At 49.0% G+C, this 122,522-nt stretch overlaps 4 protein-coding genes and 1 long non-coding RNA gene across 10 annotated transcripts; 3 read left to right on the top strand and 2 right to left on the bottom strand.

The window, feature by feature from the left end:
* Positions 1–5,477: 5,477 nt before the first annotated feature.
* Positions 5,478–29,687, bottom strand: CHRNB2 (cholinergic receptor nicotinic beta 2 subunit). Its single transcript, XM_083416674.1, has 6 exons — positions 29,264–29,687; positions 14,965–15,110; positions 14,365–14,409; positions 12,853–12,962; positions 9,876–10,890; positions 5,478–6,905 (listed from the first exon to the last, which is right to left on the bottom strand). The coding sequence occupies exons 1-6, from the start codon at positions 29,304–29,306 to the stop codon at positions 6,735–6,737; spliced, it is 1,530 nt and encodes a 509-aa protein (XP_083272800.1). The 5' UTR covers positions 29,307–29,687; the 3' UTR covers positions 5,478–6,734.
* A 16,192-nt stretch (positions 29,688–45,879) lies between these two features.
* UBE2Q1 (ubiquitin conjugating enzyme E2 Q1) lies at positions 45,880–61,209 on the top strand. Its single transcript, XM_083416676.1, has 13 exons — positions 45,880–46,257; positions 47,922–48,026; positions 48,159–48,263; positions 50,237–50,287; positions 51,514–51,654; positions 52,013–52,097; positions 53,554–53,614; positions 55,549–55,639; positions 55,753–55,811; positions 57,079–57,127; positions 57,361–57,456; positions 58,954–59,020; positions 60,619–61,209. The coding sequence occupies exons 1-13, from the start codon at positions 45,895–45,897 to the stop codon at positions 60,648–60,650; spliced, it is 1,305 nt and encodes a 434-aa protein (XP_083272802.1). The 5' UTR covers positions 45,880–45,894; the 3' UTR covers positions 60,651–61,209.
* On the bottom strand, positions 60,827–99,968 carry TDRD10 (tudor domain containing 10). 5 transcript variants are annotated; one of them, XM_083416695.1, is made up of 15 exons: positions 99,836–99,968; positions 97,482–97,531; positions 84,774–84,802; positions 83,657–83,733; positions 77,329–77,390; positions 74,674–74,744; positions 73,672–73,822; positions 72,829–72,871; positions 69,948–70,026; positions 68,763–68,910; positions 67,150–67,295; positions 66,701–66,855; positions 65,633–65,703; positions 62,488–62,596; positions 60,827–62,364 (listed from the first exon to the last, which is right to left on the bottom strand). In XM_083416695.1, exons 1-14 carry the CDS (start codon positions 99,900–99,902, stop codon positions 62,561–62,563), a joined length of 1,185 nt encoding a protein of 394 aa, XP_083272821.1. In that variant the 5' UTR covers positions 99,903–99,968; the 3' UTR covers positions 60,827–62,364; positions 62,488–62,560. The 5 variants fall into 5 exon arrangements, with proteins under 5 accessions (XP_083272821.1, XP_083272823.1, XP_083272822.1 ...); XM_083416697.1 differs by lacking the exon at positions 99,836–99,968 and adding an exon at positions 98,303–98,560 and having other exon boundaries at positions 97,482–97,574; XM_083416696.1 differs by having other exon boundaries at positions 60,827–62,596.
* LOC310666275 lies at positions 75,288–80,436 on the top strand. 2 transcript variants are annotated; one of them, XR_014505838.1, is made up of 3 exons: positions 75,288–75,527; positions 76,286–76,499; positions 80,285–80,436. It is a non-coding gene; the product is annotated as an uncharacterized lncRNA (long non-coding RNA). The 2 variants fall into 2 exon arrangements; XR_014505839.1 differs by lacking the exon at positions 80,285–80,436 and having other exon boundaries at positions 76,286–76,574.
* On the top strand, positions 91,041–106,834 carry SHE (Src homology 2 domain containing E). The gene is made up of 6 exons (XM_083416667.1): positions 91,041–92,361; positions 94,056–94,182; positions 99,860–100,144; positions 100,899–101,079; positions 103,815–103,934; positions 106,593–106,834. The coding sequence occupies exons 1-6, from the start codon at positions 91,873–91,875 to the stop codon at positions 106,783–106,785; spliced, it is 1,395 nt and encodes a 464-aa protein (XP_083272793.1). The 5' UTR covers positions 91,041–91,872; the 3' UTR covers positions 106,786–106,834.
* The last annotated feature ends 15,688 nt before the right edge of the window (positions 106,835–122,522 follow it).

Raw genomic sequence — 122,522 nt, 5'->3', positions numbered from 1 at the left:
CAAGGACGGTCTGGGAATCAGCATGTTTTTACATGAGTAGAATGTGTCCTTTTATTTAAAATGCATTTCTGGGTTATTTGTGGGGCATAGGAATTAGTTCACTTTTTTCTTCAAAATATAGTCCGGCTCACCACAAGGTCTGAGGGACGGTGGACCGGCCCATGGCTGAAAAAGTTTGCTGACCCCTGCCCTGGCCTGTGGACTCTGTTACGTAGGGTTGCCATATCTTGAAGGGCAAAAAAGAGGACAGCCCGACCCAGGAAAGAGGTGTTTTTGCAGAACAACCTGAGCCTGAGCTGCTGCCGGCCTGAGTGGAGACAGGACCCCAGCTCCTACTTGATCTTCGCCGCGATGATCTCACTTCACTGCAGCACTTCTGCTGGGACATAGTGCCCTCGCAAGCAGGTGCACGCCACCCCCCAAAAAACAAAAAAGGCCACCCTATCCCCAAATAAAAAACCCCAAACCCGGACATTTCCTTAAAAATGCAAAAATCTGCCCAGATGGGCATGTTGGCCCCCAAAAGGAGGGCGTGTCCTGGTTTTCCCAGGCATATGGCAACCCATATTAAGGTAGTTCCCAGCAAGGCTGCAGAACAGTCAAGAGTATCTGTCATGCGTCTCTGCCTTAGATTTATTGTTTCTGATGGTGGAGATTGAGGCCGTTTTGACCAAGGCTCGGATGATCAAAACAGAGACTGGCATGAACCTGGCCTGGAGCCTGCGATTTTCATAATACGGTGCTGGTAGAAGCCAGGACTTTGCTCCTGGGTTCAAAGACAGAAACAGGCAGGCTGGATGCTGGAATACTGTCCGTTATCGGAGGCTGAAACGGACAGGATGTTACACCCTTTGTTCAACCCGTTGCTTACCAAAAAGAAGCCCCCCTGTTCCATTAGGAAGGCAAGGCTCACAGTTATTAAAATATGAGTCTGTGCTTTGATTTGCAGAAGAGAGGGGGAAATGAAGGAGATGGCCCCCTGCCACACACTTGCACTTTTCAAATGAATTGTTGAGGGGAGGGAGTCTGATAACCAAAAACTACAGCATAACCTTCTCCCCCTCCATTTAACAAAATGCAATGCAGGCTTTCCAGCAAGCCCAGCAACAATTTTCTCTCCTTCCATCTCCCCCCTGCCCACATTTTTTTGAACATCTATGTCTCTCTCCCCCTGCCCGCCTCCAACCTCTTCGAATCATCATAAATCATTCTTTTCAATATAGTCTGATGGTGTGGCTGCCTTGCCGACCTCACGCAGAAAGATAGGTAAAGGTAAAGGTACCCCTGCCTGTACGGGCCAGTCGTGTCCGACTCTAGGGTTGTGCGCCCATCTCACTCAAGAGGCCGGGGGCCAGCGTTGTCCGGAGACACTTCCGGGTCACGTGGCCAGCGTGACATCGCTGCTCCGGCGAGCCAGTGCAGCACACGGAAACGCCGTTTACCTTCCCGCTATAAAGCGGTCCCTATTTATCTACTTGCACTTGGGGGTGCTTTCGAACTGCTAGGTGGGCAGGAGCTGGGACCGAAAGATGGGAGCTCACCCCGCCGCGGGGATTCGAACCACCGACCATGCGATCGGCAAGTCCTAGGCACTGATGTTTTACCCACAGCGCCACCCACATCCCTACACGCAGAAAGATAGGAGGTATAAATTATACCGACAAAAACAGAGTGGCTTGCCAAATTATTGGAATATTACAATATATCCAAAACAATGGGAGAAACTGGAAGGATCTCAAAAGAGAAAATAGACAGGGACTGGAAGGTGTTTAAAGGATACTTGCAAAACTATGTTGAAAAATCAGAACTCCTATTAGAATAAACAAGTTTTGTTTTGAATACTGAAATACTAAATAAGATGGATAACAATGTGTAACAGAAAAAGAAACATGAAATTAGGTTAAAGGTGTGTGAAAGAAAGTAATAGAAGTGGAAAGAAATTGCAATTGAGTAGATTGGAAGTCTAACACAAAGGTGGGGTGAGGGGTGGTGGATGGTGATGGGAAAGGGAATTATCTGTGGGATTGAGTGTAGGTATGTTTGAACATTTTTAAGGATTGTATGAAATGTATGTTTGTATGCTTGTATATTCGCAATGTGTGTATTAATGCTGAATTATTTTAATAATAAAAACTTTTCCAAAAAAAGAAAAGAGAATTTTTGCAGCGGCTGCCTTGCCGACCTCACGCAGAAAGATAGGCGGTATAAATGGAGGAAATGGGTGGGGCCAGGCCCTGGAGCTAAACACAGCCCTCTTATTTGGCCCTTGGAATTTTCAAGAGGCCACACCTCTTTGCTCAACAAGCCACACCCCCTCACAGGCCCAGCTTTGCATCCTCCGGGAGTGTTTTTGCCTGGCTGGGATAGGTCTTTGAACTCTGTTCGTGACTTTAGCTTGACTAGACAAAGCTATGAGAGGGAGAAGTGTGTGTCTGTGTAGCAACTAGCCTAGTTGTGCGTTCTCTGCCCTGCCAACTTTTTCCTTTGGCCCTATTTGCCCCGGCGATGAGGACCCTGGGAGGCTGCTGAGCAGGCCCTGAATCTGCAAAAGTTTTCCCGTCCTGAAGATAAATATTGCATGTTAAACCTATAGTGAGGGACACGGGTGGCGCTGTGGGTTAAACCACAAAGCCTAGGATTTGCCGATCAGAAGGTCGGCGGTTCGAATCCCCATGACGGGTTGAGCTCCCGTTGCTCAGTCCCTGCTCCTGCCCACCTAGCAGTTCAAAAGCACGTCAAAGTGCAAGTAGATAAATAGGTACCGCTCTGGCGGGAAGGTAAACAGCGTTTCCGTGTGCTGCTCTGGTTCACCAGAAGCGGCTTAGTCATGCTGGCCACATGACCCGGAAACTGTACGCCGGCTCCCTCAGCCAATAAAGCGAGATGAGCACCGCAACCCCAGAGTCGGTCACGACTGGACCTAATGGTCGGGGGTCCCTTTACCTTTACATCTCTTGTAGACTTACACTTCCACGGTCCCACTGACTCCGAACCCAACATCCTGTTTTCCACAAGCGAGGCATGAGAGCAACTGGCCTCTCTCCTGCCGCTGCTGCCAGCAGCTGGTCCTGAAAGGTAGACTGCTTTCTACACAGAGGTTTTTATTTGTTTGTTTGCTGTTGGTGAGCTATCATCGCCTGAGTTCCATTTGTCCAATGCTGAACAGAGAAAGCTGCCTTACACGGAGGCAGACCACTGGCCTATCTAGTTCAGTGGTGTCTGCACTGACTGGCAGCAGCTCCCCAGGGTTTCAGGCAGGGAGGTTTCCCCCCAGCCCTGCCTGGAGATGTTGGGGGTCGAAGGTGGAACTTTCTGCAGTGTCTCCATCGCTCAGCTGCCCCCCTTCCTAAAGGCTGGCGCTTCTGCTATGCTACTCAGAGCCATGTGCCCCTGTCTCTCTGCTCTCAGCGAAAGAGATCGGCCGGCATGGTTGCGGCTGGGTCACCGTGCCAGGTGGAGTGTGTGAGCCGGTGGAACTGAAGTGGAAAGCCTGCCTGCCATCTGCTGCGGTTCAGAGGGAGCCAGGAGATTGTGCTTCTGCAGCGAGCTTCTTTCTGCCTCGTCTTGAGGATGAAAAGCGGGGGCAGCGGGACACCATCCAGGCAGCTTGGCAGAGCCGGCCACGTGTTAAGTGTTTGGGGATGATGTATGCAGATCCAGCTGGAAGGAAGCGAGCAATGCAGCAGCTCGGAGACTCAGAAAGAACAGGAGAGAGTTCAGCACATTTTGGTTTGCAGGACAGCAGTGGGGGGAAAGTTGCTGAATGGATCAGACTGGGAAACCCAGAGAGATGGGTGGTGTATAAATATTATTATTATTATTATTATTATTATTATTATCATTATCATCATCATCATCATCATCATCATCTATCTACCGTATTTTTCGCTCTATTAGACGCCCCAGACCACAAGACGCACCTAGTTTTTGGAGGAGGAAAACAAGAAAAAAGATATTCTGAATCTCAGAAGCCAGAACAGCAAGAGGGATCGCTGCACAGTGAACACAGCAATCCCTCTTGCTGTTCTGGCTTCCGGGATAGCTGCGCAGCCTGCATTCGCTCCATAAGATGCACACACATTTCCCCTTACTTTTTAGGAGGGGAAAGGTGAGTCTTATAGAGCAAAAAATACAGTATTTATTATTGATGCTTTTAGACGCCATACATTCAAAGCACTATGGTGCCACTCTAAACTGTCATTCCTCCACGGTGACTTAACAGAACCTCTCCCCCCCCCCCCCATATTTTCAGGTATTTTGTCACTATGCTGAGGATTAGGGACTTCTGCAGGTTGTTTGCTTATTTAAAAGCTGAATGTGGATCTGGATGGGATTGGATTTATATTCTGCTGGAAACTGCCCAGAGTGGCCTGGAAAACCCAGCAAGATGGGTGGGGTATTAATAATGATAATAATAATAAAAATAATAAAATAACAACAACAACAACAACAACAACAACAACAATAATAATAATTTATTCATTCATTCATACCCCACCCATTTGGCTAGGTTTCCCCAGCCACTCTGGGCAGCTCCCAACAGAATATTAAAAACACGATAAAACATCAAACATTAAAAACTTCCCTGAACAGGGCTGCTGTCAGATGTCTTCTAAAATCAAACAGTTGTTTATTTCCTTGACATCTGATGGGAGGGCGTTTCACAGGGCGGGTGCCACTGCCGAGAAGGCCCTACGCCTGGTTCCCTATAACCTCACTTCTCGCAGTGAGGGAACTGCCAGAAGGCCCTCAGAGCTGGACCTCAACGTCCAGGCAGAACGATGGGGGTGGAGACGCTCCTTCGGGTATACTGGGCCGAGGCCGTTTAGGGCTTTAAAGGTCAGCACCAACACATTGAATTTTGCTCGGAAACATACTGGGAGCCAATGTAGGTCTTTCAGGACTGGTGTTATGTGGTCTCGGCAGCCGCCCCCAGTCACCAGTCTAGCTGCCGCATTCTGGATTAGTTGTAGTTTCTGGGTCACCTTCAAAGGTAGCCCTTATTACTATTATCTGTAGATTAATCAGGATGTTGGTTTGGCTTTCACGGTTTAGAAGACATCTGAAGGCAGCCCTATTTAGGGAAGTTTTTAATGTCTGACATTTTAATGTATTTTTAATCTTTCGTTGGAAGCCGTCCAGAGTGGCTGGGGAAACCCAGCCGGATGGGTGGGGTACAAATAATAAATTATTATTATTATTATTATTATTATTATTACTACTACTACTACTACTACTACAGTGGTACCTTGGGTTACAGACGCTTCAGGTTACAGACGCTTCAGGTTACAGACTCCGCTAACCCAGAAATAGTACCTCGGGTTAAGAACTTTGCTTCAGGATGAGAACAGAAATCGTGCTCCAGCGGCAGCGGGAGGCCCCATTAGCTAAAGTGGTGCTTCAGGATGGGAACAGAAATTGCACGGTAGCAGCAACCCTAACCTTGAAATGCGCTTAAAAAACAACCACTCACACACAGCTGAACCGAAAGAAGGAATCTCTCCCATCTATGTGACCTATTTTATTGGTATTGCAGTGTCAGCGTTTGGCTTTTCGGGAGCAGAGGAGGACAGGGCCAGGAAGACACACCCAATGGCTCTGTGGGGGGGACACTGGTCTCTCTACCAAGGCTGCTGGTGATGGCCCAGAATGGAAGACCCCACCTGAACCAGACCCTGGGTGGCGGGAGCACCAGTCTACACCCCATCTCCTCTGGCCACACATACACATATTGTTAGGAGAGGTGGTCCTGGCGTCAGTCTGTCCTGAGAGATCCCGAGAGTCCCTTCTTCACGCAGGGTTGCCACCTGACCTTGTGGATGCATTGGTCAAATCTCACGGGTGGTCCTAGGAGACCCCCTGCGAAATGTCCTTTTTTTCTGCCAAGCTCTCCCCACCCCACACCTCTGTTGCGCCCCAGGGTGGCCTTCCAATCTGCAGCTGCTCCTCAGAGATGGAGGGTGTAGATGTGGATATTTAATTCTATATAGACACATAGATGATGATGATTTTTCCCTGAGTTGGGAGCTGGTTCCCCGTAATTGGCACAAGCCAGGGGGTATGGGGTGGAGGGGGGCAGGGAGAAAGCTGTAGTCCTGTATCCAAAATGCCCTCGAGGCTGCAAGACCCTCACCCTCACCGCCCCCTGTGCCCCATAACGCATCCTGAGAGCCGTCCAGGAACTTGACGTCTTAGCTCAGCCACTTGGAAGGAACTGACTCCACCTGGCTGCTTGGAACTGACACCTCTGATCAATGGGAATGGAGGAAGCTGCCTAAAATACGCCGATCAGACAGCCAGGCCTGACCCTGCTGCAACCTTTTCCGCCACCCATTTATTTTTTTAAGTGGGGAAGCCGGGGATTGAACCTAGGACCTTCCGCATGCAAAGCAGCTGCTCTACTGTTGAGCCACCATATCATCCTGGCAGCCCGGAAGAAACCAACCTATTCCAGTATTGTCATTTTGGCTCTGGTCTGCTTCTCTGCAAGCAAGGCTCTGTTTTCAGTACTGAAGCTTGAGCCGGGGCAATGGCAGACGGCAGGGGAAAGGGCCCACAATCCCACATTGAGCGCACCTCAGGCCGGCGTCCGTAAAAGTAGAGATCGGGTAGGGTGTCTCTCTGTCCCGCTCCATCTCCCTCCCTCCTCCCTCCCTCTCTCTTTAATCTTCCTTGGCCCGTCTCTCTCCGCTCGCTCCGAACAGGTTGGCCAAGCAGAAGGGCGAGCCCAGGTGCTACTTGGAGCCGGAACCACCATGGTTGATCTGCAAGAGGGAGTTGGTGGCATAGTTCTGGAAGAGAGGCTGCAGGAACATGCCGATGGTGCCAAAGACGCAGACGAAGACGAAGATCCACAGGAAGAGGCGGTCGATCACCATGGCAACGTACTTCCAGTCCTCGCTCACCTGGGGAAAGGGCAGGGATACGGAAGTTAGCACCTGTCAGCTGGAACCCGTTTTGGCTTGGCAAGCACCTGTTGTGTGTGGGCCCGCTTGCGGAGCCTGCTTCCGACCAAACAGGTGCCAGATCTAGGTAAGGTAAGGTAAGGTAAGGTAAAAGGCAAAGGGAACCCTGACCATTAGGTCCAGTCGTGGCCGACTCTGGGGTTGTGGCGCTCATCTCGCTTTACTGGCCGAGGGAGCTGGCGTACAGCTTCCGGGTCATGTGGCCAGCATGACTAAGCCGCTTCTGGCGAACCAGAGCAGCGCACGGAAACGCCATTTACCTTCCCGCCAGAGCGGTACCTATTTATCTACTTGCACTTTGACGTGCTTTCGAACTGCTAGGTTGGCAGGAGTAGGGGCCAAGCAACGGGAGCTCACCCCGTCATGGGGATTTGAACCGCCAACCTTCTGATCGGCAAGTCCTAGGCTCTGTGGTTTAACCCACAGCACCACCCGCGTCCCTCCAGTAGTTTCTAGCAACTGGTATTCAGAAGCATTCCTGCCTTCGACTGAGGGTGACGAAGGGAGAGTCTCTCCAGTCTCCTCCCCCCCCCCCATCAGTGCTCAGCTGGCTTGGCCCCAAACCTGCAGCCTCAGAGCGCAGCCTGGGGCAGTGACATCACTCTGCTGCCGTTCCAGGTTCCCCTTCCTCTCGGTTCCTATGGCAACTGCTTCATACCTGACACTTCCCTGGTCCAGTGGGCATAGAGCATCTCCTTCTGCAAATAGTTTCTGGCAAGGCTACCAGATCAGATGAATGATTTGCTTTGGTGAGGAAGGCGGGGCTAGCTTTGACCCATTGCTCTCTGGCCGCAGATGGACAAATGCCTGAAACACCCCCAGCACCCCTTGTAATGTTTTATTATGTTTTTATGTATGTTGGAGGCTGCCCAGAGTGGCTGGGGCAACCCAGTCAGATGGGCAGCGTACAAATTATTATTATTATTATTATTATTATTATTATTATTATTATTATTACAGTGGTACCTCGGGTTAAGTACTTAATTCGTTCTGGAGGTCCATTCTTAACCTGAAACTGTTCTTAACCTGAAGCACCACTTTAGCTAATGGGGCCTCCTGCTGCTGCCATGCCGCCGGAGCACGATTTCTGTTCTCATCCTAAAGCAAAGTTCTTAACCCGAGGTACTATTTCTGGGTTAGCGGAGTCTGTAACCTGAAACGTATGTAACCTGAAGCATATGTAACCTGAGGTACCACTGTATTATTATTATTATTATTATTATTATTATTATTACACCAGCAAAGCAGCAGACCTCCAAGAATTAAAAGTCTGTTTCCCCCGACTTCTCTCTCTCTGTCTCTCCCTCCCTTACATCCATATCTCACTGCACATGAATTTTTCATGTGCCTTCAGCACCGGGATCCAGCCGAGCAGAAGGGAAATATTGATTCTGGAGCTCGCCGGTGTCTCAGTTGGAGAACACAGCTGTCCTGCGCTCGGAGGTGGGGAACAGGTCAGTAAAGGACAGGGTATTCTGACTCATGGCTTGGCGAAGGAGAGGCGGCAGGGAGATGGGGAAGAAGCAAGGAAGAGTTGTGTCTCCCCCAGGAAACCTCTAACGGATGGGAAATTGCCACAGCCTTTTTCTAAAAAAAAAAACCAAACAAACAGTGCATCATGTTTCAGGAGGTGATGATTTGAGATATGGTGGGGAAAGCTTTGTAAGAATTGCCCTGACTGATCAGAACCAAGCATCGAGTTATACAGCGGTTCCTCGGGTTACAGACGCTTCAGGTTACAGACTCCGCTAACCCAGAAATAGTACCTCGGGTTAAGAACTTTGCTTCAGGATGAGAACAGAAATTGTGCGGTGGCAGCGGGAGGCCCCATTAGCTAAAGTGGTAACTCAGGTTAAGAACAGTTTAAGGTTAAGAACGGACCTCCGGAACGAATTAAGTTCTTAACCCGAGGTACCACTGTAATGTGTTCAGGCAGAAGTGTCCAAATCGAACCCTTAAAGGCAACCACTGAGTTTGTTCCCCAGCTACTGGAATTCAGAGGTAGACTGTGCCTGAATAAGGAAGTTCTACATAGCTACATGGGTAAGGTTACCAGACGTCCCTGTTTCCTGGGGACAGTCCCCGGATTTACAAATCAGTCCCCTGACAAAATCCATCCATTCAATAGGAAGTTGAAAAATGTCCCCAGATTCATTGAAAAAAATCTGGTAACCTTAGCCTAAGACCACACATTGAAAGCAATTGCAATACAGTGGTACCTCAGGTTAAGAACTTTATTTGTTCTGGAGGTCCGTTCTTAACCTGAAACTGTTCTTAACCTGAGGTACCACTTGAGCTAATGGGGCCTCCTGCTGTGGCGGCGTGATTTCTGTTCTCATCCTGAAGCAAAGTTCTTGACCTGAGGTACTATTTCTGGGTTAGCGGAGTCTGTAACCTGAAGCGTCTGTAACCCGAGGAACCACTGTATAACTTGACGCTTCGTCGAATTATTAAGAATGTGATATAAGAGTAAAATGATTGTGTTTGTAATTTGAATTATTTTGAATGATTGTGGTTGTAAGTTTTCCCCCTAGTTTTTACTCCTTTTTCTGTCACAAAAACTTTAAATATAAAAACACACACAATAAAACATCAAACATTAAAAACTTCCCTAAACAGGACTGCCTTCAGATGTCTTCTAAAAGTCAGGCAGTTGTTTATTTCCTTGACATCTGATGGGCGGGTGCTACTACCAAGAAGGCCCTCTGCCTGGTTCCCTGTAACCTCACTTCTCACAGGGAGGGAACCACCAGAAGGCCCTTGGCGCTGGACCTCAGTGTCCAGGCTGAACAATGGGGGTGGAGATGCTCCTTCAGAAAAATGTTGGCGGGTATGTTATTTACAAGACTGACTTAAGGCCACAAAAGCCCACCACCCTGCCCTCAAGCCCCTTCCCTTCCAGACACTCACACTCTGGTCATCGTCTTCACTCTTCATATGATCCGCGATGAAGCGTACTCCGTCCACAGCCTCCTCCAGGCCGCAGCAACAGGGGCCTGGCGGTGGCACCGTTTGACCCGGCCTGTCCCGGTAACCGTTGACTCCCGGCTCCGACGTTTCCGTAAAGGGCCTTCCCCCGCCATCACCGCCGCTCCCCGTCCCGAACTTCTTGACCGTGGACGGGTTGACGTAGCAAGTGCAGGACCTGGCTCCTTCGCGGAGGAAGAAGCTCCCGGTCGTCCGCTCCTGGTTCTGCCGCTTCTGGCGCAACCTCTGGCGGGCGCAGTTCTGCCGGGGCTGCTTCATGAAGAGGAGGGTGGGCAGCTTGTCCAAGAAGACCACCTTGACCCAGGGCGGCATGGTGTGGGTGGTGGGCGAGCGGTGGTGGACGTTCAACACACAGACGCTGGTGACAATGGAGAAGGTCACCAAGACCATGGTGAACATCAGGTACTTGCCCACCAGCGGCACGTCCAGCGAGGTGGGCGGCACGATCTTGGAGATCAGAAGCAGGAAGACGGTGAGGGCCAAGAGGACCGAGATGCAGAGGGTCATCTTCTCACCGCAGTCGGAAGGCAGGTAGAAGACCAGGATGGCTAAAGAGGTGATGAGGATACAAGGGATGATGAGGTTGATGGTGTAGAAGAGCGGTTTGCGGCGGATGATGAAGTCGTAGGTGATGTCTACGTAGGTGGAGTCGTTGGGGTTCTCGTTGCGCCGTCCCGGCAGGGCAATGATGTCCCACTCCCCGCTGGGGGTGAAGTCGTCCAAGCTGGCCACCTCGCTCTTCAGCACCAGGTCGATCTCCGTCCGGTCGTAAGTCCACGAGCGGAACTTCATGGTGCAGTTCTGCTGGTCAAAGGGGAAATGCTTCACCTCGATTTTGCAGGCACTCTTGTAGATGGCCGGAGGGAGCCAGAAGATGCTGCCGTCGTAGGAGACCACGGCGTTGGAGTAGAAGGACACCTCATACATCCCGTCGGCGCTGGGGAAGGGGAGGGAAAAGGGAAAGCAATCATAGAATCGTAGAATCGTAGAGTTGGAAGAGACCACAAGGGCCATCGAGTCCAACCCCCTGCCAAGCAGGAAACACCATCAGAGCACTCCTGACATATGGTTGTCAAGCCTCTGCTTAAAGACCTCCAAAGAAGGAGACTCCACCACACTCCTTGGCAGCAAATTCCACTGTCAAACAGCTCTTACTGTCAGGAAGTTCTTCCTAATGTTTAGGTGGAATCTTCCTTCTTGTAGTTTGGATCCATTGCTCCGTGTCCGCTTCTATGGAGCAGCAGAAAACAACCTTTCTCCCTCCTCTATGTGACATCCTTTTATATATTTGAGCATGGCTATCATATCACCCCTTAACCTCCTCTTCTGCAGGCTAAATATGCCCAGCTCCCTTAGCCGTTCCTCATAAGGCATCGTTTCCAGGCCTTTGACCATTTTGGTTGCCCTCCTCTGGACACGTTCCAGCAATGCTCATTGTTGGTCTAGAACAGGGGTCAGCAACCTTTTTCAGCCGTGGGCCAATCCACCGTCCCTCAAACCATGGGCTGGAAATGAACAAAGCCCTATGCCCCACAAATAACCCAGAGATGCATTTTAAATAAAAGGACACATTCTACTCATGTAAAAACACGCTGATCCCCGGACCGTCCGTGAGCTGGGTTGAGAAGGCAATTGGGCCGAATCCGGCCCCCGGGCCTTAGGTTGCCTACCCCTGCTCTAGAGGGTGCATGTCAGAGGCTGGTCGGAGGAGGAATGGTGGGAGCCGCTGACCCCTTCTCCTGAAGCTTCCCAAGGGCAGGAGGACAGTATTGAGTTAGAACAGTGGTTTGCAGAAGGGCATAGTCCAGAAGTGAAAAGCTGGGAAATACTGGATAAGGAACAGCTAGAAGAGGAAACACCAGCAGAGGGTCAGCTGGCAGATTCAGTGTCCTTGGACAGCATTCCAGACCCCCTTCGCCTAGGACTAGAAGGGCTCCAAGAGTGATAGAACAGAGAGCGCAGCAGCAACAAACTCAGGTTACCTGACGTAGGAGTGGCGCAGATTAATGGAGACAGAGGAGGGGAAAACCTTTACTGGGAGCATCGCCATTTCTAGAGAGATATGCATTCCTTTGTCTCTCGCTGTGTTTATTAAAGAAACTAACTGGTAAGAGTGCTCCTTTCATTTGATCTGCTTATTCACTGCAAGCAGGGGAGGGATCCGATTCTCCGAAGCCTGACGGTGCAGTTGCACAGATCAGAGCTCACGCACCATGTGCACATCCCTACCCATGCCATCCACACGTTCCTCATAATGCAGGCCATGTTTGATTCTGTTTATGAATTGTGGCCCATAACATAGTTTGAAGCGCTTTCACAGTAGAAACCTCCACAGCTGAAACAATTAAAAGAAAAAAAATGGTCTATAAAAGTGCTTCCGTATATAAAAACAATTAAAAACTATTTCATGTTGGACTGGGCAACCCTCGTGATCCTTTCTAACTCTACAGTTCCACGTGGAAACCAGGGCTTTTGTTTCAGCCGGAACTCAGTTCCAGCACCTCTCAGGTGGGCGCCATTGCCATTGCCTTTCTAACCTGCCTTTACACCACCTCAATCCCTATCTAGAAGCAGGCAAGGTTTAAAACAAGTGTAGGAGACCTATGACCCTCCAAATGTTGCTGAACAACACCTCCCATCATCGCTGCCCATTAGCCATGCTTGCTGGGGCTCATGGGAGTTGTAGTCCAGCAACGTTTGGAAGGCCAAAGGTCCCCTACGCCTGGCTTTGAAAGCTCTTCTGACACCTCGGCATTGTGACAAGGAGGAAGATGGGGCCAGGGTGGCCCCGCCAGATGGTTCTGCAGTCCTAATACAGCCCATGAACTGCAGGTTCACTATTGTCGTCCGAGATCCGCAAGCATTAGACCCAGGGCAAAGAATGCCGAGGTGTACCTACTTGTTGTAGAGCACAACATCCGGAAGCCAGATGTGTTTGGATGGCAGCCGCACCTTCTTCATGTCATCAAACTCCTCTGGGTTCCACGTAAGGCGATAATCCTCCCATTCCTGCAATGCGGAGAGAGAGAGAGAGAAAGAGAGATGGGGGGGGGGGTGCTTGACACAATCGGGATGGCTAAATCCCCAAGCCTGACCTGAAGTCTCCAGTTTTGCCTCACTCCTTCCAGGTGGCAGGGGGAGGTCCTGAATCTCGAGGCGGGTGAGAGTGGCTTATTTTGGGTTTTGTTAGTATTAAAAAGATGCATGTGGCTTGCAAGGTTCTATTAGGATATAGTTCTGTTCCACCTTAAAAGAAACAGGCATGACTGTTGTGTGTCACATGCCTGTTTACTTCCAGCACAGGCTTGCTGGGAACGTCCGTTTGTATATTGCTATTGCTTTGCTCTTTTGTCGGACACGAAGGGAAGCAGACATGTTTTTCCTTTGTTCCTGAACTATGCTGAATAAACGTCTGTAAATAATGCTTGCACATGTCTCTGTCCGCCACTTCCGTCGTGAGAAGTCCGAGTCACAGCACCAAAGACATGGGTAAGCATTATTTACAGGCGTTTATTCAGCATAAACGCGGGTGGCGTTTATTCAGGGATGCGGGTGGCGCTGTGGGTTAAACCACAGAGCCTAGGACTTGCTGATCAGAAGGTCACCAGTCCGGCAGCCGCATTCTGGATTAGTTGTAGTTTCCGAGTCACCTTCAAAGGCAGCCCCACGTAGAGTGCATTGCAGAAGTCCAAGCGGCAGATAACCAGATCATGTACCCAGTGCTTTTTTCTGGGGGTACGCAGGGGTACGCATACCCCTAAACATTTTGTGAATCTAAGTTTGGTCTCATTGAGGGGCAGTATTTCAATATGAGTAGGAAGATGAGAGTACCCCTAAACATTTTTTAAGAAAGAAAAAGCACAGCATGTACCACTCTGGCGAGACAGCCTGCAGGCAGGTAGGGTCTCAACCAGTGTACCAGATGGAGCTGGTAAGAATTCTCGACACCTTTAACAAGCTACTATTCCCAGGATTCCTTGGGGCTGTGCCCCTGAGTTATGGGGGACCTCTAACAGTGACTCCCCCAAATACCGCAGTGACTGGGCAGTGATATGAGAAATCAGAGTGGTCCTTGAGATATCTTGAACCCTGGTTGTTATGGGGCTTGTTAATTAATGCAAGACCTTTGAATCAGGCCTGGTAGTGTATGGGCAGCCAGTGTAAGCTTTTGAGCACTGATGATTGATGGATGGTGCCCTGGTGGTTGTCTCCATCAACAGTCTCCCTGCAGCATTTTGCAACAGCTGGAGCCTCTGGTCTAGACAGTGTCCCGCATAGTGCTCATTTCCCTCTTCCTGCTTCCAACTGCAGCAGAAGGTAAGTGATTAAGCAAACCACTATTGTTGAAAAGGGGCACATTGGTTCTATTTATGAGTAAATAAATAGAGAGGGGTGGTGGCAGACAACTTACCTGGGTCAGCCACACGTTGGTAGTCATGATCTGCTCCCGCTCGTGCTGTCAACAGAAGCAAAAGAAAAGGCATCAGAATAATAATAATAATAATAATAATAATAATAATATATTTATAATATATTTATTATATATTTATATATATTTATACCCTGCCCATCTGGCTGGGCTTCCCCAGCCACTCTGGGTGGCTTCCAACAAAATACAGTGGTATCTCGGGATTCGAACCGCCGACCTTCTGATCGGCAAGCCCTAGGCTCTGTGGTTTAACCCACAGCGCCACCCGCGTCCAATGATACCAAGGAGGATGACCTAAAAAACGGCCAGATTTTCTCCAAAATGATTCCTACACAGGAATATAACTCAGCAAGGCGAAGCAGAGATTGGGTGGCCATCTGTCAGGGATTCCTTCGCTGTGATGCCCACCTTGCAGAGGGTTGGACTAGATGACTGTTGGGGTTCCCTTCGAACTCTGCAGTTCTATGATTCTAAAAGGGCAGCTCCAGGAAGGATGCTTTCTCCAGACTTACAGAAGACCTCTGCTTTGAACAGCATTTTGACCCGTTTGGCAGTTCCCAGTTCCCCATCTTTGGTACGTACCACGCTGATGAGCTGAGCCAATGATACCATCAGCTGCACAGTGACCAACTCTGATCCATTGGTGGCCGGGCGGATCAGCTTGTTGTACCGTGACGGATCCAGGAGATGTTCTACCAACCGCTCTTCCGTGTCTGTGCCCAGGGTCCCTGCGTGGAGGTGGAGAAGGAAGCAGGCAGAGTAAAGCAAACACCGTTCAGAACGAGCACAGAGCATATGCACAACAAGGCAGACATCCATACTGTTAGGTACTGAGTTGAATAGGGTCCAAAATGCAGCAGTCTGATTGGTCCTAGAACAATAGGGTTCAGAATGCAGCAGTCTGATTGGTCCTAGAACAATAGGATCCAGAATGCAGCAGTCTGATTGGTCCACAGGAGCCACCCAATCCAGCTCCAGGTGTAAGTGAATCCGCAACCCGATTGGCCTACAGGAGAATTCCAGAATTAGCCAATCACGTGGGGCCAATTGTGTAAATAATGTATATAAAGCAGACATTCTGGGGGAACTTCCATTCCTCCTCACCACTATGAGCTGAATAAAGAGCATAAAATCCACTCTCGACTCCGGGTATATTTCACCTACTTATCTCTTTTCACCAGTGAGCCATACAGCTTCCAAAATCAGGATGTTCAGTGATTGGTATTCAGACACTGACTGCCTATTAATACGCAGGTTTTGTTGAGCTACCGTGACTCTATTAAATATCAGTGAGACTCCCTCTCGTTCACTGTCTCCTCTTTTTTTTTTTTTAAAAAAAATTGTTTTTAAGATTAAAACTTTACATTCACATATCGAACGTACAACATGGAAATAAGATTCCAAGGAATCTCCTGGACTTCCCTCCTCCCCTTTGTGGGTCCTGTTGTTAATCATTTCCTCCTGCATCTTTTATGACAATCCACATCATTTACATCTCCATTGTGTCCAAAATTCACCCTTAAACTACAAGTGATATTCCAATCCTAGTAACAATTTTAACTGTTTACAATGGTTTTTTAAGATAGGTTAGATAGATAGTTTAGGGACGTGGGTGGCGCTGTGGGTAAAAGCCTCAGTGCCTAGGGCTTGCCGATCGAAAGGTCGGCGGTTCGAATCCCCGCGGCGGGGTGCGCTCCCGTTGTTCGATCCCAGCGCCTGCCAACCTAGCAGTTCGAAAGCACCCCTGGGTGCAAGTAGATAAATAGGGACCGCTTACTAGCGGGAAGGTAAACGGCGTTTCTGTGTGCGGCTCTGGCTCGCCAGAGTAGCTTCGTCACGCTGGCCACGTGACCCGGAAGTGTCTTCGGACAGCGCTGGCCCGTACGGGCAGGGGTACCTTTACCTTTACCTTTTAGATAGATAGTTTATTAATTACGGTTGGAGACCAGCTTATAAAACACACTTGGGGGTACAATCCAAGAAGGAAAACAAACATTTAAAACAATGTAAAAGATAGGGTATACATTTCCCCCATTCCTTATTAAAATTTTGGTCTTCCTGTTTTCTTATTCCTCCGGTCATTTTAGCCATTTCCACACAATCCGTCAACTTGATGGATCTACTGTCCTCCTCTGGTAGGGACTTCCTCTTCTAGTTCCATCTCTTCTTCTAGTTCAGTGTTTCCAAAACTTTGGCCTCCAGCTGTTGTTGGACTACAACTCCCATCGTCCCTAGCTAGCAGGACCAGTGGCTAGGGATGATGGGAGTTGTAGTCCAAAACCAGCTGCAGACTCAAGTCTAGGAAACACTAGCTTCCTTTTCTTCAAGACACCTTTCGGTCACATCTTGTGACAGAAACGGCCCTAAGCCAATGAACATTTGTACAAAAAAAGTACTATTTTGAGGAGGGATTCAGGGGCCCGTCCTGAATCTCTTATATATATATATATATATATATAATATTTTATTGGATTTTACAACCATTACAACACAACAGGAAAAAAATAAAAAAGAAAATACAACAACATACAAACACCAAACAACAGAAAATATAGAAAATAAAAATAAAAATATTAAAAACAATTTTATCTCCTTATATTCTTTGCATTAACTTATTTCTCCGACTTCCCCAGACCTCCCTTCTCTGTATTCCAAATCATATATTCTGTCAGCAAATTCCTTCCCTCTGTCATATTTTGATTTTATCATAATCTTAATATTTTAATATAATTGCATTTCCTTATATCTTAAATATAATAGATCTTTTTCTTTACACTTTTTTGCTAATAACCTTTTACATTCAATCTGGTGTCATCAAGCATTCATTGTCTTATAGTGTTTCTGTAAATATTCTTTAAATTTCCTCCACCGTCCTGAATCTCTCTCTCTCTCTCTCCTCTCCACAAGGAGCTCCCCTGACCAGAAGCAACAGCCTCTCAAGCAGGCTCGTTTCCAAGCCAGCTTCCTGATGGATAGCTAATCCCCAGGCATTCATGAGCCCATTTTGGCAGGCTGTTAAAATGTCACCAGCTCTTAGCTTGCTCAGAATTACAGCCTGCCCTTATCCAGCAGCCCTTGAGCAGAGCCAAGGCTGCAGCTGAGTAGGCATGGAGGCTGTGTGTGTCTTGCTCTTCCAGTCTCCGAATCCACGCATGGCACCAGAGCCAATAAGGACACGGGTGGCTCTGTGGGTTAAAGCACAGAGCCTAGGACTTGCCGATCGGAAGGTCGGCGGTTCGGATCCCTGCGACGGGGTGAGCTCCCGTTGCTCAGTCCCTGCTCCTGCCAACCTAGCAGTTCAAAAGCATGTCAAAGTGCAAGTAGATAAATAGGTACCGCTCCGGCGGGAAGGTAAACGGCATTTCCGTGCGCTGCTCTGGTTTGCCAGAAGCGGCTCAGTCATGCTGGTCACATGACCCGGAAGCTGTACGCCGGCTCCCTCGGCCAATAAAGCGAGATGAGCGCCGCAACCCCAGAATCGGCCACAACTGGACCTAATGGTCAGGGGTCCCTTTACCTTACCAGAGCCAATGATCAGTGGAGCCGGCTGGCTCAAATTTTGTCCCCTTCACCCTCCTCCTAAGACTAGGGAGGAGGAAGGTGACAGACAGTGTCACCCCATGAACTGGGAGTAAGCCAGGTGGGGAGTTGACTGAAGGCAGGTAGAAGTTGTTCAGGTAAAGCCTGAATCGACCACCCTTCATCGTGGCTGCAGCATTATCTGAGTCACGTCCCACCTATGATTATCAACTCTTTTTGTTTCTTTCTTCCTGGCTCCTTTTGCCTTTACCTGCTGGATAACAGGCTGAAAGCCAACAGGTCAAGCTGGACGTGGTGTGGTGGTACATAGCAAGGGCCACCAGCCAAATTTTCTTCCCAGCTGTCACAAAAGAGGCCTATTTCAAAAATCTCACTCCTAACTCTCCTCTGCACCTCCTTCTTCAGTGTGTGTGCCTTTTAACTCCGAAAGCCCTTTTAGCCTCACACACAAAGACCACTTAAAAACAACCACACGCCGTAAGGATGAGCGCAGCTAAAAGGAAGCCATTAGAAATACATTAAAACGGCAGTATAAATAGAATTTGAAAGGCCAGCTGCATCAGGCCCCCTCTCCTTCAACTGCCACCAGGTAGCAGTCATTCCAGCAGGCTACGTCAGTGGGATAGACGAGAAAGGCCATCAGCTTGAAAGGCCAGCTCTGAGCTGCTTCCATTCCAGCTCCTCATGATAAGAGTTCCTGTTTCACTTTAAGAAATGGTGCCTGAGTTTACTTCTTTCCTCTCCCCTGCTTGTTGCCTTTTCCTTTTGTGCCATCGCTTTTAGGCCTGTGGGCAGGGAATGCCTTGTTTTAATTTGTAGTCCACAAACTGCTCTGCGAGCCCTTTGGCTTAAAAAAGGGAGTCCAACCGCTCTAAGGGAGTCCAACTGGGACGCGGGTGGCACTGTGGGTTAAACCACAGAGCCTAGGGCTTGCCGATCAGAAGGTCGGCAGTTCGAATCCTCGCGACGGGGTGAGCTCCCGTTGCTCAGTCCCTGCTCCTGCCAACCTAGCAGTTCCTGATTGGCAGGGGGTTGAACTCGATGGCCCTTGTGGTCTCTTCCAACTCTATGATTCTATGATTCTATGAAAGCACCTCAAAGTGCAAGTAGATAAATAGGTACCACTCCGGTGGGAAGGTAAACAGCATTTCTGTGCGCTGCTCTGGTTCTTCAGAAGCGGCTTAGTCATGCTGGCCACATGCCCCGGAAGCTGTACATCAGCTCCCTCGGCCAATAAAGCGAGATGAGCGCCACAACCCCAGAGTCGGCCACGACTGGAACTAACGGTCAGGGGTCCCTTTACCTTTAACTACTCTAAATAAATAACACTGAGCGGGGGTTGTGGGGGGACCCTGCTGGTTCTTAACTACTGTTAAAATATTTGCCAAACGGGACAGTCTCTGCCTGGTGTCTAAAAGAAAAGCTATTAAAGGTATGCTCTTTGGCTGAGTAGGGATTTGAACTCAAGTCTGCATCCCAATCACTGAATCCCAACAATCTAACTGCTACATCACACTGGTTCTTTGTTTGTGTCCATTTTCATGCACTGGAACATAGGAAACTGCTTTGTACCATGTCAGGCCATCTGACTTAGATTGTCTGCACTGACTGGCAGTGGCTGTACAGGATTTCAGACAGGGGATCTCGAAATCCTGTCTGTGTTTGAACCTGGGACTTCTGCATGCGTAGCAGCTGCTCTGTCACTGAGCTATGATCCTTCCCTTAAATATAATAGCAAGATTTTATTATTCCTCATGGTGCTGATTTAAATAGCAAGTTGCCTCCTACCAAATCAGACCATTGGTCTGTCTATATCAGGGTTTCCCAAACTTGGGTCTCTAGCTGTTTTTGGACTACAACTCCTATCATCCCTAGCTAGCAGGACCAGTGCTCAGGGATGATGGGAACTGTAGTCCAAAAAAAAACAGGGTTTGGAAAACTCTGATCTACATTTACTGGCAACAGCTCTCCAAGGATTCAGATAGAGGAGGGGGGCTCTCTCCCAGTCCTAGGTGGGAATGCTTGGTGCCTTCTGCATGCAAAGCATATGCTCTACCATTCCCCTGGGCCAAGGATCCCCTGCGGGATTGCTGAGACATGCTTTCATTTCCTTTTCCCCCGCCCTGGCATCTGTTAGCTTGAGGAGAAGTTCAGATTAAAACAACAACAGAACCATTTTTTAAAATACATAAAACAAGTGTGTTGAAAGGGGCAACAAGGGAAGGGGAAAGTTTAAGAACCAGACATTCAACAGGCACAATATTGCCCGCTCCCTTTAGCATCTTCTTCTTCTTCTTCTTCTTCTTCTTCTTCTTCTTCTTCTTCTTCTTCTTCTTCTTCTTCTTCTTCTTGGCTCAGTATACTTGAAGGAGCGTCTCCACCCCCATCCTTCTGCCCGGACCTGAGGTCCAACGCTGAGGGCCTTCTGGCGGTTCCCTCGCTGTGAGAAGCAAAGCTACAAGGAACCAGGCAGAGGGCCTTCTCGGTGGTAGCTCTACCCAGTGGCGTAGCGTGGGGGCTGCAGGGGGGGCCGGGCGCAACATCTGGGGATTAGGGTTAGGGGGCGCAAATCCACAGGTTGGGGGGCGCAAATCCACGGGTTAGGGGGTGCAAATCCACAGGTTAGGGGGCGCAAATCCACGGGTTAGGGGGCACAAATTACTTGCCTTGCCCCGGGTGCTGACAACCCACGCTACGCCACTGGCTCTACCCTCAGCCTTAGCTTTCTGTCCCAGCGCACTGCGATCCAGACCCGCCCACCTCCCTCCCATTCCTGCCGAGGCTGTGAATTGCAAACGCTTCTGCTCGCTCCCTTGACAGCTTAATTGCAATTTTGGGAAGTAGCTGACAGGCGTTGGAAAACAAGAAGCCTGACTTGAGTAAAGAGGTCGTTGGGAGGATCGATCGAGGGAGGGAGAGAGCGAGGGAATAATGTACTACTGTACAGAAAATATATTTTACGGCGGGGGGCGGGAGAGAGCGAGCGAGAGCGAGTGCATGTTTAGTTGGCCGCAGATCTCTGTGCCAACTTTGTCCTTGCGCCAGCGCGGCTCAGGCAGGTAGCATCACTTGGGGACAGGATGAGGATGAGGGTGGAAATATTCTTGGAGGAAGGGTGCCCTTGAGCCCAGAGTATCGTATCGTGTTTCCCTTTCTGATGGTGAGAGCCATTTGACAGAGGAAACAGACTACATCGTTGGAAGTTTTTAAACAGAGGTTGGCTGGCCATCTGTCAGAGATTATTTAGCTGTGAATCTTTCCTTGCAAGGGGGTTGGACTAGATGACTCATGGAGTCCCAGCTCTCTGATTTTACTTTGATAAACTCGATTTAATTGTCCTTTAACACCAACTCTCTTGGGATGGGGAACCTGCAGCCCTCGAAATGTATTATTATTTTTATTATTACTGATTGATCAGTTGGTTAGAGCATGGTGCTGATAATATTGTGATGCCTGGGACTCAGGCTCGGAATCGGAACCAGAGGAGACTCAGTCTGCACCGGATCCTTTGCCTCAGGCATCATCCAAGTCTGGGGCCTGATCCTGAAGAGTCCCAGTCTGCCCAGGTTCCCCTGCAACAAGCACCAGCTGGGCTGAGTCAGGGGCCTGAGCCTGCCCTGGCTCCAGATGCGGGGATTACCTCGTTGCCTTCAGCTGGGCCATCACTTACAGCTGCTCCACTACCAGTTGGGTCAGGGGAGGCTGAGGCGGCCTCTGGGTCTAGTAACCCAACGATGTCTCCCGAGCTGCAGAGACTGAGGTCTGAGAGAAGGAGAGACCTGAGTACTCGCAGGAGGAGTGCTCACCTTCGGGCGAGACAGGGAGGTGAGTCGCCAGGGGATCAGGACCAGCCACTACCCTGACAAAGATAAAAGGCTGTTGGACCCCATCCCAGGTTGTGGGAGCAACATTTCTGTATGCTAGATCCTGTACCTGTCCTTGCCTGGTTTCCTGCCTTGTGTCCTGCCTTGGCCCTGTCAGAGTGACTCCCAGCGGAACCTTTGGATTCTGGTCCAGTCCTAGACCGCGTTTGATGGGTTACCCCTGGGCCCAGCGCAAATACCAAGTTTGTAGGTTTGATCCCCAAATCGGACAGCTGCATATTCCGGCATTGCAGGGGTTTGGACTACTGTATTTTTTTGCTCTATAAGACTCACTTTTTCCCTCCTAAAAAGTAAGGGGAAATGTGTGTGCGTCTTATGGGGCGAATGCAGGCTGTGCAGCTATCCCAGAAGCCAGAACAGCGAGAGGGATTGCTGCTTTCACTGCGCAGCGATCCCTCTTGCTGTTCTGGCTTCTGAGATTCAGAATATTTTTTTTTCTTGTTTTCCTCCTCCAAAAACTGGGTGCGTCTTATGGTCTGGTGCGTCTTATAGAGCGAAAAATACGGTAATTATGATTCTCAGGGTCCCTTCCAAGTCTACAATTCAATGATGCTGATTTAAACTTATTGCCTGCTTTTCACCATCAGGTTCCAGGACAGCTCCCAACAGTTTAAAATTAAATATTAAAAACTCTTAAGCCAGGATCAAACCATACTCTATTATTCCAGCTTTTGAACTCACCATCATTTACAACTATGTTTATCATCCCTGACCATTAGGCAAACTGGCTGGGGCTGATGGGTCCAAAGATATCAGGTGGGCCAGAGGTACCCCATCACAGCTGTACAGTGGTACCTTGGTTCTCAAACGCCTTGGTTCTCAAACGCCGAAAACCTGGAAGTAAATGTTCCGGTTTTCGAACGTTTTCCAGAAGCCGAACATCCAATGCGGTTTTCGGCTATTGTTTCTGGGGCACCTGCACCAATCAGAAGCTGCGTCTTGGTTTTTGAACATTTCGGAAGTCTGGCACTTTGGTTTTTGCTATTTATTTTGCGTTTTTGTGGCTTTTTCAGTTAATTTGTTTTTGTGGCTGTGTGGAACCCAGTTCAGCTACTGATTGACTGATCTGTGTGACTGCGGAAATGGATAAAAGCCCCCCATCCAAACAATGACTATCATCAGTGCAGGTAAGAAAAAATAATGATTTTAATTTTTACCATCTACAATACTGTCTTATTTATTTTATAGTACAGTACATTGATTATTGCTTCCATTTGATGGATCCATGGTCTCGTTAGATAGTAAAATTCATGTTAAATTGCTGTTTTAGGGGTTGTTTTTAAAAGTCTGGAACGGATTAATCCATTTTGCATTACTTTCTATGGGAAAGCGCACCTTGGTTTTGGAACGCTTTGGTTTTGGAAAGGACTTCCGGAACGGATTAAGTTTGAGAACCAAGGTACCACTGTAACACAAAGACCAAACAATTGTGACACCCTGCCAAGCTGATTGTAGCCTATCAGTTGTATCTTATAATCGCTCTCTCTCCCCCCCCCCCCATTTTTGTTACTTGTGTCAGATGGCAGCAAGTGGGCATGACCAGTCACTCTGGCAAACCACGCTAGCTTTGCCTTGGCAAGGTGGAATATGCCTCTGCTTCTTCTATTCTTGGCAGACTGCTCGACAGTTTTGGCTGGATTCAAGCATCACACCCAAAACAAGGCTTGTTTTTGTTTTTTACACCTGAACCTTTTGGGCACTTTCCAATGCAATGCTAAACGCTTCTGGCGTGAGCTGGCGTGAGCTAGAGGCTCCTGTCTCCCTGCCTCTTGCGGTGCCTCTGGGGTGGAGAAGGTTCCACCTCTGCTTTTAAACAAGCCAGAGTTCCTTGTTATGCCAGAACTTAGGGAAACATAGAATCATAGAATCATAGAGTTGGAAGAGACCACAAGGGCCATCGAGCACTCCTGATGGAAACACCATCAGAGCACTCCTGACATCTGGTTGTCAAGCCTCTGCTTAAAGACCTCCAAAGAAGGAGACTCCACCACACTCCTTGGCAGCAAATTCCACTGTCAAACAGCTCTTACTGTCAGGAAGTTCTTCCTAATGTTTAGGTGGAATCTTCTTTCTTGTAGTTTGGATCCATTGCTCCGTGTCCGCTTCTCTGGAGCAGCAGAAAACAACCTTTCTCCCTCCTCTATGTGACATCCTTTTATATATTTGAACATGGCTATCATATCACCCCTTAACCTCCTCTTCTCCAGGCTAAACATGCCCAGCTCCCTTAGCCGTTCCTCATAAGGCATCGTTTCCAGGCCTTTGACCATTTTGGTTGCCCTCCTCTGGACACGTTCCAGTTTGTCAGCGTCCTTCTTGAACTGTGGTGCCCAGAACTGGACACAGTATTAAACTAAACACTGGTTAGTTTAAACCAACTGGGTGGTCTGCTCTCATCATCCCTAGCATGGCCAATAGTCAGGGATAACGAGAACTGGAGTCCAATAACATCTGGAGGGTTGAATGTTGCCGAACCCTGCCTTAAATGGAGAGAGAATGAAATGTTTGTCAACTCAAGGATTGCAATTCCCTACGGGCTGCCTTTGGGGCGGAGAGGACCATGGCTAGAGCCGAAGAGAAAATTGGGCAGAACCATGGAGGTGACTCTTTACTGAGCTATGGCCTTTCCCTAAAACATAGGGACAGAGGAAGCTGCCTTATACCAACTCAGACCATTGGATTCACCTTAGCTCAGTACTGTTTACACTGACTGGCAGCAGCTCTCCCGGATTTCAGGCAGGGGGCCTTCTTCCACCCTACCTGAAGATGCCAGGGATTGGATCTGGGACCTTCTGCAACAAGTAGATGCTGTGCCACTGAGTGATGGCACTCATAGAACACTGGCAGCAGAGGCAACAAGAATAGAGAAATGAGATCGCTGTGTTTTGTTCCTGGAAGATGCGAGCTGTGGGGAAAACCATTGGGTGAGTGGTCCATGATTCATACGCTGCTTCCTTTCATAACACATCACACCCAATGCATAATGAATGGTGCAAGCTTGCCCATGAAGTCATGCCTTGTTGCTGCATAGGGACTGGGGTTTGGTGGGTGGGGGAAAGAACGGAGGCAGAAAGAGATCCGAAGAATTATATGGAAAGGGAAGATAATGTAAATATTGAAAGTTTATGGGATTTCAGCAGTGGGGCTTGGAAGGTCATGCAAGGACAGCCCAGACCCCTCAAGGCTCACAGAAGACCTGCCAGTCACTCAGCACCCTTCTCTACTCCGTCTTCCTTGCATTGCTCTACATTTGAATACAATATTTTTCTCTCTTTAACATAGGAAATGAGGAAACTGTAGGCCTCCAGGTGTTGCTGTACTACAGCTTCCATCATCCCAGACTACCTGAGCCTGATGGGAATTGGAGTCCAGAGGGCCCCAACTTCCCCATCTCTGCAAAAGAGAGAAAGAAGAGTTGTAAAGACCTCTTGTCTTCAGGGGCGAGTCTCCTCTAAAACAGAGCTTGGGAACTATGGGCCCAGGGGCCATACGCATCCCTCAGGGCTTCCCTGGGACCCTCCTCAACCTGCACACCCACCCACCCATGCCACACCCCTCACTCAGCCTGCTTGGATTGGAGTTTTCCCCCTGGCTATAATGTGCTATGGTTTTCCCAGTAGTGATGTATGGAAGTGAAAGCTGGACCATAAAGAAGGCTGATCGCCACAGAATTGATGCTTTTGAATTATGGTGCTGGAGGAGACTCTTGAGAGTCCCATGGACTGCAAGAAGATCAAACCTATCCATTCTGAAGGAAATCAGCCCTGAGTGCTCACTGGAAGGACAGACCCTGAAGCTGAGGCTCCAATACTTTGGCCACCTCATGAGAAGAGAAGACTCCCTGGAAAAGACCCTGATGTTGGGAAAGATGGAGGGCACAAGGAGAAGGGGACGACAGAGGACGAGATGGTTGGATAGTGTTCTCAAAGCTACCAGCATGAGTTTGACCAAACTGCGGGAGGCAGTGGAAGACAGGAGTGCCTGGCGTGCTCTGGTCCATGGGGTCACGAAGAGTCGGACACGACTAAACGACTAAACAACAACAACAAATAATGTGTCCTTGACCTCTGATAATGCTTCTTCCATGCTGAACGGAGGACAGAGAAGTGTGTCTATGAAGACTCACCTACTGGTCATTGGTAAAATCAGCCACCTTTTAAAAAGTAGTTACATAGAAACAAATAACCTTTATCTATTCAGGAATGTGAAAACTGTGGTCTTCTAGACGCCATTGGACTCTGGTTTCTGACATCCCGGACCACTGGCCAGGCAGGATGGCACTGATGGGGAGCTCAGCAACATCTGGAAGGACAAAGGCTACCCAACACTGGACTGATTGGGTAAACATTGCAATGATGACGCTTGCTGTTGCTTCTTACATAGAATCATAGAATCATAGAGTTGGAAGAGACCACAGGGGCCATCGAGTCCAACCCCCTGCCAAGCAGGAAACACCATCAGAGCACTCCTGACATATGGTTGTCAAGCCTCTGCTTAAAGACCTCCAAAGAAGGAGACTCCACCACACTCCTTGGCAGCAAGTTCCACTGTCGAACAGCTCTTACTGTCAGGAAGTTCTTCCTAATGTTTAGGTGGAATCTTCTTTCTTGTAGTTTGTATAGCATATTTCACATGGGCAAAGTCTGTTGCATACCTAAAGCAATCCTTATGACAGTCTTGCAGGGCAGACTAGGGAAAATGTTATTTCCCCTAATTGACAGGTGGGAGGGGCGGTGCTGAAGCAGAGAGGTGGGAATGGTACCTGTGGATGAGCTGGCAATGGACTCAGCTGCTTAGCCACCAGGGACCCTGGAGTCCTTTGGAGTCTGGATGCTGGAGGCTAGCAGTAACTCACAAGTAACCGTGGTTCATCCGTCTTCCTCACTGCTGCTGCTCTGTGCAGCTCTCCTGCGTGACGGGGCTGGAATTCCCTCTGAGAGTTAAGTATACATACAGCACACACACATACACCCAACTACATGATTAACTGTGATTCCTCTTGACATGCATGAGAGAGGAATGGATGTTAAGTTGCCCTTCTACAATGCACACACGGAATGGATTTGCCTGCCAGAACAGGCATTGCAAATTCGAAATTACCTACACAATGTTTATAAAGTTCTGCTTGCGTGAGCATCATCTGATCCTCCTCAGGAATGTGACAGAAGTTTATAAGATCAGGAGTGATGTGATGTTGAAGAGAATGTAGTGTGAAATGTTTCTCTCCCTCTCTCCTTTTCTCTCTCTACTTCCACCACTCCTCCCTCAAAGCACTCTCCCTTGAAATGGGCTAGGTAGGCATTTTCTGTTAGAGAAATGGCTGGATTTCCTTTTAGAGCAGGTAGGGGGAACCTGCGGCCCTCCAGGTGTTTCTGGTCTTCAACTCCCATCATTCCTGATCTTTGGCCATGCTGCCTGGGGCTGATGGGAGTTGGAGTCTGACAACATCTGGATGGCCGCATGTGCATTTAATATGTGATCCCTGACGGGTTGGGACATGTGTCTAGGAAATAGGTTGGTAGCTTCTGGTTCGCCAGATGTTGCTGGACTCCAGCTCATCATCTTTCCTGACCATTGGCCATGCTAGCTAGTTGGAGTCCAAGAATTTATGGAGAACCAGACATTCCCCATTCCTGATTTAATAAATAGCCTGTAGAATTCTGCCCTGTGACTTTGTTTAAGACAGTTTGATGGACACACAGGGTTCTTCTCTGTTGAATGCAGTGTCAAAGTTGCTCTAAGCCACAATAGGAGATGGATTGTGCTCACGGAGAACAGGGCTTTGGGAATGTCATTAGTTGGAAAATGTTGTGTGCGAGGCATCTATAAGGGGAGGGAATCTGCAGGTCAACACAGAACAGCAAGAACCTAAATACAAGGCATCTAATTTATCTACTGGAAGCTGCAGAATACCCAGATGTTAAACCTGCTGCCTTGAGGGAGTCTACCCTCTCGGGATGATCCCTCATTTTAAATATTGTGGGGTGGTTTTTTTGTTTTTAATGAAGATCTCACTCCCCCTGCAATTCAACCCAAAACACTTGCAATTAAAAAAACACACAAGTAAACATTATGTATTAAAATAAACCCATCACAGTAACAGCCAAATTATTCTAGGCCTGTAAGGCCCAGCTTGTTCAACTGCACCATTCAAATACGTAGTAAAGGGCCCCTTCTGCAACAGGAGTGGGGAGCCTGTGCCCATCAAGGCATGGTTGGACAATGATTCCCATCACCCCGACTATCAGCCAGGCTGGCCAGGGATGATGAGGGCTGGAGTCCAGTGATGTCAGGAGGACTGCAAGCTCCCATCCCCTATTCAACACTGTCTGCAACTGCCGTCCAACTGTCCTCTCATAGAAGTCTTGCAAGAACCCAACACCCAGTGGAGGCTAGTCAACTGGGGCACTGCCCCACCAAGCTTAGTGTGCCCCCCCCCCCCCGCCTGCCTTTTTACTCATAACCAGGCCAGGGTTGGCCCTGCCTGTCGTCGTCCTTAGTCTCAGTGATGCCCCTTGCAGAACTCAGCAGGGAAGAGGAGGATGGGGACAAAACTACAATCAGTTAGTTATGCCCGTCATTGGCTCTGGCTCCGCCTACAGTCAGGCTCCCTGCCTTCTGCCCCACCAGCCCCAACGAGCACCAGCCACCAAAGCCAATAACCTCCAGGTCACCATCTAGTGCTCCTATCAACCTCTCCTCCATCCTCATATCACTCAGAAGATCCTCCGGCGTTTGCGGGTTCTCCCTTTCTCCCTCTCCCTCGCTCCTTGTTTCCTTCTCTCTCTCATCGTCATTGTGCCTGGGGTTATGAACTTTCCAGCTCCTGCAGCTGCCCCTTGCTGGAAGACAGATGGAGCTGGCTGGACTGTCAGACAGAGCCAGTCCCATGGAGTTTCCCTGGGGTTATCCTCCAGCTGTAAGCAGTCGTGCCTAAGGGGAACCTTAGAATCTCAGCCCCCCTCCTGCTGCCCCACTCCCCAGCCTCTTTCGCCTTGCCTAGTGCGGTTCCTCGGGTGGAGGATGGGCAGATAAATGACCTTCCCAGATTCCCCCCTCCCGTTTTCCCCCCTTTCCTTTTTTCTTTTTGAGGAGAGGGAAACTTCAGCATGAGTTGGCCCGTTGAGATGGAAGTCGCCTTGCCCACCCTAAGTACGGGTTAGGCAGGAGCTGGTTGGGGCGATCTGGCTTCCCCGCTAAGCCATCGGCGGCCTGTCAAATCTCTGCCCAGCTGAGTAACTGACGTATTTTTCAAGAGCATCATTTGGAGACACAATAAAAATAGAAGCTCGTACTCGCGACCGGCAGCGGCTCCCCTCCCCAGGAAGCCGAGAGGAGGAAAGGGCGCACTGTCTGATTCTAAACAAAGCCTCTGCTTTCATTTAGAGTAGGATGCTAGTGGTGGGGGAAAGGGGATCCCTAAACGCTATAGGGAAAGGAGGGGGGGTTACACTTACTTCTCAGGATCCCAAGAAGGCAGAGGCAGATCAGAAGAGCCATTGAAGCGGGTGGGCGAGGAATCTTCTCCCTCAAAATAAAGACATTGCCTCTGTCCTTACGCGTTCCACACACCCCCCCCACCAATATGGGGGGGTTACAATCCAAGTGGTGCAGGCGGTTCCGGCAGCTCCTAGGACTGAATGAGGTGTCTGTGTGTGTGTGTGGAGGTGGGGAGACTGCAGAGAATGGAGGCTTCTCTGAGTTGTTTGGGGGGGCACCGCAATCTCTAACCCAGCCCAAGTTCCTTCTAAGTCGCCCCCCACCTTTCGGCCGCTGTCCGTGGTGCTGAAGTCCAAGCCGGCGCTTCCTCTTTCGGGGCAACGGCGCGCTCTCCGTGGTGCTGGAGCGCTTTGCCGCTGTCCCTGGTGCTGAAAGGGACCGTCAGCCCCGCCGGAGAGCCATGCGCAAAAACCCGGGAGCCCCCATCCACTCACTCACCCAACCTACCCACGCCTCGACCTCGCCTGGCTCGCCAAGGCGATGCGCAGGAGAACCTGTGAAGGGGCCGAGGCGAGATGATGCTCGGGAGGGCGAGGGGGGGGGGGGTGGAGAGAGAGAGAGGCAAGTGCCAGGATGCTCCAGGCTCTCTCTACATTTGGCGTCCTCTCTCTCTCTCTCCAGCGCCTTGGCTCCGGCTGCTCCCCTTGACGCAGAGGCCACCCCTGAGGAGCTGGCGAGCGCTGGCTCTTACGTCCCCGGAACACACGGGCCGATCCAGGTCCGCGGGGACCCATCCGCCGTCTGCCGCTAGAGGCGGAGGACGGGGGGGGGGGGGCTGTAGCTGCCCTTTTCCCAGCGCAGGGGAGCGGAAGCGAGTGTGCCTCAGAAGCTCGGAGATGAAGATGGACAGGACCACGCCGGCATCCTTAGGACTGGCCTATACCGAGCCCTCCTGATGGAGCGCATTGCTTGGTGTATATTCAGGATACGGAGGAGAGTAGAAATCTGAAGGATGGGAGAAAGGGCTAAGATACAGCTAAGATATTTGCTTGCATTTAGATGGCTCTCTCTTTGTGTGTGGTTTCCTTTGTCGCGCAGACATAAAGGTACGGATATGGGGAGTGGGAGAGACAAAGTCTTAATGCTCTGTAGACACCCTCTGCCCCGCTTTCTGCAAGGCTGGATGAGTATGGGAGGGAGGGGAGGGACTCCTTCCAGGGGGGAGAGAGAAAGATAAAGAAAAATGCGTACACGAGGGAAAGAGAAGTAGCAAGCTGACTGATACAGAGTCAGACCACTGGTCCATCCGGTTCAGTGTTGTCTACATCAGGGGCTCCCAAACTGATTTGTGCACCATCAAAGGTTGCTAACATTTCTTCAGGTGATCCGAGGCATTGCTGCATTAAATATGCATATTGAGTTTCAAATTGCCTTTTTACTGCTTCTTTCTTTCTTTCTTTCTTTCTTTCTTTCTTTCTTTCTTTCTTTCTTTCTTTTCTTCTTAAAATTATCTTATTAAATGTATAACAAACAAGACAGACAGGGTATTCCGATGATTCAACAAAAGACGAAAGGAACTGAGCACACTCAGGTATAAGGTAAGGAGATAAAAGGTATAAAGAAAAATGCCTGAAGAAACTTGTACAGAAGAGGCAAAACGGCAGCATCACAAGATAAGACATAAACAGCAGATCAAAAACTCATATAATCAAAAAGAGCGCTGGATGAAATCGTATTTGGGTGGCATTTGCCATCCGTGTGACTGTGTCATTAAGTAAGCTACAAAAACCCACTACTGTAGACAGTTCAAAGAGTGTGCTGACCCTCTGAGAACCTGGAGTGGGTGGGTCAGTTATCTGATGTGGCTATAAATAAGGCTTTTTAAAAAAAAACCAAAAAAAAAAAACCAGCTTGCTTTTTAAATTTATTGTATTGTATTCTATTGCCTTACCATTTTAATTCCGAGATACAATTAGAAATCAACTAGCACAGCCCATTTCAATTGCTTCAATGGGCAGAAATTTCACAACGTGATACACCAAGGCAGTTGAGCAATATTCAAGTAGTCCAATAGTCTACAATGACCAGCAGCCGCTCTCCAAGGGCTCCCCCAGGGGATGTTTCCAGCCCTACCTGGAGATGCCGGGGATTGAACCTGGAACCTTCTGCATGCCAAACAGGTGCTCTAGCACTAAACTAAGGCCCTTCATTGATGGGACACTCAGTTATACTGTGCCAGACCACTGGTCTCTCTAGGTGAGTAGTGTCTACTCAGCTCCAACTGATAGCAGCTCATTCCCAGCCCTAGTTGCAGATACTGGAGATTGAACCTGCATGTAGTGCAAACACTCTACCACCCAGCTACAGGCAGAATCTGTTACAGTATGTGCATATCTTCTTCTTCTTTGGTGATCACTCATAGCCGAGTAAGATTGCCTTCCAGTGAGTCCATAAGTGACTGTGGAGGCCAGTTCTAGATCCACACGTCCTTCCACAGTGGGGACATTGGTTTCCGGGCGGGAGCTGATCACGGTGTGGATTGCCAAGCGTGCTTCCTCCTACCACATTTCTCCCTTGTGTCCTGAGTTCAAGTGTCTTCAAAGCCCATGACACCTTTGGTAAAGGCTGTTCTCCAACTGGAGCGCTCGCAGGCCAGTGTTTTCCAGTTGTCAGATGATCCAGCAAGTGGATATATATATGTGTGCATATATAATATGTAAGCAGAAGCAGGCACTGGAGAGAACTATATACTTCCCACCTTGTAGTGTGTGAGAGCCAGAAAGTGGGGGTGGAAGGGGAGAGATTCCCTCCCTGTTTATTGCAGGAAAAGGTATTTGTTGTGGTCAAGTATGTACAGGAGGCATGCGCAAGTGTATTGATTTGATCATGTGCAAGAAGTCATAGAATCATAGAATCATAGAATCATAGAGTTGGAAGAGACCACAAGGGTCATCGAGTCCAACCCCCTGCCAAGCAGGAAACACCATCAGAGCACTCCTGACATATGGTTGTCAAGCCTCTGCTTAAAGACCTCCAAAGAAGGAGACTCCACCACACTCCTTGGCAGCAAATTCCACTGTCGAACAGCTCTTACTGTCAGGAAGTTCTTCCTAATGTTTAGGTGGAATCTTCTTTCTTGTAGTTTGTATCCATTGCTCCGTGTCCGCTTCTCTGGAGCAGCAGAAAACAACCTTTCTCCCTCCTCTATGTGACATCCTTTTATATATTTGAACATGGCTATCATATCACCCCTTAACCTCCTCTTCTCCAGGCTAAACATGCCCAGCTCCCTTAGCCGATCCTCATAAGGCATTGTTTCCAGGCCTTTGACCATTTTAGTTGCCCTCCTCTGGACACGTTCTAGTTTGTCAGTGTCCTTCTTGAACTGTGGTGCCCAGAACTGGACACAGTACTCCAGGTGAGGTCTGACCAGAGCAGAATACAGTGGCACTATAACTTCCCTTGATCTAGATGCTATACTCCTATTGATGCAGCCCAGAATTGCATTGGCTTTTTTAGCTGCCGCGTCACACTGTTGGCTCATGTTAAGTTTGTGGTCAACCAAGACTCCTAGATCCTTTTCACATGTACTGCTCTCAAGCCAGGTGTCACCCATCTTGTATTTGTGCCTCTCATTTTTTTTGCCCAAGTGCAATACTTTACATTTCTCCCTGTTAAAATTCATCTTGTTTGTTTTGGCCCAGTTCTCTAATCTGTCAAGGTCGTTTTGAAGTGTGATCCTGTCTTCTGGGGTGTTAGCCACCCCTCCCAGTTTGGTGTCATCTGCAAATTTGATCAGGATGCCCTTGAGTCCATCATCCAAGTCGTTGATAAAGATGTTGAATAAGACCGGGCCCAAGACAGAACCCTGTGGCACCCCACTAGTCACTCTTCTCCAGGATGAAGAGGAACCATTGATGAGCACCCTTTGGGTCCGGTCAGTCAGCCAGTTACAAATCCACTGAGTGGTAGCATAGTCAAGACCGCATTTTACCAGCTTCTTTACAAGAATATCATGGGGCACCTTGTCAAATGCCTTGCTGAAATCAAGGTAGACTACATCCACTGCGTTCCCTTCATCTACCAGGCTTGTAATTCTGTCAAAAAATGAGATCAGGTTAGTCTGACATGACTTATTTTTCAGAAATCCATGCTGACTATTGGTGATCACAGCATTCCTTTCTAGGTGCTCACAGATTGTTTGCTTAATGATCTGCTCCAGAATCTTCCCTGGTATTGATGTTAGACTGACTGGGCGGTAATTATTTGGGTCCTCTCTTTTCCCCTTTTTGAAAATAGGGACAACATTTGCCCTCCTCCAGTCTGCCGGGACTTCGCCTGTTCTCCAGGAATTCTCAAAGATGACTGCCAGTGGTTCTGAGATCACATCTGCCAGTTCTTTTAATACTCTTGGATGCAGTTCATCTGGCCCTGGAGACTTGAATACATCTAAACTAGCCAAGTATTCTTGTACTATCTTGTACAAGTCCCATGAGTGTGATTCTGGGTACCTGCACAATAATTCCTGAAGCCTACATGCATCGTTTTCTGTGTCTCTGTGTGAGAGAGTGTGTGTAACAGGATGATAGTTCTGTGTGTCTCATCCTTCTATCCATTGATACTGAATGTTGGAAAAATCAGGACTGAAGAAAAGAAATAACTTCTTTTTGTAGTTAAACTATGGGATTCCCTCCGGCAGGAGGCAGTGATGGGAACCAACTTGGATGACTTTAAAAGATTTGACAAATTCACGGAGGAGAGGGCTATCAGCAGCTACTGGCCAGCGGTCACTCCTCTGTTGGAGGCTTCATGCCTCTGAATGACAGGTGCTGGAGATCACAGGGAGAGTGATTCAGGTCCTGCTTGTGTGATTCCCAATGGGCATCTTGCTGGCCATTGTAAGAACATGATGCTGGAGTAGACTGGTCATTGGACTGATTCAGCGGGCTTCTTCCTATGAGTGAATAAGCCATGGTTGTACAATCTGTATCAGAACTCCTTTCCTGTATTGTATGGCTTCGCTTCTGGTGGGGGAACTCAAGAGTGGTACCTCGGGTTACAGACGCTTCAGGTTACAGACACCGCTAACCCAGAAATATTACCTCGGGTTAAGAACTTTGCTTCAGGATGAGAACAGAAATCGTGCAGCGGCAGCAGGAGGCCCCATTAGCTAAAGTGGTGCTTCAGGTTAAGAACAGTTTCAGGTTAAGAATGGACCTCAGGAACGAATTAAGTACTTAACCCGAGGTACCACTTTATGACTTTATGTGTGAGAGAGTGTATGTGTTTGAGTTGCGTGAGCCTTTGTGTGGCGCTAGCTGCACACAGGTATGTCTGTGTGTTTCAGGTAAAGGTAAAGGGACCCCTGACCATTAGGTCCAGTTGTGGCTGACTCTGGGGTTGTGGCGCTCATCTCGCTTTACTGGCCGAGGGAGCCGGCGTACAGCTTCCGGGTCATGTGGCCAGCATGACTAAGCCGCTTCTGGCAAACCAGAGCAGCGCACGGAAATGCCGTTTACCTTCCTGCCTGAGTGGTACCTATTTATCTCAGCACCCGTAACAAACTACAGCTCCCAGAATTCTTTGAGGGAAGCCATGACCATTTAAGTGGTATTAAAGGTAAAGGGACCCCTGACCGTTAGGTCCAGTCGCGGACGACTCTGGGCGGTCCCTGACCATTAGGTCCAGTTGTGGCTGACTCTGGGGTTGCGGCACTCATCTCGCTTTATTGGCCGAGGGAGCCGGCATACAGCTTCTGGGTCATGTGGCCAGCATGACTAAGCCACTTCTGGTGAACCAGAGCAGCGCACGGAAACGCCGTTTACCTTCCCGCCGGAGTGGTACCTATTTATCTACTTGCACTTTGACGTGCTTTCGAACTGCTAGGTTGGCAGGATCAGGGACTGTGTGTTTAGTTGACTCTGTATGCTTTTATGTGGGGAACTGATTGGAGAAAGGAGAAACTGAAACAAAAATTGACATGTTCACGCATCCCTAACACACACACACACGACCACCATGACAGCAGAGCAGTGCATTTAATCTCTCAGTGCGCTTCTCTGGCGCACATATACCATTTTGCGTGCTGTCTTGTTTACAAACACGAAGCCTTCCTGACTGAGCAGGCGACTGGAACACATCACACTCTGCTCTGCCCCCCAAACCACCTAGGGTTTGGCCAGGAAGAGGAATGTGTGGAGAGGGGGAGCTAGACTGAAACCAGCCAAATTCAAAGCAGGCTCCATTTAGGTCAGTCAGGGCTTAACCCACAAACAAGGCCTGATGGATGCCTGGGGAGGGGGCTGGCTGCTGGAGGGGGGGGGTAGGCAGGACACAAGAACACATCAGCCAAGAAGCTGCCCAGATGAACAGCCTGGTCTTTGTTTTCATTTAGTTTATCGAAAGCATCTACACACCTTCGTACAAATACACCCCAGGGCAGTTCACAAGAAGAAATGTCCATTTCTTCATGAAAGCATTACCAAAATTTAATAATAATGCATCTGATGAAGTGGACTCTAGTTTTTCAAAAGCTGTGATGCATATGAATTTGATTCCTGCATTCAGCTAGCTGTGATTTCTTCAATTTTGCAATCTTCTTTGCCCAAGCTTTCCCGGGCCCAATATATATATTTTTTAATAAATTCATATGAACGCCCATTTTGTAAGCTTTTATACATTTTTACACTACTGTTTTCAATGTTTCATGCTGCATTTCTGTTTTAGTTTTAATAATATTTTTGACCCCTTTTTATGCTGTGTACACGTCTTTGAGATTTGTCAAAAATAAAAATAATTGTTATGTGTTTTGCGGGTGAGGTTGGGGCTCAGTCCGGGTATCACCTGGGGTCCTCTTCCAGTATACGAGAGCAAGCTTGCCAAACCAGGTCCATTATCCAGTTAACGGCTGGCTAGTTAAGTGCCACGATTTAACGTCCCCAAAGAAGTCACTCTGTTGCCATAAAACAACTCAGTGGGCTTCCACCCCCCACCCTGCTTCATGAATTTGCCAGCGTTGTGTGTGAGAGCTGAAAAGTGGAATGCTGCTAGAAGCTGCAGACAGAGAGTATGCTTCACTCTGTCCTGGATCTAAAACTGTGACCAATGGAAAAGCAAGATCTGCTGAGGTGTTAATGCTGTGAGCCCCTCCACCCTACGCTCAGGTTGTATCTATATCTATCCGCCTATCCCAAATGTGTCACGGTCTCCTCTTGTTCCAAGTAAACTGAACCCTGGGCAAGTGCCGGAACGGCTGCAGTTTCTCACTGCTTGGAGATTGGGGCGGTATGTCACAATAAGAAGCAGTTTGTAAATGCTTTAAATTTGAATACATCAATAAACCCACAGCATGGTCCCACTAAGTCCAAGAGAAGCTGTCTCCATCAGCACTACAATGCCAACATTTTACAGTTTACATTCCTTGTTTCTTTTGGTTTGATTTTTAAAAAAATAATCTTTTTAAATAAATAAATCTTTTTAAATTAAATTTTCAAATTTTACGAATTTTAAAAACACAATCACAACAAATCTCTCCTATCCGTTCATTTCCAATTCAACCTGCCATGGTGTTGTTTTATTCCCTTATAAAGCTGCTATGTTGCGTACATTTTATCCATCAAGTGTCAAGGAGATAAAAGAACTACACAACTTTCAGAAGACACCTGAAGGCAGCCCTGTAATGGGAAGGGGTGTTGTTTTTTAATGTTTGACATTTTACGCTGTTTTTATATGTGCTGGAAGCCGCCCAGAGTGGCTGGGTAAACCCAGCCAGATGGGCAGGGTATAATCAGCATCATCATCCATTATATACGTTAATTCCAAATGGTCAAACTACAGATTCTCATCTTTTGCTATAGTTCAAATCCTGCATACATTTAACAGAACCAGAGTATTTTTTCCCCAAATGGAAATATTACACAATGGCAATGTTTTGTGGGATATTTGAAGGTTCCCCTTGGTTTCAATAGCAAGGTCAACAGCCGTGTTTCTCTCTCTCTCTCTTTTAAAAAAATAATATTTATTGAAGGTTTTACAGTTGCAAAAAAAAGAAAAGAAAAAGACAGTAAAAAAAAATATTAGGAAACAATACATCAAAAGTAAAAGGAAAAAACAATACATCAACACAACAAGAAAAAACAAAAACATTTAAAAACACATCCATTTTCCATATCTTATCTTTCATTAACTTATTTCCTCGACCTCCTCCCACCTCCCATTTTTGTATTCCAGTTAATAATTAGATCAGCAAATCCTTTCCATCTTTCACTGCTTTCTATCGTTTAATTGTCTTAATTTGTTTTAACCTTATCTTACCATCAAAATCTTAAAATTTATCTATACTTAAATCCTTATCATATTCCTACTAAAGTCATATAATTTCATTCCACCATTTCCCAACATTCCTTAATTATGCTATATTACTCTGAATAAAATTTTCCCAATCTTCTTCCACCGTCTCTTCTCCCTGGTCTCGGATTTTATCAGTCTTTTCTATCAGCCGTGTTTCTTTTTTTATCAGTCTTTTCTATCAGCCGTGTTTCTTTTTTTATCAGTCTTTTCTATCAGCCGTGTTTCTCAAGTTCCTTCCCTGCTCGCCCCCCCTCCCCACCCCATTCAAACAGCTCCCCTCCCTCATCGGAAAGTCAGGAGGTCAGGGAAGGCAGGCGCAAGGGCAGCCATGCAGATGGCGCCTGGCATTTGCTCTTCTGTTCTAGCCAGGCGTGATGCTCTGGGCCAGAATGCCTGTCCATGCGTGAAGAGCCTATGGAACAGAAAGGCAGGCTGCACAGGGGGGTGAGGGGAGCTGGAAGAGGAGACAGAGCTTTCCTAGTTAGCCGGACTAATGGCTTTGTCTGTAGTCAGCTGTGGAAACTGAAAGGCAGCCTCTAACTCACCTGCTTTGCATGCGGAAAATTCCAGGTTCAATCCTTGTCGTCACCAGGTACAGCTGGGAATGCCCCCTGCCTGAAACCCCAGAGAACTGCTGCCAGTCAGTGTAGGCAGTGTTGAGTTCAATGGGCCAATGGTTTGACGCTTTTTAAGGCAGTATCCCGCGGGATGCAGGTGGTGCTGTGGGTTAAACCACAGAGCCTAGGACTTGCCGATCAGAAGGTTGGCTGTTCTGCGACGGGGTGAGCTCCCGTTGCTCAGTCCCTGCTCCTGCCAACCTAGCAGTTCGAAAGCACATCAAAGTGCAAGTAGATAAATAGGTACCGCTCTGGCGGGAAGGTAAACGGCGTTTCCGTGCGCTGCTCTGGTTCGCCAGAAGCAGCTTAGTCATGCTGGCCACATGACCCGGAAGCTGTACGCTGGCTCCCTCGGCCAATAAAGCGAGATGAGCGCTGCAACCCCAGAGTCGGCCACGAGTGGACCTAATGGTCAGGGATCCCTTTACCTTTAAGGCAGTATCCCACGTCCCCTTTTTTTGGGAGAAGGGCCATAGTTCAGCCGCAGAACATTTGCCTTGCCTCTAGAAGGTCCCCGGTTCATTCCCTGGAGTTCCCTGGACAACAGGAATGCACTGGAGCCAGAGTAATGTGTACACAGACTCAAGTGTTGCCACTGCAGAACTCAACAGGGAGCTCTAGCACCACCTACTGTTGGCCTCCCTGCCTTCTGCCCTACCAGTCGCAACAGCCGCCGCTCTCTCTGTGTGTGCGATATACACTCATTTGTATCCTTTTCCCGCCAACCACGGTGCTCTGATGATTCAGCAACCCTGGCTTTTAATAATTCACAATCGCCCGAGAGTGAGACGAGCATTTAGCAGGGGAAGCGGGAGCTGGATGATGAGTCAAGTCTAATAAAAGAAGTGGTGGGGACATTGCAAGGAATATAAATGTTGTCCTCCTCCTCCTCCTCCTCCTCCCTCCAACCCCACCCTTATTGTGTTTTCTTCTGGCCCCTGATGAAGAGCAGTTACTTCCCTGAAGTCTCTTCTCCAAACAGCAGATCCAAGAGCAGGGCAGGAGACCGTGTTGAGGCTGAGAGGCCAGGACAGCTCCTTCCACCCAGTCCTCTCAGACTGCGCAGGCAGATCTCTCCCCCAAACACAGTTGGGCCTTGGGATGCGATTCCCCCCCAACCCCAATATTTTTGTCTGGTGCTTCTCCTGCAAATTTCCCTCCGTGTGTTTGAGACACACACACACAGAGAGAGAGAGAGAGAGAGAGACAGCAGTGGCGTAGCGTGGGTTGTCAGCACCCGGGGCAAGGCAAGTAATTTGCGCCCCCTAACCCGTGGATTTGCGCCCCCTAACCCTAACCCCCAGATGTTGCACCTGGTGCGGCCGGCCCCCCCTACACCCCCCACACTACGCCACTGAGAGAGAGAGAGAGAGGAAGAAGAAGAAGAGTTTGGATTTGATATCCCGCTTTATCACTACCCTAAGGAGTCTCAAAGCAGCTAACATTCTCCTTTCCCTTCTTCACCCACAACAAACACTCTGTGAGGTGAGTGGGGCTGAGAGACTTCAAAGAAGTGTGACTGGCCCAAGGTCACCCAGCAGCTGCATGTGGGGGAGTGGGGAATCGAACCCAGTTCACCAGATTACAAGTCCACTGAGGGCCCTCAACACAATCAGGGTGGCCAGATCCCCAAGGCTGACCTGAAGTCTCCAGTTTTATCTCACCCCATCCAGGTGGCAGGAGGAAGGCCTGAATCTCCAGGAGGGTGAGAGTGGCTTATTCCCTCCCCCCCTTTTTAGATAGATAGATAGATAGATAGATAGATAGATAGATAGATAGATAAGATATTATGGTCAGAGACCAGCTTATAAAACACACTTGGAGTACAATCCTAGAAGGAAAACAAACATTTAAAATAATGTACAACAATAAATTTAAAATTGATAAATGCGATAAGCGTTTAGACACTTAAAACTTTAAGATAAGCTACCGCAGAGAGATGACCCAGAGTCACTCATGGAACCGAGTTTGGGGATTTTCTTAACGAACTAGTTTGAGTCGGGGGATGGTCTGCGCCTACAGATCTGTACACAGAATCTGGCGACCATCCGGGTCGTCTTATGAACTTTGCCTAACAGAAAAAGGAACCCTTTTTTTTTTAGTATTACGAAGACTGTGCATGTAGCTTGCAAGCTTCAGCCTGGCAGAAGCTGGCTGCAAATGACTGTGTAGTGTCTCTGGGGCGAGGGTCTGTTCTGCTCCCTCTCCCCCTCTTCCAATTAACCTCCCTCCAGCATAATGTGAATCAGCCACAGTACCACAACCTTGTTGGCATCTATAAAGGTCACACCGCTCTGTGCCAGCTGCATACTTTGGTAATGGAGTTTCCATGTTTGAGGGCAAATGCGCAGGGCCCTTGGAGTGGGAGGGGAGGCGGGGAGAGAACGGGGCCCAGGAAAGCACTTTTGGAGTGTGCCTTTCCGCTAAGGCGTTTCAAAGGACAACGACAACAGCAAATTTCTCGTCTCCATGATTGATTCACCAGGGACTCCTCCTCAGTGGCCTAGAAACATGTTCTAGAGGCTGGCAGATGTGGGAGATGTCATTAGTTTGATTATGGCAAGGAAGGAAGAATTGATGCGTTGACAGGTTCTCGTCATTTCACCATCTGTAGAAGAGTAGCAGTGTGAGGAACGGGATGGGGGGGGTGCTGTTCTTTTTCGCTTCGGACAGGGATGCCGGGAGCATCAAGCCTGTCTCCTTGCCCCTTGAGATTCTTCCTTAGTGACAAACCCCCAGGTCACACCCCTCACTAGCCCAAACCCTCCAACATTTCTCTGATGAAAATAGGGACGTCCTATTCAATAATGAATGGGACGCGGGTGCCGCTGTGGGTTAAACCACAGAGCCTAGGACTTGCCGATCAGAAGGTCAGCGGTTTGAATCCCGTTGCTTGGTCCCTGCTCCTGCCAACCTAGCAGTTCAAAAGCGAGTCAAAGTGCAAGTAGATAAATAGGTACCGCTTCGGCGGGAAGGTAAATGGTGTTTCCGTGCGCTGCTCTGGTTCTCCAGAAGCGGCTTAGTCATGCTGGACACATGAACCGGAAGCTGTACGCTGGCTCCTTTGGCCAGTAAAGCGAGATGAGCGCCGCAACCCCAGAGTCGGCCACGACCGGACCTAATGGTCAGGGGTCCCTTTACCTTTACTCAATAATGATGAATAACAATATTTAATAATATATATTTCTCTCTTTCTCTCTCTTTCTCTAGCCTAGCCTTTCCTGCAGTAAGGAATCTGGGCCTGGGCTTTGCCATCTCAGACTTTAGGCTCCTCCATTCCAACCAGTTCCCTGCCCCCAGAAAGCCAGCACATCAGGGAAAGGGCCAACTCTCCTCCTGGGCACACTAGATTTCTACGAACGGGGTTGTTGCTGTTTCCTACAAAGGAGCACTTGGTGTGCACTACAGGTTATATTATGCGTTGACCCTGGAAGAGGCAGCCACCCCCCACCTTGCAGCGATGTACTACCCATTTTCACACCCTACCTGAGTGGGCAAGCTAGCAGCTTGAGTGTGAAGAACAGAAATATGAGGTTTGTTCAGCTTCTATTGAGACTGATGCACCGTAGGTGGCAACCCAGCACATATGCATTAATGCTTTAGTCCCATACACACCTTCCCTTTAATGCACATTGCTTCCCCCTAAAAAAATCCTGGGAACTATAGTTTGCCCCTTTGCAGGGCTACTGTTTTCAGCACCCTGAGCAAACTACAGGCCCCAGGATTCCTTGGGGGAAGCCACATGCTTTAAATGGATAGTGCAAACGTGACCTTCAGGTGTCAAACCATGTTCCAATGTCCTGTTTTCACTTGTTTGTATATTACTTTAAAATTGCAAGGTTCAAAAACTATAGTAAAAAGCTCCCCTTCAGCGCAGACAAAGGAGCATTTGGACAGTTGAAATGCTCACTAGAAAATGCTGTGGTTACAGTGTTTGTCGCCTCAGTGAGGAAGTGGCCTTTCTCTCCGGTGATGAGGGAGGAATCTCCGTCCTTGGTATCCATGGCAACTGGTCCAGAGAGTCCCCCACTGAACCACCACATGCATTTTTCAACAGACTCCATGCACACAAGCAGACAGCTGGCTTGTGAGCAGCAAAAACAGCTGGAGCAGACACCCTCCTTCACCTCTCGCCAAGGGCACTTCAGGGTGGCGAGAGAGGCTGCATCTCTTTCAGCAAGGCCCGAAGCTAAAGGACCAAGTGTCTGGCTGGACTGCCACATCCTGATCACCGTCTTTGGTGACCAAGTCTTCACTGGGAATGAGCTAGCCGCTTGCATCTTCCTCCATGCCCTCGGATGTATTTGCCAAGAGCTGAGGGGAAAAGATGCTGCTTCTGGTTGGAGCTCCTTCACAGATCAGGTTCAGCATTGCTGCTCTCCATTTCCAAAGCTACTTAGGTCTTACAAAGGTCTGCTTAGTTGCCAGGCGTTACATGTGAGCCATTCAGCTGCTCTGGCTTAACAACCCCCTTCCTCTGAGCTTCGACTCCACCCACTTCCTCATTACATAGTCGGTATTATTATTACTGTTATTGTTATTACAGTGGCACATCTGGATGCGAATGGGATCTGTTCCGGAGCCTGGTTGGCATCCTGAAGCGAACGCAACCCGCGTCTGGGGGTCGCGATTTGCCGCTTCCGCACACGCGCGTGACATCATTTTGAGCGTCTGTACATGCGCGAGTGGCGAAACCTGGAAGTAACGCGCTCCGTTACTTCCGGGTCGCCGCGGAGCGCAACCCGAAAATGCTTAACCTGAGGTATGACTGTATTATTATTATTTTACAGTCATCAAGGGAGTGTTAAAAAATACGTTCTTTCCCTGGAGGGAATCCAAATGTCCTCCTAGAGCTGGAGTAGTCAACCGTTTTATACCCAACTAATGCATTTTTCTTGATGGTAAAATTTCCTTTCCGCCCACCAGTGCTCGATGGAAGGAAGACTCAGCTTGTGTTGTAGAACCCCCTACCACCCACCTAGAATCCAGAAACACCCACTATTGGGCAGTAGGGACCAGGTTGACAACCCATGTCCTAGAGAAAGGGAAGAAGAAGAGTTTGGATTTGATATCCCGCCTTTCACCCCCTGTAAGGAGTCTCAAAGCGGCTAACATTCTCCTTTCCCTTCCCTTCCTCACACTCTGTGAGGTGAGTGGGGCTGAGAGACTTCAAAGAAGTGTGACTGGCCCAAGGTCACCCAGCAGCTGCATGTGGAGGAGCGGAGACGCAAACCCGGTTCCCCAGATTACGAGACGACCACTCTTAACCACTACACCACACTGGCTCACAACAGACTCACAAGATAAAGGCACAAGACCGGTTTGGTTTAGCTAAATAGAACCCCAAACCTTGGCTGGTGCCGAAAAGTAAGGTGGCTTGCTTGCATTATTGTCCAAAGCGCTCTTATACAGTTCAGCAAAGCAAATCCCTCATACAAATCCGAATGTAACATCTGTAGCTGCTTCAGCACAACCCAACTGCAAAACTGGTCTGAGCTGGATTTCTTCTGCAGGCTACTTGTTTTTCTGCTGATTCATTAAAAAGGCGGGGGCTTCCTGCCCCTCCTTATTCAGCGGAACGCAGCTGGTGAGATAAGAAGGCCTCCAAAGGCCTTGAGCATTTCTAAGCAACTAGCATAGAATTCTAGGGCTGGGAAGGGACCCCAAGGGTCATCCAGTCAACCCCCCTGAAATAAAACCTGCTGTAGCTTTAATCTAACAGAAGCCAAAGTTGATATACAAATTTTCCCACATTCACATTCTCTTTGTGAACTCTTGCTAAGGTACGAAAGAGGGGAAACAGCTTACAGTGCAATCTTATGCCTGCTGTCTCAAGAGAAGGTCCTGTTGAGCTCAAGGCACTTACTTCTAGGTAAGCATGCATAGGCTGCAATGCTAACTGTACATCCTAGGAAGTAATGCAAATCCTACGGATTTCAGAGCGGCTTCGTTTGGAGTAGCCAAGCAGAGAGCTAGGTGTGCACAATAACATTGTTGTTGTTGTTTAGTCGTTCAGTCATGTCTGACTCTTCGTGACCCCATCGACCAGAGCACACCAGGCCCTCCTGTCTTCCACTGCCTCCCGCAATTTGGTCAGGCTCATGTTTGTAGCTTCGAGAACACTGTCTAACCATCTCGTCCTCTGTCGTCCCCTTCTGCTTGTGCCCTCCATCTTTCCCAACATCAGGGTCTTTTCCAGGGAGTCTTCTCTTCTCATGAGGTGGCCAAAGTATTGGAGCCTCAGCTTCAGGATCTGTCCTTCCAGTGAGCACTCAGGGCTGATTTCCTTAAGAATGGATGTGTCTGATCTTCTTGCAGTCCATGAGACTCTCCAGCACGAGAATTCAAAAGCATTCTTTGGCGATCAGCCTTCTTTATGGTCCAGCTCTCACTTCCATACATCACTACTGGGAAAACCAGAGCTTTTACTATACGGACCTTTGTTGGCAAATAACATTATAACAATAACATTATAAAACCACAAAGTATGGTATTTTAAACAGCAGAGGGATAAACGCCATTAGGAGCAAGATTATAAAATCAAGAAGACCTGGAGAAAAGGAAAAGGAATTTGGGAGAGTGCAGTCTGAGTGGACCACCAGGCCCCGCACCTTCCTCCCTCACAATTCTTCCTTCTCACAAGGTTGATAGCACTTTCTAAGTGTCTTTATTTTCTTTTGAACAGTGCATACAGTATTATTGATTTGCAATGAAACCCTGCTCTAGAAACTGTATATAGGAAGAGCGGTCTATTATAAATGAATGAGTAATGGAGCCTTCCTGACTAGAGGCCGTCTACCAGCTTCTTTGGAAGGCGGCAATAAACAAGGAGGTAACCAGGCCTGATAACAGGAGGGCCTCATATGCTCCAAAAATAAATAGCACATCCTGTGGTAATCCCTCGCTATGACGTCACCGTGAGGATTGAGGGTATTAACACCTAGGGATTCTTGCCATGCCACTGGCTACTCGTTCCTTGACGTCACCAAAAAACTGTCCGTCACCCTCCCCCATATTTCCTGGGAGGTACATCTTCTTGCGTCACATTGGAAGTTCTCCAGGATTCCAAACTGCGCCCCCCCCGACCCGCTTTTACCATCCCACTTCAGGGCAAGAGCTATTTCTCCTTCATTTCCGCCCGTTTCCTTGACATGACTTCCGTTTCCTGTCCTTACATATAACACCCGCCCATGGGTGTTTGTTCCTGTGCGGGTAACATTCGAGGCCAACAACACCGGAACTTCCGGTGAGCTTGGGAAGTCATTTTAATTCTCCAGCTGCGTAAGGAGTAGCCGCTCTAGGCAAAATCGGAGGCTTCTCTCTACGGCCGCTATTGGCGCCGCTCTACACCTTACAATCTCTATGGTAGAAGGATCATTTTCTAAATAAAGCTCCCCAAGTCACCAAAAGGAGGAGCAGCTGATACTTCTGTGAAGCATATTTAAAACACGACATTCTGGGCCCTTTTATGAACTCGCGCTACGGCGTCGCTCTAGGGTTCACCACCTCTGTGGCCGAAGGTAGAGAAAGAACCGGGCTTTGGGATTCCACTTCCGCTCGGGACCGGAAGCGCCCGTCTCCATGACGACGGCGCTGCGCGTGCGTCCGCGCGGGCTTCCGCCGTCACCTCCTGCCGGCCTGGCTCCTCCTCTTCCTCCTCCTCCTCCCCCGCCCGCGCGCCGATGGGGGGAGGAGCAGGATGCGGGTCGTCACTTCCGACTGCGGGCCCTTCCCGGCCGCCATCTTGCGGTGTGGGGGGACGCGGGGGGCCCGGGGGCCGCGGCGGGCCGCTCGATGGGAAGATGCAGCGCACGGGGCCGGGCGGGGCGGGGCCTGGCGCCGTGCTGGGGGCGGGGCCTGGCGCCGCGCTGGGGGCGGGGCCGGGGCGCGCGCTGCTGAGGCGGGAGCTGCGGCTCCTCGAGTCCATCTTCCACCGTGGCCACGAGCGCTTCCGCATCGCCCGCGCCTGCCCGGACGAGCTGGGCTGCGAGTTCCTGCCCGGCCCGGGCGGCGGGGGGCCCGTCCGTATCCATGGCAACATCACGGTGAGTCCCCGGGTGGGGGGGAGGGGGGGGCGCCTTCAATTGGGCGGGAGACCCTCGCCCTCCCTCGGGGGCGGGGCTTGGAGGAGAGTGGGGTGATGGGGCGGGGCCTGTGGAACCGGGGCGGGGCATGCAGAGGTGGGGCGGGGCGTTTTCTGAGTGGGGCGGGGCGTGTGTGGGCGGAGCTTGGAGGGCGGGGCCTAAGGCGGGTCGTGGGTGGGGGTAGTTGGCAATGTACAAGAGGGATCATGGAAAGCCCCTGTGCAAACCTACGAAAGTGGAGGCGGAAGCCCCATTTGACATCAGTGGCATGTAGCTTCCAGGTCAACATTGCATGATCTAACCCAGTCACCCTCTGCCAGCCCACTTCCAAGCGAAAGCAAGGACACCCTTCCTTGGCAACTGGGACACAAACCCAGTGGGTTGGCAGAGGAGGGTTGGAGGGATCCTACTCACTCGCCTGCGTGGAATTTCTGCTCGCCTCTGATGACCATGCTGAGGCTTAAGCACAATGCAGGCAGCTGGGAGGCAGGGGGTTTCCCTTCTTGAACACTTCCGCAACATGAGAACCCAGTGGGGCCACCCGGTAAGCCAAATGTTGGACAATTCGGGACAGACAAAAGAAAGTAGCTCTTCACACAGTGCACAAATGATGGGATGTAATACAGACACCAAACTGCATGACTTGAAAAGAGGATTGGACAGATTTGTGAAGAATAAGGCTATCAAGGCTATATTCTCCTTCCCCTGTGAAAAACAGTATGCCTCTGAATTGCCAGCTGCTGTTGTGCCTGAGTCCTGCTTTCGGGTTTCCCAGGGGCACCTGGTTCTCCACCCTGTGGACAGGATGCGAGGACAGACTTTGAGCCTAATCCAGCAGGTTTGGGTGACCAGCCTTAATTTAGCAGGGGAGATGTGATTTACATGTGCAGCATGTAGCTGAAAAGGGGTGCAGGCTGCAGCATGGAAGCAGAGGTGCAGGACAGCCCAAGTGCTCCAATGGCCTAGGTGGAAAAAGATGAGAAAGGATCAGGTGAAGAGGTGTCACTTTTGCTTTTACAACTGTGCTCTTCAGCCCTGCTGCAGTTTGCCTTCCTACCACTTCAGAGATCTGGGGAACATGTAGTCCCTCAACCCTGACCATTGGACATCTTGGCTGCAGCTGATGTGTTGGGAGGCCAGCAGTATCTGTAGGGACCCGCAGGATCTCCAGCTCTGGAATAACAGATGCCTGGGTCAAAAAGCAGGGAGGGTTGTTATCTCAACTAAGACCTTAGACTTGAGACCCCTTGAGATTGGACTGGCAGACTTCATTATGGCATCAAGTTAGTCCCTAGCTGCATGGCTTTAATGTTCAGAAGGCCACAAGAACCCTGGCAGGTAGAATAACATTGCTAGCCCTTGGGAGCTGAAGTCAAGGTATTTAGATCAAGACTGGAGAACCTCAAGGTGCCCTCAAGGTATCATTGGACTCCAATTCCCATCAGCCACAGCCAGCATGGGTGATGGGAGTTGTAGTCCAGTGACATCTGGAGGACCATAGCGTCCCCATCCCTAGCGTAATGGGCCTGTGACAGGAAGTTGCAGAGGACTGAAGCATGACAACATTGTCATATCTGGTTATCTCTGTGAGATGCTAACCCCCTCGGTTTCCCCGCCTTCTCTAGGAGTCTTATCCAGCTGTTCCCCCAATATGGTCCGTGGAATCGGACGATCCCAACCTGGCGGCGATCCTGGAGCGGCTAGCAGACGTGAAGAAAGGAAACACGTTGGTGAGGCGGGAGAAGTGCCACCTCTTTGGGGAAGGAGGGGGAGCGATGGAGCTGGAGGAGGCAGGGTGGGGGGGTGATTAGCATTCCTCCTTTTCCCATAACTTTGTTGTTGTTGGCTTCCTCCTTGGGTAGCTTCTGCAGCACCTAAAGCGGATCATTTCCGATCTCTGCAAACTCTACAACCTTCCCCAGCATCCGGACGTTGAAATGCTGGACCAGCCTCTGCCTGCTGAGCAGGTAAGCCAGCCTTGTGGCTCCCGGCAAGGCTCCTGGGCCAGGTGGCATTCTGCTGTAATGGAGGCTGCTTGAACGGGCACAATTGGTTCTGTGTTTATTTCTTCCTGTCCGGCACATTTCCTCTGTGCAAAACTTCTTCAGGCAGTAGCAGAGTTCGCAGCAGTTGCTTCCGTGTAAGGAGAAGGAAAGGTCCACACACTGTTCTTTCTATCTAACAGTGTTTATTTACATCAGCAAGCAAAGGAACAAAGAAATCCACCCGAACACCAGTCACAGGTGTACTAAAATAGGTTCCGTATAGGAAGGTGTTAGGAATCAGTGCCCCAGGACACTCCTGACTGTTGCCTACGCAGCAAAGTAGCAGAGTAGTGGAACTCTGGTAGATGTGGGATTACAGGGAAACACAACATGCAGGAAAAATCATTCATAGAAGTTTACTAAGGCATAAGTTCTTTGTCAAGAGTCCCAATAAAGTACAGCATAGCTCCTCTTAGAGCAAAAAAAAAATCCAGTTTCAGCCTAAAAAGACGCCACACAAATATAAATGTAAAAGAAGTCAGTCGAAGAATGAAGAAAAAGGAGGAGGAGAAAGACTGCTCACTGGGCCGCAGATAACACGCTTCCCCGTGGCCTTGGTATTAAGATAAGGCCCACAGTTCAAAACAACAGCTGCTTGCTTTGAGCCGAATGGAAAGTTACAGACCTGCTGGAACTCACAAGCATGTTCCAGCTTTTATTGGCAGCTTCTGCAAATACATAAAACTTCACTTCATGACAGAAGGGGCAGTGGACTGTGCTTTATGATGAGTTCCATATTGTCTGTACTGACCTGAAGCAGCAGTCCAGGGTTTCAGATGGGAATCTTTCCCAGCCTTAGTTGGGGATGCTGAGAATTGAATAAAAAAATTCACTATATGTGGAGATTCTCCAAATCTCGCGACTTCCCCCCATCCTGTCCATGAAGTCTTGTTTTAAAACATCTACAACTGCATATTCGTTTCTGCTCCAGTTATTATATCAAACCATATTATCCATTATATTTTTTACACTACAAGTGTGTCAAAATCCTGCTGTGGTTTCCATCTGCTTATGGTGGTCTCCTAAATAACTACAAGTTATTTCCCCCCCATTCTTTTATAAAGTTTTTATCCTCTTGATTTTCAGAAATCAAGGGAACTCAGAAACAAACATGAGAATCTTCTGTTTAACCTTTTGTCCAAGCCAAGAAACTATGACTAACAGCTCTGGAATGAGCCACAATATTAAAATACAGTTCAAAGTTGTTTTAATTCCTTGCAGTGCGGTTCATAGGAATGCAGGAAGCTGCCTTATATTGAGCCAGACAATTGGCCCACCCAGCTCAGTTTTGTCTACACTGACCGGCAGGGACTCTCTGTCTGTGGAGTTGCCGGGGTTTGAACCTGGGACCCTCTGCACCCAAAGCAGACGTTCTGTTGCTGAGCCACAGCCCTTTCCTAACCACCTCTACTCATAAGTCTAAATCCTATTGAATTCCACAGGGCTTACTCCTGGGTAGTTGGGATTGCAGCCTGTGTAGTGTTAATGGAAACGTCCTGGTCTGGTCACACAAAGTTTGCCTGTGAAAGGCTCATTCATATTGTGACATACCGAGATGATTGTCTGAATGCAGTCGTTTTTTATAAAACCTCTAAACAGCTTGCTTTAAGGCAGGCATTAACGTGTAGTGTTTGGAGTATAGTTAGCCTAACTTAAGGAAGCTGAGAGCTGTTGGGAGGTCTCTATTTCTCTCACTGAGCTACAACTCCCAGAGCAGTTCAGCAGCCCTTCCCTCTTCCTAAGGAACTCTTTAACACCTAACAGCTCCCAGCGCTCTTAACAAACCTCCAGGAACTGGGAACACCATGACATCATTGCAGTTTAAACATAGGTTGCAAGCATGTGTTTTCTAGAATAACTCCACGCACCTGTCCTCCTGCTGTTTTGTTCCATAGAGCACACAGGAAGAAGTGTCCTCTGAAGAGGAAGACGAGGAGATGCCGGAGGTAAGGGGTGCATTCCTTTAAAACTTCCCAACTCCTCTTTGCTCAGCCACCTCAATTCCACAGCCATTCCTGTTCCTTCAGAAATGTTCAGGACAGGGGCAATAATAACAATAATTTTATAACTTATACCCTGCCTATCATGTGGACTGGAGATTTTAATGCGATAGCGAGCAAGGATTCGGATACATCCATCGGTGGTAAATAACAGACACATCCAAATCCATAACAAATTGGCTGCAGAAGCCTATGTTAAAAGGTCTGTGGAGATACATTTTGGAGACATAGAGCACCCTTCCTATTTAGCATGCAGCAATTCTTGAATAGTTCCACGTTGCTAAATTTCTATGTAAGAAATCAGCCTTATAGTGTAGCAGCACCTACACCTCAGAACTCCCTGCCTCAGAACACCTCAGAACTCCTTCACTGTACCATTTTCGGCGCCTGCTATAAATGTTTTTGTTAGGCATGCCATGAGGGAATGTGGCCCTGGGGTGAAAGGAAGATAACATAAGAAATGTAATCAACATAATAGAGTATCTGTCAAACAGGAAGGATAAACAAGCAATGTTGATATTTGTGGACGCCGAGAAGGCCTTTGATAATATTTCTTGGGAATTTATGTTAAAGAATTTGGAATATGTGGATATGGGTCAATCTTTCCTGAGTGGTATAAAGGCAATATATTCGGAGCAGAGAGCAAAATTAATTGTTAACAATGTTATAACAGAAAACATTGCCATAACTAAGGGTACAAGACAAGGGTGTACTTTATCTCCGATATTATTCATTTCGGTCCTAGGAGTCTTCCTAAGAACACTGAGAAATAATGAAAAAATAAAAGGTGTGACAGTTGGTTGTAACAAATATAAGGTTAAAGCCTTTGCCGATGACTTGGTCATAACTATAGAAGATCCTATGCAGAGTGTCAAAGAGGTCTTAGAAGAGATAGAACATTTTGGTCAGGTGTCCGGCTTTAAGTTAAATAGGAAAGGAAGTCCCCCCCCCACCCGCTGCTTGCAGTTGTGAAAGCTGAAGCAGCACAAATCAGACCTGCATGGCTTTGCAGCTTTTGATTTCTAAGGAGAGAAAAAAAGAGAATTCAAAGCTGTCGCGAATCAGGAATATGTCACGAGCTCAGTCTTCTTGCGTCGCAGGGGGGTTGGATTAGATGGCCCTTGGGTCCCTTCCAACTTCACATTTCTGTGGTTCTCTTCTCGCCCCCCAAGGACACAGAAGAACTCGATCACTATGAGATGAAAGAAGAGGAGCCGGCGGAAGGGAAGAAGGCGGAAGATGACGGCATTGGCAAAGAAAACCTGGCCATCCTCGAGAAAATAAAAAAGAACCAGAGGCAAGATTACTTAAATGTACGTGTCGCCAGGCGGGAGGGCAAGGCGGGGAAATGGGGGGCGGGTTGGGGGTGGAGATGGAGAGGAGGGTCGCCCAACTGACGTTTCAAAGTCTGCCTCCCCCTCTTTGATGCTGGGAGTGGCACATGGTCGGAGTGCGGCTTCCGTGAGCCCTGGCTGTTGGCTGCACTGCCTGGGGGCTGGTGGGGGTTGGAGTCCACCTTGCCAGGAGAGCACCAGGCCAGCCCTGAGCCTGGGCAATAGCTTGTCTCCATTCTGGGGGCGGGGGGGGTGGAGTAATCTGGGGCTGGGCAGCCCGTTTGCTAGCAACATGGGTGTAACAGTGAAATTCCTCCTCCCTCTCGCCCTCTCTCAGGGGGCAGTGTCTGGGTCTGTGCAGGCCACCGACCGGCTAATGAAGGAGCTCAGGGATATTTACCGATCGGCAAGTTTCAAGGGTGGTGAGTATCTAGCCTGGAAAAGCCCCGAGGCTGGGGCGGGGGGCAAGGACTGGGAGCCTGGCCTTGTTTCTGCTTTTTGGGGAAGTGGTTGTCATCAGTCAGGAAGAGGGGGACAGGACTGTTGAGAAACCTGGATTGTAATAAGTAAACTTATTAATAGTAGATAATGTGGTGCATTATTATGTTGTGGTTGTGTGCCTGATGTATACTGATGCCTATAATGTAGAATTTGAAATTTATTTTGTCACCCTTGTTCGTATTTTTGTGTTGCATTGGTCTTTTCAGTGGGGTGTAGATGATGGAGCAATTGTTTTGTTCATGGTTTGTTTAGGTTGATATATATACTGTGGGCTGTTTGTTTAGGTTGATACATATACTGTGGGCTTGCTCACTCTGCTCGCCAACCCTAATCAATAATAATAATAATAATAATAATAATAATAATAATAATAATAATAATACTTTTATTATTTCTACCCCACCCACGTGGCTGGGGTAACCCTGTCATTCTGGGCGGCTTCCAACGTATATAAAAACATAATTACCCCATTAACCTGCAGCCTCCCTTTCCCAGGATTCTCATGTTCCACTGCAAATGGGGGCTGCACAGTGACAGCCTTACATATACAGTGGTACTCCAGGTTAAGAACTTAATTCGTTCTGGAGGCCCATTCTTAACGTGAAACTGTTCTTAAGCTGAAGCACCACTTTAGCTACTGGGGCCTCCTGCTGCCACTGCCGCGCGATTTCTGTTCTCATCCTGAAGCAAAGTTCTTAACCCAAGGTACTATTTCTGGGTTAGAGGAGTCTGTAACCGGAAGTGTCTGTAACTTGAGGCACCACTGTATTTGTATGTATGCGGGCAATTCCCCACTTGTACGCGATCTACTTGCATGCGACGGCCCAAAGGGACATCCTCTTTAGGTTCTGGGGTCTCCCTGAGAGCCACAAGGACTCTCTAGGGCGCTCCCCACTTAGGTGCATTTCATTTATGCACATGGGGCCTGGAACGTAACCCCTTTGTGAATGGGGAGTCGCCTATATACCGTATTTTTTGCTCTATAAGACTCACTTTTTTCCTCCTAAAAAGTAAGGGGAAATGTGTGTGCGTCTTATGGAGCGAATGCAGGCTGCACAGCTAAGCCAGAAGCCAGAACAGCAAGAGGGATTGCTGCTTTCACTGCACAGAGATCCCTCTTGCTGTTCTGCCTTCTGAGATTCAGAATATTTTTTTTCTTGTTTTCCTCCTCCAAAAACTAGGTGCGTCTTGTGGTCTGGTGCGTCTTATAGAGCGAAAAATACGGTATATTGTGGAAGCCAAGATGGTTTGCTGTAGGAATTTAATTCTGTTTTATTGGTTACTTTAAGGTTTGTGTGTGTGTGTGTATTGTATAGCCATTCTTCCTTTCCTTTCCTTTCTCCTGCAGTACTGACTGCTTCTTTGTGTTTCCCACAGGAAACTATGCAGTTGAACTAGTGAACGACAGCCTGTACGACTGGAATGTCAAACTCCTGAGGTAAGGGTCTGACTGGCCCCGTGTGGGTGGCGCTGCACCCTACCCTAAGCAAGATGCCTGGGTGTAGGGGGAGGCCCCTGACCACCCCTCCATTCCAGTATGAATCGGGACTTCACACACACTTGAAGACGCCTGCTCTGCTTTTTCTTCCGGGCCGGTAGATTGGCAAAGGGATTCCCCCCCCCCCCTTCTCCACCAGCGAGAGAGGCTGAGACAGAGCACCTTGCAGTGGGCTGCTTCCAGCCAAGCTGGAAAAAACCAACAAAGGCTTATCTGAGCCTGCTTTCTTGATTCATAGCCAGCATTTTTATCGCAGCTCTTCCAGCAACGACAGCAAAGGCTCCCAGAGCAGTTCACACATGCTGGGGAATCAGATAGTCCTTGCCCTCGGGTTCTTCTCATGAAGTTAGCTAGTGCTTTGGTAGATGGAGAGGTTAAAACTTCTCTGCCCATCCCAGTGCCTCTGAATATACCCCAGATACCCTCCTCCCCAGCCAGCAGATCTATTTTGGGCTGCCCTCTATCCCTTCCCCCACCTCCCGGAAAAGCCAGCAAGAGCCACACGCTCTTTAAAGAGCCGTGCCTAGCATGTGTGCGGCTCTTGGGGGCTTTTCTGCGAGGTGGAAGAAGGGACTGACCGGCTGCCCTTCTCCATCCTTGGGGAAAAGCCCCCGCTCCACGCGGCTCTTTAAAGGGAGCGCTGAACAGAGCCTCCCGCCTGCATTCGCTCCATAAGACGCACACACCTTTCCCCTTACTTTTTAGAAGGGAAAAAAGTGCATCTTATGGAGCGAAAAATACGGTATATGTGCTGGTGCATGGACAACTTGCCCCCAGTGTGTGTTTATTGCACCATATCCCACCTTTTTCTCCAAAGAACTAAAGGTGTGGCATACATGGGTTTTCTCCATACCTCGCTTAATCCTCACAACAGCCCTGCGAGGTAGGGTAGGCCGAGAGGCAGTGACTGGCCCCAGGTTGCCCCCAATGAGCTTCATGGCCGTGTGGGCAGTGGCGTAGCGTGGGTTGTCAGCACCTGGGGCAAGGCAAGTAATTTGTGCCCCCCCCCCCGGCTGCACTGTCCCTCCCCCAGATAGTCCCTCGCTCTCTCTCCGCTCCGCACCGCACCGCACGCCTGGCACCCTCCCCTCCACAGTGGGCGGCGACCCGGCGGCTCGGATCGGATTTGCACAGCCAGCACTGCAGTGAGAGAGAGTGAGTGAGGCAGGTAGGGGCAGAGAGCTGCGAGTGCGAGCATGCCCCCCCCGCACCCCCCACGCTACGCCACTGCGTGTGGGTCTCTGACAGGTCCTACACCACACTGACTCTTGTTTCGGCCAGGAGTGAATCCTGCCCACGGAACAAGAAGGGTTCCACAGATCACAGAATTGTAGACCTGGAATGGACCATCTAGTTCAATCCCCTGCAATGCAGGAATACGCAGCTGGATGGAACCTGCAGCCTTGGCGTTGTCCGCACCATGCTCTAACCAACTGAGCTATCCAGGAGAGTTAGAAAGTTAGCCCCACCCCCTGGATAGAAGGCCCCCTCCCCATCTAGGCCAAGGTTGGGGAATCTCTGACCCAAATGTGGACCTCCAGTGTGCTCCATCTGGCCCTCGGGACTCTTCCCCAGGCGACACCTCAGGCAAACCTCTATGCACCTTCCACGAGTGTTTTCTCGTGGCTGGGGCGTTTCCTTGAACTCTGCTTGTGCATCTCGCTTGCCTGTTCAGAGGTGTGTGTCGTGACGGTGCGGAGAAACTACCCCATCGTACAAAAGTGGGAGGGGAAAATTGCATTTGTTCTTCCACCTGCTTTGGCTTCTCGTCCAGCCCAACATGTGACCCCCAAAGCGGGAACTCTGACCTGGGGAGGGGGGGCGAGTGGCCTTCCTCTGGCCTCGGCTCAGCTTCCCTCCCTTCTCTCTCCCAGGGTGGACGAGGACAGCGCCTTGCACAGCGACCTGCAGATCCTCAAAGAGAAAGAGGGGGCAGACTTCATCCTCCTCAACTTCACCTTTAAGGTCAGGCTGGTGGGAGGGAGGAGGTGGCGGCGGCGGCATCAACTGATGGCCGGGGTGGGAGGGAAAGGGAGGTCTGCCCGGCAGCCAGCTCAGCGTCTCTCTTCTCCTTTCAGGACAACTTTCCCTTTGACCCGCCCTTCGTAAGGGTCGTGTCTCCTGTGCTGTCGGGAGGGTAAGTGCCTGACGATCCCCACCGGTGGGATTTGGGTGGCTAGTATTAGTAACTCAGTACCCTATCAAGGGTAAAACCGTGTAAAACCATGCTGTTTTAAATCAGTATTATTATTGCTGTTCTATTTTGCCTTGCTTATTTTGCTGTATCCCTCTTGATGATTATTTACGTACCTGGCACAATCCACTTGGAATTTCTGTTGTCAAAACCTCATTTGAAACAAAATGGGCTTGCATGAGAGCATTCCGCTGCTCCAGTTGTGCATGCTGTGCGCATATGCAGTTCCTGGCAGACTGTATTTCTTTTTGCCTTATCCACATTGCATGAAAACATCAGAGGATAATAATAATAATAATAATAATAATAATAATAATAATAATAATAATAATAATAATAATAATAAAAAAATAAGAGGCTTTAGTGAAATTGATTTATTTTTATAATATTTAATAGCTGTCAATACCCATCTATATTAACTATATAAAAATCACGTTTACCTTTTTAGAGAAGGCTGTACAGGTTTTTGAACATAAGTGTTAAAACTGTAAATCTGAATAAAGGTTTTGGAGAAGACAAGTTATTTCCAAAAAATAATAATAAATCAGTATTATTTAAATCTATATTACCTCCCTTCTTCTGAAGATCTCAGGGCAGCCAGAACCTAGGAAACTGTCTCATACTGAGCCCAGATCCTTGGTCATCTATCTCAGTATTGTCTACACTGACCGGCAAGTCACTGGGTTTCAGGCAGGGGGACATTTCCCAGCCCCTACCTGGAGATGCCAGGAATTGAACCTGCGACCTTCTGTCTGCAAGGGGGATGTTCTGCCCCCAAATTCTTACAGGACACGGAATTAAAGCCCGCTTGAAGGCCTTACCCCTTAATCCTATGCTGCTGGATGCCCTGTTCCCCGGAGGCGACAGTATTTGGACCCTAGTTCTATTCTCATTGGGTGTTCCTTGGTTCTGAAGAAAATCAGAGGCAGCCACATTCGGTCTGCTCCATCTAGAGATGTAGAGCCAGCTTCCACCTGCCTCCACCCCCTCAAAGGACAGGCCATCTTAGCTGAGCAGCAGGATTGGTTGTGGGGCAGGAGGCACATTAATAATTTTATTATTTATACATTAGGATCTGCCATTAGGAAAGGGCTTTGATTGTGAGGAACTGGGTTCCTGCTCCCCTTTTAAATGAATTTATACACACAGAGAGTGTGAGAGGGGGGCTTTTTGGCTAACAGTAGATTTTCCTCTGTCCTTCTCTCCCAAGGTATGTCCTGGGCGGAGGAGCTATCTGCATGGAGCTTCTAACAAAACAGGTGAGCGGCTGGGAGGACTCCCATTTGGGGCCAGGTCCAATTCCCACTTCTGCAGCAGTTGGGCTGGGGTGTTTGGCTGGCCTGCTGCTCCCTGGGATAGCTCAGTCAGGAGAGCACGAGACTCTTAATCTCAGGGTTGCAGGTTCGGGCAAAAAGGTCCCTGCATTGCAGAGGGCTGGACTAGATCATGCTGGTGGTCGCTCATTCCTTTTCCCTCACCTCCTTTTCCCCAGGGCTGGAGCAGTGCTTACTCGGTGGAGTCCGTGATCATGCAGATCAGTGCCACACTTGTGAAAGGCAAAGCCAGGGTCCAGTTTGGCGCCAACAAGGTAACCTGGGGCTAGGGTCGACATATCCCCTGCCCCAATTCTCTTGCGTTGGTGTTGTAGAGGAGTCGGCTGCCAGAGGTTCCAACCTCTGGCAGAAAAGAGCCAGCAAAGCTTTAAAGAGAGTTACAATTCCCCAAGTGCTTTGACAATCCTTCGCAGAGAACCCTGGAAAGGGAATTGTGGGCAATCTCAGCACCCTGAACAAACAGCAGCTCCCGGAATATTTTTTGGGGGAGGGGGGGAACCGTGTACTGTACACAGGTAGGGATGCGGTTGGCGCTGTGGGTTAAACCACAGAGCCTAGGACTTGTCGATCAGAAGGTCGGTGGTTCGAATCCCCACAACGGGGTGAGCTCCCGTTGCTCTGCCCCTGCTCCTGCCCACCTAGCAGTTTGAAAGCACGTCAAAGTGCAAGTAGATAAATAGGTACCACTCCGGCGGGAAGGTAAACGGCGTTTCCGTGCTCTGCTCTGGTTCGCCAGAAGCGGCTTAGTCATGCTGGTCACATGACCCAGAAACTATGCTGGTTTCCTCAGCCAATAAAGCGAGATGAGTGCCACAACCCCAGAGTCGGTCACGAGTGGACCTAATGGTCAGGGGTCCCTTTACCTTTACCTAACAACTCTCAGCACCCTGAACAAACAGCAGCTCCCAGAATATTTTTTTTTGGGAGGGGGGGAACCGTGACTGTTCAAAGTGATGTCATGGTACTTTAAATGTGTGGTGTACAATGTGGCCTAGGTCAGTTTTGGGTCTCCAGCTGTTGCAAGACTACAACTCCCATCATCCCTGGCCGTTGGGCTAAGCTAGCGGCGGATCATGGGAGTTGTAGTCCTGCAACATCTGGGGACCTGAGGTTGAAGAACACTGACCTAGGTGACCTTGAATGAGCCGCAGACCTTTCCTCTCTTTCAGCCCTCAAGGTTGTTGTAAGAATAAAACGGGGGAGAACTATGTCCACTGCCTTAAAATACGGGATGTAAAAAAAAGGGGGGGCAGCTTCCTATGGTCACACCATGCTTGTCCTAAAATGCCTGATTGCATTAAAAAAACCAAAAACCACCACTTACAAGATATTCAGCACAGTCAGTGTTTTGTGGTTGGAGCAGTGTGGGAGATATAATCTGGCCAAGTTGCCTCTAGGAGTGTAAGATTTCCTTTCACAGGTATGTGGCTTTTCAGGGTAGTCGTGTTTCTGTGATTTAGAGGCAGGATCCTCTAGGGCACCCTACGGCTGGGCGATAGCTGGCTTTCAGCTTCGCGATATATCGCCAGCTAAACATTGTGACATACGGATATATCACAATGTCTGAAATAAGGATGGAACTGTGTAGAGGCATTGGCTTGCTTTGCAGTTTTCCCCACGTTTTGATTTTTGTAGAGCGCACACACACATCATGATTCACGATATATTGCCATTGCACGCATTGTGTGTGATGACAGAAGGGTGCAGAGAGGGCAGCCTTCTTAACATTAAAAGCCATTCTCCTCCCGCAGAACCAGTACAGTTTGACAAGAGCGCAGCAGTCGTACAAGTCCCTGGTCCAGATTCACGAGAAGAACGGTAAGGACTGGCACCTTGGTTGAAGCGCTTCCAGTGGAAGGCTTAGGAGCCGACCTGCGTTGTTGGCCACTGTTTCTTATCCTCTCCTTAAGGGACTTCCAGGGAGGAACAGGTGGGACCCCACAAGTGGCTTTATAAGGATTTAAACCAGCAATTTGAGTTGAGCCCAGAAATTCTGCGAAACAGTAAAGCCATTATTTTTATTATTTTTGATTTGATTCCCTCCCTCCCTCTTTCTTTTTTCTTTTCCTTCTCCTCCTGCGATGAGGCTACATTTTAATATTTTAATGTTCCATTATTTTAATGTTGTATTTTACTTTTGTTTTTAAGTTGTAATCATTCATCTTGTTTTTATTATTGCTTGTAAGCCGCTCTGAGCCTGGCCTTGGCTGGGGAGGGCGGGGTATAAATCAAAAATTATTATTATTATTATTGATAACAACAGCATTCAGCAAGTTCCATTCTGTACAGCCGTGACAACTGCTGTCAGGTGCAAGATTAAATAGGAGGAGCCAAATGTAAAATGAGGTCACGGGGTGGAGTCAGTGACGTCGCAATAACCTGCATTTACGAGTACAAAACTACACCCGAGTTATTACAGGCAACAGCCTAATCGAGGGAGAGAGGGGTGGTGTTGCAATTGTTAAACAATTGTGGGAGGGGAGCTCAGAACCCCCTACCTTCTGCCCTCATCCCCTTGTCCCAGGGGCGTTTTGTCTATACTGAAGAGTCTCATTGCAGTGGAAGATGGGTAGCAGCAGAGCTTTCCCACTCCAGAAAGTTTGTCTGCCATTACTGACCACCTATTCCCGACTGAGGCTGCCACCAGTTTGAAAACCATCACCCCATGGCAATCCCTGTAGGGCACGGGTAGGTTGGCCGGTGCCCTCCAGCTGTTGTTGGGAGGGTGGCTGCAACCTACCCCCAGCAAGGTCTCTGGATCAGGAGTGACCGGAGTTGGAATCCAGCAAGATCTGGAGAGACCCACAGGATTCCCACCCCCCTGGAAAGGATGGCCCCTAGCTCAGTGGCAGAGCGTACGGTTTCTATGCAAAAAGCCCCCCTGCTCCTCCAGTTCTAGAGGAGAATCTGGACCTGGAAAGAGCCTCTGAGCACCCAAGTAAGAAGAGTATTTTGCTGGCTAGACCAGCTCCATGTGAGGCAGGGGTGGGGAATTGCTGGCCTCTGCTGTAGTTTAAAAAACAAAAGAAAACTGGGTGGTGGGGTTAATTCTGTGCTGGCTGTATGCTGCAAACAGGCAGGCCCAGCTAAAGCTCAGCTGTTTGCAAAAGGACTTTCAAACAGCCCCTCTGAAAAGCAGGGGGTTTGAAGAGCAGCACAGGGCAGTTTTACAAAAAGGTTTCCAAACAGTTGTGCTTTTGCATTCCTGACAATCAGGACGCAACGTTGCCTAATGTGAAGATGGCACCTGGTGATTGATGGGAGGGCGGGGGGCCACCCCACAAGGGTGAAGAGGTTAAGAATATGTAGGTCGCCCACCAGCAAAAGTTTCCCAGCCTTGATCTACAGAAACGGCGTCTGTTCACCTAAACCCCACGTCTTCCACCTTTCCTCACCACCTTTTACTTTGCTCTCAGGCTGGTACACGCCCCCTAAGGAAGATGGCTAAGCATGGAGACGGTCGCCCTGGACAGCCTCAGACCGGCCTCGACTTCCCTGCTGAACGCTGCTGCATTTGGATCGCAAGGATGCCTGCTCTTCCTCCTCCTCCTCCTCCTCCTCCTAGGACAGGACACTCACACCCTCCTCCCTCCCTCTTTCTCCACCGCCCGTACTTGCAAGGCGATTTTAGTGAGCGGCTCCAGCGGGGGACTCTTACGGAATTATAAACACTTGTGAGCAGCCGGGCCCTCCCTCTGCTCTGCTGACTCGCTTGGACCCGCGCTAGCAGGCAAGCTGGCAGTCACTCTTATTAAAAACCACACACACACGAAAACAAAACAAAACAGCAAAACTCTTTGATTCTCTTGTTATCGCTGGAAGCTTCCAGCTCCGCTGCAGTCTAGAGCACCTCTGCCTCTTCCCTCTGCTACGGATTTAATTTATTTTCTTATTTTCATGTACACTGCTTTTTTTTTTTCTTTTTCCTTTTTGGTTACAGTGTATGATGGATGTGTATGGGGGGGAAATGTATCTTCTTTGGAGAACAATTACATTTGTTAATTTGATGGGGAACTAGTCTTACCTCTCTGTCTGCAAAGCAGGTGGCAACTCAGGTTTAAGGGTGTTGCCTTCCCAGAAAAAAAAACAAAAAACCAACCACAAATCTATGAGGTCTAGAAACTTTAAAATCAGTTCCTAAAGATCCTCAGGCTCGTGGAATTGTCATAACCTGCTAGATTTATATTGCGTCTGTGTGACGTTCCCTATGATCCTGACACAATATATGCACTGTGATTTTGTTTTTTAACCAGGACCAACTCGGCTTAGTAGTCGTGAGGATGATTGCTTTTGAATCCTCACAGTCCTGTTGTGTTAACTCCTTGTACACACTTGGTTTTTCAGAATTGGGAAGTAGGAACCTAACAGCTTGCTAGGATACAAATTTGGGGTTAGCAATTAGGTGAGGGCTTTGTGTCTTTCTGGTGCTCCTAGGACACCTAGGTCAGACCAGGGCAGCAAGCAGGTTTCCACACTTCCAGTTTTACTATTCTTTGACTTTACGCTCCTGTGGACCACTTGAAAATTGCCAAGGGTATTTGATTTGATTTTTTGGCCAGCTATAGCGTTCATAATGCTGTGTGATTTTTACTCGTGTTTCAATTGCTCCTTTAAATTTCTTGTTTTGTACTTCGCTCCGTTAGAACTGAAATTGCCTAGAACTGAAATGCAATAAAGTACAAGAAAGAAAGAGAGCAATAAAAATGCAATTAAAAATCTTAACGCAGGCACATCATGGACTACCTGAAAGGAGCACGTGGGCCACTGGTGGTCTGTGCACCAGTTTGGAAGCCCTTGCTGTAGGTCATATTTTAAAATCAGCAGACCTTGGGGGGGGGGGGGAGAAAATCAAAGAAGTGGGGAAACTCAACAGCAAAAATGACTCCAGAGGAAAAAGCTCACCTGAGTGCAAGAGACAATCAGACAATTTCTTCCTCAGCATCACTTCTTAAAAAAGCAAACAAGTTTTAGGTGTACATGTATATATTTGGTTTTAATCAACTAAACTACAGAAACAAGGTGGGAAGAACAGGCTCCAATCAATAGGCAAAATTTCAACATTCCTTGCCTCTTCAAACCCTCCATCTTTGAACACCCCTAATATGCAAAATGCTTTTAATTAAGAGACATTTTTTTTCCTTCCTGCCGCAACAAGGCACAGTTAAACTGCCTTGTTTTAAACAGATACGGGGGGGGGGGGGAATGCATAGAAACAGGAAGGTGTAGAAAATTAATGCAAAGGGTCTTTCCGCTTACCCCATCTCCCATCAAAAACAATTTACAATCCTTTTTCCCAAGAGCCCATCAGCTTGCTTGTCGGATGTTCTCTCCAGAATTTATTTAAACAACTTCCTCCTCCTATTCATCTTTGATGGCAAACTTCAAAATGTGTTGCTGTAAAAAGTTACCAAGATAGAAAAAAATATTAGTGTATTTTAAACACATCTCCCCGCCCCCAAACACCCATCATGACCCATAGCTCCTGTCACCCTCCAGCCCTTATAACAGGCTGCCCATGTGGGGATGTTTTTTAGGAATTGGATGTAAACACGGGGTTCAGTTGTAATCCAGCTGGTTAAATGATTTTTTCCCCTCGTAGAAAAAGCTGTTAGAACTTAAAATAATCCAAAGAGAAACTCTTGAGTGTGTTGGTAAATCCCCACTGAAACTCCCAAGCTGTGCTTTTAGTTTCTCAAGCCTAGTAGATGAAGAATTAAAATAAACACCAAAGCTGCACATAGAATTGCTAGGTTTCCAGAGACCCTTTGGAACTCTTGGCGCAGAATTTAGATTCAGGGCAGTGATCTCCAACTTGCATTGACCCTCAGAACATGCCGGAAGCGGCCAATGAGTAATTCCCTTAACTCTGTGTGCTACACAGGAGCTAAACCGCACCAGTGAGCGTAGAGGTGCCCGTTGCATCTCTGCATGATGCCCAGACCTTGCCTCTGCTAGGATGTAGGGGATCAAAGCGTTGCTTCTTTGGGTCAGCCAATTCTGCAGAGCTTCAGCAGAATTATCCACCATGGGAGGAGATGCCTGTTGCACCTCTGGATGATTCACTTGTTGCATTAAACAGCAGTTTTTAAAACCTAGAGTTTATTTAACATGAATGAGGAGCCCAAAACCGAAAAGTTATCAGTGCACACCAACTCTGCTCCCAGGAAACCAGCTAATTACCATATTTTTCGCTCTATAAGACACACCAGACCACAAGATGCACCTAGTTTTTGGAGGAGGAAAAGAAGGAAAAAAATATTCTGAATCTCAGAAGCCAGAACAGCAAGAGGGATCGCTGCGCAGTGAAAGCAGCAATCCCTCTCGCTGTTCTGGCTTCTGGGATAGCTGCGCAGCCTGCATTCGCTCCATAAGACGCACACACATTTCCCCTTACTTTTTAGGAGGGAAAAAGTGAGTCTTATAGAGCAAAAAATACGGTAGTTTGGCATGAGTAGATCTCCCATGAGAAGAGGTTACAACATTTGGGGAGTATTAATTTGGGGTGGGTGGTAACATTGTAAGAGGTGTCTAGGATACTGCATGGTTTGGAGAAAAGGATACAGGGAGATGTTTTTCTCCCTTTCTCATAACTCGGAGATCAATGAAGTCTGAGTGTTGGAAGATTAAGGACACACTGATGGAAGCACTTCCGGCAGTGCATTGTTAAACTTTGGGACTCGCTTCCACAGGCATTGCTCTTCCGCAAAGCTTGTGGGCAAATTTGCTGTCGCAAGATGTACTGATGGCCCCCCCAAACAGGTGAAAATGTGAAGGATAAGACTCTCAGTGTCCAGTAGCAATGATGGCTGTGTTCTAATCTTGGAGCTAGTTCACTGCTGGGAACTGCATGCAAGAAGAGCCGCTGTTGTGCTCTGATCCTTGCAGGCTTCGAAGGATCGTCCCCACCCTCATCATCCAGCTCCGAGGGTCTTTGGGCATTTCCCTCGCTGAAGTCACAGGGAACGAGGCAGAGGGCCTTCTCGGCAGTGGAATGCCTTCCCATCAGATGTCAAGGAAATCGACAACTATTTTGACTTTTAGAAGACATCTGAAGGCAGCCCTGTCTAGGGAAGTTTTTAATGTTTGGTGTTTGATTGTATTTTTATATATGTTAGAAGCCGCCCAGAGTGGCTGGGGGAACCCAGTCTGATGGGCGGCATATGGAGAATAAAATTATCATTATCATCATCCGGTTGGGCACTGGGAGAAGTTGCTGTGCTGGACTAGATGGGTCATTGGCCTGATCCAGCAACCAGGCTCTATTTTGTCAAGGGTGTTAGGAACTATAAATGGCAGATCCCAAAATTCTCTAGGGCAGGCACCCCCAAAGTCGGCCCTCCAGATGTTTTGGGACTACAACTCCCATCATCCCTAGCTAACAGGACCAGGACAGGTCAGGGATGATGGGAGTTGTAGTCCCAAAACATCTGGAGGGCCGACTTTGGGGGTGCCTGCTCTAGGCGAAGCCATATGTGCTAAATGGTGGTGATGTGAATATGCAGTTGGGGAGAGGGAGGGGGAAATGCCTTAAACAGTGTGGGCTTCCCCTACTGTGAGACTAGGATGCGGGTCGAGGTGGGCTCTTGGCCTCCTACAGCGGGACTCTTCTTATCCAAACCTGGGCTTATGGTTTCTTTCTCTCTTGACAAACCAGCAAACCAATAACAAACCTTGACTGGTGTTGGTTTGGAGAGCAACCAAAGAGTTAGGGGAAGATGCGTTTCAGTTCACCTTGAACCACAGGTTCATTTTCAACTACAGTGATACCTCGGGTTTCAGACTCTGCTAACCCAGAAATAGTACCTTGGGTTAAGAACTTTGCTTCAGGATGAGAACAGAAATTGGGCGGCGGCGGCATGGCACCAGCAGGAGGCCCCATTAGCTAAAGTGGTACCTCAGGTTAAGAACAGTTTCAGGTTCAGAACGGACCTCTGGAATGAATTAAGTTCTTAACCAGAGGTACCACTATATGGTTTAATGTAGGCATGTCCAAAGTCCGTTTGGGGGGTTTAATCCAGCCCCTGTGGCAGTTTATCTCCTGGGGTAAAATCTTTAAAAAGCTCATAAACTTCTAATCCTAAAAAAAGCTGAACAATTTTGGTCGGCCCTCATGTATGCTCACTTCATCAAATCTGGCCCTCTTTGATAAAAGTTTGGGCACCCCTGGTTAATGTGATATATGAATCGGGATTCTCTGTACAGTCGCTGTTCTGGAGCTACCAGTTTGGAGGCACATCTAGTGGATCGATTTGTGGCTCTGCAATCAGATCACTCATCCTCTGGCCACTTTCAAAATAAACCTTTTGAGGATTCACCCATGTCGATTCAGGGGACAGAGAAGTGGTTCTGTGGCTATCAAAAGTCTGGAAGACGACAAAAAAAAATCATTTCCTCTGTACGTTAACAGTTGCAAGACACTCCTGTCCTTACCTCTGTCTGCAATGGGCCGACCACCTTCCCTTCCAGGATTTTTCTCATCATGAGTTGAGGTGGGAAAACCTCTGCAAAAGAAAAAAAAAGTACGAGTCAAAAGGAATTTTTCAGTAAGCAGTACAAGAGGACTTGCAACAAAAATGCTGCAATATGGAGTCATGGCCTTCCATTCCACTTCTCCAGGGTTTTGGTTTTTGTCTCTGCCTCCCCCAGACACTCAGTTACAGTGGCGCCCCGCAAGACGAATGCCTCGCAAGACGGAAAACCCGCTAGACGAAAGGGTTTTCCGTTTTGGAGGTGCTTCGCAGGACGAATTTGCTATGGGCTTGCTTCGCAAGACGAAAATGTCTTGCGATTCCTGGGGATTTTTTTTCGCTCCCCACCCCCTTTTTCTAAGGCACTAAGCTGCTAATAGCCTTTTAGCAGCTAATCCGCTAATCCCTTAAGCCTTTAATAGCCTCTAATAGCCGCTAAACTGCTAATAGCGCTAATCCGCTAATGGGCTTGCTTCGCAAGACGAAAAAACCGCTAGACAAAGAGACTCACGGAACGGATTCTTTTCGTCTTGCGAGGCACCACTGTACCGGATTTGGCCAGTGGACGCGGGTGGCGCTGTGGGTTAAACCACAGAGCCTAGGATTTGCTGATCGGAAGGTTGGCGGTTCGAATCCCCATGATGGGGTGAGCTCCCGTTGCTCAGTCCCTGCTCCTGCCCACCTAGCAGTTGAAAAGCACGTCAAAGTACAAGTAGATAAATAGGTACCGCTCCAGTGGGAAGGTAAACGGCGTTTCCATGCGCTGCTCTGGTTCGCCAGAAGCGGCTTTGTCTTGCTGACCACATGACCCGGAAGCTGTACGCCAGCTCCCTTGGCCAATAAAGCGAGATGAGTGCCGCAACCCCAGTCGGTCATGACTGGACCTAATGGTCAGGGGTCCCTTTACCTTTTTAACCTCTTCAGATTTTTAAATTTTTTATTGGGGGGGGGGTGAAGCGTTGTTAGCACCTTATCCTACAGCACAGGGATGAAATTTGCGTTCACCGCTCCAACTTTTGCCTTCACTTGCCTTCCTGGAGCGCAAACGGCTGCGCCAAAGGTTTGATGGCCCAGAAATCATCCCTGTCCAGCTTCCGCAGGGAATTAAGCGGGACAGTGGCAGAGCGGCCAAAGTCCACAAAGAACACTACTGCCAAATCCTCCACCTTCTCCACAACCCAGCACCTGAGAAAGGGATAGAGGCAAAAGAGAGAGAGAAAAAGATACCTCCGCTTTTATTTTCTACCCAGTATTCTGTTCCCAATGAGGGGCAGCCAGGGGTCGCTGGGAAGCTTGTGACCTCCCCTGCTGTAAGTCCCCAGCCTCCAGTACCCCCAAGGTATACTGCTGTGGCACAGGGAGGCTCAACTGAGCTGTCATAACTAACAGCTGCCTGCAGATATCTCCATTTGTCTTAACTACATGATTTGTTCTCAACCCCAAACGCGCAACGTGTATTTGTTTCCATAATCCCCTCACCTGTTCCAGGCATGGCCTTCATCCCCCACAATGCACTCTGCCAAGCAACGTGTCCCTTGTTGAACCTCTTGCTTTGTCAGAAAGGGTGCGCAAGACTCACTTTCTGCCAAGGCCCTGAACAGCATCTGCATAGCCTGATGGCATTCCTGCATTTTTAACAGCAAAAACAGTATCCGGTGTATTTTAGCTCCTGTTGAACGTTCACATGCACAAGCAAAAGTCCTCTAGTATTTCATTTCATTTTTAAGTGGCATACCGTCTTTCTGAATTACTATACATAAGGCGGTATTACAAGCTGAAGAAACAACAAAACAGACAGCAACGATCACACACGTCTGATAATCTGATCCAATACAAAGAAGTCCCAATAACTTTGAAATAATCGACATATCAATTAAAGCAGTATTCAATAATACATTGGAATACAATAGTGAACAGTAAAATTAAATATCAGCAAATAATAATTCAACAGTTTACACTAAACAGTTACAATAAATAATGGTGCAATCCAAATTTCAAAGGTCAGTCCTTCAAGTCCCAAAATGGGTCTCTAATGCTACTCTGAGGCTAGAGACAGGCTTCACAGAAGTGGAGGCTGGAGTGTGGATGATCACACTCAATTATTGGCTTCAACTATTTCCCCGTGGCCTTGCCCCACAGGGCGATTCTATACCTCCCTGCTGCTCTCAGATACCAATCCTACTACAACATGCAATGCTGCTAGATTCTGCACAGCAGAGCTCAAAATTTGTCAGAGGATGACCTGTGCCACAAACTAGATTCAATGAACATATCAGAGTGCTCTGTAAATTAATATAGTTAACTCTTTTATATAGCAAACTTTTATGCTCTTCCATATTCGCCCAATGCTCCTATCCCTTCTTTTAAATTCTTATAGACTTTTATATTCACCTTCTATGAATACCTTTTAGCTTTCCAAAACGCTTTTCAGATTTTAAATGACTGTGTCTCACCCTTTTATGCTGGTCTATGACCGTAATAAAGATTTGTATTGCGTCGTGCTAAACTATAATCAAGAAAAATAACAGCAAATCACAATGCACAAAATATCACAAAACATTCAAAGCCATGCAAAAGGATCAAATGGAGAAACAAGGACACACAACCCTTAAAACTATCCCTGAACTAATCACTTTCCAGCTGCTTCTGCTGTTTTCAAAGTCATGGTCTGGAAAAGGCTCCCAGGGCTGGAGGATAGGGCAAGGCAGGTGTAAAAAGCCATTGCCTGACGGGCAGCACAACATCCCTCACCCCTCACATTTCCACTTGCAGACGCTCCATTTAAAGAAGAAACATTTCAGTTCCTCTAGCCTCCTTCCTTTCACTACACAATGTGTGCAGAGGCCATCAAAAGCAGCTTACTACCATTTGCCCTCTTTCCCGAACGAGGCCAGTGCCATTCAAAGTGCGTTAGAGCTCAATGAACCGCCGTCTGTTGCACTGCAGCACATTGTGCACTTACGTTGCTTTCACCGCTAACGGGGGGCACTAAACTGTTTCGCTTCGCCAGGCTGTATGGAGCCACAATCCTGGGAAGCGGTGGGCAAACAGGCAGGCAGTTTAACCAAAACGAATTTGCGGTTTGCACCAACCTCTGTGAGATGGATGGCCCAGAAGAAGGGGGTCTGCGGAACGGTATCCAATACCAGCAGTGCAGCTTTCCCGACGACTTTTGCTATGGAGAAGAGCCAGCCCACATCCTTAAAGCAATCTCCTAACATCCGCAGCAAGAACAAAGTTCTGGAAGGAAAGTCACAACACCCATCAAAATATTCTTCTGGTACTCGGTTAAAAATACCGTATTTTTCGCTCTATAGGACGCACTTTTTCCCCTCCAAAAATTAAAGGGAAATGTGTGTGCATCCTATGGAGCGAATGCAGGCTCCTTGGCTTCAGCGATAGCAACGTGAAGCCTCCGAAGCGCAGAGGGAGCGCTCCCTCCGCGCTCCGGAGGCTTCGCGTTGCTTTCGCAGAAGCCTGGAGAGCGAGAAGGGTCAGTGCGCACTGACCCCTCTCGCTCTCCAGGCTTCAGGGATAGCTGCCTGAAGCCTTCGGAGCGCAGCGTGAGTTTCCGCTGCGCTCCGCAGGCTTCGGGTTCCTTTTGCTGAAGCCAGGAGAGCAAGACTCTCCCGGCTTCAGCAGAGAGGGAGAGCTGCGCAGCGCCCCTTCAGCCAAGCGGGAGGAGAAATGGAAGGGGCTCCGTTTTTCTTGCTGCTTCGCTGAAGGGGCGCTGAGCAGGGAGGGGGAGATTTTTTTTTTTCTTGTTCTCCCCCTCTAAAACAAGGTGCGTCCTATGGTCGGGTGCATCCTATAGAGCGAAAAATACGGTACCTAGCAGGAGAACATAAATCACAGACGTCAAGAAATGATCAAGGAGTCAAAGAAAGTGCCCAATGGGGTTACAACAGTTCCCATCATCTTTGACCACCGGTCCTGCTAACTAGGGATGATGGGAGTTGTAGTCCAAAAACAGCTGGAGACCCAAGTTTGGGAAACGTCTGGACTAGAGCCAACAGGGCTCTTCTTATGTTCAGCCTTCCAAATGTGCACTTCTCAATTTTTCCTCTGAATTTTGCAATGTAGTTCTTCAGCCAAGTGATGTATGCAAAAATGAGTATGCCGAGGCAAAGCATGCGTAGAAGTGCATATAATCATGAAAATAACATGACTGGGAAAATCACTTTGCAAAAAAAATACGCATATGAGTTAGAAATATACACCCAAATGCGGATGACATTTCATGCCACTTCGTGTTGTTGGAAGATATTCCTCCTCACCTCATTTCCATGGGAATGGCATAAAGGACCTTCAGCTTCGGAGGGTCCAAGGTCTGTGTGTTGGCTTTTGGGGAAAGATCTGCCGAGAACAAGACAGGAAGTCAGGGGAAATTAAAGAAGAGGCAAGGTTTGAGAGTGGCAGTAGAAATGGAACTGGAACGAAGTCAACAGAGAGAGAGAGAAAGAAAGAAAGCCTGGTCTCAATATGCGTAGGGGGGTCCCAAGGTGAAGAACACCACACTGCCCCATTAAAAAATCCCAAAAAGGGGCTGGCCCACTCAGTCCAATGAGGAGGAGGAGGAGGAGGCGTTTGGATTTGATATCCTGCCTTTCACTCCCCTTCAGGAGTCTCAAAGCGGCTAACATTGTCCTTTTCCTTCTTCCCCCACAACAAACACTCTGTGAGGTGAGTGGGGCTGAGAGAAGTGTGACTGGCCCAAGGTCACCCAGCAGCTGCATGTGGAGGAGCGGAGACACGAACCCGGTTCCCCAGATTACGAGTCTACCACTATTAACCACTACACCACACTGGCTCTCAATGAGGACTGAGCATGCTCAGTAGCCGTGGAATGTTGAGGGTCCGTGCAAAATTCTCCCCGACCATCTGTAAGGGCACTCAGGAACCTGTGCAAGGGAGTTTGACAGACAACCGATAAGGTGATGGACCGTATTTTTCGCTCTATAAGACACACTTTTCCCCTCCTAAAATGTGAGGGGAAATGTGTGTGCATCTTATAGAGCGAATGCAGGCGGGAGGCTCTGCTCAGCGCTCCCTTTAAAGAGCCGCGTGGAGCGTGTGTGTGGTGCTTGGGGGCTTTTCCCAAGGAGGGAGAAGGGCTGCCCCCAAGAGCCGCACACACGCTCCGCGAGCACTTTAAAGGGAGTGCGGCTCTTGGGGGAGCCTTCCTCCCGCTACCCTCAAGAGGCTTTGCATGGCTATCCCATAAGCCAGGACAGCAAGAGGCTATCCCAGAAGCCAGATCCCTCTTGGTGTTCTGGCTTCTGGGATTCAGAATATTTTTTGTCTTGTTTTCCTCCTCCAAAAACTAGTTGCGTCTTATGGTCTGGAGCGTCTTATAGAGCAAAAAATACGGTCATCATGATGTCATGGGATTGAAAGGTGGGCAACCCCGCCCACCCACCACATTTAGCCCGAGTCTGATCCTAATATAATAATACCGTATTTTTCCATGTATAAGACTATATTTTTTCCTAAATTTTTGAAGTTTAAGGTAAGGGGTCACCTTATACACGGATAGTGCATTTTCGTAATTTTGAGTCCCAAAAAATAGGGGGCGTCTTATACATGGAGGGCGTCTTATACACGGAAAAATACGGTAATTATTATTAATTAAATTTATATACTGCCCTACATCTGTAGATCTCAAGGCAGTTCACAACATAAAATTACAAAAGATGCAGGTGCACACACTTTTGTGTGTGGTGTGGTGTCTGAGCAGAGCCCTTCATCTGATAAGGTGAGCTCCAATTCATCGTTGTTGCTATTAAACAACTATATGCCCTTCATCCTAAGGTCCCAGGGTGAGTTGCAACAATTCAAAACAGCTTATATTATCGCAAAGCGGCTTCAGTTAAAATTAAAAACAGTTTTAAAAACAACTCAAAGACACAGGAGTCTTTGAGCTACATTTGTAAAGAAAAAAAATCAGTGGCTTTAACAAATAATAAATATTTAAATTTGTTGGCTTGGGTTTTTTTTACAGGTGCCATAAGACACCATTATCATTAATTATTACTCTCCTCCCGCTTCACCCTGTGAGGTGTGAGTCACAACATTAAAGCACAGTGTTAAAAACAGTTTAAAACAACTTAAAGGTAAAGGTAACAGGAACCCTGACCGTTAGGTCCAGTCGCGGACGACTCTGGGGTTCTGGCGCTCATCCGCTTTACTGGCCGAGGGAGCCGGCGTACAGCTTCCGGGTCATGTGCCCAGCATGACTAAGCCACTTCTGGCGAACCAGAGCAGTGCACAGAAACGCCGTTTACCTTCCTGCTGGAGCGGTACCTATTTATCTACTTGCACTGGTGTGCTTTCAAACTGCTAGGTTGGCAGGAGCAGGGACCGAGCAACGGGAGCTCAGCCCGTCGCGGGGATTCGAACCGCCAACCTTCTGATCGGCAAGTCCTAGGCTCTGTGGTTTATCCCACAGCTCCACCTGCTACAATCAAACAACTTTGGGCAGCAGCAGTCTATCTGAATGGATGAGAACATTGGGACTAGGATCAAGGAGGTAAAGGGTAAAGGGACCCCTGACCATGAGGTCCAGTCATGGCCGACTCTGGGGTTGCGGCGCTCATCTCGCTTTATTGGCCGAGGGAGCCGCCGTACAGCTTCCGGGTCATGTGGCCAGCATGACTAAGCCGCTTCTGGCGAATCAGAGCAGCACACGGAAACACCGTTTACCTTCCCACCAGAGCGATATCTATTTATCTACTTGCACTTTGAGGTGCTTTCGAACTGCTAGGTTGGCAGGAGCAGGGACTGAGCAACAGGAGCTCACCCCGTCGCGGGGATTCGAACCGCCAACCTTCTGATCGGCAAGTCCTAGGCTCTGTGGTTTATCCCACAGCTCCACCTGCTACAATCCTCCAAATGAGGTGGGTCCTAAAAACACATGCATCAAGTGCCAAAAGCCAGGGTAAAAAAGTGTGTCCAGGTAAGCGTGTGTTAAGTTAAATGGGTTTTACGTTTACAATATCATTCTCATTTCATTTGGCCTGAAAATTTGATTTCTTCAGCCAGCGAGGAAATCACTGTCATTTTGCAGGGTGGGTGGGGGAGAGTGGAAAGCTTCCCTGAGCCCCCAGTATATAGCAGGGAGGAAATAAAGAGGAAAAAAACCCCACGGGTGCAACATACCACACTTGGGTCCGGTCTCTTCCCAAGGGATGGGTTCCAAATCCTGCAATGAAATGTGACGTTTGGAGCCCCGTCATTCAGAAAAGGGAAAAAAAACACCTAACACCTATCGAGAAGCACTTATAGTGGGTGGAGCAGGAGGTCACAAGTTCAAATCCTGACATTTTTAGGTAAGGCTGGGAGAGAAGGACCCTGGCTGAAAACCAGGAGAAAGCTTCTGCCTTCTGATCGGCAAGTCCTAGGCTCTGTGGTTTAACCCACAGCGCCACCCGCGTCCCATAGCTTGATGTAGATAGGGTCAAATAAATTCATCTCCTTTACAGTTGGTGGCTACCTTGGCTATATAATTTGCTCTAATTCTCCTAGCCCCAGTTGCAAAGAGTGCTACACGCCAGGTCACATACTTATCTGTGTCTGTGAGGAGATATAAAATCACGCCAGAGGGGTTCTGCCCTGGGGACCTTGTCATTATAAAAGGTAAAGGTACCCCTGCCTGTACGGGCCAGTCTTGACAGACTCTAGGGTTGTGCGCCCATCTCACTCAAGAGCCAGCGCTGTCCGGAGACACTTCCGGGTCACGTGGCCAGCGTGACATCGCTGCTCTGGCGAGCCAGAGCCACATACGGAAACGCCGTTTACCTTCCCACTAGTAAGCGGTACCTATTTATCTACTTGCACCCGGGAGTGCTTTCGAACTGCTAGGTTGGCAGGCGCTGGGACCGAACAGCGGGAGCGCACCCCGCCGCGGGGATTCGAACCGCCGACCTTTCGATCGGCAAGCCCTAGGCGCTGAGGCTTTTTACCCACAGTGCCACCCGCTAAAAGGGAGGCAGGAATATTTACCGGCATCTCTGTGTCCGTGTTTGTGGGCTCACGGGCCCTCCTGTCCTCCGCAACGGCCACTGTTATGCGTCGCCCATGAACCATGCTGCCGTTCATCCGCTTGATGGCGAGTTTGACCATGTCGGCGGACGCCAGCTCCAGAAACCCAAAGCTGCGGAGAAGGAGAAGCGACGTCAGCTGTTGCGCCATGTTGGCATTTCAATCTCTCCAGAAAAAAAAAAAAAACAGCCAGGGAAGGAGAAACACTCAGCATGGGCTAAGGACATGGGCTACATGCCCTTCCGGGACCACACGCCAGTGGTGGGCGGGGCTAGAGGCAAAAGTGGGAGGGGCCACCGAGTATATACAGTGGTACCTCTGGATGCAAACGGGATCCGTTCCAGAGCCCCGTTCGCATCCTGAAGCGAACGCAACGCGCGTCTGGCGATTCACCGCTTCCGCGCATGACGTCATTTTGAGCATCTGCGCATGTGCAAAACCCGGAAGTAACGTGCTCCGTTACTTCCGGGTCGCCGCAGAGCACAACCCAAAAAGGCTTAACCTGAAGCGACTTCAACCCGAGGTATGACTGTATGGTTTACAAATCCCGGCCAGACAAAGGCAAGCATAGATTGTATGAAGCAGGTGGTATGAGAGGCGTGGTCTAGGGAGAGCTGCGAGGGCCAGATCGGTCGGCCTCAGGGGCCACAGTCCTCCCACTCTTGGGGGAAAGTGGCAACAGCAACCTACTGGGAGCAGCAGGAGGCGTCCAAGTCAAAGGAGGTGGAGCCAGATAAAAGGAGACAAAGACCCCCCAAGCAGGCAAGGCATAGTATCTCCCTGTCCCCATCCTTCATCTGAACATCAACACAGGTGGAAGGGAATGCATTCAGCCCCCCAGGCTATCCGCCCATAATGGGAAGACCTTGCAAGGCCAAAGAGGATCACCCTCGCGGGAGGGCGGACGTCCCCCAATCCCTGAATGGAGGGTTATCAAAGGTTTCTTCCAAGCGCAGGGTGTACCTGGTAAAAGTTGTCTTGTGCTTCTTGACCGTCTTCACGCCAAACTCCCTGAACGCAACCGCTAACTCTGTCTAAGATAGAAACAAGAGGGGAAAATTCACAACAGGATTGACACCCCAACCCGAAAATCACTCCCGGGTTAAACCAAGAGAGATCCCTGCAGTTTAATTACAGCACACAAAGGGGTATATTTAAAGACAAGTCCCTGAGTTTCAAATCTAAGGCCTTGCCTGCACGGTGAATTTAAAGCAGTACCGAGAACTTTAAACAGTCATGGCTTCCTCCATAGGAATCCTGGGGGGGTGGAGTTTTTGTTTAAGGGGCTGAGTGCTAGGTGACCCCTCCTCACCAAGCTGCAATTCCCAAAGTCCCTTGCAAAGGACTGATCACTCGGCTACTCACAGAATCGGAGAGTTGGAAGGGACCCTGAGGATCATCTAGTCTAACCCCCCGAAATGCAGGAATATGCAGCTGCCCCTTACAGGGGTCAAACCTGCAACCTTGGCATTACCAGCACCACACTCTAACCAACTGAGCTATCCACAGTAATGCAACGTTAAGGATAATGGTAAAAAATTCCTTAAATGGGTATATTTACTTATGTTAAATTACTGTGTATTTTTAACATGGGTTTTTTCTCCCCTTTGGCAGTAGCCCTCGTGTGACTGGCTGAGTCACATGAGAGAGGCATTCCATTCCGTTGTGACTGTTATTCCAGTAACTGTCGTTTTTTTTAAACTGCTTTCTGCTCCTCTCTGTGCGTATGTGAGGAGAATGGCTGCTCTGCTGAGGACAGTGTGTGTCCGTGTGATCTGTCTGAAGTGAAACTGTAGCCTTTAAGGCCTTTCTCACGGGTAGGAAGAGCATTGCTCCCGGGGAAGGGGTTAATTCAGAGAAAGTCTTTATTCCTGCTATCCGGAGTAGCAGAAAGGCACCTAGAATCATAGAATCATAGAATCGTAGAGTTGGAAGAGACCACAAGGGCCATCGAGTCCAACCCCCTGCCAAGCAGGAAACACCATCAGAGCACTCCTGACATATGGTTGTCAAGCCTCTGCTTAAAGACCTCCAAAGAAGGAGACTCCACCACACTCCTTGGCAGCAAATTCCACTGTCGAACAGCTCTTACTGTCAGGAAGTTCTTCCTAATGTTTAGGTGGAATCTTCTTTCTTGTAGTTTGGATCCATTGTTCCGTGTCCGCTTCTCTGGAGCAGCAGAAAACAACCTTTCTCCCTCCTCTATGTGACATCCTTTTATATATTTGAACATGGCTATCATATCACCCCTTAACCTCCTCTTCTCCAGGCTAAACATGCCCAGCTCCCTTAGCCGTTCCTCATAAGGCATCGTTTCCATGCCTTTGACCATTTTGGTTGCCCTCCTCTGGACACGTTCCAGTTTGTCAGTGTCCTTCTTGAACTGTGGTGCCCAGAACTGGACACAGTACTCCAGGTGAGGTCTGACCAGAGCAGAATACAGTGGCACTATTACTTCCCTTGATCTAGATGCTATACTCCTATTGATGCAGCCCAGAATTGCATCACCTGCGTGATTGATTCACAGCAAGCACACCTGAAAGCATTTTACAAAGAGTTTATATCTATTTTCCAGGTCCTCTTTCCCATCCCTTTCCCAGGGATTCAGCCTCACGAGTTTTGCACACGTATGTTGGTAGAAACAATCTCCATTCATGATGCAGTATGGGCACCCAACCAAGTGGCCGTGATACATTGCTATGGACATCGGACTGGACCAAGTGATACGGCTAGAATACAGAAACGTTAATCGGGAGAAACCTGCACAGGAGCTCTCGATAAGGAACAAAGTGAATAAGCATGAGATTGCAAATGTATTCTTCTCGGTTGTATGTTTATAAAAGTAGAGTTCTTTTGAATATAAAGAGTCTGGACATTGTATAGTCTTTACAAAGAAGTTACCAATCACCTAGAAGAGTTATTTAGCTTCCTAGCTGTAAGCTACTGTGTTACTTTACATATCATCATACATTTATATATACACACACAACATGCAATGCAGGAATATTTCTGGCCAACGTGGGTCTTGAACCCACAACCCTGACATTAAGCGTCTCCTGCTCTACCAACTGAGCTATCCCAGGGGATAGCTCAGTTGTGCATAGTTCTGCGAAGGGAACAGGGGTCTCCTAAACACTCTCAGCACCCTTAACCAACAACATTTCCCAGGATTCTTTGGGGGAATCCGTGACCCTTTAATATGGCATGGTAGTGTTTAAGTACATAGTGCAGATGGACGGGGTGAAGGTGGGCTAGAAACTGGGGTGGGTGGAGCCTTCTGAGCCAGATTACGCCCACAAAGCTATACCACATGACTGTGTCACATGACCACGCATGTCCTGGGTTGTAGACAGAGGTAACCCATGCCTGGGTCCCACCTTCTCGCTGGACATTTCCCTTGCCCAATATACATCCTTGTAAGAGAGACACATTTATGATGGGTGTGTTAGTTTTAAAGAGGAGGGTTGTAGATGACAACTTAGGTGAAAACCAAAACAGGGTTTTCTAGACCATATCACAGGCCAATTTTTCACAGTTTAATATACATCATGAGAAAAAGGCAGTCGGGGGAAGTGTCCGCAAGAAATATATTCCGAAACAGAAAGCACCAAGCCTCACCTCCTTGATATCCAACGGGAGATTGCCAACAAAAAGTTCAGATTCTTTTTTCTTGAAGGACCCTGGAAGGAGAAAACCAAAGGAATTTTTGAGAGATGCCTCCCACTCCCCACAAATAAGGGGTTTAGTTTGACACCCTAAGGCCCCATCTGCAGTACAGTGGTACCTCGGGTTACATACGCTTCAGGTTACAGACTCCGCTAACCCAGAAATATTACCTTGGGTTAAGAACTTAGCTTAAGGATGAGAACAGAAATCACGCCGTAGCAGCAAAAGGCCCCATTAGCTAAAGTGGTGCTTCAGGTTAAGAACAGTTTCAGGTTGAGAACAGACCTCCAGAACGAATTAAGTTCTTAACCCGAGGTACCACAGTATACATATTTAAAGCAGTATCATACCGCTTTAAACAGACGCAGCTTCCTCCAAAGAATCCTGGGAACCTGCAATTTGTTCAGGCTGCTGAGAGTTGTTAGGGGACCCTCTTATTCCCTCCCCCAAGCTACAATTCCCATAAAAAGGTAAAGGTACCCTTGCCCGTACGGGCCAGTCTTGACAGACTCTAGGGTTGTGCGCCCATCTCACTCAAGAGGCCGGGGGCCAGCGCTGTCCAAAGACACTTCCGGGTCACGTGGCCAGCGTGACAAGCTGCATCTGGCGAGCCAGAGCCGCACACGGAAACACCGTTTACCTTCCCGCTGGTAAGCGGTCCCTATTTATCTACTTGCCCCCGGGAGTGCTTTCGAACTGCTAGGTTGGCAGGCGCTGGGACCGAACGACGGGAGCGCACCCCGCCGCGGGGATTCGAACCGCCGACCTTTCGATCGGCAAGCCCTAGGCGCTGAGGCTTTTACCCACAGCGCCACCCGCGTCCCTACAATTCCCATAGTCCCCCGTTAAAAGGGATTGACTGATTAATCCACTCTGGAAATTGTAGCTGTGCCAGCAATGTCAGTTCCCAGGATTCTCTGGGGCGAAGCCATGCGCTGTAAATGCGCATTATGCTGTGAATGTGGCCTAAACTGGCACTTCCTCTGTTGGGCTCTGGCTCCACCAATCGCCAGCTTTCGCTCCACCCACATTTGGGCTCCTTGCCTTGTGACTCTGTTGTAAACAAAAATTGCCCTTTTCCCTTATGGGATATCCAAGAGCCCATTTAGAGTCCTTACATAGGTTCCCTATTGGTAGGAGAGAATAACAGAGGCCAACCAGAGAATATTGAGAAGCAAAGCAGCTAGTAAGCTTGATCTTTATTGATCTGTTGCAACAGGGTGCTCCCTTCACCCGCAGGAGAGAGGAGGGACCCAGATAAATGCTGGGCAAGGCCTTATAAAGACTTTTGAAATTGCCACCCTGTAGATCAAGACCACCCCCAGAAACATCATACATGCATCACAGAAGGGGTGTAACCTAAGACCACCCCTCAGATACATCACACCTACATCACAGAAAAGGCGGTCTAAAACAGAAATTTGAATGTTGTTTTTCTCCAGTCTTGGTTTATCTCCTGTCTGGCAGGTTACCTGTTAATGCTTACTTGACTGGATACCCTGGGGAGCCTGGCCAATCTTTTGTAATGATAAATACTTAGTTCCTGGGCCAGGTCACAGGCTCACACCCTATTCAAACACAGACATACCCTTAAGACAGGATTTGTGAAGGAAAAGACAATGGGGAGGCTTTTCCACTTTCACTTTGCAGAGAAAACATTTGCTCAGCTTAGGAATCAAAATGGCTTCAGGTCAGTCTTCCTGTGCCGATCTTTGTACGTGCAGTTATGAACATTACCATATATCGAAGACCTCAAAATTCCTATCACACCGCACCATCTACCCCTAGGATGTTGGGGTGGGGTGGGGCAAGAACTTGGATGTTGCGCAGCTGAGCACACTAACCCCCTCGCCCAGCAAAAATGGCTCCGGCACAAGCACAAAACCTCCAGCCGGGGCCTGCCTGCCACTTGTCGGCTGCTTTCCAACCTGCCTGCCCCAAACGAACAAAGATAATTCAGAGACAGGACACAGCTATAAATAACCGGACAATGGCTTTCTGACTTCTGACCCCAACGAGGGGAGAAATGTTTGGCCGTAAAGGATTATGCCCTTGTTCAGAAGCCTGCAGGCACATTGTGTGGAAAGAAAACCCAGCCGAGAGGGCTGGGAGGAGAAAGGAGCACCGCCGTTGCCGTTTTCCTGAAATGGGTGCCAAAGAAAAAAAAAAACACACACACACACACAACCCTTAAAAACAGCCCAAGATTTTGCAGCCAGATTGGTTTGGGGCAGGGAACAGGGCATAAATCTCTGCAGGGAAACCAAAATGTTTTTCCTTTTTCTTTTTTAAACTTCTTTTTAAAAGAATTACAAACATCTAATTCGAAATCCATATTCGTTTTGTAACATAAGCCTACTACATAGTTGAGTAAATTAAAATACAGTGGTACCTCAGGTTACATACGCTTCAGGTTACATACGCTTCAGGTTACAGACTCTGCTAACCCAGAAATAGTGCTTCAGGTTAAGAACTTTGCTTCAGGATGAGAACAGAAATTGTGCTCTGTTGGCACGGCAGCAATGGGAAGCCCCATTAGCTGAAGTGGTGCTTCAAGTTAAGAACAGTTTCAGGTTAAGAACAGACCTCCACAACGAATTAAGGACTTAACTTGAGGTACCACTGTATATCTAATTGCTATAGACTTCCCTTTACTGTATATAAATGCAATGTGATTAGAAATATTATATTAGAAATTTTTATAAATTTTTATAAACCCCCCACTCCCCTTCCCCCATGTGTGATCTCAATATTTTACTTCTTCCATCTTGTTGTGTTGTTGTAGTTTAATAATTATTCAATTTATTATTTTATTATTTCCTGCACGTTTTACACATTATCTAATAATATTCCAGTTCCGGAACTGTATTTTTTCAAAACGTTTTTTTCTTATGTGCCTTTATTTCAGGGGTGCAGAACTCTCTCCAGCCTGAGGGCCACATTCTGTTCCGGGTAATCTCTCATGGGCCACATGTCAGTCCGTACGGTAGGCTACTTTCCACACAAACAAAGCCCCCTCTATCCTCCATCCAGGCAAATCAGGAAGCATTATCAAAATTTGGCAAGGCAGGCAGAAAGTCTTAAGTAGGGTGCAAACAGGGAAATGTGGGGCACGGCCTGGAGGGAGTCCCAAGGGCCAGACAGAGAAGTTATATATATTGGGCAATGCATGCAAATCTCTCTTCATTATGCTAATAGCTTCACATTCTCTCTCTTTTGAATCAGTTTTATTAAAGGTTTTCAACCGAACATGCCATAAAATTCAAACTAAATGAAAGGGAATACAGTGGTGCCCCGCAAGACGAATGCCTCGCAAGATGGAAAACCCGCAAGACGAAAGGGTTTTCCGTTTGCAGAGGTGCTTCGCAAGACGAATTTCCCTATGGGCTTGCTTCACAAGATGAAAATTGACGAAAATTTTTGAGTTTTTTTCCCGCTCCAAAACCCCTTTTTCTGAAGCGCTAAGCTGCTAAAAGCATTTTAGCAGCAAAACCGCTAATCCCTTAAGCCTTTAATAGGCGTTAATAGCCCTTAAACTGTCAATAGCGCTAATAGCGCTAATCCGCTAATGGGCTTGCTTCGCAAGACGAAAAAACCGCAAGACGAAAAGACTCGCGGAACGGATTCTTTTCGTCTTGCGAGGCACCACTGTAATGATAATAAAAAAATAGATCTAACAGTGTAGCAGCAAACCCCCCCCCCAATCATTCAGTTTGTACAAACTTCACACACACTCACACACTACATACGCTACACTTCTGTTATAAATTCATAGAAAATCAACCATACATCGGATTTGCACTGTTCCACTTTTATTTTACTCCATGAAGGAAAGACTACAAAATGGGGAAGGTTTGATACAGGGCGCCATAATCCCTTCACCATCCCAGCACATCCACAGGAGCCCTGCCCAGTTGCTATGCCAACCCTGATGATCCCAGACAGAGAACAATCAGGATCACAAAGAACTTGCATATGGGAGTGGATTCGGCAGAGGACAGTGATCGGATCTTCCCTCAGGGGGCAGGAAACTGCGACTACCTTTTGTCTTCAGAAAATGACTCATGGGGAGGGGTAGAAGGGAGCCAGCCAGGTGACAGGACACTCAGGTTACCAACACAACTCCTCCCTCAACCCCTCCTTTCTGTAATGTATGCATGATGTTTCTGGGGGTGGGCTTGACCTAGAGGAGGGGAATTTCAAAAGTTTTTATAAGGTCTTGCACACCATTTTTCTGGGTCTTTCCTCTCTCCTGCGAGTGAGGGGAACACCCTGCTGCAACAGTTCAATAAAGGCCAAGCCTACAGGCTGCTGATTTGCTCCAATTTACTCTGGTTGGTGTCTTTACTTTTTGTCCAAGGGAGCCCTCGGATTTTTCCGGTAACAACAGAAAAATCCTAAAGTAAAATACATTAATGATCCTCATAAAACACAAAATTACAAATGTCTCTATGTGGCCCTCGGTCAGCATTTTATCTTAATCTTCACACATACAGAGAAGTTGAATCTTCCCACTTCCCATCTGGGAGAGATTTCCCTTCCTCCAGAAAAGCCACTCTGACCTCCCCTCATACAGACCCTTTCCTCCTCCCATTCTCCATTATTTCCCGATTAATCTCAAACTTACGCTGGCCCATTTGCACACGCCCCTTCTTTTGAAATACAGTGATTAGTTGCTTTTTGAATAGCCTAGTTCTCAAATGTTTTGGCTCCCAAACGATCCATACCCGGAAGTGCGTGTTCCAGTTTTCGAACGTTCTTTTGGAAGCTGAACGTCCGATGTGGCTTCCGATTGGCTGAAGGAGATTCCTGCAGCCAATCAGAAGCCGAGCTTTAGTTTTCGAATGCTTTGGAAGTCGAACGGACTTCCGGAATGGATCCCGTTCAACTTGCAAGGTACGACTGTACATTAATTAATTAATTATTATTACTTTGTCAAAAAAATTATAAACATATAAAAATGTTAAGGAAAGTTTCTGTAAAGCAGAAAAGGTAAAAGGTGTTTTCTTCCCCTTCCTTCCCTGTATTTATATATATATATACACGCACGGGGAAGGTTTGTTCTTTCATTTTATTTGTTTAAAGTGGAGGGGAGGGAGAAATCTCTTTATTTACCTCCCACCTAAGGGGATTGAATCCGGGAGCAGTGGCGTAGCATGGGTTGTCAGCACCCGGGGCAAGGCAAGTAATTTGCGCCCCCCCCGCCCGCCGCTGCACTGTCCCTCCCCCAGATAGTCCCTCGCTCTCTCTCCGCACTGCACCGCACGCCTGGCACCCTCCCCTCCACAGTGGGCGGCGACCCGGCGGCTCGGATCGGATTCGCACAGCCAGCACTGCAGTGAGAGAGAGTGAGTGAGCCAGGTAGGGGCAGAGAGCTGCGAGTGCGAGCGCCCCCCCCCCCCAGATGTTGCGCCTGCTGCGGCCGGCCCCCCCTGCACCCCCCACGCTACACCACTGTCCGGGAGCTAAGGAAGCAAAGCAGAAAAACCCAGGGAGGACTTATCTATGTTCAGAAGCCAGTGGAAGTCAGGGAGAGGGGATGGAATGGAGCATCCTGGCAGAGGGCATGGCTGGCAGGAATCAACCTTAAAAGGAACGCTAAACATTGCACCATTCTCTGCTCAATGCAGTATGGTGGTTAGAACGTCGGATTAGGACTTGGAAGAGACCAGGACTCAAATCCACACTCAGACATGGAGTTCATTAGGGGGGCCACAGGCCAGTCACTCACTTTCAGCCTAACCTACCTCACAGGGTTGTTGTGAGGGTCACATGGGGAGGAGAACTCTTGGGCTCCTTGGAGGAGAGCTGGGCTATAAAGGTAAAGGTAAAGGTAAAGGGACCCCTGACCATTAGGTCCAGTCATGGCCAACTCTGGGGTTGCGGCGCTCAACTCACTTTACTGCCCGAGGGAGCCGGCGTACAGCTTCCGGGTCATGTGGCCAGTATGACTAAGCCGTTTGTGGCGAACCAGAGCAGCGCACAGAAACGCCGTTTCCCTTCCCGCCAGAGTGGTACCTATTTATCTACTTGCACTTTGTGCTTTCGAACTGCTAGGTTGGCAGGAGCAGGGACCGAGCAACGGGAGCTCACCCCGTTGTGGGGATTCAAACCACCGACCTTCTGATCGGCAAGTCCTAGGCTCTGTGGTTTAACCCACAGCGCCACCCAAAGGCAGTAATTAAGGAACTCCTCCACGCTGCAACACTGTGTTGCAGATGCCATTTGTTTATTACTCCCCAACCCAAACATTTTCAAAAACTGAGCAGCACAAACTTACCAGGATGCCTTGGCGGGGCTGCTTTGACATGCTTCTTCAGAGTTTTGCCATTATTCCTCTCGTTGCCAGAGTTTGACCTGAGAAGTAAGTTCAGAGAAACCTTAGATGCCATGTTTGTTGATAGATGAATTATTTCCGAAAGGGAAAGAAATAGGGTAACACACATTCATCGCAGCAAAATTTGGCCTTTCTCGCGCATGGTTTATTAAATCACGACTCAGTATTATATGTTTCAACTCTGCCCCAGCAGCTTCACTGTGGTTTGTTTAATCATCTGAAACCATGGTTTGTTGCTGGCTTACAAACTTTGGTCCAAGTCAGTCTAAGGCAGCTTCCTGTAGAGCCCAACAGCCTCTGGAGGGTCAAAGGTTCCTCAGCCCTGATACAATCACACAGAGAGATGGAAAACTCCGCAGAAATAAAATTGCACTCTCAACCACCATAAAAGGCAGAAATTTAACATCCCGATAATAGGGCTGGGCTGTATCTGGTTTTCAACATCGCAATATATCACCGGCTAAACGTTGTGATGTATTGATATACAGTGGTACCTCGCAAGATGAATGCCTCGGAAGACGAAAAACTCGCAAGACGAAAGAGTTTTTCGTTTTCTGAGTTGCTTCGCAAGACGGATTTCCCTATGGGCTTGCTTTGCAAGACGAAAACGTCTTGCGCCTTTTTTTAAAAACCGCCAATGCATTCCTATGGGAAACCGTCAATACATAGTGGTGCTTTGCAAGACGAAAAAATTCACAAGACGAAAAAACTCGCAGAACGAATTAATTTCGTCTTGCGAGGCACCACTGTATCACGGTCTGAAAATAAGGATGGAACTATGCCTAGGATGATGTTAAAAGGGCTGGGATTCTTTTTAAAAACTTCACTTGACACCAAAAGGGGGGGGGGACTTCATAGGCAAAAGGTGAGCCTCTCTGGGGAAGGTCGTTCTACCATCTGGGAGCCACCACTAAAAAGGCAATGACAGCCAACCTCCTTATTTCAGGCTGAGGAACAAAATCCACGTTTATTTGTAATCCTACTAGCTCGCATTCAGCCATTGCTTGGATATCTAAGGCCTTCTCTGAGCCACAGCTTATCCTCTACTCCAAATACTCACATCTTCAAAGGGTCCATGGAGACATCAACCTGAAAAGGAGACCAGGAGTAATTATTATCAATTTAAACGACAACAGCAACCACCAGGAAGAAATAAAGTTACTGGAATGGCATTTCATCATTTTTCCCCTCCAAGAGCAAATGTGAGTGCCAATCATTTTGGGAGCAAAATGGAGCCACCCAAAAAACAAGACAGCATTTTCTAAATACTATGGGGGAAGGGCTAATTAGGTAAGAATAGTTAACCTTGTGGTGGTTACTAACAGTCATTATGTCACAATAAAGTTTCAAAAATTTAAAAGAAAAAAAAATTACAATTCCCATCTGCCCCAGGAAGCATGGCCTGTGTGTGTGTGTTTATATAGCAAATTGTAATAATAATAATAATAATAGTAGTAGTAGTAGTAATAATAATTTTTTTTAAAAATCCCTTAAAAAAGCTGTGGTTTGGGATCATGGTACACATGTTTTACAAGCCCAGCATCTGGGCACAGCCTTAGCTCAGATGCTTGTTTTTGCTCAGCTAATTAGAATAGCAGAATAACACAATTGTCGTTGGAAGGGACCCCCAGAGTCATCTAGTCTAACCCCCTGCAAAACAGGAATCTGTTGCTCAAAACTGCATTTTTACTTTGCAGTGTTGCAACTCCCTCTGGGGCCAAAGTAACACCTCTAATGGGTCACAGGTTCCCCACACTAAGCAGTAGAGAGAGGAGGAAAGGGAGGGAGAAATAGGGTGGGGGAGGGACTGGAGAAAGAGCAGGAAGCAAGAAGGAAGACTCCCCATGACCGCCCCCCTTCCAAGGCGAATTAAAAATAGAGATATCTAGCTATTTCAGGAAGAAGAGGAACCCGCAGCGTCAAGGGCCAAGGCAACCTCCCCACACTTTCTCTGGGGCCATACCTGAGCGCGCAGCAACGCTGGCAGGGCGGCGTGCGGACGCAGCTGCCGTCCGCGCTTCGAATCCGGAATCAATCCGCATTCCTCCTTCCCGCAGGACTTTTATTGGAAAGGGAGAGTTGCAAAACACGGATACGAAGGTGCCGTTTCTGTTAGCGCTCTTACCAGCAGGTCCCCCAGTCCTCGCTGGCTAAAACGCACCTGCAGCACCCGCGCCATGCAATGCACCACCACGCCGCTCCTTTTATTGAATTTAAATAGTGGCGCCACAGATCTTGCAGCTGTAATGGATTGCGGTGCGCCGGTTTTTATTTTGCAGAGGCGGGAATGTTTCTCCGCGCCGGAGTTTCTCGTGCAGGAAGAGCTACTAGGCGGTGTTTTGTGTTGTTTTTTTTTGCAAACGAGAGACGTGCTTGCAAAAAGGAAAAGGAAAAAGTCCCTCCCCGCTCGCCAGGGCAATTTTCGATTTTTTTTGCGCAAGGGACGCGTGGCTTTTAAAAACTCTTAAATGGAGGTTTTTGCAAACGCGCCGTGGATCCAGTGAAATCATTTCGCGGGGCAGATCTGGGATCGCTCAGCCGGGAAAGCATGAGACGCTTAAATCTCAGGGTCATGGGTTGGAGCCCCATGTTGGGTAAAAGATTCCTGTTTCGCAGGGGGTTGGACTGGATGACCCTCGGGGCTCCCTTTCAACTCTGCAATTCTGCGATTCTAATTAGCCGAGCAAATCAAAGCAAACGAGCGAAGCCTGTGCCCAGATAGCTTGGCTTGTAAAACATGCAGAGCACAATTCCAGTTTGCAGTGGGGTCCAAACTTTTTTCAAAGAGGGCCAGTCTTGATGAAGGGCTGTGGGTACAGCCAACCAAAGTGCCAACCAAAGTTTTTGACCTTTTTTAGGATTGAAGTTGAGGGTTTTTTTTTATTTTACCCCACTAAATAAACTGCCAAAGGGGCCAGATCCAGATTAGGCCCCCAAAACGAACTTTGGACATGCCTGGCTTAGGGCCCCACTCCATAGCTGTCAACTTTTTCCTTTTCTTGCAAGGAATCCTATTCGGAATAAGGGAATTTTCCTTAAAAAAAAGGAAAACGTTGACAGCTGTGCCCCACTCTCTTGGGAGCCCCCCAAAAAGATTAAAGGGGGGGAAACTGGATGCACATTTCCAAAATATAAGATAAATAAAGTAAAACCTTGCAGCAGCAGTGTTTTGTGTTGTGTAGATACTTATTAGGTCCATAAATTACCATATAGCATACATTCAACACAAAAAAACAGTGACAATTTCTTGTTGACCAAGAACAGCTGGACATATAAAGGGCCTCATTACCTTCAGTAGCCTAGGGCCTCATCAGACCTAAACCCAGCCCTGCTCAAAGGATTATTATTATTATTATTATTATTTCTATACCTCAATCAAGGGTCACAGGGCACTTTGCAATATAAAAACACAAAAATACATCCCATGGTAACAAATGAAAACAATAATCCTCACACACATTAAAAGGCCATAGATTGTTTATGCAGCCCAAGGTCTGGGAGAAGAGGAAAGTTTTTGCCTAGTGCCTAAAGACATGTAATGAAGGTGCCAAGTGAACCCCATTGGAGACAACATTCCACATATAGGGAGCCACTGCAGAAAAGGTCCTGTTGTCATGTTACCACCCTCTGGACCTCTCACAGAGGAGGCACACAAAGAAGGGCCTCAGATGATGGATGCATGTCCCAGGTCGGTGCATGCTTTTACTCGGGAGTAAGCCTCATGCATGGCAGTGGGATTTGCTCCTGAGATCGTCGCTGTGCCGAAACCCAATTGAGTTTCCCAAATAAACCCATGCATAGGATCGTGGCTTTCCAAGACAGGATCCAGAATTCAGCAGCACGGTGGAATTTATAACAAGAAAACATGTTGTGTCATATTTCACCCATGCAGACCCACCCTGTCTCTCTTGTTTACTCGTGAGCAAGTTCTGTATAAAGTGCATTCAACGTGCATTTCGTGAGCATGAGTTTCCACAAAAAATCCTAACAGCTACCATTCCCAGCACCCTTAACAAACTACAGTAATGTAATGTCCTTTAAATGTGCATCAGGTGTGCTTTAAATGTATGGAGTGGATGGCAACATTTTGTTTTTAAATTGCATTTTTGGAGTCCCCAGTCGGGGGTCATTTGCAAAAGCTCCCTCCTTCTTATCTTTCTGCATTACAGTCTGTGGCGACAGCCAGGAAGAATGAATATGTACAATGCTTTGAATAAATATGCATATTTTAAAACACAAACCACTTAGGAAAGAAATTAATATGCTGGTCCCTTTACCATGGTGATTATCAATGGCTAGAGATGGATGCGTTTTTACAGAGATTAACAGGCTGGTATAGACAGGGATTTAAAAAGAAAACAATATTTATAGCTTGCTCTTCGTTGAATCCTTTCAATCCCAGAGCAGGGAAGAAAGTATTAAAAAATTAGGGGTGGGGGTGGGAATGGCAATATGCAAAACTTTTGATAGTATGTAAGATGGATCCAATAAAAGACAAAAATAACCGTGCTGTCGTAAGGTAAACAAGCAAAACTACAGTGTCAAAAATGAAAATTTCCAATTTAAGCAAATACGTAAGTAACAACAAACAAACAAATGGGAGCCATTTGTGGTTTACTGGTTCAAGTGTGTTGGACTAAGAACTGGGAAATGGATGGAAAGACAGATCTGTACGTGGATGTGTGGACACATGCAAATCAGTCCATTCTCCCCCCCCCCCGCCCCATACATTGGAGCGGCTGGGGCAACCCAGTCAGATGAGTGGGGTACAAATAATAAAATGACTATTATTATTAATAGTGCCACTGTATTCTGCTCTGGTCAGACCTCACCTGGAGTACTGTGTCCAGTTCTGGGCACCACAGTTCAAGAAGGACACTGACAAACTGGAACGTGTCCAGAGGAGGGCAACCAAAATGGTCAAAGGCCTGGAAACGATGCCTCATGAGGAACGGCTAAGGGAGCTGGGCATGTTTAGCCTGGAGAAGAGGAGGTTAAGGGGTGACATGATAGCCATGTTCAAATATATAAAAGGATGTCACATAGAGGAGGGAGAAAGGTTGTTTTCTGCTGCTCCAGAGAAGCGGACACGGAGCAATGGATCCAAACTACAAGAAAGAAGATTCCACCTAAACATTAGGAAGAACTTCCTGACAGTAAGAGCTGTTCGACAGTGGAATTTGCTGCCAAGGAGTGTGGTGGAGTCTCCTTCTTTGGAGGTCTTTAAGCAGAGGCTTGACAACCGTATGTCAGGAGTGCTCTGATGGTGTTTCCTGCTTGGCAGGGGGTTGGACTCGATGGCCCTTGTGGTCTCTTCCAACTCTATGATTCTATGATTCTATATGGATAAACAGACACATGCATCTGAATGAATGGAAATGGAAGACTGGAGAGGTAGATTTGTATGTGGATGGATGGGCAGGTACGAATCTGTCTGTCGCTGGATGGGATGGATGAATTGGTATTGTACCTCGATCAATGGGCATAGACGGACGGTTAGACCAATTTCGACATGGACGGCTAGAGGCAGACCTGGACATGGAGGGATGTGCGGACACAGACATGGATGGATAGAGAGACAAAGAGATACATATATGGATGACCGACAGACATGGACATGGGGGGACATGGATGTATAGACAGACTTGTATAAACATGACTGGACCAGGTGAATAGACAGAAAGTCAAACAGGGGGATGATGAAGAGGCAGACATGTTGCATTTAGGCAGACGAAAGGAAGAAAGTGTAGATATATATGAGCGTGATGAAATATACCGTATTTTCCGCTCTATAAGACGCACCAGACCACAAGAGGCACCTAGTTTTTGGAGGAGGAAAACAAGAAAAAAGATATTCTGAATCTCAGAAGCCAGAACAGCAAGAGGGATCGCTGTGCAGTGAAAGCAGCAACCTCTTGCTGTTCTAGCTTCTGGGATAGCTGCGCAGCCTGCATTCGCTCCATAAGACGCACACAGATTACTTTTTAGGAGGGGAAAAAGTGAGTCTTATAGAGCAAAAAATACGGTATATGTGGATGGATGGAATATATCTGTATGGAAGAACACATGAATATTTGTACATGAAGTGATGGATGAAAATATTCATGGGTGGATGGACAGAAAGAACCTGTCTCCAGTGTTACAACTACTTAGAGTAAACCCCTTGGAACTGATGGGCATTATAGGATTAGAACTACCCAAACAGTATAGTTGTTTGTTTTTTATGCATGCTACTACAGCCGCAAGAATGTGATTTGCCCAAAAGTGGAAAGGTGAAGAGGTCTCGACGAAAGATTGGATACAGAAATTAATGGAGTACGCAGAAACGGCGAAATTTACTGGAAGAATAACAAATAAAGATAACAAACAAACTCTTTATAAAGGAATGGAAGTGGGTTATTGTGTATTTACAAGCAAATTGTAAACGGATTAAGACATTGGCAGGATTATTGCGAAAACCTGCAGTGTGTGTGTATGTGTGTATATATATATATATATATATATGAATGAGATCTATATCAGAATAGACGAATAAAAGAATAAGTTAAGATAATTTGGAGCATGCAGGAAAAGATGGGAGGGGATGTAAGGAACTGCAAAATAATATAAATGTACATAAATGAAAATAATAAGAAAAGAAACTGATGGGCATGACTAACCCGATCCATTAATTTCAAGGGGTTTACTTTGAGTTGGAGACAATCTATAGAAAAGGAGGAAGAAAGGGGAGGATGGAGAAGTAAATGTTTATAATTCACCACGCAACCTTTTTTTTTTTTTTTTGTAAAGTGCATGTTTACTAAATCTTAAACCTTTAAGAAAAGCTGGCGTACAAGCCCCGTGAAAACGCGCAAGTTGCGCGCCCGGGCTCCGCTCCTCGCCTCTCTCTTCCGCGCCCAGAGGCCGGACCCCTCGCGGCTTTCCAGGCCGCCCCCTCCGGATCTGGGCGGGGAGGCTTCTTGCCAGAGCCAGCCGCCCTCTCGCCTTCCCTGTCCGGCAGCAGCAGCAGCGGGAGAGGCGCCTTGGGACGGCGTGGAAAAGCAGCGGCCGGGGGTCCCGTCGAGCAAAAGCAGGTACTAAAAGCAAAAGCAAACAGCGGAGCCCGAGGGCGCCATGGGGCGACCTCACCCCAGGGCTGGGTAAAGGAGAGGGAGGGATGATCCTTTGCCGCCCCCTTCCCGCTGTGTAAAAGGACCCCCCCTCTTGGAAAGACCCCTTTCCATGCCTTGAGAGGCACCCGCCTCTTGTTTTCTGGCCCCCTCCCACCCCCAGGACCAAGAAGCCCCAGTTCTGCCTGCTAGCTGGATCTCCCACAAAAGATTTTTCTCCCCTGCCTCTTATTAGGAAAAGTCTATGTCTCTCCCCTGCCTCTTATTAGGAAAAGTCTATGTCTTTCTTCCTTTCCAAAAATGAAAATTTAAGACCCCTTCTGTCTGCTGCAAAGCGTTTAGGAGATATAACTTGTTTGATCTCACCACCCCCCCAAAAAAAGTGGGGAAGCACTAGTTGCCCTTCCTTCCAAAGCCCCTCATAGTTACAATTTAAAATTCTTACTACTCTGACTGCCAGCTCACCTCCTTGTTGGCAGATAGAGAGAAAAGTTGTCTACCCACTTTTTTGGGGGGGGGGCTACAGAGCTGGGCAAATGAGGCATTAAAAGGGGGACCCGGGGGTCCTCCACCTCCATGCGCTCTCCCAGTTGCTCATATTGTTGGATGAGTTTTATATTTCCGTAGGTGTAACTGTTTTACCGATCCACCCAAATTGATGCTTCCCTCTCCGCTGGCCAGTTCTGCTTCCTTTTAAACTCCTTTACTATTCAGTTGGAAGTGGTGGCTTTTAATCCCTTGGGAGAAAGAGGAATTGGGCGGGACAAGGTGACCAGGTATTGGCCCTAATCCTGGCCACTTCCTCACCTCCTTTGCCCAGGGAATGCCTTTCCTATCCTTTGGGCGCTGGGCCTCCCCTCGCCTCTGGCTGCCCTTCTCAGAGTTACGTGGCTGGGTTGTCAGGGGGCGCGTGGCCAATTTGAGGCCTCCATCTCAGGCTCCCGAGACAGCCTGTGCCAGCCTTGGCGCAGGCCTCCGTCCTTTCCCCAGCGGTACCCCAAACTCAGTTTCTCCTTGACCCCTGCTGCCGTCTGGTGCCCTCTGCCCCCCATGGCCGCCAAGTGGTTCAAAGAGTTTCCGTCCAGCCTGAAAACGGTTTCGGAGAGAGCCAAGCCGGGCAGCGCTGCCAACCTTGGGAAGCTGTGCAGTGCCTCGCGCAAGAGCCTAGGTCCTCCTGAAGCGGGCACGGCGGCTTCTCTGCCCGGGAAGAACCGGAAAAACTCTGCCACTGAGCTGGGCGGCCCGCGGACGCTGCTTCTGCCAGGGAAAGATGGCGGAAGCGGCCGGCTTTCGCGGGACAACCTCCAGGGCCTGCTGCAAGCCGCCGCGGGGAAGATGCGCAAGAATTCGCGGGTGGATGGGGCCCCCGCGGACGAAGCGGCACGGGGGGCGCCCAAAGGCAACGCCGGCTGCGGGACCTACATCAACCGGCTCATCAAAGTGGATGCTCATGAGAAAAATGGAAAGAACTACCCTGGCAGCGCCCCAAGTCCCACCCTGGTTGCAGCTCCCGAGTCAGAGAAGGCTAAACAGGAGACGGTAAGGATCCTGCTCATTCCGATACCCTTTCCATGGTGGTGCCAGCGTATTCCCATTGGGCAGGCTTATAATGGGTAGGCCGCATTCATTCTCCGTGCCCTTTCTCAGTTGCCAAAAGAAGATGACCTTCTAAGGACTCTCTGCCTATACCAACTTGACACCACTTAATGCCACTTTTGGTTTTGCTACCCAATTAACCTCGCGGGCACCCCTCGCCCTTGCATCTTTCATCTACCGTGGACGTGCTTCCTTCTGTAATTCCTTTGCCTCTCTTCCACTCCCTGCACCAGCTAATTAATCACATTCTTTTTTTAAAAAAAGAGATATAAGCCATTGCTCGATTTGTGAGAGCCTTGATGCTACGCTTAATTTAGCTGGTCTCAAAACCACCATGTTTCTTGTTATGCAGAGTGAGAATAAGAGGCGATGAAGAGAGTGGGTGGCTCTTTGAGCTGCCCGACGTCTGAAGAGAAGGGCGTCCTTAGTTCAGGGATGGGCTCAGGCTGTCAGCTGCAGATAGAACGTGGTGGGAAATTATAAAAGGGCTCCTTAAAAGCAAAACGAAAAGCCTAAAATAATTAATCTGCTTTCTGGGGTTCCGTTTTGAAGGACGTCCGAACAGCACTTTATATGAAAGGAGAAACTCCTGCGGTTTTTAATCCCGTATATAGAAATATAAATAGTTCTGTTCTTTGTTTGCACAGCACCATCAGTATACAGAATTTGATAAGCAACCTCCCCAGAACTTCTACTTTATGTAAAAATCACTGTTGTTACTTAAACTCTGAGGTGCTCCTGTCATTTATGGGGGGGTACAATTGTCGTTGGTTCTTCTGTTTACAATGTTCAGGGAAGTGTGCCTATCATTGCATAGCCAAAACAGCAAGAGCCACACACAGCAGGACGGTGGTAGCAGGTTTACCTGGAGGGGGGTCTCGAGCTTTGCAGAAGGACACAATAATATTTAGAAAAAGAGGGTGGGGAAGAGGCAGAAACTGCTGAATGAGGACTGAGCATGCTCAGTGGCCGCAGAAGACCTGAAAACATGAGGGGGAACGGAATGGAGCACCTGAAAGGGGACATGGCTGGCTGGCTGGCAGGAACCCAGAAAAAGCACACTCCATACCGCAACATTTTGTTGCAGGCCCCGCTATCTATTGATTTATTTGTAATTTAAGGTGATTTATACACTGCCATTTGCGCAAGCGACAGGGTGCTTTACAATAAGGCACGTAAATGAAAAACAAGGAAACCACCAAACCCATAAAATAGTGCCGTCCTTTAAAAGAGGGCAACCTTTTCCCAGACCAGCAGGTGTGGCTTGGGGAGGGGGTGTGGCTGAGAAGGTGTGGCCTCAGGAGAGTTTCCGGGGAAGAGGGATGGATGACTAAACCACTCTAGGAATTGTAGTTCTGGGGAGGAAATACGAGGGCAGGAGTCTCCAATTTTGAGCACCCTGAACAAACTACAGTTCCCAGGATTCTTGGTGGGGGGAGCCAGGGTTGTTTAAAGTACTATTGTAGTGCTTAAAACGTAATGTGCAGACAGGGGTAGGATGTTAGCCACATGAGAGGAGCCACACACAAATACACATTTCAGGGGTTGGACTAGATGAGCCTTTGGGTCCCTTCCAGCTTGACAGTTCTGTGAAATAAGCCTCGCCTGATTGCTTAACGCTTCCCTTTGCCGTCAAGGTTATTATCCTGGAAGATTACGCCGACCCGTACGATGCCAAGCGCACCAAGGGTCAGCGAGACGCCGAGAGGCTAGGAGAAAATGACGGCTATATGGAGCCATACGATGCCCAGCAGATGATCACCGGTAAGTGTCTGGGCGCGTCTGCCGGGGGGGGGGGGGGCATTAGGCGGCCACGCCAGCCTCAAAATCCCGAGACAAGGGGAGAGTTGGCATCACTTGCCCATGTCCCTTTCTGGAGTCCGTCCGTCCGTCCGTCTATGCCCTCTTGGCGACACCGAACGGAGCGTGAGACAGCTTAGCAGTTTGGAAAACTGGAGCCGCCGTTAATTGTTCCAAAGAAAGGTCATCTTTTTAACGTTTCCTTTCTCGACACTCCGAGGGGTGGAGGCAAAGAAACCTGGCAGGCCTTGGTTTGCCAGCCCAGTTGTTTAAATGCCAACGCCACCACCTCACTCACGACTGACTGATCAGTCAAATGCAAGGTTTTTTGAGGTGTCTCGCTGGAGGAAAATTCTTGTCACGATGTTTTCTGAGGAATCCTTGCAAGTTTGTCATGGGAACCTTGGTTGTTGTCAAGAATTCTGGGACATTTTCTTTAGGGTTCATGCAGGTTCTTGGCCAGGACCAAGTTGGCCTTCATAGTTTCCCTGTGAGGACAGAGGCTGCACCCTAGAACAAAGGTGGGGCACCCATGGCTGTCTGGAGGTGGCTGGGACCCTGGCACCCATCATCCCTGGCCATCAGTTTTCCTGTGTTGTTGTTGTTGTTGTTGTCGTTTAGTTGTGTCTGACTCTTAATGACCCCATGGACCAGAGCACTCCTGCCTTCCACTGCCTCCCACAGTTTGGTCAAACTCATGCTGGTAGCTCATGCTGTCCAACCATCTTGTCCTCTGTTGTCCCCTTCTCCTGGTGCCCTCCATCTTTCCCATCATCAGGGTCTTTTCCAGGGAGTCTTCTCTTCTCATGAGATGGCCAAAGTATTGGAGCCTCAGCTTCAATTTTCCTACCAATTTTCAGTTTTCCTACCAATGATCTAAAGATCTCCCCCACATCCCATAAGACCACTGAGTCAGAATTAACCACTGCACCACTTCCTATTTCCCGACTTCCCATCATTCGAGTGCCTGGTCAGTTACCAAATCTTGTGGCAGGGAGTCCCACAAGCTAAGCTCTGGCTGTGCGGAAGAAGCGGTTCCATCTACAAGGTGGGGCAGTGATTTAGCCCTGATTTAGATACAGGGGTGTGTATAGAAGCTAGTCTACTGTACAAAATTTAAACCTCTTGCTCCACCCACTTTTGCCCCAGACCCCACCCACCACTGCCATGCGGCCCCCAGGAGGTCACCCAGAAGGGAATGTGGCCCTAGGTCTGAAAAATCTCCCCCACTCCCAGACTACAGCACCTAGAAGCAGCCAATGTGGGCATGGTTTCGTGTTATTAAATTCAGATTTCAAGCGGCCTGAACCCCCACCGATCCCCTATTTCCCACATTGTCAGTGTGAGGTTGGGACCCCTTGACCCACCCTGCTGGGGGTCACTCGCACCCCAGCTGCTCCTTTTCTCTTCCCACCAAAATTAAAACAAAACAAAACAACTCCCCCACAACCTTATCTCTCCCAGCAGAGAGGCAGGAAAGGAGAGAGCTGGTTTCCTGACCCAGATTTCTTTTTCCCGTTAGACCCCCCTCCCCTGCCCCTCAGCCGCCACCAGATTTCTGCCCTGTCTCCCAGCTGTGCCAGAAATTTGCTTTCTCAAATTAAAAGCAGCATGCTTGTTTTACAGTAGCTAACTTTTATCTCAGGTCATCTTTTTTTGCAAGGTCGCTTTGCAAGGGCAGAGAGAGTGATGGAATATTATGGTGCTTTTCGAGCGCATCTGCAGCGTGTGTTTAAAGATCATGGCTTCCTCCCCAGGGAATACTGGGACCTTTGCCCCTACGAACTCTGGGAATTGTAGCTCTGTTGAGGGGAAGAGGGGGTCACCTAACCAAGAACTACAATTCCCAAAGGGTTGCTTGTTAAACTAGACCCTCCAATTGTCCCTATTTTCCAGGGACAGTCCCGGGTTTATAGCAGCCATCCCGGTTTCTGATTTGATCCCAGAATATTCCTCTTTTCTTTAGGACATCCCTATTTTCATCAGAGAAATGTTGGAGGGGATGTGTCTATTCTGATTGGTAAAATGTTGGAGAAAATCCTGAGAAAAGTCATTTACTTTGAGTGCCCCTCCAAGTACCCCTATTTTCCAGGGACAGTCCTGTATTTACAGAAGCCGTCCCAGTTTCAGATTTGATCCCGGAATGTCCTGCTTTTCCCTATTTTCATCAGAGAAATGTTGGAGTTATGTTGGAATTATGCGACCCCCGACCCCCCCGAGCCAAGGAGATAAGTAACTATACAACCTTTAGAAGAAAACTGAAGGCAGCCCTGTGTAGGGAAGTTTATAAAGGTTTTATTATGTTTTTATATACGTTGGAAGCCGCTCCAAGTGGCTGGGGCAACCCAGTCCGATGGACGGGATATAAATAATAAAATTATTATTATTATTATAGAATAGGACATCCCTATTTTCATCAGAGAAATGTTGGAGGGTATGTTAAATTGCACGCTGAGAATGGTAACTCTGGGATTGGAAGTTTATAAAGGTTTTATTATGTTTTTATATACGTTGGAAGCCATCCTGAGTAGACGGGGTATAAATAATAAAATAATAATAATAATAATAGATTAGGACATCCCTATTTTCATCAGAGAAATGTTGGAGGGTATGTTAAAAGCACGCTGAGAATGGTAGCTCTGGGATTGGAAGTTTATAAAGGTTTTATTATGTTTTTATATACGTTGGAAGCCATCCCGAGTGGACGGGGTATAAATAATAAAATAAGAATAAGAATAGAATAGGACATCCCTATTTTCATCAGAGAAATGTTGGAGGGTATGTTAAAAGCACGCAGAGAATGGTAGCTCTGTGCAGTGAGCGGGGAGAACGGTTTCTTAACAACTCTCAGCACCCATCGCAAGCTACATTTCCCAGGATCCTTTGGGGGAAGCCATGACAATTTAAATTGGTACAATTTACTGCTTCAAGTGTGTGATTCGGGGCCTTATTTCTAACTTGCTCGAGTCAGTTAGCACCTGAGGGGCCTCATTCTGCCGCGTGGGGCCCTGGACCTCTGCCCCACCCCGCCCCACCCCAGGCCCTGCCCTGACGGACCCCTGCCATTTTGTAAAAACAAACAGGCCTCAAACGTGGCCGGTTGCCTAGCAACCACCGGATGCCTGCCCTGGGCTCTCAGGCCCGTGGCGTTCCCACCCGGAGCTGACACAGAATAACAGGAAATGGTAGCGCCGGAAGCCGGAGGCGATGTGGGGCATTGTTGGTGGAGGTGGCGTCCGTGCGCAGGATATGGGCGCTTTTACCTCAGATGCTGGTTTCGAGTGCGAGAGTTTCCCAGATCCTACATTCGCTTCTGGTTTTGACCCACCGCAGGATAGGAGACAGTCCAATCTTTCCTGTCAAGAACAGAGGAAGCTGATTTGCACCGAGTCTGAAACCTGGGTCCACCTTGTTCAATGTTGCATGCACTGACTGGCAGCATCTCTCCAGGATTTCAGGCAGGGAGTCTGTATCTCTCTCCCTGGAGATGCTCCCGGGATTTGAATCTGGGACCGTGCAATGCAGATGCTCTCCCACTGGACGATGGCTCTTTCCCTGGAAATAAGGGGAGTTTCTAGTCCTCATGGCGTCACATAAAGGGTTGATTTTAACATCATAGCCAGACACTGGAGAGATCTGTCAGCATGGACGAATGGTACCAAATAGTATGGGAAACAGCCTCATTAGAAAAACTAACCAATAAACTTTAAACTGACACAGGGACAGATGGAAGAAGACGCCTATGGCTCCCCTTTATCACATACACAGCCCAACAAGACGACGACAAGAACCCACCAACCGCACACAATATGGCTAACCTGATTCAATAATAATAATAATATTTCTTTATTTATACCCCGCCCTTGGCGGTTCAGAAAACCGGGCTCCACTCACACACTGAAACAAAGTTCACCACAGCCGGTCACAAACAAACAACCACACCTGAGGCCAACCCCAACCTCTCTCGCCACCAAAGGATCACAAGCGAATAGTAAAAAAAACCTGCACAAGCGATGCTGACACAAAACCCCACACATACATTAAATAAAATAGAAACATCGCTAACGGACCCCAACCCACTCACCATGACCCCCTCCACCTCTTTCCCCCTTTTCTTCCTAATGTAACACTAATGCAGGGGTCAGCAACCTGCGGCCCGTAGACCACAAGCAGCCTTCGGGGGTCGTTTAAACAGCCCACGAGTCACCCCCAAACTGAGCCGTCCGCTCAGTGAGTCCCCGCGCGCTGCGCTAAAGCGGAGCAGCGCAGAGCAGGGACTCGCTTCCGCTGCGCCGGAAATCGCATCTGCGCAGACTCAGACACTGAAAATTGCATATGTGCAGACGTGATCCGGCCCATAAAGCCGATCTCCGCAGGAGTGAACCGGCCCGGGCATGATCAACCTTGCCGAGCCCTGCACTAACGTCTCAACAAACGAAACTGATCTGTAGAAAATGTAACTTGGAAAAAGAGAGACATTGCACATACTTTTGCAAACCAGGAAATCTTTAATAAAAAATACGTTTAAAAAACCCATAAAGGGTTGGTTTAAATAGGAACGTGGGAAACTTGTCTCACTTGACTTTTAATCTCAGGCTGGTGGGTTCAAGCCCCACGCTGGGCAAAAGATTCCTGCATTGCAGCGGGTTGGACTAGATGACCCTCAGGGTCCCTTCCCAGATTCTGTGAATCTGCCTCATACTGAGTCAGACTCTTAACTCAACTTTGCCTCACCCATGTTTTGAATTCTGAGGAGAAAACCAGATGAATCGGAAGCAAGGGATTAAAAAATCTTTACTAGAATACTGTACTAGAGTACATAAGCGGGCAGGTCACAAAACGGAAGCAATGTTTGTTCTAGGAAAAATCAGAATCGGGTGGAAAGTATCATGGAATGAGAACCCACGAGGCATTGTTCTAGCTGTTCCCTGCGACACAACCCATTTCATGTTGTGGAATTATGCATAAGAGAAACCTAACAGGGTTGCTAGCTTGTTCACCCTGCAGTCCTGGAACGAAGTGTATCTCTGCTATAAAATTTATTAAAAAAACAAAACAAAACCTTTTGTCTACTTTGACTGACAGCAAAGGACCCATTAGATTGAATGGGGTACATACACACAGAGAAATTGCTCTTTTTCACTCACTCGCACTCACACATATGCATAATAAAGGCAAAGGACCCCTGGATGATTACGGTAAGTTCAGTCAAAGGTGACTTTGGGGTTGTGGCACTCATCTCGCTTTCAGGCTGAGGAAGCCGGCGTTTATCCACAGACAGCTTTCCAGGTCATGTGGCCAGCATGATTAAACCGCTTCTGGCGCAACGGGACACCGTGACGGTACCCAGAGCACACGGAAATGCCGTTTACCTTCCCACCACAGCGGTACCTATTTATCTACTTGCACTGGTGTGCTTTCGAACTGCTAGGCTGGCAGGAGCTGGGACAGAGCAACAGGAGCTCACCCCTGTCGCAGGGATTTGAACCACCAGCCTTCTGATCTCTATGCTAAGCATAGAGTGTGCGTGCACACACACACACACAAATGTGGTAGCCAGAGAAAAATCAACGGGTACCTTTTACAAAAATGTTGACGGGTGCAGAGAAACCCTGACCTTTCCACCCCGTTTTCCTCCCAGAAATCCGCAGGCGGGGTTCAAAAGACCCTCTCGTCAAAGCCATCTTGCTGTTGGATGAGCCGGTGGAGGCCAAAGGAGACCCCCCTGCTGCTGCTGCTGCTGCTACAACTACAACTATTAAGCGCCAAGGGGCCAAACCGCCACAGCTCTATGACACCCCCTACGAACCGGCGGAAGCTGGGCCCAAGCCAGAGGCCCGACTCCCGGAGAATGACGAGCGGCCGCCAGCTGAGTACGAACAGCCCTGGGAGTGGAAGAAAGATCAAATCGTGAAAGCTCTCTCAGGTAAGTGACAGTATGTGCATGCGGAGATTAGGGTTGGGAGTGGGGTGCGTTGTCTCAGGTTTATTTGCCTGGTCACCTATGGTGAGCTCAGAAATTCGTCCAGGCGACCAGGCAGAGAAGTTTAACCAGAAGCTGTCCTTCTTCCGTTCTGTTTAAGACCCAAATAACGCACATAAGGGGACATGGGTGGCGCTTTTGGTTAAACCACAGAGCCTAGGACTTGCTGATCAGAAGGTTGGCGGTTTGAATCCCCGCTATGGGATGAGCTCCTGTTGCTCGGTCCCTGCTCCTGCCAACCTAGCAGTTCAAAAGCACGTCAGAGTGCAAGTAGATAAATAGGTACCACTCTGGCAGGAAGGTAAACGGCATTTCCGTGCGCTGCTCTGGCTCGCCAGAAGCAGCTTAGTCATGCTGGCCACATGACCCGGAAGCTGTACGCCGGCTCCCTCGGCCAATAAAGCGAGATGAGCGCCGCAACCCCAGAGTCGGCCACGACTGGACCTAAAGGTCAGGGGTCCCTTTACCTTTACCTAACTCACGTAAATCTATGTGTAGATGAATAACTTCCATAAACCTACGCCAGAGGGCTGACTTTGGCACCCACCCATCAGTCGCCGGCCATAATTATGACACCAGATGATCCACAGATTGACTACAGATGCAGTTGATAATAACTTGCAAGTCACTGGCAGCGCTGGACTCCCATTGGTGGATGTGTGGCGCATCCGTGAAGACTCTTCCCCTTTCCTTCCAGTGCAGTTTGACGGGCCAGAGAGACCCCCAGCGCCCAAGGATGAGGCTCCAGCACAGTCGCGGCAACAGCAGCATCGCCGCCAGCGGAGCTGGCCCTCCAAGATGGTGAAGCCCATGGCAGTGGCAGAGCCAGACTCGGATGGGGACCGTGTGGATCCTTCTCTTGCCTTGGAGAAACAGCCGTAAGTATTCAGCCGCCAAAGATAGCCTCAGCACCATAGCTGTGTATATTCTGTACCTCTGCAGGCCTCTTAGAATCCGATAGTCTCGGCTGTAGTTCAACATCCCCCAGCATTCATTTGTGGTTTTTTTAAAACAGAAGAAGGCAAGTTGCTAGCCCTCATTAAGTGGCACAAGATTCCTTGCGAATTTCACCAAGCCTGTCTGTCTGTGGATATTTTCCTTGCCTTCCCTTCCACCTTCCCAGCCGTTTGAAAGCACGTCAAAGTGCAAGTAGATAAATAGGTACCGCTCCGGCAGGGAGGTAAACGGCGTTTCTGTGTGCTGCTCTGGTTCCACCGTTCCTAGTTCTTCCCAGCTGAAGAAACAGAATACATTCAGGAATTATGCACTGAACAGGCATGCTTTATTTAAAAAGTCCTGCTTTTATTGGGCAGAATACACACGGTGTGGTCTTATCCTCCCTCCCCTGCTTCTACCAGCCTTTTGAAACGTTGAGATTTGGGGGGGTCTCCTATGCGTGGCGTACACAGCCCCTCCTTGGAATGCATCACCTAAATTCAGAGCCCTGAAAATCTCCCTTGTTTATTTGAAAAAACAAAAACAAAAGTAAGTTTCTGTCCCTCAGGGTAGAACCAGGAGGTACACTGACAGACTTCGCTGGTGGTTATGGAGCATGTATAAGATCTGGAGCAAAGCTTGCCCATTTATCATAGGATCTGAACAGCTCAGTTCGTAAGCAGCTGAGAGCTATCCTGTTCCTCACTGTGGACTAGAAGCTTGCTCTGATCTCATGGGGCCATTTGTATTCCAGACTGGAAGCAGTATTCCACTTCCTGGCCATGTGCTGAAGGTTCTCCACCCCTGATTTAGGCAGAATCCATCTGGAATGCTGCAAGTTGCAAGATTCTTGACCAGAGAGCTGGACTAGATGACTAGGGTTCTTTTCCAACTCTTAAGAATCTCTAGTTAATCTGTGTGAGCTCCTACCTGCAGTTTGAAAAGGATGCAACTCAATGTGGTGAGGGAAGACACACAGTCAGTGCTTTAACTCCACTGTCTTTGGGGTATTATTTTTTGAAAAACCCAGCCTGCAATAAAAGCCACCTTAGTGTTTTATAAACCGATGAACCCCAGCCAGAGAGCAAAATGAATTGGGGAGGGGTTTGTTCCTTCTTCTTTCTCCAAGCACGGAGGCGCAGGTCCATCTCATGAATAGGCTGATTGGCAGGCAGCTTTCAAGGACAGAGAAGGGGAAAGCTTTTCATGAGAGAGCATAATGAACCTGCGAAGTTAATTGCCATGGGATGTTGCTATGGCGACTTAGGATAAGTAGCGCTTTAAAAAGAGCAAGGTTGGGGGGGGCAGTTTTAGAAAAATCCGTGATAGATAGGGTTATCGACGGCTTTCCACTGAAAGCGAAGCCTCCATGTTTAAAAGCAGTATACCTGGGGCACCCTGGAACGCAGTCCCAACATTGCCTGATCACTTATGGCAAGTTAAGAAATTTGTCCAGGCGACTAGACAGAGAAGTTTAATAAGAAGCAGGTTCCTCCTCCCCTTTCCTTCTTGTTTATTTTAAGACCCAAAAAACTAATGTAAATATATGTGTGGATCAGGCATCCCCAAACTCGGCCCTCCAGCTGTTTTGGGACTACAGTTCCCATCATTCCTGACCACTGGTCCTGTTAGCTAGGGATGATGGGAATTGTAGTCCCAAAACAGCTGGAGGGCCAAGTTTGGGGGTGCCTGGTGTGGATGAATAACTTCCATAAACTTATGGACATTCCGGCAACAGGCATTATTCTGGTGAGCACTGACTCAGAAGTAGAGGGCCCATGGCTTGGCTTTTGAAAACAGGGTCTGTAGTACTTCACTGACTGGGAACCACTGCTCTGTGGTAAGAATAGCCCTGCTAGATCAGGCCAGAGGCCTGTCTAGTCCAGCATCCTGATCTGTCATGAGCAGATTATAGATTCATAGAATTGGAAGGGACCACGAGAAACACCTGGTACAGCTTGGCTCCCGAACAAATCGGCTCCTGAAAGTCGCAAACCCAGAAGTACCGTATTTTTCGCTCTATAAGACGTACCAGACCACAAGACGCACCTAGTTTTTGGAGGAGGAAAACAAGAAGAAAAATATTCTGAATCTCAGAAGCCCGAACAGCAAGAGGGATTGCTGCGCAGTGAAACCAGCAATCCCTCTTGCTGTTCTGGCTTCTGTGATAGCTGTGCAGCCTGCATTCGCTCCATAAGACGCACACACATTTCCCCTTACTTTTTAGGAGGGAAAAAGTGAGTCTTATAGAGCAAAAAATACGGTAAGTGTTCTGGTTTGCAAACGCTTTTTGGAAGCCAATGTCAGCATTGTTTTGGGGGGAGCAAACAGCCAATCAGAAGCCATGCCTCGGTTTGCGAACGTTTTGGAAGTCGAATGGACTTCCGGAACAGATTACGTTTGAGAACCAAGGTACGACTGTACCATTTTCAATCTCCGACAGTCGGCATGTCCAGAACGGATTGAGTTTGGGAACCAAGCTCCTGCAATGCAGGAATCTGTCACCCAGTGTGAGACTCGAACCCAGAGCCCTGCGATTAGGAATCGCCTGCTCTACCAACTGAGCTGACAATAGCCCACCAGGTGCCCACGAGCTCTCGGTCTCTCCCCTCCTGAGGTTTCCGTCAACTTGTATTCAGAAGCACCGCTGAAGCTGACCCTTCTCCTTTCCCTGCAGCTGGTTTCACGGCGCCATCACTCGAACCGAGGCGGAGAGCCGGCTGCAGCCGTGCCGGGAAGCCGGCTACCTGGTCCGCACCAGCGAGACAGCGACCAGCAAGTACTCCATCGCCCTCAAGTGAGTGCCTGTTCTCCGAGGCAGGAGGGCCGGATGGGGGCAAAGCAGACTCTGATCTGAAGTCAACTCACTCCCAGATCTCCCTTGCCAAGCCACACCATGGGGTCAGTGTTGTCGACCCGGGCCAGTAGCATTCCTCTCTGCCTCCTTGGGGGATGCCAGGAATCGAACCTGGTAGCTTCTGCATGCAAGGCAGATGTTCTACCTCTGAGCTATGGCCCCTTCCCTTGAATATAACAAGGTTCTAGTCCTCATGTTTCTGAACAAAGGGTTGGTTTAAAGAGGGACTTAGGAACCGGCCTCATCCCTTTGGTCTATCTGGCTCAGTGTTGTCTACACTGACTGGCAGCAGCTCTGCAGGGTTTCAGATTGGAGGGCCATTCCCAGTCCTAGCTGGAGACGCCAGGGATCTAACCTGTGACCTTCTGCATGCAAGGCAGGCGTCCCAAACCACTGATCAATGGCCGCCTCTACTTAACTCACCTCCACCTGCCCAAATAGCCACAGCTCTGCCTTGCATTTTGCAAGGAAATTGAGAGAGGGGAACCTGAAATGGGAGCGGGGGCTGCAGGAGGAAAAGGAGATCCATTCAACCATCCCTGCCTCGTTCTCTACCCTGCCCACCCAGATTCCCGGAATCCTTTCGCCTTTCTGACCTTGCCTGTGTAGCTCTGCCGCCTCCCTTCCCAGCACTGGCTCCTCAGCGGAGGATCGCTGGCCGGGTGCGGCCCACACTTCCTTCCTCAGGATGCTGAGCCCCTGGATTGGAAACAATCGGAGCTGGGAAGGGAAGGGGATTTGAAAAGAGAGGGCGAGGAGTTGTGGCAGGGGAGGGCTAAGGCAGCGAGAAGCAGGCCAGGGACCTATAAGGGACCTATAAGACCCCCGGTCTCCTGGGGGTCCTGAGCCCCTTTGCATTTCCGGACTCGGTTCCGTAAAAGGAAAAGGCCTCTTTTCCTTTTTTTCCCCCTACTTTGCTGAATGCTGAGATGGGACCCTGTTATCCTGCTGGACCCTAATTCCCATCATCCCTGACCTTTGGCCACGTTGGCTGGGAGCTGATGGGAGCTGGAGTCCAAGAAAGTTGATGAACTGCAACTCCCTTCATCCCAGTGATTCTGTGTTCTGGGATCCAGGCCTCAGCTGCAGCTACGTTTTTATTGGCTTGGTTTGTTCCTTCAAAAGAAAAGTGGTCCATATTGGCACACATAAGAATTTACAGTGGTGCCCCGCAAGACGAATGCCTCGCCAGACGGAAAACCCGCAAGACGAAAGGGTTTTCCGTTTTCAGAGGTGCTTCGCAGGACGAATTTCTCTATGGGCTTGCTTCGCAAGACGAAAATGTCTTGCGATTCTTGAAGGGGTTTTTCGCTCCCCAACCCCTTTTTCTAAAGCGCTAAGCTGCTAATAGCCTTTTAGCAGCTAATCCGCTAATCCCTTAAGCCTTTAATAGCCGTTAATAGCCCTAAAACTGCTAATAGCGCTAATCCGCTAATGGGCTTGCTTCGCAAGACGAAAAAACCGCAAGACGAAGAGACTCGTGGAACGGATTCTTTTCGTCTTGCGAGGCACCACTGTATTTTTATTTTTAAAAAACCCTTTTATTATAAGAAGTCAATAATATTCCCAAACGACCTATACAACCATCCACATGAGTCAGGATGATGTCAAATCCCAGGTATAGGAGAGGAATACAAACACACACACACACACACACACACACACACACACACACACCATATTTATTCGAATGTAATGTGCACCTTTTTTGGCCAAATTACATTGCGAATATTCAGGTGCGCATTAGATTCGATTGCAAGCTTGAAAAGCACCGCTGACGTAGCAAATACTTTTTTGGGGTTTCAAGGTTTTAAAAAACTGAGGTGCGCATTAGATTCGTTGACGCATTAGATTTGCCTAAATACAGTATATATATCCCGCCTTTTCCATTGACGGGACTCAGCTTACATATACAGTGGTACCTCGGGTTACATACGCTTCAGGTTACATACGCTTCAGGTTACAGACTCCGCTAACCCAGAAATAGTGCTTCAGGTTAAGAACTTTGCTTCAGGATGAGAACAGAAATCGTGCTCCGGCAGCGCAGCAGCAGCAGGAGGCCCCATTAGCTAAAGTGGTGCTTCAGGTTAAGAACAGTTTCAGGTTAAGAACGGACCTCTGGAACGAATTAAGTACTTAACCCGAGGTACCACTGTACTGTCGTACCTTGGTTCTCGAGTGCCTTGGTACTCATACGATTTGGCTCCCAAATGCCAAAAATCCCGGAAGTAAGTGTTCCGGTTTACGAATGTTTTTTGGAAGCCAAACGTCTGACGTGGCTTCTGCTTGAGTGCAGGAAGCTCCTGCAGCCAATCGGAAGCCGTGCCTTGGTTTTTGAACGTTTCAGAAGTCAAACAGACTTCCGGAACAGATTACGCTTGAGAACCAAGGTACGATTCTCATTTTCAGTCTCTCCGACAGTCAGCACATTTCCTTTTAAAGCACGAATAATGTGAATAAATCAAGTGGGCTGGGAGTTTCAACTTGGAGGTGGACTAAGCCACAGGTGCCTTTGCACCCAGCAGGAAGGATTGAGAGGGGAGCGGGGGGGAATGCAAGCATCCCGTTCACGCACACCCAATTTTGTCCCCCGCCCAGGACCAGCCAAGGATGCGTCCACATCATCGTGGCCCAGACCAAGGATCACAAGTACACGCTCGACCAGTCCGGCGGCCTCTTTGACAGCGTCCCCGAAGTGGTGTGCTATTACTCCAGCGAGAAGCTGCCTTTCAAAGTGGCTGAGCATATGATGCTGCGCTACCCGGTCGCGACACCGAGCAAGACCCACTAGCGCCCCCCCTGCCCCCCATCCCCCTGTACACACACCTGGAATCAGAACTGGCAGTGGCGTAGCGTGGGGGGTGCAGGGGGGGGCCGGCCGCACCGGGCGCAACATCTGGGGGTTAGGGTTAGGGGGCGCAAATCCATGGGTTAGGGGGCGCAAATTACTTGCCTTGCCCCGGGTGCTGACAACCCACGCTACGCCACTGAGAACTGGCATCTGACTGGAGAAACGCTGGACTGGGGAAGGGATACCTTTACGCTCGTGAAACAGCCACGGATCAGCAGCGGATCTTCCCCACATTCTACTCCTTTCTGCTCATGGACTCCCCCCTCCCCCCCCCACTTCCCTCCCCCCAAGATCTCTGGGATCAGGACCCTCTGTTTCTCGTGAATCGGCCCTCCTTTCCTTCTGCACTGTAATTTATGTATAAATAAATTCATTCTGCCACAGGGCTGGGGGAAACAGTGGCTTTCCTGATGTGGTTGGACTCCCAGCCAGTGTGGCTGATAGGGCCTGGAGGAACCATAGAGATGGAAGGGATCCTGAGGATCACTTGGTTCAGCTTCCTGCGATGCAGGATTATGCGGCTGTCCCGTACGGGAATCGAACCCACAATGATAACATCCCCATGCTCTTAACCAGCCGAGCTATCCAGGACGGGAGTTGTAGTCCAATAGTTCCCCACTGGTTTCCCACCCCTAATCTAGTGTGACCGATCTGCTGGGCAGATGAAAGGGTGTGGCGGCAGCAGTGCTGACCCATTAAGTTCTATTGGATGTTATAAGGAAGGTTCGGTTCTGAGATTCTGTGGAGAGGGGACTGAATCTTCTCGTCTCAGATTCTGTGGTCGACAGGGGCAGGACAGAGCTTAGGACCCCATATTATCCTCCATGATCCTCTTTTGCTTTCTCCCATATGAATGAATAGCTACTGTTCATTTCCACGGAGGGAAGACACACCTGCAGCCATATGGGAGGAATTTAGCGCATCATAATCTAGACCGGCGGGACGCGGGTGGTGCTGTGGGTTAAACCACAGAGCCTAGGGCTTGCCGATCAGAAGGTTGGCGGTTCGAATCCCCAAGATGGGGTGAGCTCCCATTTCTCGGTCCCTGCTCCTGCCAACCTAGCAGTTCGAAAGCACACCAGTGCAAGTAGATAAATAGGTACCGCTCTGGCGGAAAGGTAAACGGCGTTTCCATGTGCTGCTTTGGCTCGCCAGAAGTGGCTTAGTCATGCTGGCCACATGACCCGGAAGCTGTACGCCGGCTCCCTTGGCCAATAAAGCGAGATGAGCGCCACAACCCCAGACTCGGTCACAACTGGACCTAACGGTCAGGGGTCCCTTTACCTTTTTAATGCAGCTGAAGGTTGGGAGATTCGTGAAAGGTAAAAGAGAGTCCTTTTTCACACAGTGCATAGTTACACTGCGGAACTCCCTGCTGCAGGACCCCAGAGTCGGCCACGGCTGGACCTAATGGTCAGGGGTCCCTTTACCTTTAATCTAGACCGGTGCCATCCTCCAAGAAGGGGATGCTGGGCTAAGATGGGCCACTGGCCTGATCCTGCTTTTAAGTTCTCAGGGCCTGGGGTCATGTGCCCCTTCCTCAGTGTTTTATGGATCTGATGACCAAATATAAACACAGCCCATAGGGGAAAACGGGGAGGGGGAAAACACTTGTATGTGGCCACCTTGAACTCCTTGAAGAAAAGATGGGCTAGAAATCTAATAAACAAACAAACAAATTCTAGTTTTTGTCCCCATCTTCCTCCTCCCTGGTGAGTTCTGAGGGCAGACCGAAGCTCGTGGGGCAGGGTCTGTTTTTTTGCCCTCGCGAGTGACACCTCTGGCTGTTTTTTTGGCCGTGCTTGTGGCTTTCGAGACAGCAGATCGGCTACTCGCGACCCACCACTCCACGAGGGTGACGACCATCTGGAAATCTCGTCTGGGGACCACTTTCGCCTTGACCACAGTGTCTGGTTCCACTTCCTAAGATGGGCCTATGCCTGTAGATAGGTGCCACGCTTGACATCTCCCAGGGGATGAGAACGGAATCCCCTCCCAACCATCAGATCCTTTCCTTTGCAGGCCTCCTTGAGTGCCATTTGCTGGAAAGGAAGGGTACGGATTTCACAAAGTGAGGAGGCACTGCCAAGCTAAGCTTTCCAGGGACTGCCCCCAGAATGTGCTTTTCCCAGGGGGCCCACTTAAACCTGGAACCAATTCAACTACACATCATTGGGGTGGCAGTATGGTCTAAACCACTGAGCCTCTTGGGCTTGCCAATCAGAAGGTCGGCGGTTCGAATCCCCGCGACGGGGTGAGCTCCCGTTGCTCTGTTCCAGCTCCTGCCAACCTAGCAGATCGAAAGCACGCTAGTGCAAGTAGATAAATAGGTACCACTGCGGCGGGAAGGTAAACAACATTTCCGTGCACTCTGGTTTCCATCACGGTGTTCCACTGTGCCGGAAGCTGTTTAGTCGTGCTGGCCACATGACCCGGAAAGCTGTCTGTGGACAAACGTCGGCTTCCTCGGCCTGAAAGCGAGATGAGCACCGCAACCCCATAGTCGCCTTTGACTGGAGGTCCAGAGGTCCTTTACCTTTACCTTTTACATCAGCAGTGGTTGGTGGCCGTTGGGACACTGGTAGGGTGGAAGGCAGGGAGACTGGCACTAGGGGGCACCAGAGCCAATGGGAGGCAGAGTAGACCGAGTTCTACAAGAGCAACACCAAGAGGAAGGAAGAGGAATCTTGACAGTCAACGCCCCCCCCCCCCAGCCTGGTTGTTGTAAATAAGAAGCCACCCGCTGCTCCTATTTGTTGTTGTTGTTTAGTCGTTTAGTTGTGTCCGACTCTTGGTGACCCCCTGGACCAGAGCATGCCAGGCACTCCTGTCTTCCACTGCCTCCCGCAGTTTGGTCAAACTCATGCTGGTAGCTTCGAGAACACTATCCTACCATCTCATCCTCTGTCGTCTCCTTCTCCTTGTGCCCTCCATCCTTCCCAACATCAGGGTCTTTTCCAGGGAGTCTTCTCTTCTCATGAGGTGGCCAAAGTATTGGAGCCTCAGCTTCAGGATCCGTCCTTCCAGTGAGCACTCAGGGCTGATTTCCTTCAGAATGGAGAGGTTTGATCTTCTTGCAGTCCATGGGACTCTCAAGAGTCTCCTCCAGCACCATCATTCAAAAACTGCTCCTATACACACACTCAAAGCTGTGCTCTCATGATTGTTAAGGTTACCAGACGTCCCTGTTTCCCAGGGACAGTCCCCGGATTTACAAATCAGTCCCCATTCAAAATCCATTGAAGTTGAAAAGTGTCCCCGGATTCATTGAAAAAAATCTGGTAACCTTATGTTAAGTAGAATCTGCATGGACAGGGGCATCAGACCTCTGAGTAACATTCTAGGGGAAGCAACAGGCTCGAGAGGGCTGCACCTCTTAGGCCCTGTGGGCTTCAGTCGCTGTGGGAAGTGGGATTCTGGGACTAGATGGCCCTTTTGGTTAGGCCCACCTCAGCTTCCCTTACGTTAATAGCTGTGATAGGAATGGAACCTCCATCTCCAAGAGCATTCTACCTCTGGTCTGATCCAGCAAGGCTCCTCTGCTGTTCATACACCTACTTATTTTATATTTTGCTCATCATCAATCTTTATTACGGTCCAGAGACCCAACAAATCGTTACAAAGCAATGCACAATTCAGACAGCCTACCTGCAGGTTAAACAAGCATTTTGTTCAGACTTAAAAGATATGGATCATTAGTTCTTGCAACCACCGATAAAAACTTCACCACTGCTAAATATGCTAGCGTTTGTCCAGTCTTCCAATAGGAACCTGGCATAGTGAGCCTCTGATTTTCACAGGAAAGGTACCAGCAAGGGTAATATCAGTTCAGCCCTGGCTTGCTCGTATTTCGCATAGTGCAGCAAAATATGTTTTATAGAATCGATGTCTTGAGCACACAAGCAAAGTCTGTCCTTATTTTGCGCATATATATATATGTGTGTGTATATATATATGTTTATCTTGATCAAGGGACGCGGGTGGCGCTGTGGGTTAAAAGCCTCTGTGCCTAGGGCTTGCCGATCGAAAGGTCGGCGGTTCGAATCCCCATGGCGGGGTGCGCTCCTGCTGTTCGGTCCCAGTGCCTGCCAACCTAGCAGTTCGAAAGCACTCTCAGGTGCAAGTAGATAAATAGGGACAGCTTACTAGCGGGAAGGTAGACGGCGTTTCCGTGTGCGGCTCTGGCTCGCCAGAGCAGCAATGTCACGCTGGCCACGTGACCCGGAAGTGTCTTCGGACAGCGCTGGCCCTTGGCCTCTTTGAGTGAGATGGGCGCACAACCCTAGAGTCTGTCAAGACTGGCCCGTACGGGCAGGGGTACCTTTACCTTTACCTATCTTGATCAAAAACACATGATTCAAAAACATATCAGAAATAGCAAAAAAGTTACGGTTAAATTTAAATTAAACATACCAAAATAAGGTGCACATTTGGGTCGCAGCATTCACACTAGTATTAGTCATTGAGAATAGCTTTAGTTACAGGTAGGTAGCCGTGTTGGTCTGCCATAGTCGAAACAAAATTAAAAAATTCCTTCCAGTAGCACCTTAGAGACCAACTAAGTTTGTTATTGGTATCTGAAGAAGTGTGCATGCACACGAAAGCTCATACCAATAACAAACTTAGTTGGTCTCTAAGGTGCTACTGGAAGGATTTTTTTTTATTTTGAGAATAGCTCGATAATCTTCCAAACTGGAAAACTTCACTCCTAGGGCCTTGAAACTGGGGCAACGCCGCCCCTGCATGGCTCAACTGTGTATTGCAGTTTTTAGCCTCCATAGAAGCCTTTCCCCAGTTTTCCCCCAGCCAAGCTTCATTGCAGGAGGAGTGGAAAGGAGGGAGAAGGAGGAGGTGTCGCCAGGTAGAGAGGAACCAGGTCTGCGTCTGACTTGCAGGATAGTCGTTCTCCACCCTGACTTAATTACAGATTTCTGAAAATCAAGGATGGGACCCAGCAAGCTACTTTGTGACACATCCCATGGAATTGTTTGTGTGTGTTTTCAGGGATAGAGAAAGAGTGGGTCCTCAGTTGCCCTTAAAAAAAAGGTAGAATGCTCTTTACTGTGGAGGTTCTGCTCCTAAACATTTTGCCCTGTTGCAGAACAGCTTTATGAGTCTTGTAAAAAAAAATTGCCCTTTTCCCTTATGGGGTATCCAAGAGCCCATATAGAGTCCTTACATAGGTTCCCTATTGGTAGGAGAGAATAACAGAGGCCAACCAGAGAATATTGAGAAGCAAAGCCGCTAGTAAGCTTGATCTTTATTGATCTGTTGCAACAGGGTGCTCCCCTCACCCACAGGAGAGAGGAGGGACCCAGAAAAATGGCATGCAAGGCCTTATAAAAACTTTTGAAACTGCCACCCTGTAGATCAAGATCACCCCCAGAAACATCATACATACATCACAAAAAAGGCGGTCTAAACAGAAATGTAAATGTTGCTTTTCTCCTGTCGTTTATCTCCTGTCTGGCAGATTACTTGATTGGATTGCCTGGGGAGCCTGGCCAGTCTTTTGTAGTGATAAATACTTAGTTCCTGGGCCAGGTCACAGGCTCACACCCTATTCATAACTTAAATGTGCCCTTAAGACAGGATTTGAGAAGGGAAAAGACAATGGGGAGGTTTCCCACTTTGACCTTGCAGAGAAATAATTGAGGTCAATTTGTTCAGGACATTTTTTCTGTGGGGTTTTCAGACATGTGGCTTATATATTCATGTATGTGTTTGCTTGGTACATTTATGAACATTTATTACATATTTAAGACCTTAAAATTCTTATCACACAGTCAAGGCTCTCCAAGATTTATAAAAATATTGCAAGCAATTGCTGGAGGTGTGGGGAAAGCAACGGAGACATGTACCACATGTGGTGGACGTGTAGAAAAATAAGAGAATTTTGAGGCCTGATATACGAAGAGCTGGAAAAAATCTTTGGAATAACACTTTTTAAAAAAACCAGAAGCGTTTCTGCTAAGTATTGTTGGTAAAGATATCCCAAAAAACTTAAGAGAAATATTTTTATATGCCACGGCAGCTGCCTGAACACTAGTAGCAAAAAATTGGACAGGGGAAAATGTTCCGACCTGAATGGAGTGGTAGAATAAGCTACAAGAATATGTGGAAATGGCGCAATTGACCAACTGTTTAAGGGGTAATTCAAGACAAGAATTTGGGGGGGGGACAAATATAAGAGATACGTGCAAAAATATGCTAGTGGTTTATCGTCTATGACAGCACCTGATTGACTTTGGATAAATAAACATATGAGAAATAAGATCAGCGGTACAAATTGTTGTAAAAATGTATTAGAGAATATATAAAGAACAGAGTGATAATGGTAGGTACATTCGCTATCAAAATAAAATTACACAACAGGAATTGACAGGAACTCCAAAGTCCTTAGGATATTTTTTGTTAATAATTTTTGATAAGAATTTTGGTTAACAATCACATAAAAGGTAACATAAATACAGCAGAAGTTCAAGGTTTATATACAGGTAAGAAAAGATAAAGTATATGTTTTTCTTTTCTTTTTTTGTGTGTATATGATTGAAACTTCAATTTACTTTATGAGATGTATCATATATTCATGTAATGTATTGTAAGACTATTAATAAAGAGGGGGGAGAAACTGGTAGGGCAGAAGACAGGGAGCTCAACAGCAGGGGGCGGCAGAGGCAATGGCAAGTGGAGCACAGCCGATGATGGGCTAGTTTTCTTCCCAACCTCTTGATATTGAGGAGGAAGAAGCTGGCAGGCGGGGCTTGGACTGGTTGTAAACAAGAAGGCAGGGAGGCAGGCGGCTGAGGCTGGGGGGGCAGTGCCTCTGTTGCCCCAATGTACCAGTCTCTGGGGTTGCCAGTCAAAACAAACAATACTGCTCTGGATGACCAGTGGCCTGACTCATTCTGAGGCAGCTTCCTGTTTACATAAAAAATGGGGAACCTCAGGCCCTGGGGCTGAGTACGTTAGAGGTCTCTCTGTCTTACTCAAGGGATTCTCCACAGGCCACCTCCCCCCCCACTCCCCAGTTCATACCCTCTATGGCTTCTCTAATTCACTCCTCGTGTTTTTTGCCTGCCTGGAGTGTGCCCTTGAATTCTGACCGTGCCTCTTGCTTCTGAAATAAAAAAAATTAAGGTCTTATACAGATCCTGAAGGTGAGGCTCCAATACTTTGGCCGCCTCATGAGAAGAGTTAAGTTAAGACTCATGCTGGTAGTGTGCTGGTCCCGGGGGTAAGGTACCTTGGGTGTAGCAAAGTCCACACGAAGAGGGGCAAGGTCCGAGGCAGAGTGCCGGGCGGTGAACAGGAACGCTGGAACAGGAGGCTGTGCAGGGAACAGGAACACCGGATGGTCGGGAACAGGAGGCCGAGCAGGGAACAGGAGTACCGGATAGTCAGGAACAGGAGGCCGAGCAGGGATCAAGAACGCAGGAAGGTCCGAAGCCAACAACGACGTTGCTCCCGCAACCTGGGGCCGGGCTGACTGGGCTTTTATCCTCTTCTAAGGCCAGGGGCGGTCCCGGCCCCCAGGAGCCCCGCCTCCTCTGGCCTTAAGGCGAGCACTCCTCCTGGGGGCAACCAGTTCCCTTCGCCTCTCTGCTCTAAACCTCTGCAGATCAGGAGAGGCCGAAGGGTTACTGGGCCCCGGAGGAGGCTCACCTGTGGCCACTGAGTCGTCAAGCCTCTCTGGGGCCAGAAGGGCTTCACCTGGGGCCAGCTCCTGATGCACTGCCACAGGTGCAGGCTCTTCAGCATCTAGGCCTGGCCCCAGTTCAGCCGGCCCTGGAGGCGGGGACTCCTGTGCAGGCCGGGATTCCTCTGTTTCATCCTCCGAATCGGAATCCCAGGCCATCACACCATCCCCCCTCCCAGGCCCCCCCCTCAACCGAGGGTCCGGACCCGGCTTGCCGGGGTACGTCGCATGGAACTCTCGGAGACAGGCAGGTGCGTGGACGTTGGCCGCTGGTTCCCAGGAACGGTCCTCCGGTCCGTACCCCTTCCAGTCAATGAGATACTGCAGCTTCCCCCTGCGGTATCGGGAGTCCAGGATGCGTTCCACCTCGTACTCAGGCTCTCCCCGAACCAACACTGGCTGCGGTCGGGGACGGTTCGGGTGGAACTCGTCGGGTGGGGCCACCGGACTCAAAAGGGACCTGTGGAAGACCGGGTGAACCTTCAGGGTTGCGGGTAACCGGAGACGAAATGCCACAGGAGAGACTTGGTCTACGATAGGGAACGGGCCGGTGAAGCGGGCGTCCAACTTCCGCGAAGGTCGAGAGGGGTGGAGGTGGCGAGTGGAGAGCCAAACCAGGTCACCGACGCGAAGTTCCGGCCCCACCTGGCGGTGGCGGTCGGCCTGGGCCTTGTACGCTTCCTTGGCCTGGTGCAGTTGCTCCACCAAAAGCTGTTGCTGGGACTGGAGCTCTTGAAGCCACTCCGTCACCGCCGGGACTGCGGATGTCGGCAGCACCTCTGGAAACAGCCGTGGATGATAACCATAACTGGCCTGGAACGGGGTCTGCTGGGTGGATGCATTCACCGCGTTATTGTAGGCGAACTCCGCCAATGCCAGGTGGTCGACCCAGTCATCCTGCTGGTAGCTGCAGTAACACCGGAGGTACTGCTCCAGCACCGCGTTCGCCCGTTCCGTCTGGCCATCGGTCTGTGGGTGGTAGGCTGACGAGAGGCAGACCTCCGTCCCGAGGGTCTGGTGTAGTGCTTGCCAGAACCGGGATGTGAACTGAACGCCCCGGTCGGACACCACGCGCTCAGGTAGGCCATGCAGGCGGAAGACATGCTGAAGGTACAGCTGAGCAGTTTCCTTGGCTGTGGGTACAGATGGACAGGGAGCGCAGTGCACCATCTTGGTGAAATGGTCGGAGAAAACCAGAAGGCAGGTACAGCCACGAGACGAGGGTAAGTCCACTACAAAGTCCAACGAAACCGTGTGCCAAGGGTGCGGTGGAACTGGCAATGGCTGAAGTAGGCCGGGGGGTCGCCCGGTAGGTCCCTTGGCGCGCCGGCAGACATCACAACCAGCGACGTAGCGAGCCACGTCAGCCTTCAGGCGGGGCCACCAAAACTCTCGACTGACCAGATGGGTGGTCCGATACCGTCCAAAGTGCCCCGCTGCTGGGGCATCATGGGCCATCCGGAGAACCTCCAGCCGTAGTGGCCCTGGCGGGATGTACAAACGACCGTGGTGCAGCAGAAGGCCCTGATGCAGGACCAGCCCCGGATACTGTGGGCTGGACCCTTCAGCCAGCTCCCGGAGTCGTTCCTGGGCCCAAGCGTCGACCCGCTGCTGTTCCCGCACCCGAACCTGCAGTGGCTGCGCCTCCTGGGTGGCCAGGAATGCAGCCGGAGGTAGGATCGTGGTGGGTTCTGCTTGCTGTACCGTGTCTGCGTTGTCGTCAGGTTTCCGGGACAGGGCATCCGCCTTCTGATTCTGAGAGCTAGGGATGTAGCGGATCCGGAACTGGAACCGGGAAAAGAACAACGCCCACCGGATCTGTCTTTGGTTCAGCTTGCGGGTGGTCTGGAGGTACTCCAGGTTCCGGTGGTCGGTTCTCACCTCCACCGGATGTCGTGCCCCCTCAAGATGGTGGCGCCAGACCTCAAAGGCTACCTTGATGGCCAGTAGTTCCCGCTCCCACACAGTATAGTTACGCTCCGCTGGTAGGAGCTGGCGGGAATAGAAGGCACAGGGTAAGAGTGGCGCTTCAGGACCAATCTGTTGAGACAAGACGGCACCGAGAGCCGTACTGGAAGCGTCGGTCTCCACCACAAAGGGTCGAGAGGGGTCAGGATGTTGTAAGATTGGTGCCCTCTGGAAACAGGCCTTCAACCCCTGAAACGCCTCCTCTGCCTCCTTGTCCCAGGAAAACGGCGTCTTTGGGCGCAGTAGCCGGGTCAACGGGGTGGTGCGATGAGCATAATCAGCGATGAAGGTCCGGTAGTAATTGGCGAACCCCAGGAAACGCTGTAGGTCCTTGCGGTTCCGGGGTGCCGCCCATTCTTGAACCGCTGTCACCTTCCCCGGGTCCATTTGCACCCCATCTGGAGAGAGCCGGTGACCAAGGAAGTCCACAGTCCGCTGATGGAACTCGCACTTGCTGAGCTTTGCGTACAAACGGTGCTCACGCAAGCGCTGCAGCACGGTCCGGACATGTCCCTCATGGCGAGCCGGGTCACGGGAGTAAATCAGTATGTCATCCAAATACACCACCACGTACTTGTCTAACAGGTCCTGAAACACGTGGTTGATGTAGCGTTGAAACACAGCAGGCGCGTTGCACAAACCGAAAGGCATAACCAAATATTCGAACTGTCCGTACCGGGTCCCAAACGCTGTCTTCCACTCATCCCCGGCTCGGATCCGAATCAAGTTGTAGGCCCCCCGGAGGTCCAGCTTGGTGAACACCTGTGCCCCTTGCACCCGCTCCAGCAGCTCCGAGATAAGGGGCAAGGGGTACCGGTCTGGGACGGTAATTTTGTTCAGGGCTCGGTAATCATGGCAAGGGCGGAGTTCCCCACATTTCTTCTTAACAAAAAGCACCGGCGCCGCGGTGGGCGAGGTGGAAGGCCTAATGAACCCACGCTCCAGGTTCTTGCGCAAGAAGTCCTGCAAAGCCTCGCGCTCTGGCTCTGTTAGGGAATATAAGCGACTCACTGGTAAAGGCGCTCCGGGTTGGAGGTCTATGCCGCAGTCAAAAGGCCGATGCGGCGGCAGCTGGTCTGCCCCCCGTTCCTCGAACACGTCCTGGTAGTCCTGGTACACGACTGGGAGCGTGGGTGCTGCCTCCTCTGAGGGCGCGGCCGCCAGCGTTCCGGATTGAGCATGGGAACATGGGTCTGGGAAGTGCACGGTCCGTTTGACCCAGTCAATCTGAACGTTGTGGGCCTCCAGCCAGTCCATCCCGAGCACCAGGGGGAAGCGGGGCATAGAGGCAATGTCCAAAGTTCGCAACTCCCGGTGCTGCTGGAGACACAGGACCAGAGGCTGGGTCTCCTGAGTAACGGCACCTGAACGCAGAAGTCGTCCGTCAATCGCTTCCACCTGGACCGGTACTGGCTTGTTCCGAAGTGGCACCTGATGATGGGCGGCAAAAGCAGCGTCCATATAGGAGCGGGTTGCCCCTGAATCTACCAAAGCATGGGTGAGGATCCAGGGCCCACCTGGAGGGTATAAACGTACCGAAACCATAAGATGTTGCAAGTCCATTGGTGCGGGCCCATTCTGTACGGTTTGGGACCCCCGGTAGCTAGGGCCATCAGCTACTGGGGTTGGCGGTTTCCCTGCGGCTGGCGTTTCTCAGGGCAGGACCGAGCGAAGTGTCCACTTCCGCCACAGTAAAGACAGAGATTTCCATCCCGACGCCGCGCCTTCTCTGCGGGGGATAGGCGTGGCCGCACTGCCCCGAGCTGCATAGGCTCCTCCGTTAAATCAGTTGTGACCGTGGGGCTGCCGGAAAAAGCTGGTGCCGTGAACTGGAAGTGTCGGCGACCCCGGGCCTGACGACGATCCTCCAACCGGTCGCCTATTTGTAGACTCCGTTGAATGAGAGTGTCCAACGTGGTGGGGCGTTCCATTGTGGCCAACTGGTCCAGTACCTCGTCCGAAAGCCCTTCGAGATACTGGTCCCGCAGTGCCGAGTCTTTCCAGGTCAAGTCCTGTGCCAACAGCCGGAACTCCGTGGTATATGTGGCCACCGTGGACTTGCCCTGTTTCAAATGCCGAATCGCCCGGTTGGCTTGACTCTCTTTCTGGGGGTTGCCGAACGCGGCCTCCAAACGATTGCAAAACCCCGTATAGTCTGCCAGCAAGGGGGAGTCTTGCCTGAGTAGCGGCAACGCCCACTTGGCCGCCTGGTCCTTTAACAAGCTAATCAAAAAGTGCACCTTGGTACGGTCGTCAGGAAAGTTCCGGGCTCGCCCCTGAATATACAGTTTGGCCTGGGCCAGGAACATGGGAAAGCTGGCCGGGGCTCCATCAAATTTCTCAGGCAAAGCCACTGGGTACTTGCCCGGAGCCGGGGCGTCGGCCCCAGAAGCCGGTAGGGCTTCCAAGCGTTGCTGAAGTGCCTCAACCGCGTCACTGAGCTGCTGCACGGTGTGAGACAAGGCCTGGTTCTCCTGGGCCAAAGCCACCAGTGCAGCCGCCTGTTCAGCCATGGCCTCTGGCTCTTCCCGAACGCACCCCGACGAAGGGGGAGTGCGGGAGGTGGCGGGAGCAAACTGTGCTGGTCCCGGGGGTAAGGTACCTTGGGTGTAGCAAAGTCCACACGAAGAGGGGCAAGGTCCGAGGCAGAGTGCCGGGCGGTGAACAGGAACGCTGGAACAGGAGGCTGTGCAGGGAACAGGAACACCGGATGGTCGGGAACAGGAGGCCGAGCAGGGAACAGGAGTACCGGATAGTCAGGAACAGGAGGCCGAGCAGGGATCAAGAACGCAGGAAGGTCCGAAGCCAACAACGACGTTGCTCCCGCAACCTGGGGCCGGGCTGACTGGGCTTTTATCCTCTTCTAAGGCCAGGGGCGGTCCCGGCCCCCAGGAGCCCCGCCTCCTCTGGCCTTAAGGCGAGCACTCCTCCTGGGGGCAACCAGTTCCCTTCGCCTCTCTGCTCTAAACCTCTGCAGATCAGGAGAGGCCGAAGGGTTACTGGGCCCCGGAGGAGGCTCACCTGTGGCCACTGAGTCGTCAAGCCTCTCTGGGGCCAGAAGGGCTTCACCTGGGGCCAGCTCCTGATGCACTGCCACAGGTGCAGGCTCTTCAGCATCTAGGCCTGGCCCCAGTTCAGCCGGCCCTGGAGGCGGGGACTCCTGTGCAGGCCGGGATTCCTCTGTTTCATCCTCCGAATCGGAATCCCAGGCCATCACAGGTAGCTTCGAGAACACTGTCCAGCCATCTTGTCCTCTGTCGTCCCCTTCTCCTTCTGCCCTCCATCTTTCCCAACATCAGGGTCTTTTCCAGGGAGTCTTCTCTTCTCACGAGGTGGCCAAAGTATTGGAGTCTCAGCTTCAGGATCTGTCCTTCCAGTGAGCACTCAGGGCTGATTTCCTTCAGAATGGATAGGTTTGATCTTCCTGCAGTCCATGGGACTCTCAAGAGTCTCCTCCAGCACCAGAATTCAAAAGCATCCATTCTTCGGAGATCAGCCTTCTTTGTGGTCCAGCTCTCACTTCCATACATCACTACTGGGAAGCCATAGCTTGAACTATACGGACCTTTGTCGGCAAGGTGATGTCTTTTTAAAAGAACTTGGATGTTTACCACTAGGGGACATCATTTGCATTTTCTGCATTATTCATTTAAAGCAGCATCATGCTACTTTAACCTGTCATGGCTTCCCCTGGAGAATCGTGGGAACTGAAGTTGAGGGTGCTGAGAATGGTTAAGAGACAAGCTACAGTCCCAGGATTATTGGAGGGAAGCCGTGGCTGTTTAAAGTGGGAATATGTGAGCTTCTTTAACATGCAGTTCAGATAGGGTGTTCTCAACTCAAGACCTGAGTGAACTTTAATGTTATCCAAGACCTCCATCTGTACCATGCATTTAAAGTGCTACGATCCCACTTTAAGTCGCCATGGCTTCTCCCAGAGAATTCTGGGAGCTGTAGTGTGTTAAGGGTGCTGGGAGTTGTTAGGAGACCTCCATTTCCCCTCCCGGAACTACAATTCCCAGAGTTCTCTGGGAAGAAGAGGGGCGGTTTGTTAAACCACTCTGAGAATTGTAGGTACTTTGCCTGTTTTATCCTGTGAAATGTCTCTCTCTATTTCGGTGTCCACAACGGCCTCCTGGTTTCCAAATGTGTCGCATGACACCAGAAAGCTGGGGACCGCTGCACTAGACAACATTTCAGGACAGGTGGGAGAAAGGACTTCTTCACACAGTGCAGAGTTAAACTGTGGAACTCCTTCCCACAGGAGATAGGGATGGCCATGAACTAGGATGGTTTTAAAAGAAAATTAGAGAAGTTCCTTGTGAGGAGGCGGCTAGGGATGGCTGCCAGCCACAATGGCTGTGCTCTTCTTCCACATTCAGAGGCAGTAATGCTTCTGAATACCAGTCTCCGGGAACCGCACTCGGGTCCTGCTTGTAGCCGGTTGGCCACTGTGAGAACAGGATGTTGGAGTACATGGGCCCAGGCTACTGACATTGAACCAGATGGACTGATGGTTCAACTTGGGATATAAGGCAGCTTCTTGTGTTCCGTTGTGTGTACTCAGCGAACCATGAGGACTAGGATCTTATTTCAAAGTGTAGGTCTAGAGCTCAGTGGTAAGGCACTTGCTGGAAGTCCCAGGTTCAATTCTTGGCATGATTATTTCTTAAAAGTATATCTATATAAAAGGGCTGCAAAGCTCCAGGACCTATGTCCATTCAGTCTGATTTATTTTACAGTTCTGTTATGTACTGAGTTGAATAGGATCCAAAAGGCAGCAGTCTGATTGGTCCTGGAACAATAGGATTCAGAATGCAGCAGTCTGATTGGTCCTAGAACAATAGGATTCAGAATGCAGCAGTCTGATTAGTCCTAGAACAATGCAGCAGTATGATTGGTCCGCAGGAGCCACCCAATCCAGCTCCAGGTGGAAGTGAATCCGCAACCTGATTGGCCTAAGGGAGAATCCCAGAATTAGCCAATCACGTGCAGCCCATTGTGTAAATAATGTATATAAAGCAGATATTTTGGGGGAACTTCATTCCTCACTACTATGAGCTGAATGAAGAGCATGAAATCCACACTCAACTCCGAGTATATTTCAAGTTCTGAGCATGGAAATCTAAAACTTGCACCAAGAATGGTCTCTAAAAAGAAAACAAACAAAAAATCTTGCACCCCCAGAGCCAGAGACCTTGCCAGGCTCCACTCTATCAACACAGACTTCCTCCTGCTAAACACTGTGGGCAGATTGGCTTCTGTCTTTTTTGGTTCCACTCAAGTCTCTGAAATTTGCATGCGTTTGTTTCCCCTTCGTTGGTTCACAAATGCTTGAATGTGTCTCCTTCTTCTTCTTCTTCTTCTTCTTCTTCTTCTTCTTCTTCTTCTTCTTCTTCTTCTTCAAAGCAACATTTGTGCACAGAACCACCAGCCCAGCACCTCCACCTCCCTTGCCCCGGTTTTGCGTGTGTCTTTAAGAAACGTCAAAAAACCAGAGATCCAGTTCTCTCTTCCCAAGGTGCTTTTGGGGAACCAGCCCTCTTGCAACACACGGCCTGGTTTAGGAGAAGTTGGCGGAGGCATGGGGCCCGAGATAGGAAGGATGAGTGCACATTTTCGAAGGCTGGTTTCGGAACGGAACAGGCAACGAAACAAACCCTCTTTAAAAAAAAATAAAAATCAAAAAATTGCTGCAACGGTCTGAGGGTGGGAACGGCCACGCCCCCAAAGCATACCGCTCGTGCCTCTCGCCCTGCTTTCCTGGAGAAACAGTTTCTATCCAAATGCGATTTTGGTTTTAAACGCTGTGTAAGGTAGTCGGGTGGCGCTGTGGGTTAAACCACAGAGCCTAGGGCTTGCTGATCAGAAGGTCGGCGGTTTGAATCCCCACGACGGGGTGAGCTCCTGTTGCTCAGTCCCTGCTCCTGCCAACCTAGCAGTTCAAAAGCACATCAAAGTGCAAGTAGATAAATAGGTACCGCTCTGGTGGGAAGGTAAATGGCATTTC

The sequence above is a fragment of the Podarcis tiliguerta genome (assembly GCF_965153285.1).
Source record: "Podarcis tiliguerta genome assembly, chromosome: 16".
Taxonomy (NCBI): Eukaryota; Metazoa; Chordata; class Lepidosauria; order Squamata; family Lacertidae; genus Podarcis; species Podarcis tiliguerta.
Note: the sequence above shows the minus strand (reverse complement) of the source record. Positions and strands in the feature narration are given on the sequence as shown.

Bases quoted from the DNA above. Each gene is read 5' to 3' on its own strand.
- CHRNB2 (XM_083416674.1), bottom strand. From the start codon at position 29,306: ATGGCTCTTCTGATCTGCCTCTGCCTTCTTGGGATCCTGAGAA. The intron at 14,410-14,964 runs GTACGTACCAAA...TTCTGTTGACAG, and splicing joins TGGCTCAGCTCATCAGCGTG to CACGAGCGGGAGCAGATCAT. The intron at 6,906-9,875 runs GTGAGTGTCTGG...CCCTTTCCCCAG, and splicing joins GTGAAGACGATGACCAGAGT to GTGAGCGAGGACTGGAAGTA.
- SHE (XM_083416667.1), top strand. From the start codon at position 91,873: ATGGCCGCCAAGTGGTTCAAAGAGTTTCCGTCCAGCCTGAAAACGGTT. The intron at 92,362-94,055 runs GTAAGGATCCTG...TTTGCCGTCAAG, and splicing joins AGAAGGCTAAACAGGAGACG to GTTATTATCCTGGAAGATTA. The intron at 101,080-103,814 runs GTAAGTATTCAG...CTTTCCCTGCAG, and splicing joins CTTGCCTTGGAGAAACAGCC to CTGGTTTCACGGCGCCATCA.
- UBE2Q1 (XM_083416676.1), top strand. From the start codon at position 45,895: ATGGGGGGAGGAGCAGGATGCGGGTCGTCACTTCCGACTGCGGGCCCT. The intron at 48,027-48,158 runs GTGAGGCGGGAG...CTCCTTGGGTAG, and splicing joins TGAAGAAAGGAAACACGTTG to CTTCTGCAGCACCTAAAGCG. The intron at 55,640-55,752 runs GTCAGGCTGGTG...TTCTCCTTTCAG, and splicing joins TCCTCAACTTCACCTTTAAG to GACAACTTTCCCTTTGACCC.
- TDRD10 (XM_083416696.1), bottom strand. From the start codon at position 99,902: ATGGCTTTGACGAGAGGGTCTTTTGAACCCCGCCTGCGGATTTCTGGG. The intron at 74,745-77,328 runs GTGAGGCTTGGT...TTTCTATCTTAG, and splicing joins TCCCGTTGGATATCAAGGAG to ACAGAGTTAGCGGTTGCGTT. The intron at 73,823-74,673 runs GTACACCCTGCG...CCTTCTCCGCAG, and splicing joins CACAAGACAACTTTTACCAG to CTTTGGGTTTCTGGAGCTGG.